Source organism: Mauremys reevesii, unplaced genomic scaffold, assembly GCF_016161935.1.
Source record: "Mauremys reevesii isolate NIE-2019 unplaced genomic scaffold, ASM1616193v1 Contig74, whole genome shotgun sequence".
Classification (NCBI taxonomy): Eukaryota; Metazoa; Chordata; order Testudines; family Geoemydidae; genus Mauremys; species Mauremys reevesii.
In genome coordinates, this window is record NW_024100889.1 from 216374 (window position 1) to 358722 (window position 142349).

Here is a 142349-nt window from a genome sequence, read left to right on the forward strand (position 1 = left end):
CCCCAAGAGGAGAGTTGACCAAAACAGGGTAGGTTCTCGGAAGGGGTGAACCTCCCAGAAGAGGGTCGTGTGACCCTCTAAGAACTCCTTCCAATGCCCTCTGCCAATCAGAGTGCAGCACATCACCTCATAAGTCCCAGCGCTGGGCAGAGGAGGCCATCTCTTACCAAGAAGATGTGTTTTATGAATTGTGGAAAGGCTGAGAGGAGACATGGACTCCTTTACCACCCCCCAGAGAACTTCAGACTTTGTTTTAGCCCTGAGGACCTTTGGGCTTGTATGGATAAAGCGCTATAGCAGTTACAGTTCCGAGGAGGGCCCTTTGACTCGACCATTAATAGATACCTCGGGACCCAACCCCAAACCCTTGTGAAGAACCCTGATGAGTGTGATGACCCCCCCCCAAAGTTGGAAGATGATCATGGCTTGGGGGAGTCACTGGTGGACAAGGTGAACGGGAAAGACGTTGCTCAGGTAAATGAATGATTAAGAAGCGATGGTCAATCATGGGGGTATAATGGGGTTAGGAATCGACTTGGTATTTCATAAATCTAAGAACAAGCAGGGGGTTGCTTACACTGTTTTTTGTCTGAAAATCTCTCAACAGCTTGACGATGCCTTTCAAGAGGCCTTTGAGAACTTACACATCGGTAGCCCTGTCATGCATCAGCTGTTTTTGCTCCTGTCTGAGATGCAGCTCTCGAGGAAAATCCAGAAAAGAACAAAATAGAAGAATGAACCAGCTCAGAATCCTTCGTTTTAGGGGTCATGGCGTCCATTTTTACAGGTGGCTGTCGAAGGTTGTGTTAAACCAGGCAATTAATTAAACTTATTTAAATGTGTCCCTATGACTGTATCCCCCTCCATATTTGTGTTAGTAAAAGACGGTACCAAGAACAGTCCTGTCTCCACAGACAGCTCTGTTAATGAAAATATATTACATCCCCAGGGAAGTTGGGAGCTTTGGTGGGGGAATCCTCTTTTTCGAGTGGCCAAAAAGCATAATAAAACTTGAAATAGAAGACAGGTAACAGCTTGGCTTTCAGATCGGATGCTTTCACTTTACACAAACTGGTTCAAATACGTTTTAAAAGAAACAGGAGCCTTTGAAAAAGGTTATGAACAGACGTTTACTGATGAGCTATTTATAGTGGATGAAGCCTTAACCAGGAGCCAGAGACCTGTATACTGATTAAAAGATTACGAGGGTGAGACAGTTACTGGATCTTTTACCCTGAAGAATTACAAAAGTAAACCCCAAACAAGACAGGATTTACAGGATTGAAAAAGTTCTAGCGGATAAAGGAAAAGGGAGAAAAAAGCAGCTACTGGTGAAATGGTTCGGGGGAGCGATAAGTTTAACAGCTGGGTGGAAGCTTCTCAACTCTGTGACATTTAGACATGAACAAAACAAACAAACAAAAAGATTGCTCCTGCAAAGACAGAGAGAGAGAAAAATGAGCGACAGCAGGTTTTACATTACTTTGCCCAGCAATGCCAGCACTGCAGTTTTTCCTCAGAACACCAGCTTGAACTTTACAATACTGCTAATTAAGCCCTAGGATCTCCGGAGTGCCTGGGAGGTAGGTTTGTGGAAATACAATACCCGCACAGCCAGAACACTATCAACGAAGACACCCTTTGAAATCACCTTTGGAGATATGGCATGGAGTTTTATCCTACGACAAGGTTATTACTCATCCATACACGAATTATTGGATCATATGAACAGTACTGTGGCTCGTCATCCCACACCGCCTGAGGTGGTCATGAACTACGACCCTAGGGGTAGAAAAGTTAGTCTTAAATCCGCCGATTTTACTTGTATGATTTCTATCAGCGGGGAGCTAGCTAACATTCTAGGTTTGGGCCTGAAGCACAGCATCCAAAAATTCCCCTTCTCAGCAGACATCACAGGGCTTTTAATTTCTTGTGTCTGTTCACAGATATTGTAGAACACGAATTTGTGGGGGACTTTTCTGTTCCCCTGTTACGCTGTGTCCCTGTCCAAGGAAGGAACAACAAGTTTGTCACCATCACCTACGATAAACCTCATTACGTTCCTGTCAGAAAACACCACATCGATACCATTACCATTGAAATAAAGACAGATCAGAACAAACACGTCTTATTTTGTGTTGGTGAGGTGATCATCAAGGTGCACCTGTTTCCCTGGAAAGAGCGAGGTTTCTAAAAAGCAAAACATTATGGTGAGCCTAAAAAACTACAGCGACCCCACCATCTACAGGAACTATTACAAAGCCAAGTGGGATATGCCCTTCCTGGATGTACGGGGCTGGCGTGGGTGGAATATTCCGTAACCAAGCCTCTGCAACCAGACTTCGAGGCAGAACACTGCGTGAGAGAATACATGAATCTGGTACAGACAGCTGGTAAACACGTGAAAGATCGTTGTCTGTTAATCAACCGTGAGGAGTTTGCATGGGGTTACACCTTGTTTGCCTTGTTTCCTCCCGACCAGGAATGCGCCAATCACTGTTCCCTGTTTAAAACCGGGAACCTGAGAGCAGAAATACATTTTGGGATGGCTCTAACCGTCACCATCAATATGATCGTGTATGGGGTTTTTGACAACGTCATAGAGATAAATCAGAGGAGAAATGTTCTGCTTGACTATATGTGAACATGGACACCGTGCAGCTTTCACGTGTCTCATCAACGACCCCTTACACAAAAAAGAATTCCCTTATGATTGGCTCCCTGGCAGCAAGCTGTCTCAGAGACCCTTAGGTTTGGTGGTCAATATGCATCCACATAACCAACCTGGTGAACACTGGCTCACCTTGTATCTGGCGAAGTGTAACCATGGAGAGTTTTTTGACTCATATGGGCACCCCCCCCCCCGAATAGCGTGTTGTTTCCTAAAAGCATTATGAAATTTTTAAACAAAAATGCCACACACAATGTGTTCCACAATAGACAATTACAAGACCCCAGTCTGTCGCCTGCAGCTATCACTGCGTGTTTTTCTTACATCATCGTAGCAAGGGTTTAATCTTTTGACTTAGTGCAAAACGACCGGATGGTGATGAATTTTGTAAAAACTAAATTTAATTTTTGGGCATATCTAGGCTTGCTTAAAACATGTTTCAACAAGCCCAGACATGTGTATCTTGAAATGATTTTTATAGCCATGTTATCCAATACTCTCAGGCATAACAGACAATGTTCGTTTGGCATTCTCCAACACATTTTTTATAAAGTAACTTTTCCCACAGTTGCTAGGCCCCGCAAGAATTGCAGAAAAGGGTTTTTTCCACCTCGGATCCATTTTTAAAGCCATAGGGCACGGTTTTAAACCCTTCTCCTAGGACCTTCTTGGTGGAAATGACTTCTCTTAAGGGTTTTTGTCTTTATTTTCCACTGATTTTTGTTCCTTATGATAGAGGGCTGCTGCACCTCTATCTTTTTTGGACGTGTTTTCTCACAGTCTCGTGCAATAGTCCAGAACTAGATCTTTCAAACTGTCCAAGTTGATCTTTTCACAATTTGCTACGATCAGGGTAATACCTTTGACTTTCATGCAGGCCTTTCTTTCCGGCAGCTTATACGTGTATGTTTTCGGGCCTGCCGACACAAACTCGGTGATGTGTTGATCTGGCGGGATCTTGCCTAAATAATCCCGCAGAGGAGGATTCCAGTCACCCTCCCTTTTCACAAATTTCACCAAGTCAGTGTCATGGTACAGGCACCGCTCTTGCAACCTGTCTAGCAGGTTGTTTAGTTCTATGTGGGCATAAGTAGTGGTGAAACAGGCTATGAAAACACTGGTATTTCCAGAGAAAGAGTACTGGTCTTTTGGGTCTTTCCAAGACACTCATGCTGTTTCACCGTCGATAATCTTGCAGGATGAAACCTTATAGTTGGGGGAAAACAGGTACTGAAAGAGTTTGTCAGGGTCTGTCACACTGCTGGTATTGGGTTGGTTTGTGGAGCAGATGCTGCTATTATTATTATTATTATTATTATAAATCACATGAAACTGTCTTGTAAACTTAAAAATAAAATATTCATTAGGGTATTTTTCTACTTAAAAAGTCATAGCTTTAAAACAAAATAATCCACTTCAGGCTGTATAACAAACAGGAGTTTTGAGTTTGTTTCTACCATTGTAAAACAACAAACAACAAACCCACAAACTTTTTTAAATACACCTCATTTTGCAAATAAAAACCAAACTGCTTTTAAAATCAACTTTTAAAATCCAGTTTAAAACACATTTTGCACACTAAAAAATGTCTTTTAAACTGTTAGTTTAAACTGTTAGTTTGAAACACACCATTACCATCAGTTTGCAGCCATATAGTTAAAAAAAATAACCCCACCTATGTTTTACAGAGAGAGAGTTTAAAATACAGTTTGCAACAAAATAGTTTTCAATAAACCTACACACATTTAAAAGCCAATTGCAGAAAGTTACCTTCTACTACAGGATAAAGTGTTGCAGGCACATGCTTGTTCTGTCCCCCTCAATGTGTGTTTGGGCCTTTGGATTAAAGAACAAGCAAAAACTGTTAGTTAGTATTAGCCCCAAATCCCTATACAACCTGTGTAGTACCTGAAGTTATTAAGCAAAACTACAGTTAAAATGTTTTTTACCTTGGCCTGGTGATGAAATGCAATTTAAAGTTACTAGTTCCATGCTAAACAGATCACACTGCAATAAACATAGGCACCATTTGTCATAAACAGTTAGTTAAGGGTTAAGGTTTTGTTTTCGACCTGTAAAGGGTTAACAAGCAGTACCTGTGGACACCTGACCAGAGGACCAATCAGGGACAAGATACTTTCAAATCCCTGTGGAGGGAAGTTTTTTCCTGTTCTTTGTTTTTGGAGAGTCTCTCTTGGGAGTTGAGGAGTACAGACATCTTAATCAAGTCCACCCAGGTTTCTGCAATAAATTCTTCTATTCAAGCTAGTGAGTATTAGCAAGGAACTAGTATTCTTATACTTTTATTTCTGTATTTGCAATTCTGTGTTTTGCTATAGAATTTCTTTAATTCTGTACTGTTATTGCTTTTGCTGAGAAAGAAAGGAGGGGAATTCTCTCCAGAGATTGATAAGTTTAGACCCTGTGTATTGTTCCATCTTGGTTACAGAGACAGTTACTTTCTTTTTAGTCTTTAATAAATTCTTTTCTTTGGACTTGGTTAATTCCTTCTCTTGTTGAGATTCAAGGGAGGGGGGGGGAAGAGTGAGTTCCTCCTGAGGTTGATTCACAGAATTGAATCGGTGTGAATCTCTCCAGAGTGGCTAGGAGAGAGGGAGGGGGGAAGTGGGCTGCTTCTCTGTGTGTAGAGATTCAGGGAGATTGAATCTGTGTTCCCCAGGGGAAGTTTGGGGAAGGACTGTGTCCCAATACACGTACCTTATTGGGTGATGGCAGCTTTTACCAGATCTAAACTAGGATTTTAGTTTAGGAAAGTCCATGCAGGTCCCCATATTGGAACCCAACAGCTCCAAGTGGGGGTGAGACCTATGACACCATTATTTACTAAGACAGCATGGCCAACGAGTGATATTATATAATATATATTTTCAGAGTTTAAAACAGGGAGCATACCTCCTCTTGCAGCCTAGCAGCCATTCAAGAGTTTCTGTTGAAAAAAAGTCTCCAAAATACTTGAGGTTTTCATACCATCCTAACCCTTTGTTTCAAAGGGACTTCAAAATAGTAGCTAGCAGGTTGATTTGATCGTTACAGCTCTGAAATACTAGAGACTTAAGGACTTTAGGCCCCTTCCTAACATTCCCTTCTGTGAGCTGGGTGGGTGAATTAAGCTGGCTGCACAACTGAGCTGCTTTTGGCTCCATTTTTTATTTTAGTTAAAATCCATTTTTCTGTAGGGCCTTCTTACAGTATTAAACAGTAGATCCCCAATCCTTAATGTAACTGTCCCATTCCCAAGTGGGGACTTTTGGCAGATATCAATACATCTCTTTGGGGCTTGTTTTTTTAAACATGTTTCTTTCATGCATAAAGTTTGGGGTGGGGGTTGAAATAAAATGGTTGCATCACAGCCATAATAAGCCCCCCAGAGCTTTTAAATGTTTGTTTGTCTTTAGAGCAAATGCTTGTTCTAAAGCATGGTGCAGGTTTGTGACCCCTTGAAACATTTCAGTTTTGGATTAGACCCTTGTGGGAGGGGTGGGGGCGGGGTTGTTTGTTGTAAATATATTAATGTAAACTTTTAATGGCTTTGAATTGCTAGAAAGAGTGACCCATAGCATTCAAACAACTCCCGGGTCATATTTAAACTGTCCAATAGAGTTCTGCCAACTCCTGGATCCTTTATACTGTCCAATAGCACTCTATCAACTCCAGGGGTTATAATTAAACTGTCCAATAGCATCTGCGAATTCCTGAGGTTTTATTTCATTTCATATTAATCAGAACTCACCCACCCACTTCCCTTACTGTCGGTGCACACCAATCAAATTTATCCCTATGGCAACAAGGATAAGTAATCACAGTTACCTTCACTATTCAGTGGGGGTGTGGTTAAAACCATTCAGTTCAACAGGATGAGTCAATTCTATTGTACTCAAACACATGTCTGAACCATCTCTGTTTGTTTTACTGTTGTAAGCAGAGTCAGGATGAGATCTACCCTGACATTTAGTGGTGAGTTGTGCAAAAGAACATCGGGGTTGATCTTGTTTGCACAGGCACACCCACCCCGCCTAGCATGAGCCCACAGTAGCCCAAATGGTCACTTTGGCTGCTGTGAGATCCCCAGTTTCTCTGTTATTGAGGCAGGAAGAATAAAGTGTTGTTATCCTGATTATGTGAATCAAGGACAGTGGAACTGTACTTGGCCTTTTATGACGGAGGGACTCACCATCAACTAAGTAGCACTCGCTAGGCAAGGGACATGGGTTCCAAAACTCAGCAAATTGAGAGAGGCTGGGGACAGGTATTTGTACCTGGTGAGCCCTAGACACTAATTCTATCTCTTCTTCCTGTCTCCACTGTGAAATGTTAGTGCTAATTTTGATTCCATGAAGTCTGATTACAGACTACAAAGCTGAATTCACTTTGGGCTAATGGTGAACCAGCACTGAGTCCTCCCTACTAAACACAGTAAGTGGTGATTTTAGGTTGTAGTAGGGGAGCCTCAGTGCCCCATTGGCTGAGGGCTTGAGCCAGTTTTGCATTGTGTTATTGGAATGGAGTTCCTAGCAAGTGAACGCAGCTCTTGTTGCTGCCAACTCTGATGGCAGAATGGTTACACTGTAAACACATTTTTAGGATTTTTCTCCTCCCACAACATACATTTCAGCTTTTTCCTGTAAATGGGTCTTTTTTACACAAAAAACACAAAAGTTAGATTCTCACAAACCATTTTTTTTTAATTTAAAAGACATACAGCTTCTTGAAAACAAACCAAGAGGCTCCATTAAAACTTTTAGCTCACTTAAGGGCCAGAGACCTTCTAACAGAAATGCATATAGTCACAAAGCCCTTTTCAATAGATGTTTTTTAATTTACATATTTATATGTACAAATTTACATATAAAGTTAAAGTCCAAATCACACAGTCATGGTGCCATTGGGCTGGGGCATCTATGACATAGCCCTCACAATCATCAAAAGCTTTTCCTAAGGCCTGGTCTACACTAGGGGTTAGGGTTGAACTAAGGTACGCAACTATTCGCGTAGCTGAAGTCGAACTACCTTAGTTCGAACTACTTACCCGTCCTGACGGCGCGGGATCAAAGTCCGCGGCTCCCCTGTCGACTCTGCCACCGCCGTTCATGGTGGTTGAGTTCCGGAGTTGATGGGAGCGTGTTCGGAGTTCCATATATCGCGTCTAGATGAGACGTGATATATCGAACTCCGAGAAGTCAATTGCTACTCGCCAAATCTGGCGGGTAGTATGGACGTACCCTAAGACAGTTATTAAGAACAGCATAAATAGCAATGCATACAATAGTCCACATAAATTTTTACGCTCACAATGTGGCACTGGCTCAGCAAGTTCCATGCCAAACCTTCTCCTAAACTCCTTATAACCTTCATCCTTGAAGTCCTTTTCAACAATTTTTAGCGGTGTTCAGCAAAAATAAGGCAGGCCCGGTTCATCTTTGCTGCTTGATGCAACGTTGTCCAGGGCCTCCAAGGCCTCTACAAAGACATCATCGAGCTGTCTCAGACAAGAAACAAGTGTAAGTTCTCACTGCTTGTTTTTTAGATTTACACCAGGTTCCTAACCTCATTACACCTCATCATCAACTGTCACTTCTTAATCATTCATTTACCTGAGCGACGTCTTTTCCGTTCAGCTTGTCCGCCGGTAACTCCCCCAAGCAATGATCGTCTTCCTCCTCCAGGGTGGTGGACAACGAGAGGCCACCATGCTCATTGGTGTGTCTCATGAATGGTTGGGCTTTGGGTTCAGGTTCTGGCGTATCCATCAATGGCTGGGCCAAAGGAATCCCCTCGGCTGTTCCCTCATCCTCTTCAGAACTGTTGCTGCTGTAGCACTTTCTCCACACAAGTCCAAAGGTCCGCAGGGCTAAAACAAAGTCTGAAGTTCTCAGCGGGGTGGTAAAGGAGTCCACGTTTCCTCTCAGCCTTTCCACAATTTCTGAAACATGTCTTCTTGGTAAGAGATTGCCTCCTCTGTCCAGCTTTGGGACTTGTGGGGTGATGGTGCTGCACTCTGATTAGCAGAGGGCATTGGGAGGAGTTCTTAGAGGGGTCACACAACCCTCTTCTGGGTGGTCACCCCATCCCAGAACCTGCTCTGTTTTGGTCAAATCTCCTTTCGGGGCAGTCCTCTGCAGCCGAAACCCATCGCGACTGGTAGAGGGTGGTGGGAGGAGTTCCTAGAGGGGTCACACGAACCACTTCTGGATGGTCACCCAGCCCCAGAATTCCCCTCAATTGGTCTAATCTCCTCTCAGGGTGGTCTCTAGTGGCTGAAGCCCCTCCCGATTGGTAGAAGGCAGTGAGAGGAGTTCTTAGAGGGGTCACACAAACCCCGGAACTCCCCCTGGCTGGTTAAATCTTCTCTCAGGGCGTTCCTATCGGGGCAAAACCTATCCTGATTGGTATAGTGGAAGGAGTTCTTAGAGGGGTCACATGACACACCTTGCTTCCGGTCATGTGTCTGCCTTGCCCCCAGAAGTAATACCCCCATGGGGTGGGGCTTCTGATGACCGGTGGGCAGGGCTTATTGGGTCAAGGGATGGGGTTAAGTTTTGATTGACAGTAGGGCCCTTATACTCCTCGCTCCCGCTACCCAAAATTGGAACACGACAGAGGCAACTATACTACTGGGCAGTATTCGCCGTTGTCCTACTGCTCAGATGCTGTAAGTGAGAGAAGGATCAGGCCCTGTAAAGTAGCCTGGGTTGATTTTTATTACTCAAGCATTTTTATTACACATCAGGACATCTAGTCATTCTGATGGACATGCAGCCTCTGGACAAGCTCGGTGAGAAGCATGTACATTATACTGCTTGCTCAGGGGTCATTACTATAGTAACAGCCAAGTACTGGCCCAGATCCACAAATACAGCTGAGCTCTAGGCTCTGGGTTGTTCTAAATTATGCTGTCTTGTAACAGCCATTGCTGCACTGGAGATAGCTGTAGCACAACGCACACTGTGTGTGCCAGCTTCTGTTCCCAGCTCACCCCATATACTTGGGTGGGAAGCTAGGAGTTGGTGACATACAGCCAGCTACACTGACTGTACACTCTATATGCTGGTTCTCTGGGTGTTAGGGATTTGCACATGCTGGGGAATTCCTAGCTGCCTCTTAGGGCAGCTTTATGGCTACTTTGCCCTGCTCCACTGCAACATAGGGCAGCAAAAGGGTGACTTTACAACTAACCCCACCCCTATTGATGCACCTACCCGTGGTTGTTAGGAGTCTGAGTTCAGGTATCCGGGTTTGGAAAACCCACTCACCTGGCATAAAGTTGTCTGATGGCAACAAAAGGCCAAATATGCCTTTAAACATCAGTCCCCTTGTTTTTCAAATATCTATTTGAAACACCATAAAGCTGATAGAGATTTAAGTGCCCTAATCAGCACCTCTGCAGGTGGCTATAATGAGTATTTAGGCTTCTACCTGCAGATTTTAGTGCTTAACTTTAGTCACCCAAGGCCTTTGTATTTGTCTTGCCCAAGCCTATGAGTTGCTGAGTGTTCTCAAACTCCCACTGATGTTATTGGGAGATAAGGATGCTCTGCCCTTCAGAGAAGGGGCTCAGCAGATATAACTCATCCTCCAAAGTTAGCTACTATGATCCTTCACCTCCTATCAAAAGGTCACTCAATGGTCAGGTTTCTAGTCTCCATCACCACCTCATTCTCCAGTTTACTGTCCCCTTGGGTGCAGGGCTTGTGAGGATTCACCAGGCAGCAGTTTGCAGAGGAGGGCGAAAGGCAGAGGGAGTCTGGGGTGTTATTGCTTATAGTTCTCAGTGGGGAGACAATGTTCCTGTAACAGTTGAATATTGGAAGGAAACCAATAGAGACCCCTGTTGAATTGACACTTCTGCTAATTCAAAAGTGACTCTATTAAGTAATATGGGTTCCCCTAATCTTGTAGTGTTTCCTGTTTTGGTGATTGTTTTCTATACCGTATCCAGCAGCTTATTCCCAGTCCATGTTCTCGTATTGTTATTCCCTAGTATTCTGCACTCTGTTTATGTGTATTAAGGGGCACTGGACAAATACTGATGACTCTTCACATTTCTTTTTCAGGTGCTGGCCATGTATCTCACAAACAAGGTCGTTTGTAAATAACCCAGCTGCAGATTTTGTATATATTGTGTACATATTTCCTACTAAACTGTTTGAAGTATCTGTTTCAATTGCTCAGAGGCCTGATTTTGTCTTTCAGAGAAATTGGGGCTTCCTCAATGTCCACTGTAACCACGATGCGGGGGCTTCCTCCCTTACCCTTTCTCCATGGAGCTGGACGAAGACCTCAGCTCAGCACCTCTCTAGGGTCTCTTACCACTCTTCCGCAGTCCCCACAAAGCTAGATCTAATCCCTGTAGTTAGTGACCTGGGGTCTGGTTCTTAATCATATTCTCATCTTTGTTTTTCTGGGCATTCAGTGTTGCTGATGAATTCTGGGTTGTAAGTGGGATGGACTGTGTTCTGGCGAGTTATCCTCCCTCCTGTCTAGCCTGTTTCTGGGTCAGAAGGCTATCTGTGAACAGCGTCTGTTTACTTACAGCCTTAGGCTCAGTGCCTGTAATAGTGTGTGAGGGAAGGCATCTCTGCTTTTCTAAGCCAAGTCCCTGTTTGTGTACTGCAAGACTTTAGCGGAGAGGAACCATTGGATTCCCTAACTTCCCCCACTGCACTACAAGGGAACGACTGTCATTGGGTATCTCTGACAGGGTATGTCCTGCTGTGCTCACTGGTCTTGTGGTGTCTCCATATCGTGGACCAGCTCATTTTGTTAATAATTCACATTGGACTAGAGCTGGGTGAAGGCTGATGGGGCAGTTCACTGAGGGGCTCACCAGTTCAACTCCACAATTCAGAGAGGCCTAGAAATGTAGGGCTGGAAGGGTCCTAGAACTATCATCCCATCCAGCACTATACTTAGACCGTCCCTGACAGCTCTTTGTCCAATGGATTCTTTAAAGCCTCCAAGGATGAGATTTCTCAACCTCCCTTTGAAGCCTATTCCAGAACTTAACTATCTTTATAGTGAGAAAGTTTTTCCTAATATCTAACCTAAATCTCCCTTGCTGCAGATTAAGCTGATTCCTACTTCTCCTAGGTCTGGTGCACATGGAGAACAGTTGATTGGGGTCCTCTTTATAACAGTCCTTAACATATTTGAACATGGTTTGAACATATTTGAGGGTTGGCTAAGATAAAGAGGCACCTGGAGGAGGGAAAGCAGGTTATAGGGGTATGTGTGCAGCTTTCTTGGGGTGCCCAGGCTCTGAGTCACTTTGTTACCCATCCGGCGAGAGGAAGATATTCTCAGGGAGCTGATATCTAGTCAAGCATAACACCACCGGTCTGTTAGCCAGCCTACCAATCTCCACAGGGCTCTGCCAGCCCTTGCTCCGCCTTGCACGGTAACAGTAGTGGCACTGCAGCCCCCAAGCCCCTCTGAAAGTGTCCCCCAGTAGCATCAGGTTACTGTCACAGGACACTCACAGAAATTACCAGGGAACAGAATCTAAACAGTTTGATTGGTACAGCTCAGGATCAGATCTTTATAACCTCGCAGCACTGAGACATATGTATAGTGGAATAATCCTAAATTCATTATCAAAGATTAAGATTTAAGAGGTAGTGAGTCAAGATCATGGAAACAGAACTGGTTACATATAAAATGAAAATCATAACATACTTCTTAGAGTCTAAAATCAATTATTACAGCAGTTTTTCACCTAAAGCAATCTCCCAGCAGCATTAACCAACATGCCTGGGAACCAACTTTCCTGAGGAAGGAAAAGGGCTTTTTGCAGGCTGTGCCCAGAAGTGCCCGTTACTGTGGGGGTAGCTCATTTATCAGGGTTACTCTTCTGGGGGAGGGGGTTCTGTAATTCTGTTAACGTGCTGTGAAAGTCTCACATTGGAGCTCTACTCCTTCCTTCTGCAAGTCCTCCCAAGGGAGCTCTCCTGCAGGACCTAGGTTCCCTAGGGCTGGGTTCCTCCAGCCCTAGAACTAGATGAACATGTGCACACACACACTAGCAGAGCAAGTCTGAGAGGACCAGGTCAATCAGCACTCTCCAGCTGATCCCCTCATGTGTTCCTGTACTCGATGGGCTGGGTTAAGGAGCACTTTCAAGCTGGTACCCTTATGTGCTCCTGGTCTCAAGAGGCTGGGTTGAGCAGCACTTTCAGCTGCTCCCCTCCCATGTTCCCCAAGTTGAACACATCCCTATCACACATTCACATTACAATTGTACTGGTAGTAACCCACTTGATGAGCAAACCCCACAGTATTTTGGGGCACTACAGGGATCTTTAGCTTAGGTACAAGAAGCGTTGCTGCAGAGTAAATGGGGGAAGCTAAAACACAAAAGAGTAAAATTCAGAGAGAGAGAGAGAGAAGCAACCAGCTGAACCATAAAAGCTATTTATTGAATCATAGTGATAACCACACAAGGAGGGCTAAACATATATAACAGTTACATTTTAAAGGTTAATACCTGAGGTAGGAAAGAAAACAGAGAGCGAGATGGATCTCACCCACTCCATGAGGCTTGAACTGGTCAGGGTTCCCAGGTGATGGTGGTAGCTCAGGGTCCTGAGTGCTGGAGACAGGCAGAGCCCCGAGCACGATCAGTCAGGAGATGGAATCCTAGTGGAACTGATGCAGAGTTTGGGTCAGAACCCTTACTTGGGCATAGGTAGGGGGGTTTGTAGAGCAAATACAATGGTTCAAGGAAGAACATTAGATTTGTTTATGGGTAAACCGATGGCTCAAGGGTTTTCTTCTTTGCCTTTGTTCCTGTCTTTCCTGGACAGCACATACCCTTCAATCCCTGGACTCCAGCCATGCCTATTCCACCAGGTTTCTGTTATCCCTGCAGTGTCTGGTTTCACTTCCTGCAGCAGTAGCTCTAGTTCCTCCATTTTGTTACCCAGCCTCCTTGCCTTGGTGTACAGGCATATTAATTTCTGCTGCTTGGCTTCACCCACATTCCTCGCCCAATTGGGTACAGTCATTCTGCTTCAAGCATCACCTTCCTGAATGGAGGGAGGGGAGAATCCCTCCACTCCCCAAGCCAGACATGGGCACGCTGGTGGCTGTGGCTCTGAAACAACCGGAGACACCCCAGTGGACAGACAGGCTGGGCTGGAGGGAGGTGAGGGTCTTGAGGATGAGCTCTCTCTCCAGCTAGGGTTGAGATCCAGAGGGACCCCATCCATGGGGGGCGGGGGGCTGGCGCAACATCCCAGACCAGTTCTCAGCTCCCTGCCCCCTCGGGCAAGACCTCTGCCTGTGCAGCCTCAGACTCTGCTCACCCCCCCCCCAGATGTCCCCTCCATGTCCCCTGCAGCAGGACTCACCTTGGAACAGGGTCGTGTTCCCATTGGAGGGGATGTAGCCAGCCCGGCACTTACACCAGTAGCTCCCATTGGTGTTGATACACAGGATCTTGGGGCTGCAGATATCTGGGTTCTGGCGGCACTCATCGATGTCTGGGGAGGGATAACGGGTTGGGAGGGGGTCACACACAGCAGGGCAGGGGGCTCACTGGGGGTGAATAACAATGGAGACACCCCCCACCCATTGCAGGTGGCGTGGTCTGCCGGTCAATCTGTCTGCTCCATCTAACCCCCCACTCCATTCTATTCTCCTTTCTTCCCTGCTATGTGCAGTGCCCCAATCCCTTCAGCACAACCTCTCCCTCCCCATCCCAGACTGGGGACCAAATCTTATCCAGACCAGGCCCCTGCGATCCCCTCTCTGCACCAGCCCTGAGAGAGCGGGGTTAAGGCAGGGGGGCCATATGAGCCAGTTAAGCTACAAAGAGGAAGTGACCTAGGCTGCGTGCAGGGCGCTGGCTAGAAGGAAGCTCGCCTCGGAGGGGACAGGTGGGGCTTCTCTACAGCCCGAGGGCTGGGCCCAGTGGTGGGGGCCTGAGGCGAGGCGGGCTAGGAAGCCCCGAGGTGGGGCTAGGAGCCCCGGAGGAAGGGTTTCACTAGCAGGCATAGGAGAGAGGGGTCTGGCTTTGAAAGGCTCCCCCAGAATGGGGATCACAGTGTGACCTGGCCGGACGGCCAAGACATGGGGCAGCCGTGACTCCGGGCGCTGCAATGGTGGAAGAGAAGAAAGGGGGTGCTGAACTGGAGCTAGTCACCAGAAGGGGGCGCCATGCTCAGCGTTACAGACCCCAGCCCGATGGGTCCCCTCCCCGTTCGGGATACACCCAGCCCCTCCCCTCCCATGGAGCACTAGGAGAAGGGTGGGTGGGCTCTGCCCAGGGGAGTGCAGGGGAATTAGGTGCTGTCCCTTTAAACTAGTTTGTTTGCTGTCTGGTGGCACTCAGCGGGGGTCTATGGCAGAAGCCCTCAGACCCCCGCCATGCAGCCAGTGCACCCACCTGTACTGACCTGCGCAACGGGAGTCCCAGGACCCAGGTGACCGGTGTCCTGAGTATTAAACAGTCAAAGGTCAGATTCACAGCTACACGGAGACCCTGCTGGGCCACTCTGGCAGCGTAATGGTCTCTGACAATCCCCCATCCTGTGCAGGGGCCTCCCCAGCCAGCCTGGAGCCGGTGTAAGGGCCCTTCACCCACCCTGCCGCCAGCCTGTTGTAGGGGGTGGTTCGGGGCGTGGCCGTAGTACCCTGCCCTGGGGCTATTCTCAGCACCCTGGGGCCAATCAGGGCAGATTGGGGGCCTGGCTAGAGCGTCAGGCACTGGGGCTATTCTCTGCTCCCCAGGACCCAGGCGGAGGATCAGGGGCATGGCTGGGGCACACTGTGCTGTGCCTATTCTCTGCTCCCCAGAGCCCATGGGGGCAGAGCGCACTGTGCTGTGTCTATGGACCATATATTAGGCTCCTTCCCAGGCTCCGGGGGGCCCTAGCAGCCCAGATGCCGTGTGCTGGGGACAGCGAGGGCCCCACCCATCTCCCTGGTGCTTCTCTGCAAACCTAGGGGTTTATTCCCAATCCAAACACCGAGCCAGGGGAGATCCTGGCCCCCACGCGCTGGGGCAGCAATTGAGGGTCACGGCTGATCACAGCCCCGGTGAGCAGATCGGGTGCCTTTGCTGCAGCCGGCAGCAGCCTCTGGTGCAGCACCAGGCCTGGAATGAGCCCAGGAGTGTGGGGGATTGAGCAGGGAGTAGTGGCAGCAAGGGGAGAGCTCACCCTGGCAGCTGTTCTCACTCACTGAGACCTGGCTTTTCCCAGTCCTGGACTCACATCCATCAATGCAGCTGCAGGAGTAATTCCCAGTCACACTGGTGCAGGTGGTTTTGGGTCTGCAGTTTACTCCACTGAGCCCCAGACACTCGTTAATATCTGCTTCCCAGTCTTTATTCAGGCCATGTACATTGGCCCAACTGGACAGTCTCTATGCAAAAGACTAAATGGACACAAATCTGACATCAGGAATTATAACATTCAAAAACCAATAGGAGAACACTTCAATCTCCCTGGTCACTCAATAACAGTCCTAAAAGTCGCAATTCTTCAACAACAAAAAATTCAAAAACAGACTCCAACGTGAAACTGCAAAACTAGAATTAATTTGCAAACTGGACACCATCAAATTAGGCCTGAATAAAGACTGGGAGTGGTTGGGTCATTACAAAACCTAATTTCCCTCATACTAATTTGCCCCTACTGTTACTCACACCTTCTTGTCAACTGTTTGAAATGGGCCACTCTCATTACCACTACAAAAGTGATTTTTCCTCCCTTGGTATCCTATTGTTAATTGAATTGACTGGCCTCCCACTTGGTAAGGCAACTCCCATCTTTTCATACGTTGTGTATTTATACCTGCTACTGTATTTTCCACTCCATGCATTTGGTGAAGTGGGTTCTAGCCCATGAAAGCTTATGCCCAAATCAATTTGTTAGTCTCTAAGCTGCCACAAGGACTCCTAGTTATTTTTTGCTGATACAAACTAACATGGCTACCACTCTGAAACCTTTCCAGTTCTGAAGATTCTGGATTTCCTTTCTGTTGGTAAACCTTATGGTCAATTGCTTGACCACACTTTGGTTCGTTATGCAATATGCCCAAGACACCAAATAACCAATAATGGTCTGGTTTATTGCTAATACTTAGTAACAGCATATTACAGGAACAAAGGTTCAAAACAACTCTAATCTCCGGGAATATCTCCTGCAGTAGTGCTGAATTCACCTTACAAAGAAGCTGGTGTCCAGAGTCAGATCCCTAAAGCTGTCCTTTTTATACCCAACCTGTTTACAAGGAAAGAGGTACTGTATGCATCCTGTGAGGCTATTCTGACCTTGTTTTTCCTGGTACCACATGGCACCCCTTAGCTCTTTGTTCTGGACTCAGGAATTCCAGGTACCAAGAGCGTGATGCACCTCCTAGGCTTGTCCCGTATATATTGTCCTTATCTTTGGGACGTTCCAATGAGAGTAACTCCCCGCCTGTTACTACAGTAGAACACTCCCATGTGCTGATCCCGACAGTTGTCCTGGCTAATGCAAGGTGTTATGGGATACTTAGCATAGGTGAATACAACTATAGGAAGATACAGGCCACCATTCCAGGCCATGTAACTGCTAGAGGTGTATATAGAATGGAATGTTATATGTGTTGTTAGAGGGTTTATTCCTTCACTCTACCACTTCCCTGGTCCTTCTCGCATGAACAGAGAGCAACAATACCCAAAGTCCAAAGGTGCAAACAATTCAACGTTTATGGGGTGAACTTCCAGCAAGCTTAAATTCAAGTTCCTTTTCCTTATTTTCAAATCCCAACTTACTTCCTGTTTGCCCCTAATTTATATAGTGATATTCACAGCTATACCTTAACCAATCATTCTACTAAAATTTAGCTAACCAATCCTAACATACTGTAACATGATTAGCTAACCAATTATATCCCACCACTTTAATTAGTTTACACCCAGCCAAATTAATTATACACCAGACAGAAACAATCACAGAACCAGACAGAGACCATGAAAATAAACATACAAATCAATACAGAAGCGAGGATTTCACAACTACATCTATACAGACGGAAGGGTTTCCCAGCTGTGTCTATTAAGAAGCAAGTTCTTTCCAGGCAGAAAACTATCAAACTAAATTTTCTTTCATATCTTCTAGGCTCTTCCTGTCTCTGGAGGTGATGGATCGGATCACCTTCCTAACAGCCCCCGATTGCCTTATTTCCATATGACTAAACAGGGCCTCAGACTGTCCCAGTGAGAGAAGGCCCTTACACAGATAGAATCAAAATCATTGTCTTTCTTTTTTACCTCTGTAAGTAGCTAAGTGAGACGAATACACCTAAATTCTTAAAGTATAGGCCTTTGCAGACAGGCTTGAATATCTATATCCTAACGTGTTAAGCACATACTATCCATATTAATATAGGTGATTTGAATCATACCTATTGATCATGTAATATATTAGCTCAGCATATATGGGTGAACACCTCAGAAATAGATTTAACCAGACTGATCCATAGTTATTCCCTAGGATTCAGTAGCTGTGAAAGTGGTGAAAAGCCATCTGGGACCCCTCCACGCTCTAGTCTCATACTGAGCCCATCTCAGATGAGCCCATCTCAGCCAGCCCCAGGAATCTGGCTCAGTAAATCTCAGGGTGTTTCAGAGAATCTGGATTGAGGCTCAGTTGGTGCAACGTGAGCACTGGAGGGAGCAGAGGAAATTGCACGTTACACCAATGTAGTGTATGCCTAGGGGTAACTTCTAGCTCAAGGAGACATACTCAGGCTTGCTCTGCAAAAAATTGAAGCATGGCTGCGCTTGGGCAAGTAACAGGAGAGGCTCCCTGCCCCGACTACAATCCCAACCAATCCACAGGTGCACACTCAGGGCGGCCAGCCTCTCCCACCACCACTTCTTGAAGTGCAGCACCCAAACCTGGACACGGTTCTCCTGCTCTGAGTAGAGTAGAACAGTCACCTCCCATCTCTGACCCACCCCACTCCTGGTCATGGTGATCCAGGTGCAGCAGAAGCTGGAGATTGCAGCCAGCACAGCCATGAATGTGGCCCATGGGCCCTAGCGGCATAGAGCCTGGAGACCAGGAGTCCTACACCAGCCTCTGAGCTTTGAAGATAGGGGAGCCAGAGATGCATGGTGGTGGAGACGGCCTTCCTGCCCACACCACTGTGCCCCATGCTGCCCCCTTCCATGGCATCAAGAAGATCAGCATCATGGCCAAGCCCCGCAGGCCTGGGCATCAGAGCCTCTCCAGGTAGGGTCCAGTGCACATGTGGCGGGGGGGGGCGCTCCATGGCCTTCCTCCCCCATCAGGCTAGGGATCTCCTTGCCCCCTGGTCAGTTGTGGGGTGGGGATTATTGGGGGACAGAGCTAATTGGAGGGGAAAGGCTTCATGTCCGTGACCTCCATGACATAATTGTAGCCTTAACCATGAGAAAACTCCTACCCCAGAATATACTGGGCAGTGTCCTTTGCCTCAGTTTCTCCCCTTGCGGTGTGAAAGTCCAACAAATGCTCCTTTAACCTGCCTTTGCCCTTTCCCTCCCCTGCACCCCACTTGCCAAAACTTCCACCTTTTATAGGAGCCCTTTTTGCCTCTCACTGCTTCTTTCACTTTCTTGTTAGCCATGGTGGTACTTTTTTGGTTCTCTTAGTATATTTTTTAATTTGAGGTGTGCATTTAAATTGAGCCTCTATTCAAGTGTCTTTAAAAAGTTTCCATGCAGCTTGTAGTGATTCCAGTTTCAGCACTGTACCTTTTAATTTCTCTTTAACTAACTTCCTCATTTTTGTGTAGTTCCCTAGCTGAAATTAAATGCTCCTGTGGTGGGCTGCTGTGGCGTTCCCCCCACCCGGAGATGTTAAATTTAATTATACTATGGTCGCTATTACCAGGGGTTCAGCTATATTCACCTCTTGGACCAGATCCTGTGCTCCACTTAGGACTAAATCAAGAATTGCCTCTTCTCTTGTGGGTTCCAGGACTAGCTGCTCCAAGAAACAGTCATTTAAGGTGTCAAGAAACTTTATCTCTGCATCCCGTCCTGAGGTGACATGTGCCCAGTCAATATGGGGCTAGTTGAAATCCCCCATTATTACTGACTTTTTGATTGTTATAGACGCTCTAATCTCCCTGAGCATTTCACAGTCACTATCACCATCCTGGTCAGGTGGTCGGTTGTATATCCCTACTGCTATATTATTATTTGTGCATGGAATTACTATCCATAGAGATTCCATCAGACAGTTTGGTTCATTTAAGATTTTTACTTCATTTGACTTAACGCTTTCTATTGCCACACCCTCACCAGCATTTCCTGTTCTGTCCTTCCGATATATTTTGTAACTTGGTATTACTGTGTAGCGTTGATTATCCTCATTCTACCAAGTTACTGTGATGCCTATTATATCCATACCCTCATGTAATACAACATACTCTAGTTCACCTATCTTATTGTTTAGACTTCTAGCATTGGTATATGAGCACTTTAAAAACTTGTCACTTTTTAGCTCTCTGCCATTACATGATGTAATTGAATGGGACTCTTTTTTATTTGACTGTTTCTCATCAGAGCCTACCTGTATTTTATCATCTTCCATCCTCTCCTTAGCCACCTCCTTACTAGGACATAGAGAATCTCCATTAATAGATCTGCCCCTAAGGGATGTCTCTGTCCAAACCACATGCTCCTCCACACATAGAATAGAATCATAGAATCATAGAATCTCAGAGTTGGAAGGGACCTCAGGAGGTATCTAGTCCAACCCCCTGCTCAAAGCAGGACTAAACCCAACTAAATCATCCCAGCCAGGGCTTTGTCAAGCCTGACCTTAAAAACCTCTAAGGAATGAGATTCCACCACCTCCCTAGGTAACTCATTCCATTTCTTCACCACCCTACTAGTGAAAAAGTTTTTCCTAATGTCCAACCCAAACCTCCCCCTCTGCAACTTGAGACCATTACTCCTTGTTCTGTCATCTTCTACCACTGAGAACAGTCTAGATCCATCCTCTTTGGAACCCCCTTTCAGGTAGTTGAAAGCAGCTATCAAATCCCCCCTCATTCTTCTCTTCTGTAGGCTAAACAATCTCAGTTCCCTCAGCCTCTCCTCATAAGTCATGTGCTCCAGCCCCCTAATCATTTTTGTTGCCCTCCGCTGGACTCTCTCCAATTTATTCATATCCTTCTTGTAGTGTGGGGCCCCAAACTGGACACAGTACTCCAAATGAGGCCTCACCAGTGCTGAATAAAGGGGAATGATCACGTTCTTCGATCTGCTGGAAATGCCCCTACTTATACAACCCAAAATGCCATTAGCCTTCTTGGCAACAAGGGCACACTGTTGACTCATATTCAGCTTTTCATCCATCGTAACCCCTAGGTCCATGTTGGCTTTCCCTCAGCCCTTAGTTTAAAAACTGCTTTATGACTTCTTTAATTTTAAGTGCCAGCAATGTGGTTCCATTTTGGTTTAGGTGGAGCCCATCCTGCCTGAATAGACTCCCCCTTTCCCAAAAGGTTCTGCAATTCCAAATAAATCTTACCCCCTTGTCCCTAAGCCATCGGCTCATCCATGCATTGAGACCCTGCATTTCTGCCTGTCTAACTGGCCATATGTGTGGAACTGGAAGTGTTTCAAAAAATGTTACCATGGAGCCTAAATTTGGCCTCCAGGATCTCTCTCCCATCCATCCCTATGTTCTTACCCAGGGGGATTCTATGATTCTATGATAGACTCCACTGGGCAATGGCAAAGAGGAGAGGAAAAAAATTCTTTAGTCACAGGGAATGTGTTGTTCTAAAGCAGACAGAGGAGGAAATAAGGCAGGTGAACCACACCACACTGCTCACCACAATCCAGACAGGACAGGGGTATCCACCAGGAAACACCTGAGAAAGAGGAAGTCACTGAGCAGAAATTGACTTTATATGGGCAAAACCCACTTGTGTGTGTAGTGTTTTTCCTCAGTGGAAGGTTGATCTATTTGGAAGAAGCACGTTTGTGACACTGATTGGACCAGAGCTGTTCCTCTAGGAGGGTCCACAAGAAAAGGGGACCTGGTAAGACCCACACATGAGAGTGATCCTAGGAAGAGGAGCTTGCATGTATTTCTTTGTCTCTCTTCACCTTGAGCTCATGGACACGAGGATGGGAGGACTGGAGAGCCCCAAGACCTGAGGAGTCCCTCTCTTGAAGCACCTGCCATATGGGATCATCAACAAGGACCATCTGTCGGGAATCAGGGCCTGCAGCAGAGCCAGTCTCCAGGCAACCTAACGAGCTCAGGTAGCCTGTACCAAGCTGCCTGATTGGTGGGAAGGGTCAGTAGAGAGGCTCTTAAGTCCAGCAGTGGCAGTTCAGTAGCTGCTCAAAGCTTCTTCCCACAGCTATGGTAGCTCCGGCCTTGGTCCAGCCCAGCTCCTGCCTTGTCTCTCTCCAGGTAACCTGGTTTTGACCCTCAGCTCTGATTCCTCATCTCCAGCTTCGGCTCCGACCCCGATTCTGACCCTGGGTTCCGACTTCTGGCTCCTGCCCCTGGCTCTGACCCTTGGCGCTGGCATTTGGCTCCTGGCTCTGACCCACAGCTCTGGTTCTTGGCTGCAGGTCCTGCTCTGACCACTAGACCTGACCACCCACATCCCGCTCTCTGACACCATCAAGCACGGATAGTCATTAGCCGCCTCTTCCATCTTCTTCCTGTGTTAACCCTGTTACTACGGTACCACCTGGAACAGGACTGATGTTCTGTCTGTCTCCAAGATGACAGCTGCAGACAAGAGCTAAGGTCACAGCTGAGACTTGGATAGCACCAACTCATGCATAGGAGCCACACTGTGAGCTGGATGAAGATCTGTTCTTTGGTTTGTTTCTGTTAAGAAGAGCTACTGCTCAGAATGTGACTTCGGCATTACAGCTGCACCACCTTAGATGACTGCTTAAAGCAAGACACATTAACAACCCCAGGACACTGACATCTTTGACCATTATGTTAGCAACCAGCCACTCAGTATGGGCACCTCTTCAGTTTTACTGAATGCAGGATTTAAAAGGTTAGTTGTGAACAGATACTTCACACTGGTTAATTTTAATGAGAGGGAAGGAACACTGGCCAGAATAGGGAAATAATAGATACAGAATATTTACTAAGTGAGATCTATGCAACTCTGCAGGGCCGGATGAAATTCACCCTAGAGTACTTAAGAAACTAGCTGAAGCAATCTCTGAACCATTAGCGATAATCTTCCAGAACTCATGGAGGGTGGGTGAGGTTCATAACAAGGACAAACTTCAAAAAAAAAAGGTTCTCAGGGAAGTAAAGATGGGACAGGCTAACTTCAATACCCAAAAAGATACTGGAAAAAATGATTAATCTACCAATTTATTAAAAGCTAGAGGATAATAGGTGATAAGTAAGAACCAAGATGGATTTGTCAAGAACAAGCAGGGGTGGCTCTAGGCACCAGCAAAGCAAGCACCTGCTTGGGGCAGCCCATTTGCCGGGGCAGCAGGGAAGCTGAGAACCAACAGGGGGCTCTGGGAGCTGTAGTTCCTTGGTTAGCTCCCTGCCTATAGAGCCAGCCCTGGAGCAGGGAAAGAACTACATTTCCCAGCATTCCCTTGGCCACTACCAACTGGGAAGGAAGGAGCGGGACCTCATGTGGCAGCATGCTGTGAATAGTAGGGAGACCAGACTTTAACATTCAAAAAACACGACACTCCACGGGGAGGGAAGCTTCCCCCCCCCCCGCCACCATCCACTCCCTCCGACTGCCCCCCACCGAAACCCCACCCCATCCACACCCCCGCTCCCTGTCCCTGATCACCCCTGCCGGGACCCTGCCTCTAACTGCCCCCAGGACCCCACCCCTATCTAGCGCCGCTGGTCCTTGTCGCCTGATTGCCCCATCCCAGGACCCCTGCCCCTCACTGCCCCGTGGGACCCCAGCCCCAATCTAAACCACCCTTCGCCTTGTCCCCAACTGCCCCCTCCAGAGACCCCTCTCCAACTTCCCCTAGGACCTCACCCCCTACCTGTCCCCTGACAAACCCCTGGGACTCCCATGCCTATCCAACCTCTGCCTGTCCCCTGACTGCCCCCCGAACCCCTGACCCCTTCTCCAACCCCCCAGCCCCTTTACCGTGCCACTCAGACCAGCGTATCTAGCTCTGCGCAGCGCCAGACACGCTGCTGCATACATGCTGCCGTGCTCCCCCGTGGAGCCCACAGCCCCCCCCACACACATACCCAGCACCTGCCTTCCAGATTTGAACACCTCAAAATTCAGGAGTGCTCAAGCTTAGTTTGGGCAGTTGCTACTTCTTTTCTCCCAAATCAAGTATACTGATCCACTGTAACTTGCTGTAGAAAAACTAGGATAAAATTGAGCAAGAAATGCTTCCCAGCGGTTATTAGGACTGGAATTGCTATTTTCAATAGCCATTGCCTTTTGTTTGGTTGTTTAAAAGGAAGACAGTGATATTGCATTGGCAAATTCCCCATAGAAACAAAGAGTGGAACAAAAGAATAATAAAGGCACCTCAACTTTTCCTCATTTATGTAGGACAGTCTTATAATATGCATCCAGATATCCTTCAATCAAACAAGGTGAAAATTGTTCCACTTTACTGCAGTTCTGTAACCATATGGGACCCAATCCTGTTTGTGTTCTCAAGTGTACTAGAGAACCACTGTATCAGAGAACCAGAGAGCACAGCTGCTCTGTGTCAGATCCTGCATAGATTATGAGCTGTATGCTATTCACAGGGGGTGCTCCTGCAACAACCCCACCTGTTCATTCCATTCTTCCCCAGCCTTCCTGGGCTACCATAGCATTGTCTCCCCACTTGTGTGATGAAGTAATAAAGAATGCAGGAATAAGACACAGTGACTTGTTAGTGAGAAATGAGTGGAAGGCAGCCTCCACTTGCTATGATAGTCCAGATAGGACATTAAGGAGTGTGGAGGAGAGGAGCCCAGCATCCTGCTGCTAGTCCAGGGGCAATTGAATCTTTTCTTTACACATGAAGGGTGGGGGCTGATGAAGCTCAGCCCCCTGTTGCTATGATGACGATGGTTACCAGCCATACTGCACCATCTACCAGGAAAAATTAGGGCCAGGCGCCCTTGATCGACCTCACGGATGCTGATGCGCATGGTTACCAGTCCTTTTGCACTGCCCCATGTGCCAATAGGCTGATGATGACGATGGATATCAGTCATATTGCACCATCAGCCACCCATGGCGGGGGGGGAGTGAGGATGTCGGTGTTCAGTGCTGCAGCATCCCGTCTATCTTCAGCATTCAGTAAAGATACGGTGACATGTAAAAGCGTCAACAGAGGATTGTTTTCCCTTTCACTTCTGGGGGGGGTGCGTAAATTGCCGAGCTATGCCCTGACCCACCGCGGACACTGTGTTTTACCCTAGAAGCATTTGGATCTCAGCCAAGAATGCAAATGCTTTTCGGAGACAGCAGGAACTGTGGGATACCTTGCGTCCTCAGTCCCCCCTCCCTCCATGAGCGTCCATTTGATTCTTTGGCTTTCCGTTACGCTCGTCACGCAGCAGCGTGCTGAGTCTGTGCTATGCCGTCTGTCCGGAGTTTTTTGAAAAATACTTTGGATCAGGCGTAACATTACAGTAATTCCCCTAATTAGATGCAGGAGTCTCCGAGCGAGATCACCCTGAAGGACGGTCACTGAAGGAGATAGAGAGCGCATGCTGCGTGAAAGCCAGCACAAACCAGGGCCCTATGCAGCCGTGCTCGGGGAGGCAATGCTCCCTGAGTACCTCATGAAAGCCTGGCGCGGAAAAGTGTGCTACCACGGAGCACCCAATAAGGCAGCTCTCCCCAGGAACCTCCTGCGGAGGCTTTTCGATTACCTCCAGGAGAGCTTCATGGAGATCTCCCAGGAGGATTTCTGTTCTATCCCCATATATAGAGAGACCTTCTTTTCACATACTTCAGATTCCTGTTATATTAAGAATAAAAGTTTACATGGTTAAAGCACTTACCGACTGCTCCTTCCCCTGATTCAGGGTCCGTGTTAACGGCCGGGGACGGTTGGTAGGGGATCTCCGTGACGGTGATGAAGAGATCCTGGCTGTCGGAAACCAGCGTTATGGCGCTGTCGCCTGCCTCGTCCTCCACAAACGCTTCCTCATCTTCCCCGTCGGCGAACATCGCCGAGGAACTGGCCGTCTACACTGTCCCATCGTCAGAGTCCATGGTCACTGGTGGGGCAGTGGTGGCAGGCTCCATAGCGTCCGTTTGCCGCTTTGATTTTTTGGTAGCCTTGTCTGGGGTCCTTGATTTTCACGTGGCGCTGCGTTGAATCCCGGCTGTATCCTCTGTCTCTCATGGCTTTGGAGACCTTCTCATAGGTCTTTGCATTCCGTTTTGGGCGCAGCTCCAGCCTGAACTCATCGCCCCACACACCGATCAGATCCAAGAGTTCCCGGTCAGTCTATGCTGGGTCCCTCTTTCTATTCAGAGATTACATGAACTCCTCTGCTGGAGAGCTCTGCATCGCTGCCGGTGCTGCTGAGCTTGCCCCGATGTCCAACCACGAAATGAGATTCTAACTGTCCAGACAGGAAAAGGAATTCAAATTTTCCCGGGACTTTTCTTGTGTGGCTGGTCAGAGCATCCAAGCTCGGACTGCTGTCCAGAGCGTCAACAGAGTGGTGCACTGTGGGATAGCTCCCGGAGCTACTAAGTTCGATTTGCATCCACACCTAGCCTAATTCGACATAGCCATGTCGAATTTAGCGCTACTTCCCTCGTCGGGGTGGAGTACCAAATTCGAACTAAAGAGCCCTCTAGGTCGAATTAAATGACTTCCTGGTGTGGACGGGTGCACGGTTAATTCGAATTAACACTGCTAAATTCAAATTAAAGTCCTAGTGTAGACCAGGCCTTAGAAACATTGTGGGGCAGGATGCTATGGGCTCCTGGGCCAGTTTGCACTGCATAAGTAGAGCAGACTGGCTTTAAAGGAGCCATTGAAAGCCAGTGGGGGATTCACCCTGAAGAGAGGAATCCTGCACCAGTGCACAGCTGTGCCCGATGCCCAACTCACTCCCAGCGTAAGGGGAGAGAGCACTGGGGCCGGATGGGAAGTGGGGTGGAGAAGAGCTCCACTAGATCTAATCTTCCACTCATTCCCATCCTTAAGGAACTTCAGTTGGGGGCAGAAGTTAGAGCTTGCACCTCCGTCTGGACAGCTCATGATCTGGAAGCCAGAACTAGCAAGAGCAGTGAATCCTTTGTCTCTCCACACACGCACGCACACACTCAAGCAGAGCTCTCTTTAGCTGCAACATTTTTAGGTAGAGAGAGTAATCCTGTCCTTAAATGAAAGACGATAACTTTGAAACAAAAGATGGAAGTTACCATACCATAGGCTGATGACAGGTTGCCCAACGTAATTAAAATAAACTCGTCAGGCAGCTTCGGTGGTTTCAGATAACAGTGCAGCTCATACATGACATCATCGAAATAGCATCTTGCCAGAGTCACTAACATGTTGCTAGCTGCCACTTTTACTTCATTTGTTGCTTCCTAAAAAAAAAAAAAAAATAGAGAAAGACTGAAGTGACTGAAGCCGGTTGCACTAGCCAGAGTTGTTTATATGAGTCAAGTCCTTATTTATGTGCATAAGTTCCGAATGAACCCACCCAACTTTCTGTGGAGAGAGTCATTAGTCATAAATATTAATTGAGTCATTTGGCTAAACAATTTTCAGCCTTTGAGTTGCTTGCAAGCTGCTTAGTTAGACTATTCACTATTAGCTACTTGTGGTGGATGACTGATCACCAGAGTCACATGATATTTTGCCCTGCCCTTCCCTGAGAAGGTAGTAAGACACAGACTGGGCCGCTTCAAAGATATTCAGAGAGCCTTCCTGGAATAAACTGTCCCCCAAAAGGAGGCTGACTTCCTTTGGAACAAGAGAGAGATTTTTCCATGGGTTTTCCTGCTGCCAAACTAGATTCTAAATCCAATGCTGCTGCTTTTGGAGATAGCTCAGATTCTGTCTGTCTTAGGGCTTTATACTGCCACTTATCCCTATAGTATCAGAGCGCCTTCCACATAAGGTCAGTATCAATCATGAAATCCCTAGTAGACTTTGGGAAAGATGTGCTCATTAAGAAACCATAGGCCTGTCTCTGTGTCTGATATCATGTGTCTCAGGACCTGATCCTGCAAAGCACTTAAGCACATGTGTAACTTTCGCATGTGAGTTTTCCCATCTTATGCATGTGCACAAGTGCTATCTAGGAACTGGGCTTTGGTCTGGAGGAAGGTGTGGGCCTCTAGCAGAAGAATACATTTTCATTTCAGTATATAGTTTACCCCCCAAAAAAGAGAGTTTTAATGAGTTAAAGTTTGGATCCTTTGATTAGTAGCTCAGGAGAACTAACTTACCTGAGTCTCCCTCATGTGGTTTGAGGCTAGGGCTATTATTTTGTTCAGTAGCCCTCTCTCTAGGTCCCCGGTGTCCTGCTGTAATACCTTCTCAAGGATGCAATAAATGTCTACTTTGTGTTGCTGGGGACAAAACAGAAAAGAGAACAAACAATCGGGAAAAGCTTTTCTTGATGACCACACAGTAATTTGACAAATAAGCCCCTGCCTTAAAGAGCTTCCAATCCAAACATGAAATGACTAGCCCAAGTCTTATCATAACAGAGCAGGTCCATGGCCAGGAAGAGAATCCAAGTCTCTTGAGTCATTATACAGAATCCTATCCACTAGGCCACACTGATTCCACAGCCAGCATGCTCACACAACTAATCCATTGGCTTAACTGGTGTAAAACATGCCATGCCCTCCACAATCACCGGATTAGCAGCACTTCAGAAGCAGCCGAACAACTGACATATTTTAATCTCCTTGGAGAGCACAGAGCACACAGCACAGAGCCACACTGCCCCCCTACCAAGTTTCATTTATTGAAAACAAACAATAAAAATGAGCCCCTTGCCCTTGCTCTATCTACTCCAGACAGAATTGGTAAATGTGTAATTACAAAATACCCAACTCCTGCAGTAAGTCCTCAACAGCTCCTAGGGGAAATTAGCTCAACAGTTAGATCTACATTGACAGTCGCACACTCAAAGGTGTCTTTTTTGAGGCCCATCAGTGTAGAAATTCACAGATGATCATATCAGATGGGACAGATTAAAAATAAAGAGGAAGAGAGAGAAATTAAAAACCTGAGCAGAGAAAACTGCAAACAAGCACATCTGGAAAGGAGGTAGAAGTAACAGACATAATGGGAGAGAGAAAAGTAGGAAGCGATAAGTGCCTTGGGGGGTGACAGTGAAAAACAAAGTCAACATGTATATGCAAGGGGTGATGGCTACCACAAAGAGCCATGTGGGTTGGGTCTTTTCCACACAGGGTTCATGGCACAAAGCAGGAAAACAACAAACAATTCCTCTCTGTTCATCTAAGGTGTGACTGCATCTGGATTATTGCATTTTCTAGCACCACATTCCCAGAGAGATCAACAAATTGGAAGTAATTCATGGGAGAACAAAAAAGAATGCACGGGGATGGCAGAATTGACTTCTGAATAGAGCCCTGCAACCTGACCCAAATCCTATGGGACCTGACTACAGGCATCAGGCTCAGGTTGGATGAGAAAACAACTGACTCTCTTGGGCTCAGGTCAGGTCGGCTCTCCTCCTTTAGCCCATGGGATCGGCACAGCAGGGGGCAGTGTCAGAGGATCAAGACTTTGCTGCACATTATTGCCGCTGCGCCGGCCCCAGGAGCAGGATGCGGTGGCAGTATCCGGTTTTGGGGGAAGGGTTGGGATCAGACTGGAAAATGATTCAACCCTCTCAGGGTGAGGTGAGTGGGCTTGGGGCCCGTTCAGGTTGGTCTGCAAAATTAGGCCCGAGCAGACCTCTACTTCTGAAGACAGACTGAAAGAGCTGTCTATGGCAGATGCGGCCAAAGGATGACTGTGAGGGAGACATGATAATACCATCCACCTGTCTGAAGGTGTAAACACCAAGGAGGGAGAGGAATTTTTTAGTATAATACATTTAGGTAAAAGTAGGAGTAATGGGATTAAACTAAAAAAAGACATACAGTTTAGACTTTAATAATAGGAAAAATGCCCCACCTGTGAGACAGATCTATAAAGTTATGACATAGTCTTCCTAGGAAAACAGTGGAAGCTCAGTCATTAGGGGCTTTTAAAATTAGTTTGGCCAAACCAGTGGGAAATGGCCGCTGGGAGTGCTCCTGCATTAGCAGGGAAATGGACTAGATGATCCAATAGGTCTTTTCCATCTCTGTCTCCTGTGAGTCTCTAAATCTAGGTGACCTGCATACCAAGGTCATAAAGCCCTTTGGAATGTTCAGAGCCAATCAGATCTCTCGATTAGCTAAACATTCCAGGGGTGCTGCTTGAAAAGGAGGCTTCTGCAAACTGCAACCAGAACACACAGCTCCACTGGGGAGAAGCTCCTTCCATTCATTTTAAATGTCAGGAGGATTTGTTTAATTGAAAATTGTCACTGATAATTTATGAATACATAAGCTCTATATGTACTTCAAGTAGCTCTGGATTATGCAACAATTTTATTCTTTAAAACCAAAAGAGATTCATAATTAATTGAGTAATTGAAATAATTAAAGTACTAGGAGGCCAAAACAAGCAGTTTGGTTCTGCTCATAAGGGCAAGTGGGGGACAGCAGACCGGGGCAGGGGCTGAATGGCAGTAGAGACCCAGGGTTACAGGGGGGAGGGAGGTTCAGAGCCACATAGTGATGGGGGAGTAGGTGCAGAGCTACACAGGGACAGGGAGTGGTTGGATGGAGGCACAGAGACACATGGGTATGGGGGAGAGGGTACAGGGACACATGGGGATGGGGGAATGGGGGGAGTGGGTGTCTGAGTGGGGGTGGAGGGACACATGTGGACAAGGAATGCAAGGACCCATGGGGGTGCAGGAACACATGGAGACAGGGGCAGATGTGCCTTCCTGAATGGGAGAGGTTAGGGGTCAGCCAGGGTCTGCATGGGGGGAGCTCCCTAACAATTCCTCCCCGCCCCTCCCAAAAAAACTGTTCCATACCTTTCCCATCCATACCCAGCAACCCTCCAAGTTCACACCCAGGCTCCTTCCCAGCAATTTACTTCCCCCTCCCTCAGCTCCTCCATTACCCCTGACTCCACCAAGCCTCTGCACTGCAGCTGAGGGGTGACAGAAATATGGCTCTGTAGTGAGTTTAAATGAATTGTTACTCAGAGTTCTGTATTAATATGCATAGTAAGGAATCTATTTGTCAAAAAACATTTCCTGAATTCTTTTTGTTGTCTGTATTGTTACAGACATACTTGCTGACTGGGATTTTGAAATAAATAATCAAAAATAATTTGAACTGGTGCAATTATATTGTATAGTTGCAGAAATGTTAAAATACTGTGCGCATCATTTTTATTTTTTTTTGTTGCAGAATTCCCCCAGTAGAAAATATAAAGATAAGGTCCCTTCAGTGCTATAATCTCAATAATATGTCATCATAAGAAAGGAGTGTTGGCTAGGAATAAGAGCAGGGAGTCAGTTCACTTGGGTTTTATTCACATTCTTTTACTAACTTGCTAAGTGGTGTTGAGCAAGTAACTTAATTCCCTGTGACACAAATCATCTGTAAATGGGGATCATGCTTACCATTCTCACAAGGGTGCTGTGAGTCTTAATTCATTAGTATTAGGTAAGTGCTTTGAGATTTTTGGATGAAGATGCTAAAGAAGGGCACAGTATTATTAAAAGAGATTATTGCTAGTCCTATAGTGTACTTTTACTATATACAGCCCATGTACTCCACTGTGTGTAAAAGGACAATGCTCTTTTTATAGAGCATTATATCAGCCTGATCTGTAATAACAGCATTTTGCATGATGAGTTCATGCCTGAGGACAGAAGGGTGAATACTGATTATGCTGTGGTGCGCCAGGCCAAGTTCTATACTGAATTACCCCCATGCATTCCCCCATGAAGTCAGGCAGAATTTGGTGTGGACACATGGAAAGCGGATGTAATTTCATGAAACGGCCCTACCTCATCCTGTTGCAGTTTCTCCAGCAGAACTCTCACAACACTAGCCAGCTTGGTCTCAACTATAGCCGCAATCCTGAGGCCAATTTTGTCCTTATCTTGGTCAGCCATATGTGCCAGGAGGGAAACAATCTCATTATAAACACCTGAAATTAAATAAAAGGATTTGGCTGGTTAGTAGAAATTGGTGCTGGCCTCTTTAATTCACTATCCAATAATGAAGAAAATTTGCTCCTTTCAAGTAGATCCCCACGTAAAATAATCTTCCTTTCTCTCTTTACTATCAATTGATGAGTTTTGATAGCATACAGAATAATAATTTATGGCCCAAATTTTCAAAACTGGGTGCCTAAACTTAAGCTTCTAAATCCATATTAAGGCCCCTACGTCCTGATTCAGCATCCTAATCACATGCTTAACTCTAAGCCAACAAATAGACCTAAAGTTAAGCACATGCTAAAGAGTTTTGCTTAGTCAGTGCCTCATTTTCAAAAATCCTGAGCATTCAGATGTCCTATTGGCTATGCTGGGAACTTTTGGGGGCTCAGTATCTCTTGAAAATCAGACCACTTTTTTAGTGCTCAGTATGAATTTAGAAGTCTAACTTGAGGTCCCCTCTTTTGAAGAAAGCCTTGAATTTTATTTTATGGTAGTTTAAATACTTGCAGAGAAAACTCATGGAACGGAGTTCATCCGGTTGCCCGTAGAGGTCATAAAGGAATTTTTCCACCATGTACAATTGGCTAGGTGTACGCTGTGAGTGGGGTGGGGTGGTTCCCTCCAACCTTCACCTGAAGTGTCAGGGATTGACCATAGCAGGAGATGGGACACCTGGTAGGGTGGACCAGTGCTCCAAGATGGTTCAGAGAATCTGTTTCTTAGATATCCTACTCACATGCTCAGGGTCCAACTGATCTCCAGAGCTGTGGGTGGGAAGGAATTTCCCCCTGCTCAGATTGGCAGGGACCTTTTGGGTGGGAGGATGGGGCACTGATCACCTGCTAGGATCATCTGGGTATATCTGACCTAATCAATTCTCTACCATTGCAAGGACCTCAGGCATTGGTGGAACCTCAGTCTCTCCTGTCTTCTGCCTATGGCACAAAACAGTTTGGTCTCCTAAAGACTGAAATGTTTTAGTCCAAGACAAGTTTGGGGGTTCAGTGTAGGGTTGCTAGGTGAAATTTAATGGCCTGTTAAATCCAGGGAGTCAGACTAGATGATCGAATGGTCCCTTCTGGCCTTAAACTCTATGAAACTATGAAATAGCTGATGTATTAAAAAAATCAGGATTTTATCTCCCATGTATCTCTTAGCTGTGGGCAGAAATTCTCTAGGAGCCTTAATATTTAACAAGAAATCTGAAATGCCATGTGTATCTGTCTCCATGGTAACAGCATTCCGAAGCATGAAGGAGGAACTGACAAGATTTCTCCTTCCCAGGAAAGACTGCTTGAGGTTAGGTGATTGCCCATCCTTTATGCAAATTGCATCCTTCAGTTCTAACACCCAGATGCAAACTGAATCCTAGCTGTAACCTACACTGCCCATTTAGCTGCAGTAGTGACAGTGTGGGATTAGGAGCACTAGTGTTGCTAAGAAGTGTGACCCCATGATTTGTTATCCTGCATTTAAGATATTAGCAGAGCTTCATTTAGACAGCCAGAGGAGAAGTCCCTCTGCATTTTTTGTTCTAATTTCCCCCATCTCTGAGGATTCCACAGCTAGATCTTGGTGCCATGGATGGAGAAGAAACAAAATGAAGACCCACAATAAATATAAAACACCTGGGACAAAAGAAGGAAGACCTCCCCCATAACATTCAATAGAAACTCAGATTCTCAGGAAAGTTTCCAGATCCAGAGGCTGTAGGCCAAGTCCTCAACTGGTGTAAATCAACACAGCTACAAGGAAGTCAACAGAGCGACCCCGATTTACAACAGCTGAGGTTCTGGTCATACAAATGGAGAACATTACAACTAATCTATCTGTATGCCTAGGCTTTCTGAATGTGTGTGTGAATATAGACTGGATATAGAAAATACAGTGCTGACCCTTACCTCTCTCGGTTACCTCCTGCTCAGTCACAAATGTATTCATATTTTAATCTTTCCTCAACACTTCTTCTAGTCCTTCCTCCAAAGAGCTCCTGTACTGATAGGCAGCTGACCTCTCAGTCTGTCATGTCCAGGATAGCCAGTTCAGATTATGCAAGCACTATTATGTATCAGAGGGGTAGCCGTGTTAGTCTGGTTCTGTAAAAGCAGCAAAGAATCCTGTGGCACCTTATAGACTAACAGACGTTTTGCAGCATGAGCTTTCGTGGGTGAATACCCACTTCTTCGGATGCAAGTGGTGGAAATTTCCTGGGGCAGGTATATATAAGCAAGCAAGAAGCAAGCTAGAGATAACGAGGTTAGATCAATCAGGGAGGATGAGGCCCTGTTCTAGCAGTTGAAGTGTGAAAACCAAGGGAGGAGAAACTGGTTCTGTAATTGGCAAGCCATTCAGTCTTTGTTTAGTCCTGAGCTGATGGTGTCAAATTTGCAGATGAACTGGAGCTCAGCAGTTTCTCTTTGAAGTCTGGTCCTAAAGTTTTTTTGCTGTAGGATGGCCACCTTAAGATCTGCTATTGTGTGGCCAGGGAGGTTGAAGTGTTCTCCTACAGGTTTTTGTATATTGCCATTCCTAATGTCTGATTTGTGTCCATTTATCCTTTTCCTTAGAGACTGTCCAGTTTGGCCGATGTACATAGCAGAGGGGCATTGCTGGCATATGATGGCGTACATTACATTGGTGGGTGTGCAGGTGAATGAACCGGTGATGTTGTGGCTGATCTGGTTTGGTCCTGTGATGGTGTTGCTGGTGTAGATATGTGGGCAGAGTTGGCATCGAGGTTTGTTGCACAGATTGGTTCCTGAGCTAGAGTTACTATGGTGCGGTGTGCAGTTGCTGGTGAAAATATGTTTCAGGTTGGCAGGTTGTCTGTGGGCAAGGACTGGTCTGCCACCCAAGGCCTGTGAAAGTGTGGGATCATTGTCCAGGATGGGTTGTAGATCCCTGATGATGCGTTGTAGGGGTTTTAGCTGGGGACTGTATGTGATGGCCAGTGGAGTCCTGTTGGTTTCTTTCTTGGGTTTGTCTTCCAGTAGGAGGCTTCTGGGTACACGTCTGGCTCTGTTGATCTGTTTCCTTATTTCCTCGTGTGGGTACTGTAGTCTTGAGAATGCTTGGTGGAGATTTTCTAGGTGTTGGTCTCTGTCTGCGGGGTTGGAGCAGATACGGTTGTACCTCAGTGCTTGGCTGTAGACAATGGATCTTGTGGTGTGTCCGGGATGGAAGCTGGAGGCATGAAGGTAGGCATAGCGGTCGGTAGGTTTTCGGTATAGGGTGGTGTTGATGTGACCATCACTTATTTGAACCGTGGTGTCGAGGAAGTGGACCTCCCGTGTAGATTGGTCCAGGCTGAGGTTGATGGAGGGGTGGAAGCTGTTGAAATCGTGGTGGAATTTTTCCAGAGTCTCCTTCCCATGGGTCCAGATGATGAAGATGTCATCGATGTAGCGTAGGTAGAGAAGGGGCGTGAGTGGACGGGAGCTAAAGAAGCGTTGTTCTAGGTCGGCCATAAAAATATTGGCATATTGTGGGGCCATACGGGTGCCCATAGCGGTGCCACTGATCTGGAGATATATATTGTCAGCAAATTTGAAATAGTTGTGTGTGAGGATAAAGCCACAGAGCTCAGCAACCAGTTGTGCTGTGGCATCATCAGGGATACTGTTCCTGACAGCTTGTATTCCATCAGTGTGTGGGATGTTTGTGTAGAGAGCCTCTACATCCATGGTGGCCAGGATGGTGTTTTCTGGAAGGTCACCAATGCATTGTAGTTTTCTCAGGAAATCAGTGGTGTCACGGAGATAGCTGGGAGTGTTGGTAGCATAGGGTCTGAGTAGAGAGTCTACATATCCAGACAGTCCTTCAGTGAGAGTTCCAATGCCCGAGATGATGGGGCGTCCAGGATTTCCGGGTTTGTGGATCTTGGGTAGTAGATAGAATAACCCTGGTCAGGGCTCTAAGGGTATGTTGATTAGTTCTGGTGTTAGTGTAGGGAGCATCGTGAGTAGATGGTGCAGTTTCTTAGTGTATTCCTCAGTGGGATCTGAGGGAAGTAGTCTGTAAAATTTAGTATTGGAGAGTTGTCTGGCGGCCTCCTTTTGGTAGTCAGACCTGTTCATGATGACAACAGCACCTCCTTTATCAGCCTCTTTTATGCACTATTATGACATCGATGTGACTGTAGCATACCATATAATCTGCTGCTGACAAGGTATGCGCTGTAATTACATGGACAAGATCCTCAAAGGTATTTAGGCTCCTAACTCACACTGAAATCAGTAGCTTTTAGGAACCTAAATACATTTCAATATCTGGGCCCATACATGTAAGCAGTCCAATAGGTGGCTTCATTTGCTCCAGTGTAGAATTTCTCATTTTCTACATCATTTTGAATTTTGGTTTGGTCCCTCTCTCAGTTTGCCACACTTTCCAATATTGGTTTTATCTGAAAATCTGCTTCTGGTTGAATTTATATAAAATAAAAGCACCAAAGAAAGAGAAGAAACTGCCTTGGAGAATGCACAGTGACCCTTGAGTGTGGTTGGTTTCCTTTGCTTTTTAATTTGGTTGATCAAAAAGCTTGATGAAACCTTATTGAACTATAGTACAAATATTGACTGTATATTGTTTTACAATGAACTGAAATTTATACTTAATTTCCATGTCCTGCCAAACAAATCAACTAAATTCATTTTTACTGTGTTTAATACAGTGTGGTGTCATATGTAGGGCCATATGTAGAGCCAACTCTTGATTTTGGAAGTTATGTTGCCTTTAAAACATTCAGAGTGATGACACTCTTTGCAGTAAACCATATGGAAAAAGAATTCCAATTACATTTGTCCCTTGCTATATATAACTGATTTTGTGCCTCACCCTTTCTGATTTTGTCCTTACACATCAATGCTATTCTTTCGTACTCCTCCTTAATAATTCGACCATGTTTCCACATTTAGTAGGATTTCTTTTTGATTTTCAGGTTATTAAAAAACTTCTGATGGAGCCATATTGCCCTCTTACTATTCTTCCTATCTTTCCTTTGCATTGTCACTTGTGCCTTTAATATTGTCTTTTTGAGAAACTGCCAGCTTCCCTGAACTCCTTTATGCCTTAGATATTTTCCTTATGGGTGGCTACCTACCAATTCTCTGAGACTGTGAAAGTCTGTTTTTTCTAGTCCTATCATTCTCACTCCTTCCTTTCCTTAGAATCATAAAATCTATCATTCATGATCACTTTCACCCAAATCACCTTCCACCCTCACATTCACAACCTGCTCCTCCCTGTTGGTCAGAAGTAAGGCTAAAATGGTTGTCCCTCGGGTTACTACCTCCATTTCCTGAAACAAAGCATTGTCCCTGGTACATTCCAGGAACTTACTGGATAATTTTTTTGCCATATTCCTTTTTCAACAGATGTCTGGGTAGGGAAAGTCCCCCATTATTATCAGGATTTGTGTTTTGGATATTTCTGTTATTTGTTCTAGAAATGCCTCATCTCCCTCCTCTTCCTGATTTGGTGGTCTGTAATAGACCCCTACCAGGACATCACTGCTGTTTTTCCCTCTTTTATCTTTACTCAGAGACTTTCAACTGGTCTGCTTCTCACCTCCTTCTGGACCTCAGAACAGGTATACAATGCAATACGTCCTCTCTTTTTTTCCTGCCTGTCCTTCCTGACCAAGCTATAGCCCTCTATACCAATATTCCTGTCATGAGATTTAGCCCATCAGGTATCTGTGATGCCAGTTAAGCTCAGTTATGACTTATGTACTAAAACTCCCAGTTCTTACTGTTTATTCCCCATTATTATTACTCCTCATAGAATCATAGAATATCAGGGTTGGGAGGGACCTCAGGAGGTCATCTAGTCCAACCCCCTGCTCAAAGCAGGACCAATTCCCAACTAAATCATCACAGCCAGGGCTTTGTCAAGCCTGACCTTAAAAACCTCTAAGGAAGGAGATTCCACCACCTCCCTAGGTAACCCATTCCAGTGCTTCACCACTCTGAGTGAAAAAGTTTTTCCTAATATCCAACCTATAGACATCTAAGATTTTAAGCAGATGCCCCCATCGATTTCCCTCTTGTTTCTCCTATAATTCTACTGCAATTTTCCACATCTACTTCTCTCCAAACATCTAGTCCTCTATTAAGGTCACTTGTTTTTACCTGGTGGCTCTTTTCACCTGCCCCCTCTGAACTTAGTTTTAAGCTTTTCTCATAAGGTTGGTGAGTCAGCGCATGAAGATGTTCTTCTCCTTCTTGGTCAGACAGACCCCATCTCTTCCCACCAAACTTCCTTCCTGCAATAGCAGCCCATGGTAGAGGAAGTCAAACCCTCCCATAGACCCATCTTCATAACCCTATTATGTGGATATGCTACCGTTGAGTGTGTATTGAGCAGAAAGAACACTCAGTGCAGGAGACAAGGGGACTGAGTTAAACTGCAGATGTCAAGTTCACATACTTCCATTTTCAGTGACTAATCTCTTAAGCCAGTGGGGATGGCCATGGTACAAAAGTATTTCTGTAGATCAGCATGTGATTATTTGTATTGCAGCACTGCCTCATAGTCCCAGTCACAGACCAGGATCCCATTGCGCTAGGACCTGTACAGACAAAGAACAAGAGGGTCCTTAACTGTAATTAATTGACACATATTAACAGCACAACAAACGGACAAGAGGATAATAAAGCAAGCAAAAAAGCCCCCTTTGACCAGGTACCAGCATATAACTAATACAATGCTACATATTTAGGGAATGTGAGGGCAGTTCACAGTCTGTGCCTCACCCTCCCAGGTCTCCTGCCCAATCCCTGGCTGTGCTGCAGGGATGCTGTGGATCGGACGCTTGCTCTGGCAGTGGCCACATGCCCTCTGGCTCTAGGTGGCAGGATCCTTCTTCCCAGGGTTAGTCCCCCCATCAGGGTTATGATCCCCCTCCAAGTCTGGCCTGCAAGGCCTCTTGACTGGGGGCATCTCCCTGCGCTGCGCCTGCTGCCCAGGTTCCCCCTCGCTCCTCACAGTGCTCACTGCTCCAGCTCCAGCCCCAGCACTGATGCTGCTCTGCCTCCAGCTCCCTGGGCTGCTTTTCTGGCCCCTCTGGCTCTGGTTGCTGCAGCTCTGCTCCCAGCACAAGTCTGCTCCTTGGACTGCTTCTGTGGCCCTGCTCCCAGCACGGATCTGCTCCCTGGGTTGCTTCTCTGGTTCTCTCTGGCTCTGGCCGGTGCAGCTCTGCTCCCCAGCTCAGCTCAGGCTCCTGCTCTCTCCTTAGCTCAGCCCCACTCTGTTCCAGGCAATTTCAGCTCACATGGAAAGGACCCCCCTGGCCTCCTGACACCCTCATTAGCCTGCCCTGCTTTGTCAATCAGGCTGACCTGGAGCACTGGCCTCTCCCCATTGCCCCTGGGGACTGTCAGTCTCAGGGTCCTGATTTCCCATCGACCCTTCCCCTTTCTTTTGGGACTGGGAGCTAGCCAAGCAACAAGGACACACTGCTGACTCATATCCAGCTTCTCGTCCACTGTAACCCCTAGGTCCTTTTCTGCAGAACTGCTGCTTAGCCAGTCAGTCCCCAGCCAGTAGTAGTGCATGGGATTCTTCTGTCCTAAGTGCAGGACTCCTAAGTGATTTCCTAGGCACCGAGTGTGAGGCTGACAAGCCAAGGGCCAGTTCTTGTCCAGGCTGCAGACATTAGCTAAGAGCAAATGGCCTCAGAGCTGGAGACCAGACCAGGTTAGTTTTGCCCAAAATAAAGGATTCGTCTTATCAGAATGTGTTCAGTGTTTAGACTCTGTGAAATGCTTGTTTGTTGCTGCTGCATCAATCTTACTGGTAATAAGATTACCAGTAAATCCCAATTCATAATGTAAGTTTCAGTGTTTGCTCTGAAACTGGAAGCCCTCAAAGAGAGGAGAGAAACATCACCAGGTGTGAAATACTAGTTTGCCGCAGGAGCTGTCATCTTCTGGCCAACACAAGAAGGCCCATAGACACCAGACAAACCCTTGTGGAACATCAGACTTTTTTGATTGCTCTCCCCCCCCTCCAGAGGAGGGATGTGCACATGGACTCCTCCCATCACCTTGAACTGTGGGGAAAGGGAATAAAAATCCCCGACAAGAAGAAACGGCACCTTTGTGGCTGTTTGAAATCTGAAGGGCCAGAGACTTGAAACTGAAGCCAGAGATCCCCAGGGGCTGCCTCCTGGGGTACCCTGAAAGACGCTTTGAATTGACAGATCAGGACAATTCTGTCACTCTCAGGAGTCAGATGGTAACTCATTGGTTGTACATTTTCGCTTGCTTTGACCGGTAAATGACGCTCTTAGTCCTTTCCCCTAATTAATAAACCTTTCGCTGGTTTCTTACAGGATTGGCTACAGGCATCACTTTGATGCAGGATCAAAAGTACCAAGTGATCTGGGATAGGTGACTGGTCTCTTGGGACTGGAAGCAACCTGAATGTGGTGTCATTTTTGGTGTTAGTGACCATTTATCACTAAACCCAGTTTGTCTCGATGGCAGGATAGACTGGAGAGTCTAAAGGGACTGCGTGTGACTCCATGGTAAGGCTCGTATAGTGATCCAGGAGTTCACAGTTGTTGCTGGCTTGGTGAAATCTAATTGTAGAACACACCACCAGCTTGGGGGTCTGCCCTGATATTGGCAGTCTGCTCTGAGTTAGGCACTCATGGTCGTGAGCCACTCCAGACATGCACTGCACTCTGAATTGACCCAAGCGCTCATAGTGAGGATGCACAGGAGTGACTGGGAACATGTGTTCAACTTCCCATAATGCAGTGTTCTGCATCCCATAATATTTCACACCTCTTTTCAAAATCCCCCAAAACCTGCGCGTCCCTTCTCAGTGTCTGCTATCTCTGGCAGAAGCATGGAGCATGCACAGCTCTGCACTACTCTCCTGAGTATCGTGAGCATGGGGCGCCTGAGCCTGCAGGATTTGCGCAGTGTGACACGTTTCAGCCTCGTGAAGCATTTCAAAAACGTCTCTAATCACTCTGGGCTGGAATGGCAGTGAGTTGCACAGTGGGATAGCTACTCATGGTGCACTCTGCATTGATACAAGCACTCCTGGTGAGACCACGCACCACTGAGTCAAGGAGTGCAGTGTGCACACGCACAAGCAATGTAATAACTGTGATGGTTGTATGCTAACGTAATTTAGGTTGACACAAATTTGTAGTGCTGTGTAGCACAGAGGTGTGGCCTCCCTGGGGTTACCATTGGTGGTGTATCCCAAGGAGACACCAGACTCTCACCGCACTGAGGTACCAAACAGGGCCGGCTCTAGGCACCAGCAGAGGAAGCACGTGCTTGGGGCGGCACATTTTAAGGGGTGGCACGTTCCAGCCAATCTTGGGGTGGCACATTCCGGCCACCCTTTTGTTTTTTACTTGGGGTGGCAAAAAAGCTAGAGCCGGCCCTGACTCTAAGGCTTTTGGGCCTTACACCCTAATTAATTTAGCTAAGCTATTATCTTCCAGGCCTTGGGAAGCGTAGGCTCATTGCATTTCTGCCTTCCCGTATGCCTATGCCTTACCAGGCTAACATCTCTGGCTGCCAATGGCGGAAGTGAGACAAAGTCAGATTGGAAATATGGTGACAATGGTTAACAGGGAGGGGACTTAACCCTAGGAACAGCTGACTCAGAGGGGAGGGCAGATTCTCCATCACCCAGAGTTCTTAAATAAAGCTTGAGGGTCTCTGGCTAACAGATCTCTCTGCAGGAAGGCAGACTGGCTGAGCACAGTGGTTCCTTCTGGCCTTGAAATCTCTGACACTATAATCCATTAAATCCCACTCCCCTCCTACAGCCAGAAAGAGACTCCGGGAGTCCTGCCCACCAGCTACTGGCTGTGACTCCTGTTTCTCTTCCCCAAGACAGACGCAAAACCCAAGACTCCTGAGCCCCAATATCCTGCTGCCAGCTAGTAAACAGCTGTGTAACCCACTGTCAAAGTGAGTGCCCCCCCACCCCAGTCGGCTCAAAGGACGGGGGGGATGTTAAACCCCTGGCCCTTTTGCCCAGGCAGCACAGCTGGGGCTGGGCTCCTGCCTACGTGGTGTAGAAGCAGCTACCTACAGGATTTCTGTTATTCTGGTTTTATTTTTCAGCCGCTGGGTTGTTTGAACATCAGCCTTTGTTCCAGGTTCAAACGCCTGGAGCTGCTGGGCCTGGTGTGCTGGGGAACCCGGCCCAAGGTTCCCTGCTGCAGGTGGCGTTACCCATGTGGGTGTTGCTGTCACACCCCGCAGGCAGAGAAGACGGGGGTGGGGGAGTATAACACAAACAACTGGGCAATGAGACCTGAGCCTTTGCTGCCCCTCGCCCCCCTCAGCTGCCCAGAGTCTCCCTGCCAGTGACTGGGCGCCAGCCTCTGGGTCACAGCAGGCAGAGCTGGTTCAAATGTATTGAGGGCCTGGGCACAAAGAACATTGGGCTCCCACCCCGTTCAGACACAAATGTGCGAATACAAAGACTCCAGTCACTGGTTACACAACACATTAGTAATGAAGCAAACCAGTTCACGGTGTAGAATAACCTGCTCCATTTTTCCACGTAGCAAATGAATCCGGCTCAATAGCACCACACAACGGTGTTCACTGCGACTCTGCACAACCCTGGTGTTCCAAGAACCAGTCGCTCACAGGTCAACACTCAGTTCTTTCATCTCCCCCAATTTTCTTAACCCCGACCATTCCGCAGGGGCCCCGCAGCAACGTCGGAGACTCTTGCTGGTGGCTGCTCTGACCCTTGTTCCTAAAATACTTAACTAATATTAGGAAAAACAAACAAATGTGCACATACGCATGTCCAAAGCAGTGTCATTTATTTATGGAGGATTTGGGGTTTTTTTGCAGACTGAACAGAAAAAATAAAGTCCAGTTGTCTTTATTCTTCACTGGCCCTGAGCAGAATAGAAACGCAAACAAAGGGCTCTGCACGTTCTTGTCTTTTTCATTGTAGTTTCTTTTGCTTTTTTGGTTGCGTTGGTTATTTTTAGCCTTGCGAGCTAGTAAATCTGCTGCTGTGAAAAGTGACACTTGTATGTTAATGTTGCTTTTCACAGCCTCCCAGCTCGCTACTCGGTCTGCTCTGAAAAGTGACATTACCAAACATACAAATATCACTTTTCACAGCACTTACCCAGCCCTGGCAAGCCCGGAGACAAATTAAGCCCTGGATGGGGAGGTGGGTATGGAGGCAGCGGAGCCCCAGGGCAGTGGGGGGAACAGACAGGGAGCTGGAGGAAGCAGTGGGTACCATGGACAATGGGGGGAGTGGAAGTGGCAGCAGGGGCCAAAGTTGATGGGGGCAGCGGGGTGAGCTAGGGGCCTGCACCTGCCACTGAATGGCCAAGAGCCAGAGCCAGAGAGCCGAACACCCTGCAGCCGGATCCCGTGGCCTGAGCTTGAAGCCCCGTGGCCAGGGTTGAGCATGTGGACAAAGCCCAGGGCTGGATGAGGCAGAGTGGGCCAGGGCAATGGGGGGTGGGTGAGCCTGGGGCCGGCACCCACTGCCTCACAGCTGGGGACCAGAGCCAGAAGACTCTTGGCCAGATCCTCGGTCCTGGAGCCCTGCAGCCAAGGAATGGAGCATGTGGCTGAAGTCTGAGGAGGCAGCGGGGACCAGAGAGATGGGAGGGAGGGGATGAGCCCAGGGCTGGAGCCTGCCACCATGTGGACGAGGGACAGAACCCAAAGCTCAGTGACCGGATTCGAGGGCCAGATCCTGAAACCCCCAGGCCGGATCCCACAGCCTCCTCCCTGCAGCAGGGGCCTTGGACTTCACCGTGCTCGGGCACAAACTTGGAAATATCATGAAACCAACTGTCTCCCAGTTCCAGGTCCAGCTGCCCCAGGGGCCACACTAAGCTCCCTACTCCCTGCCCTCAACCACTGTTTGTCTCCTTGAACCATGAGTTCCCTGTGGCAGATAGTAGGTCCCTGCTGGGTCTGCAGCCAGCCCCCCTGGGCACTACAGAGAGAAACACACACACACTTACAGGTTCCCTGCCCCAACTCCTCTGGGTGACTGCAGCCAGCAGGTTGCGACTGCTAGGCAGCTGCCCCCTGGATTGCTGCCCCACCTCAAAGCCATCCACAGCAGCCCAAGGCAGAAGCTCTCACCCAGGGGGCCCCTCAGGAAGATCTTCCTGGGGGCCCCTCAGGAAGATCGTCCAGAGCACTGAGCCACCTGTCCGCAGGCCCCTCAGCGTTCCTGCCCCAGACCAGACGGTGGATTGCTGAGTGCAGAAGTGGGGGGAGCAGGACAGAGGGGGAGTGGGCGGGAGGGAAGATTCCTACCCTCCAGGGAAAGGGAGTGAGAGAGAGACCAGACCCTCAGCTCCAGGCAGCAGCATCAGGACACGGGGGGGCTGGCGGAAACACAGGGGCTGATCCACTAACGAGCCCACAGCAGTGAGGGTTATTGACCACGTGGTCTTAGATGCCCAACATAATTATGTGGCACTTCACCCCCCGACTGCATTTACCCTCAGCCCCCGTGGGCAGGGCCATTAGCCCCATTGCACTGATGGGAGTTGAGGGCCAGAGGCAGAGTGACTTGCCCAATGCCGCAGGCTCCCTGTGTGGCCGAGCAGGGAAGTGAACACGGGTCTCCCACATCCTAGGCTAGCAGTCGAACTGCCGGGCACCCTGACTCTGGCCAGTGGGGGCAGGGAACGCAGGCCACGGGGGTCGCCTAGGCTGTGAGTGGGCCGAGCCGGGAGCCAGGCTGCTGGGCTCCATTTCTAGCTCTGACATTGAGTCACCAGGTGGCCGTGGACATCCAGCGGGGCTGGGGAAAGGCATTTGTCACCCTCGCTCCCAGGGGCAGGTGGGAGAGGGCTAAGCAGCTGGTGTCTGAAAGGAGCCTGCAGCACCTTCAGGGCCCCATGCCTGGACCCCACAGCGCCTGCTTTGGTACAGAGGGCTGGTCTAGATTAGAGGAGAGAGCTGACTGCCAGGTGTCTGCTAACCTCTGGCCCCACCATGATCCCCACCTGGTCTGCCACTCGGCAGGCCCCTGAGCTGTGTGGAGCAGGCTGGATCCCCTGCAGCGGGTGGCAGTGGATGGCCCTAGGAGCGCGGTGCTGGGGGCCGGCTCTCATGGCTGGGCCCCAGCGGCTCCAGGTGCAGCCACAGCCCGTTCTCGCTGCGCAGGATCAGCTCGGGCTTGCGCCGCACAGGCCTGCTCTCATCCAGCCGCACGGCGAAGCGCAGCAGCGTCAGCGCCAGCACCACCTTCATCTCTGCCATGGCGAAGTTCTGCCCGATGCAGTTCCTGTGAGAGAGCCAGGTGTGTCAGCCGGTGCTCTTCACCCAGAAACCACACGCCATGTGAGAGCAGGGATGGGGGAGCAGGGACAGACACCCCAGAACCCACTGCCCGCAGGGACAGACAGACGCTGGGGGGAGCCCAACCCCCTCTGGGAGAAGGGGCAGATCCTCAGCAATAACAGCTGACCCCAGCACTGATCAGAGGCCAACTCCTGTGTATCCCACAATGCTTCACTGCAGCCAGGGCACCAACAGGGAGCCGCTCGCTGGTGGGCGGCCGGGGGGGGGAGGGGAGGAAAAAGGAGCAGGGGGCAGTTCGTGCGGCGAGGGGCTCTGAGCCCGGCAGGCAGGTTACCTGGGTCCAGCAGAGAAGGGCATGAAGGCCAGTGGGGGCTTGTTCTTGGAGTTCTCTGGGTCGAAGCGGTGCGGGTTATAGACCTGGAACAGCAAGCACAGGGCATGGTGAGGGGAGCTGGGGGGGGGGTCCCTGAGCCGAGGAGGGAGCAAAGGCAGCCCCCGCCCCCAGTACAGCATGGACACCAGGCTCCCCAAGACCGAGCTGCCCACTGGGACTGTGCACTGGCAGCGGGGATGGTTCTGCCTCCACCCAGCACTCAGAGCCGGGCCGAGCCCAGTGACCCAGCCCTGCCCAGTGTGAATGGGGGTGCGACCCTCACTCCCCTCTAGGCGAGCTCGGGGGCGGGGGAAGCTTCCTCTCTGGGGAGGGTCGCTGGGAATAGGTAGCTGCTAGACTGCTGGTGTTTCAGCACCCCCTAGTGCCACGCCGGACCACTGAGTCAGCAGTGACTGTGAGGGGACAGCTCCCCCTACCGAGCTCCCCAATCCCACCCCTTGCAGCACAGCGCCCCCTAGTGCTATGTGAGGCACTGGGTCAGCAGTGACTGCCAGGGGACAGCACCCCCTACTGAGCCCCCCAATCCCACCACTGCAGCCCAGCGCCCCCTAGTGCCACGCTGGAAGTGGCCGTGGGTGGAGTAGAGCCAAAGGGGCAGAACAGAGTGACCAGCGATACCTGGGGCTCCGGCCAGACAGCAGGATTGTGATGTGTCCCGTAGATACTGATCAGACAGACGTTCCCTGCCAGAGAGGAAACTGCCTCGTTAGAGAGCAAAGGGAGAAGGAGGGGAGGGGTTGAGCACCTCAGGGGTTATGGGCCCAGCTCTGGTGCCATGACCCTGGCTGGGGGCAGGGAAGGAGGCTGGTACCTTTGGGTAGGACACGTCCGTCGGGCAGTTTGATGTCCTTGGTGCAGCGCCGGGACACGGCCGTGACGGGTGGGTGCAGGCGCAGACTCTCCTTGATGCACATGGTGGAGAAGGGCATCTGGGACAGGTCCTCCCTGCAGAGAGCAGAGCTTAGCGCTGGCCCCAGAGGTGGATGCATGAGAGGCCCAGTGTGAGCTCATGAGTCAGGCACCAGGGTTGGGACAGAGTCACATCTGCCTGGAGCTGGCACTGAGGGGACCTGTGACACCGTGAGCGGCGGGGAGGCGAGCACACCTGAGTGGCAGCGCCCTTGGGCATCTGGGGAGGGCAGGCAAAACCCAGAGCGGCAGGGCCCTCAGGCACTGGGGAGCAGCCTAGGCCCATCTTGCAGGGGAAGCCCTGTAGCTTGCGGGGCTGGCAGAGGTGAAGGGACCCCAGCAGGGAGGGGAGGGCAGCAGCTATGCTAACCCTCACAGGTGGGGCGGGGGCTGTGCTGGGACTAAAGGGTGGGGGAGGCCCCACAGGCCCTGGAAGTGGTGGTGCTGGGGGTCCGCACTGCACTGGACAGAGCCAGCACTGCAGCCGGAGCAGCCATCTCACCATTCAATCTCCTCTGACTCCTTGTCCCGCATTAAGTCCTTGATCTCCTCGCGGCAGCGCTCCTGGTACTCGGGGTGACAGGCCAGGTTATACAGCACCCAGGAGAGGCCACTGGCTGTGGTGTCGTGGCCTGCAGAGAGAGGCCAGCGCAGCGTGAGAGCCGCCACGCCAGGGGGCAGAGAGGGAACATGGAGAGTCCGAGGCTGGAGGGACCCTGCCCGGCTCAGCTCCTGCCAGCACCTCTACTGAGGCCTTGCTCCCTGTGACTCTCTGGCAGTGCCAGCTGGGAACTCCAGGCCCTTGTGCATGGGAGGCGAGTGGGGTGACTCTGAGTATCTGCCCCCTCTAGCGCCCTGCCTCCATTGCTGGGACTGTCTGGCAGTGCCCAGGGGCAGATCTGTCTTAGCCCCATTTCATGAAAAGGCACACTCAGGTCACTCAGAGCCAGGGATTGAACCCAGCTCTCCTGGCCTCCCCACCAGAGCCATGTCATCTGCCGAGACCCCATTGTGACCGCAGTAGGGAGCAGGGTGGATTGACCTGGGAATGTCCTTTAGTTTTACTGGGGCTGTCTGCATGGGGGATGGGAGAGCAGGGGATGACTTTAGGTGAGGGACGGTACCTGAACCTGTAACCTGAGCCAGGAAGGAGGTGGAGAGTCGACACCTTTGCCCAGGGAGAGAGCCTGCTGGAGGGGTTTTTGGTTTCAGTTTTGGGCTGGCTGGGAACAGGCAGGGAACCCCAAGTCTGGGGTCTAACATCCTTGCCCCAAAGGGGGACCTGGTTGAGAGGCCCTGGTTCTACCCACAAGCCCTGCTTGAGACTGTGTCCCTGTGGTCTAATAAACCTTCTGTTTTACTGGCTGGCTGAGAGTCACGGTGAATCGCAGGAAGTGGGGGGTGCAGGGCCCTGACTCCCCCACACTCCGTGACACCCATCCCCCCACATGAGGCTGTGAGGTCAGCAGGAGGGCCCCCCATCACCTCCCCAGGGTGGCTTCTCACCCTCAAACATGAAGGTGTCGGCCTCGGCTGCGATGTCCTCCTCTGACAGGTCCTGGCCGTCCTCATCCTGCACAGAGCACACACTGCTGGACGGGTAACCTGGCTCCCCATGGGGCCCGGCCCACGCCTGCCCCATCTCAGAGCCTGGGAGGATGGGACATCTCGGGGTGGAGTGAACTAGGCCATCTCCCCTCCACCCCAGCCCAAGGAAAGAGGCAGCCCCTGCCCTGCCCCACAGCCCCAGGCCCCAAGGTGGGCTCCCCTCCCCGCATGCCCAGCCTGGCTCTGGGGTTCGAGCTCCCCAGAGGTGCTGGTCCCATGGCGCCAAGTGCAGTTTATATTGCTCCACGCTGAGCATGCTGGGAAGGCAGCTCTGGCTGGGCCGCTCCAGAGAGCTGGGCTGGGGGGCGAGTCCTGGTGTGACAAACATCACACAGCATCTTCCACCTGGCAACGCCCTGCCAGGATGTCAACGAACCCCCAGCTCCTAGGGCACGGCCTCCCACTGTGCTACCTTGGCCAATAGCAGGACATCAGTGACCTCCGCCCCACCACCATGGGGCAGGCCCCCACCATGTTACCTTGGCCAGGAGCAGGATGTCTATGAAGTCCACCGTCTTGCCCTGCTTGGATTTGAGCCAGGCCTCCCTGCCCAGGCGGTTCAGGGCCTGGTGGCGCCGCTGCACCACGTCGGCTGTGAAGCGGTGCACGGTGTCGCAGGCGCGCCGGAAGCGCCACCCGTCGGGCGTCAGGTGGTACAGGAAGTCCCAGTACAGGAGCAGGCGGTGCTGGCGTCGCACCACCAGGGAGCTGAGCTCCAGGATGGCCGCAATGTAGTCACTGGGCGTCCTGCAACACAACAGGCCAGCATGTACTGACAGGCTGGGGCCGGGGGGTGCGCCCTGATCAGAGCTGGGGAATCCCAGGGGGCTGGGCCTTGCAACAGAGCGATTGTGTGATCTCCCAGCCACAGGATCTCTGGGCCGGCTGGTGGGGAGGAGACTGAGCTTGGGTATCTTTGGCTGCTGCTGTGGCTCAGCCAGTGTGGGACTGTGACGTACCACCGGAAAGGGTTAAGCATCCTGCAGCTCAAATTCAGCCCTTAAAAGTGTTTTTTTTCTATTTACAGATATATTGGTAGAGGTCAACAGTGTAATCAAACAGTCCCTGTCTAGGCTGTACTCTGTTAATTCAGAGATCAAAGGAACATCTTAGCATTTAAATGAATTGTAAATGCAGGATATCGATGTATTCCTTTCTCTTTGAAATGTACAGCCAATCATCTGCGAATGGTGGAAAAACAGGCAACTGCCTTATGTTAATTCGTGTAGCTAATTACTGATGATGGACCTACTTCAAAGTCACCCCGATTGCCTACTGTTGGCCTAGTGACTCCGACCTGCCAAAGAAGACCTGGAGTTGTATAACAGACCCTTGGGTTCTGAGCCTGTTTATCTCAGATCTGCTTGAGGCTTCATGCAGGGAAACCTAAGTCACAAGGACTGAGATCCTAGTTCTGACAGGACCTCCCTGAATATAAACATTGGACTATAACCTATTTCTGAAAGAACTCTTTGCATCTACAAAGCTATAAATCTGAACCTCAAGAATTATACTCATCTCTGTATGTATACTGTTCTTTTAACCAATTCTCTCTTTTTTCTATTTTAATAAATTTTAATTTAGTTAATAAGAATCAGCTGTAAACATGGATTTGGGTAAGATCTGGAATATTCATTAACCTGGGAGGTAACGTGTCCGATCCTTTGGGATTGGTAGAACCTTTTGTTTTATATGATAAATAAGATTTTCATTGATCCTCATCATATTTGACTTGGGTGTCTAGGTGGAGGCTTGAGGCTGGGCTGCTTTAAGGGAACTGTGTTGTTGACTTCTGAGTAACCAGTGAGGTATAACAGAAGCTGTTTTGTGCTGACTTGGTATATCTAAGTATTGGAATATCCACCAGCTGGGGGTTTGCCTGCCCATTCGTTGCAGGTCACCCTAATTGAGTGACCTCAGTTGGCTTCCCTGGGACCCCAGTCACAGGGACCATAAACAGTCCCAGACACGGGGAGTGTGGGGGCTGCATGGCCCAGGCAGGCTCCAAGGAGCCCCCAGGCTAACGCAGCCTGTTCCCTGGGAGCACCACAGACTCTGGGGTGTCAGGAGGCCCCATCCCCATAGGGCAGCGATGGCAGCAGGGCATGGGGGAGATTGGTCATTCAGCGGGTGCCTGTGGGGGACAGGTGGGGTTCAGGGCACAGCTGGGCCTGGCAGGGATGGAAAAGTGCCCCTCCCCAACAGCTGGACAGAACGGACGTGGGTTTGGCAGGAGCCGATCTCGGACTCCTCCCCAAAACAGGCTGATGGGTTGGGGCATCCTGGTGTGAGCAAGTCCAGCCCGGGCTCCCCAGGGTCATGGGTCACCTCACTGCGGTAGAGGTGGGAACTGACTCCCTGCCTGCCAGGAAACCAGCCACTTCCCCCGTCGCTGCCAGGTGGCTCCAGCCCAGCCCTCAGTCCTGTTTCTGGCAATGGGGTCCGCTCTGAACTCGCACACTGTGGGCAGAAATGCTGGGCTCCCAGCACATCCCTGCGCCAGCCCAGGGCACCGGCAGGTCCCGCAGCCAGCCCGGGGCCCCCCTGCACCAGCAGGTCCGCAGCCAGCCGGGGCCCCCTGCACCGGCAGGTCCGCAGCCAGCCGGGGCCCCTGCACTGGCAGGTCCGCAGCCAGCTGGTAGAGTCCTATGACAGGGAGCCAACGTGCACCAGTGCAGTAAAACAGGTACAAGCTGCAGAAGAGGGCCCTGCAGTACATGTATCAACTGGGGGCAGGAGGGTTCTGAGGTGAGGAGCTTCCTGGCAGCGAGATGTGACAGCAGGATCATCCCCCAGGAGAAGCACAGCACAGCCACGGCCGGCTCCAGGCAGCAGCATCCCAAGCAGGGGCTTGGGGCGGCAATCTGCAAGGGGCAGCAGTCCGTGTGTTTTTGCCCCCAAGCAGCGCGCCAAATTGCCGCCGCGGACGAAGGGGGCAGTCCGTGTGCCGTTAGGGTGGCACGCGCATTTCCCTGGCAGCCGCAATTGGGCAGCAGCTTCTATGTTCAGCTGTCCGCAGCGGCGCAGCTTCTGTCTTCCGGCTGAAGGCAGAAGCTGCCGCCGAATTGCCGCCGCCTCGGAAACGCACGTGCCACCCTAACGGCACACGGACGGCCCCCGCCGTCCGTGGCGGCAATTCGGCGCGCTGCTTGGAGGCAAAAACAGTGGAGCCGGCCCTGAGCACAGCCAGGCCGACCCCACAGGCATTCGCAGACAGACCAGCGAGTGGAAGCACCAAGCACCAGCCTCTGCCCAGTGAGCTGAGGAGCTCCACCCCCAGTGCTGACCAAAGCCTGGTGCAGCCACTACAGAAACCCCCCAACACCTCCAGACTCACCTTCCCTGGAAGGCCCCCTGCTCCTGCCCAGGCCGGCAGTTACACCCTCCAGTTCAGGGACCCATTCCATGAATCCGGACGGGCTTGCTGGGGCCAGGCCAGGAAGGGAGGGACCCTGCAGCCCATTCTCCCAACCCTGACCTCCCGCAATGAGGGGGCTCCCACCCTCGGGTCAGCGCAGGGCCCTGCTGGGACAGCTGCCCCCGTGTCACTCACTCCTGGCAGTTGCTGTTGTAGCTGAAGACGCATTTCTGCAGACTGTCCAGGGTCATGAGGCTGACCTGTTCAAACATGTCCAGGGAGGTGGAGCCTGACGCCACCAGCCTGCGCCACTTGGCCTGTGGGAGAACAGTGCCCGTGAGAGCCATACCCGAGCAGCTGCCCGCAGGGACAGCACTGCAGAGCCCGGTGCCCACGCAGTGCGGGTGGGCCAGCGTCAGAGACAGGCAAGCAGACAGGGGAGTAGGTTAGTGGACTGGTGCAGTGACAGGGCTGGGCATACGCTTGGGACAGGTGCAAGAGCAGTGGGCAGGCGGGCGGGTGGGCAGGGTATCGGTGCAGTATATGCCCTGGAGTGAGGGGGGGTGCGGGGCCAGGGGCACAGTGTAGTGATGGTGCAGCATATGCCACGGGAGGAGGGCAGAGTCATGGGCAGGCTGGGGGTAGCAGGGTGCCAGGGCAGCATGTGCCGTGGGAGGGCCAGAGGCACAGGCCTGGATTTGGTGCCGTGGGGGGAGGGGAGGTACTCACATGCATGATGTCAGTGCTCTGGTTGAAGATCTTCACGTAGGGCTTCAGGATGTCGAAGTGGAAGGCTGGCGTCAGCATGCGCCGGTGCCGCACCCATTTTGCACCGTTGCTCAGCAGCAAACCGTCCCCTGAGATGACAGGCACTCAGCTCAGAGCCTGGTAGCCATGGCAGACATCCCATAGCCCAGGCCCCCAGCAGCCCCCGGGTCACAGCCAGCTGGGGTGCTCAACAAGAACCAACCTCCTGGTGCATGTTGAGCAGGCACGAGAGTGTGCATGTGTGTGCAATGCGTGCATGGAGCGTGGGTGGGGGTGTGAGTGAAATACGTGTGTTTGTGGGGACACATGTGGGCATGAAAATGCAGGTGCATGCGTGTGTATGTGCAAGTGTGTGGTGGTATGTGCAGGGAGGTGTATGCGCATGTCAAGGTCTGTGCGTGATCCTGTGCACACCCATGTGCTGGTGCTCACGGCTATGGCATGAGTAGCTCCAGCTCCACACCGACATAAGGACAGACAGGCTGGGTCAGCCCAATGCTCCATCCAGCCCCATGTCCTGTCTGCCGACAGTGGCCATATCTCCTTAGTCACCTCTTTTCCAAGCTGAAAACTCCCAGTCTTTTTAATCTTTTCTCATACGGAAACTGTTCCAAACCCCAATTCCAATATATCTTTTGTGAGATGGGGTGACCACACCTTCCCGCAGGATTCAGGATGTGGGTGTACCATGGATTTATACAGAGACAATAGGATATTTTCTGTCTTATTATTTATCCCTTTTCTAACTGTTCCCAACATTCTGTTCGCTTCTTTGGCAGACGCTGCACATTGAGTGGATGTTTTCAGAGAACTATCCACAATGATGCCAAGATCTTTCTTGTGTGGTAACAGCTAATTTAGGCCCCATCCATTTGTATGTGTAGTTGGGATTATGTTTCCCAATGTGCGTTACTTGGCATTTATCAGCATTGAATTTCATCTGCCATTTTGTTGCCCAGTCACCCAGTTTGGAGAGATCCTTTGGAAACTCTTTGCAGTCTGCTTTGGGTTTATCTTGGGCAGTTTTGTATCATCTGCAAATTTTGTCACCTGTGTACCCCCTTTTCCAGATCATTTATCAAAATGTTGAATAGCACTGGTCCCATTCTGGTCTCCATTCTGAAAACTGACCATTTATTCCTACCCTTTGTTTCCTGTCTTTTAACCAGTTACTGATCCAGAAAGGACCTTCCCTCTTATCCCATGACAGCTGACTTTGCTCAAGAGCCTTTGGTGAGGGAACGTTGGTGAGTCACCCCCCTTCCCTTGGTTAGTCAGGGACCACGATGAGGTAATGCTCACCTGACCCCGAGGGGGGGGGGGGAGCATAGCCAAGAGGGAAGAAAGAACATGATAAAAGGGAGAGACGTTTGCCAGGCTCTTCCTCTCTCGTCCACCTCCATCTACAAATACACCACCAAGTGACTGAAGCGCTGATCAAAGGGGAGAGCCTGGCTGAAGAGCAACCAGCCAGCCTGTGGTGAGGAGCATCTAAGTTTGTAAGGGCATTGAAAGTGCTAAGATCAGCTTAGAATGTGTTTTGCTTTTATTTCATTGGACCAAATCCAACTTGCTATGCTTAGATTTTAAGTGATTATAATCAATCTTTGTAGCTAATAAATCTGTTTGTTTATTCTACCTGAAGCAGTGTGTTTGGTAATAATAATAATAATAGGAGATATACCCATCTCCTAGAACTGGAAGGGACCTTGAAAGGTCATTGAGTCCAGGCCCCTGCCTTCACTGGCAGGACCAAGTACTGATTTTTGCCCCAGATCCCTAAGTAGCCCCCTCAAAGACTGAACTCACAACCCTGGGTTTAGCAGGCCAATGCTCAAACCACTGAGCTATCTCCCCCGAAACTTGGTTTGAAGTGTGTCAGATACTCTCCTTGGGATAACAAGCCTGGTACATATCAATTTCTTTGTTACACTGATGAACTTATATAAACTTGCAGACTCCAGCGGGCATAACTGGACACTGCAAGACGGAGGTTCCTGGAGTTGTGTCTGGGACCAGAGATATTGGCTAGTGTCATTCAGTTGCACAGTCCAAGGAGCAGTTACATGCCAGAGGCTGTGTGTGAACAGCCCAGGCGTGGGGGTTGTCACAGCAGAGCAGAGTAAGGCTGGCTCCCAGAGTCAAGGATTGGAGTGACCTAGCAGATCACCAGTCTAGATAACACCAGAGGGGAACATCACACCCTCCTTTCCCCACAAGCCCGTCCCCTGGGGTCTGGGCCCCATGACACCAAGCACAAGATCCAAGCCCAGAAGAAAGCGCACTCACCCAGCCAGGGCTTCAGGAAGCCGTAGAACATGTAGTCCTTGGGCGCGATGGCAGCTGTGGGGGAGACCAGAGACGGGGCAGGCCCGGGAGTTAGTGCTGAGACACACACACGGCACGGGGGGCAGTAATGGGGTGCCCCAGCACTAGCGCTCAGACACACGGCAAGGAGGGTGGTAATGGGGCAGACCCCGGCGCTAGCGCTCAGATACACACAGCACAGGGGGTGATAATGGGGCAGACCCCGGCGCTAGCACTCAGATACACATGGCATGGGGGGCTGTAATGGGGCACACCCTGGCATTACCGCTCAGAAACACCGGATAGGGGGCGGTATTGGGGTGCACCCGGTGCCAGCACTCACACACACATACACGGACCAGGACACAGGGAAGGAGTGCAGGGCTACTGGTATTGGAGCCCGGCTGGAGCTGCAGGACCTATTAGTCTGGAAAGGCAGCCACAGCTGTCCAGCACCCACCAGCTCCACTGGCTGTTTCCTAAGGAGCGTTGGAGCATCCTCTGTGAAAGGAGCCCCGGCAGACAAGGTAGAGCCCTGCTGGACACCCTGCTCCAGGCTCCTCCTTCGCGGCGGGACCGGCTCAGTGAGCAGGGTGAAGGAGCCACACGACGGGGACCCGGCACTGAGCCACCAGGCCCCTCAGGCAGAGCAGGCTCTGCTCGGCGAAGTCACCGGACAGGCAAGACACAGGGCGCAAGCAGCATCTGCAGCCTGGGCCGGGCCTGCAGAGTGACAGACAGGCCACCTGGGCAGTCACGGACCGCAGGAGCTCGGCAGTCACATGGGGCATTCACAGTACAGAGCTTGGCATCTTCAAAGCTCCCTATTAGCTGTAATCCCCGGCTCTGGGAGCAGGGTGGCGATCCTGTGGCTACAGCAGGGCCTGAAGAGGGCTAGGAGCCAGGACTCCCAGGTTCTACTCCCAACTCTTCCACCCACTCTCTGCACCATTCTCCAGATTTCCCCTGATGTCTCACAGTCATGCACCCCCACAATGGTATCTGCCCCACACTCTCTGCCCCCCAAGAACATTGGGCATTTAGTCCTTATGAGACCCCCTGACCTGTTTCTCCCCTGCACTCCCTTCAGGACCATGGACTGAGCTGACGAAGGGCGGGGGGTGTCCCTGAGCTGGCTAGATGCTATCAGACCCACTGGGCTGCCCCCACTCGCCTATCACCAGCCAGGGATGCCGGCAGGGCTGCAAGGAACCTTTGTTCCCATGAGTCACTGGCGCAGAGGCTGATGGCAGCTGCAGCCAGGGGGACGTGCTCCTCTCAGGATGCTAAGGCTACAGCCTCTGCCCCAACCCCTCTGGGGCCAGGGGAACTCACTAAGGACCCTGGGTTGGCAGCAGCCATGTGCCGAGCAGAGCTCAGCCCAAGACCTGAGCTCTTCCCCAGCTCCAAGCAGCTTCCTCCGCAGCCAGTCCTCCTGGCCAGGGGCTTTTCTAGGGAGCAGCACACACAACAGCTAGTTCCAGGCGCCTGCTGGGAATCCAACCCCTGCTGAGCCCCAGGATGGACACACAAACTCCTGGCGCTGGGGCCACCCTCACTACCTGATTCCAGCAGCACGGGTTTAACTGCCTCTGGGTGGAAGAGCTGCAGAATGGGAAGCCAGGAGTAAACCACCAAAGGCAGGAGTGGCCATAGCGCCCGACGCGCTCGTCCACGCACTGCATCCCCATTCTGACCCTACAACGAGGAGCCATGGACCAGCTGGGACTCCGGCCAGGACGACGCGCTGGGCCCAGCGCCTGACTCAGCCCACTGCAGGGGCAGCAGCTCCCCAGGCAGATGCACTGCGGGCTGTTCTCAGAGTGCCCCCAGCTTCATTTCTAATGGGGGACGGGAGACTGCCCTCACCTGGCAGTAGGTTGGACTCCTGTGTTATCCCAGCTGTTCTCTGTGCAGAGCTGAACCAAGGGGCATGAGCCCTCAGCCCTGGCATGAACTAGCTACGTGCATTCACACAGCCCCAGCACTGCACCCCCGCCCTGCGCTTCTCTGCCATCCAGCTGAGCTGAGCAGGAGATCGAGTGCTGAGCCGCCCCACTGGACTGGCAGCTCCTGAGCCCCGAAACACCCCTGTCCTGGCACAGTGACATACAGCTCTGCTCCGGGGAGCAACTCTCTCCGCTCAGACCCAGCCATTGGCTTGGAGCACTAAAGCCAGACCTCCCCTGTCTGTGTCCCGCCAAGCCAGCCTGGCACTGGGGGAGGGAGCAGGACTCTGTTCCTGCTACTGCATCAGCAACAGGGATTGTTTACAAAGTTTCAGCAGACGGAACTGGGTCCCTGGGCACAGCCCCTAGCTGCTGGAATGGGCAGCAGTTCAGGGATGAGCAAACAGGCCCCCGCTTAGCTCCATGTGCCCTTGGCCCTGCGAGCCCAGGCGCCACTTGGAACAGGGCTAACTGGAAAGAGTGGCAGCAGTACGTTAACGGAGCGGAGATGTCGCCTCTGCAAGGGTAGCAGAGGATGGAGCAGGAGCCCCCAGGCCAGGGAGCACCAACCAGGCCGGGGACTGGACTCCTTCGGAGTCTGGCTTCTGCTCATTGCACATCCCCCTGCAGCGCACAGCCCCAGCAACTTGCTCACCAGGGCGGTGCTAGCGGGGGCAGATCTGCAGAGAACCCTCACCCTCTGCTACACCCGCTGACTCCTCTCAGCACCCGGGTGACTGGCACTACAAGAGACGCCAGAGCACTGGGCAACCCGCCCTAGCAGGGGCCACTCTCCGTGGGTGGCAGAGAGGGGACAGGGCCAGCACAAGCTCCCCACGTCACTGATCATTGCTGGCCATCACTATCCTGCCTCTGGAGTGTTTCCATGTCCTCCCCATGGGGCCTCAGCTGCTCCTGCAAGACCAATGACGACAAGTCAGCAGTGGGGAGGTGGCTCTGCTTGCTGCCCCCAAGCTGTTCAGCCAGGCAGTGCCCTTGGCCCTGCTGCTCAGAGTGTCTGAGCCAGCACCCTGCCCAGGCGGAGGGTCTTTGCGGTGTAGCAGCTCCTGCTGGGTGCTGCCTTAGGTCTGCCCTGCATGGCCGGCTCCCTCCTCCTGCTGTTCCCAGGAGCCCGGGCACAGCGCTGATGGAGCTGAGAGCCTCAGTCCCGGCTATGGACCATTGGCTCTCCATGCAGGAGACAGCCAGGCTGTGCTCCCTGTGCCCAGCAGAGGAGCTGCTAGTGCTCAGTGGCTCTGGTGGGGTGAGGGCTTGTCCATGGCTCCAGGCAGCACCAGGTACAGCGGGGGGGGGGCGCCCGCGGAAGTGTTGCCATAGGGGCACCATGTCCTCACTTCTAAAGGTGGAGCAGTAGCTGTCAGGAAGCTCACAGTCTGCAGCCCGTGGAGGCGCTCTGCCTGCTCCCCCCGCCCATGGGGTCCAGGGGCATCGCTGTACTTGCGCCCATCCCCTTATGGCAGCAGGCAGCTTCCAGGTGCCCCTGCAGCCAAAGCGTAGCAGGAGCTGGCTGGGCAGGACTCCCCAAAGCAGCAAATGACACAATCTCTCACGAGTCAAACAGGAATCAGCCCACACCAGGGCCCAAGGAAGACCCCCATGAACACCTGGCCCCCGCAGCTACTTAGCCCCATTTTATTCCCCTGCCTCCCTGCACAGAGCACGTTGACGGCCTTCGCCCAGGATGAGCTGGTGCAGACACTGGCCTGCAGCAAAAGCAGCAACATCAAGGGAGCTGGAGAAGCTGGACTAAGGCAGCCCATCCTCTGGGGGGATCCAGAACTGCCTCGGAGGAAGGAGATTCTGCAGAGCCCAGCCTGGGTCCAATGGGGTTTCCAATGCAGCACGGCCCCCGAGACAGACTAAAGCTTCCTGGGGCTGCCTGGGCAGAGCTGTCCCACAATGAAGCAGGGAGGCAATAGCCCTTCCCTCCACTGTGCCCCACCTCCAATAGCACAGTGACAGCGAGGGAGGGGTCCAGGAGGAGGCACCAGAACTACTCAAGCTCTGGAAAACCTTCCTCTCCGGGGAAGGCTATAGGAGCCCAATGGATTTAATTTCCTAGAGAGCAGGAAAATAGATGCCTAGATCCCAGCTACCAGCCCCACCCTGGGCAGGGACGCCTGGCAGCAGAGGGCTCTGCCATCCAGCAGGAACAAACTCAGACTGGCAGTGCCGTGCAAGTGTTTGACAGGGAGGGGAACGAGCTGTGGGAACAACTGGCCCAGGGACGCTGGGGCTTTGCCATCCCTGGGAGTCTTTACTGGAGATGGGCTGTCCCTTTGTAACGCTCCCTCCAGCACAGCCAGGAGCTCGGGGCCGGCTGCAGGGAGCTCTGGGGAGGGTCTCTGGCTTGTGTGACATGGGCAGTCAGATTAGAGGAGCAGAACGGTCCCTCCTGGCCTGACCCACCCTGCATTCAGCTCTGGGCCCCCTGGACCCCTCTCTACAGTAACCCAATTCCAGCTGTCAAGGCCAGAAGAGGCTGCTGGGCCCACACAGTGCAGAACCCAGAGAAGAGCAGCCAAGGTGGCAGGGAAGGATTGGTTCACCCGGGCAGGAGCGAGTCAGTTCAGCCAAGGAGCCTGCACTGATTATGTACAAGAACATGGGGATTACGACCCACGGGGTGGGGGTGGGGGTGGGGTGGGTTGACCGGGAGCAGAGCGAGATCCAGGCTGGACAGTGCAGACTCTGAGGAGCTATTGCTGGGAGAGGCCCATTAGCTCCCCAGGCAAATTGTCCTCTCTGGTGCCTTCCCCAGGGCTCTGGTTGGGCTGCTCTGCAGGGCCCCAGGTGACTGGATCCCAGCCCCACCCTGGGGCAGATCAGGAAAAACTTCAGACCAGCATGATGTCACACTGGGGTGAGGACTGGCTGGGAGCCTTGTCCCTTGGGATGGTCACAGCAGCCTGGCCAGGGCCCTGGAGAACACACTGCTGAGGCCAGTCCTGCATAGGTTCCCCGGGGACAGGCTAGAGGGGCCCAGGTAGTGTCTCATCTCTGGCCCCACAGGTTGCGTCTACACTGCAATTAGACACCTGTGACCTGCCCATGTCAGCTGACTCGGGCTCCAGCCTGATCCCAATGTCTATACTGCAGTTTTACAGCCCTGAGCCTCAGTTCTGGGACCCCATGGGGGGAGGTCCCAGAGGCCAGGCTCCAGCACCAAAATATCTACACTGCAGTGTAATGGCCTGTCATAACTATAAAGGGAAGGGCAACAACTCTCCTGTGTACAATTCTATAAAATCCCTCCTGGCCAGAAGCACCAAAATCCTTTTACCTATAAAGGGTTAAGAAGCTCAGATAACCTGGCTGACACCTGACCTAAAGGAACAACAAGGGGACATGATACTTTCAAATCTTGGGGGGCAGGAGGGGGGGGCTTTTGTTTGTGCTCTTTGTTTTGGTGGTGTTCACTCTTGGGACTAAGAGGGACCGGACACCAGTCTCTCATATTTCAAACTTGTCAGTAACAGCCAGGCAAGGCATGTTAGTTTTCATCTTTGTTTTCTCAACCCGTAAATGTTCCTTTTGCTAGAGGGTTTACCTCTGTTTGCTGTAACTTTAAACCTAAGGCTAGAGGGGGTTCCTCTGGGCTCTCTGAATCGGATTACCCTGTAAAGTTATTTCCATCCCGATTTTACAGAGATGAACTTTACCTTTTCTTTTTAATAAAATTCTTTTAAGAACCTAAATGATTTTTCATTGTTTTAAGATCCAAGGGTTTTGGATCCATGTTCACCAGGACTAATTGGTGAGGGTATACTGTCAAGCCTACCCAGGAACAGGGGTGTAAGGACTTTTGGTGGGCGGGGGGAGGAATTAGTCTCACATCTGCCCAGGAAAGGGGGGGGGGGGGTTTAGGGACTTGGAACTCTGCCTTTCCCCAACTATTTCCCAAGTGGCTCTCCCCTAAGATTTGAAACATGCTTGGTGGTGGCAGCTTACTGTTAACCTAAGCTGGTAAATAAGCTTAGGGGGTCTTTCATACGGGTCCCCACATCTGTACCCTAAAGTTCAGAGCGGAGAAGGAAGCCTGACACAGCCCGAGCCAGCTGACACGGGCCAGCCACGGGTGTCTAGATGCAGTGCAGACATACCCTCACTCTCACCATCACCCCCAGGAGCCAGCGTACCTGAGGCTGTTGTGATCGGCTTGAGGTAATCAGGGTGCACCAGGGACAGGACTGGTAGGAAGGGCCCCATCCATGTCACAAAGGCCTGGGAGAATGTAGCCACTATTTGGGACACCATGCTCAGCCCCTCCTCACCAGGTATGAACTGCAGGAGGGACGGGGCAGAGTTAATATAGGGTAGGATTGGGTCCCTCCTAGAGTCCAGAGCAAGTCAGTGCACACCAGACGGGGCAGAATCAGATCCTCTGATCAGAGGCAGGGATCTGCCCACTGCCACGTGCCATGCCGCATCAAGTGTATCTGTCAAGACCCTCACTCCTGAGCATGGCCCATGCCTGATATCACGGCACATGGTGATTGGCTATGCCCTTGCCACAGCTACACCAGGTGGGGCCATGCCGCCAAGGGCTTTATAACCCTTCCTGCTCCACAGCAAAGGCGACCGAACAGGCCCAGGGGCCACTCACCGCCAATGCAGGCAGAGCCATTGGGGTGCAGCGGGCTGGCAGGGGTGGCACAGGGCTGGGCCAGGGAGCATGGCAGGGGCAGGGGTGAGCAGAGAGGCTTCTATGGATTGGTTCCCTTAGAGCCCCCTGCCACTGGGCAAGTGTCTGGGCACCGGAGCCCAGAGTCACCCACCAGGGCACATCCCACACTCAGCCTTGGGCCCTGCCTGGAGAATGCGGCATTTGAGTGCAGGGCACTGGGTGGGTAGGGGGCCATTCACACACACACACCCCGCCACTCTGCATGTGGGCCAGAGCCCCAGCTGCCCCACCACGCCCGCCCCATCCCGTGCCAGAGATGGAGCCCAGGGCCCTGCTGTATCAGGGGTGCATCAGAGCCAGCAGCCACAGGAAGGGCCCGATCCACAGCAGGATGGGAACAGCAGTGTGACCGATGCCTCTGACTCCAGCTTCCTCGTTGGGTCAGGACGTCTGACTGAGTTCAGACGCTGCCCACTCTGGTGCCAGACAGGGCGTGTGCTGAGAACCTGGTGGCGCTGTCCCAGGACCCTTGTCTCCTACCCCTGCTCAGTCCCAGCCCCATTCCCATGTGTCTGATGGATGGGCATGACTCCCTGAGCAACCTTCCAGGCCATGCACCGGCTGGGAACAAAACCTTTCACCTGGGATGGAGGGAGAGGCCTGAACCAGCAGAGTCACCTACCCCCAGCCCTCGCAGGGGCTATTCCACCAGCCCCTCCCTTGGGGTGGGCAAGGGTGGCTCCTCCCAGCAGGGATCAAGCCATGTCTCAGTGGCAGCAAGGAGTAAGAGGGGAGAGAAGACACTCGCCCCTTCCCCACCTCCACGTGACATGACACCTACCATTCCCAAGTGTCCCAGCAGCCAGTTGCGACGCGGGGGCTCTGGGAAGCAGCGCAGCCGCTGGCAGTTCACATAGTAGCGGTGCCAGGAGTTCCCGAGCTGCAGGAGGGTGCGGAAGAGCAGGGCCAGCAGGGCAAGTAGCAGGGCGGAAATGGTGTAAGTATGGAGGGGGGTCCGCTCCATGCTCAGCAGCTCCAGCACCCAGTCCGTGAACGGCAGCATCCTGTGGGGAGAGACAGGGCATTACCAGGGCTGAACTGCCACTGGGTCCCTTTGTGACAAGCTGTAGGTTACTGAGCTACTGAGAGGTAGATACGATGGAGGGTAGGGATAGGGTCCAGAGTGACCTAGACAAATTGGAGGATTGGTCCAAAAGAAATCTGATGAGGTTCAACCAGGATAAGTGCAGAGTCCTGCACTTAGGAAGGAAGAATCCTCTGCACTGCTACAGGCTGGGGACCGACTGGCTAAGCAGCAGTTCTGCAAAAAAAGGACCTAGGGGTTACAGTGGACGAGAAGCCGGATACAAGTCAGCAGTGTGCCCTTGTTGCCAAGAAGGCTAACAGCATATTGGGCTGCATTAGCAGGAGCATTGCCAGCAAATTGAGGGAAGTGATTATTCCCCTCTATTCGGCACTGGTGAGGCCTCATCTGGAGTATTGTGTCCAGTTTTGCGCCCTCCACTACAGAAAGGACGTGGACAAATTGGAGATAATCCAGCAGAGGGCAATAAAAATGATCAGGGGGCTGGGGCACATGACTTATGAGGAGAGGCTGGGGGAACCTGTTTAGTCTGCAGAATAGAAGAGTGAGGGGGAATTTGATAGCAGCCTTCAACTACCTGAAGGGGGGTTCCAAAGAGGCTGGAACTAGGCTGCAGAACAAGGAGCAATGATCTCCTTGCAGGGAGTTGCAGGGGGAAAGGGCTGTGTGGGGGATCCAATCTACCCAATAGCCCTTCCTGCTCCCCAGAAGCAGTGTGTGTGTGTGGGGGGGTCTCATATCCCACTCTCCTCTTTTCTCCCCCCTCCCCCCCCGATTCCTGCCAGGGTTTATATCTACTGCAGCCACCTGACTCTTCCCCAGGGCACAGGCCTGGGGTCTGTAAAACTGCCACGGAGCTTCCCTGGGTGGGCAGGGCACTTGGCAGCAGGGCGCCGGCTCCCTCGACCCTTGCCATGCTGCAGAGCTGCCAGTGCTCGCACCTGCCCTCCGCAGTGCCCACAGCCCCTCTTCCCGGCTCACCTGTGCTACACAGCTGGCTCCTGCTCCCTCCCTCCCCCCGCACACAGCTGGCTCTAGCCCTCAGGGCCCAGCACCTGTCCCACAGCTCCAGGGCACAGCTGGCTCCTTTCCTGCCCTTGCCCCCTGCACACTCCAGCTCTGGGCTGCTGCACAGAGCTGGACCTTGCCCCAGCTGCCTGGAGGCTCAGTGCGGTTCCCTCCCAGCCAGAGCCTCTCCGAGACCCTCCTGCATGCAGCTGGCTCTAAGCTTTTACTCCCAGCGCCTCCAGCTCCTGCCCCCCTCCCCCCATAACAACTGGTGCTGGGCTCTCCGGGGGGCACAACAGCCACTCTCTGCCCGCCTTCCCCAAAGCGACTCAGGTGCAGCAACTGGTCTTTCCCAGGCCCTGGCTTCCTTACCTGCCTGGAGCTCCCTGGACACCAGCTGCAGCAGCCTTTCCCTTGGGTCCAGGGCCGGCTCTAGGTTTTTTGCCAACCCAAGCTCAGGCGATGCTGGGGCTCGCAGGCAGCGCTGGAAGCAGAGAGAGTGATGTCACCTACTCCCAGCACCCACAGGGGCTTTATCCCTCCCCCACCCAGCCACACAGAGAAGCCCCGATATAAGGGGTGGCACAAGGCAAAGCAGCAGCCAGTGCACAGCTGAGGCGGCGCAGCCCGGCTCGACTCACCCTCTCCTCCCCAGCTAGTGGCTGGGCCCTGGCAGCTCAGCATCCTGGGGCTGGGGCTTCCCCTTCCAGCTGGGGCCACAGCGCCCTCACCCCATCTAAGTGGCACAGCTCTGAGAGTGCAAGCACCCCAAAGAAAAAGGCTGGCCAGAATGACACCCCTGGAAATGTGCCACCCCAGGCAGTTGCTTGCTTTGCGGGTGCCTAGAGTGGGTCCTGCTTGGGTGCTAAAGCCCGACAAGTCTGGTGCTGCCAAGGAGGGACTTCCCAAGCTTGCATCCCAGTGGGCTGTCACCTGAGGAGCAGCTCCCTGCTAGAGCCAGTCTCCTGCTGCTAGGACAGAGACTCCTTAACCTGGCATCCAGAGTCGCGCTACAAACCAAAACTCCTTTGTCTCTGGAGCACCCGCCCTGAACCCCGCTGCATATCACTAGAGCGCTTACATTGGGCCCCCCCACCACCAACAGCCATGGGGCCCTCCCCGCTCCCACTCCCCCCTCCGCCAACAGCCCTCCCCGCTCCCACTCCGCCCTCCCTGTTACCCCTCCCCCAGCCAACAGCCCTCCCCGCCCCATCTCCCGCCCAGCCAAGAGCCCGCCCGGCCGTGCAGGGAGACCGGGGCATTCGCTTCCGCCAGGATCCCTGCTCAGGGGAAGCCCCGGTGACACCCCGGGCTGGGCCATGGGGAGCCCTGCCCGGGGAGGGGACGAACCAGAAGCTGAAGCGCACCTAGACCCGGACCCCGAGCTGCAGCTGCAGGTCGGGGAGCGGCCTTTATAGTCAGGCGGGGCGAGGCGGGGCCAAGTGGGGAGGCGGGGCCAGGCCCGGGGCCGGGGAAGGGGCTCGGCTCGGCGGGTGATGGGCTCCAGGCTGGGACACAATCGCCCCGCCCTGGGGCTCCGCGCGGGTCGGGGTGTGGCTCGGAGGGGCCGCAGCCCGGGGCCATCGCTTGGCTCCAGCACCGGCAGAGCCCGGCCACCAGCGCCAGAGAGCAGGGGCCGCAGCTCACCCTCCAGCCCGCAGGGCCCGGGAGCCGCCTCTGTTCTTGCAGCAGCACCTGGCGTGTCTGCCCGGATCCATCCGGGGGCACCTGTGCAGCTGCTCCCACCCCGGCTCTGCCCATAGCGACTCCGGAGGCTGCAGCCAGCGCTGTGCTGGTGCCACCCAGGTGCCCTTGTGCCTCTGGCGAGGGGGCAGGGAGCCCAGCCTGATGCTTAGGACCTCTGCAGCTGCCAGGGAGTGGGAGGGAAAAGCCCAGCCTCCCCCCACCGCCAGCACGAATTGGCTCTGCACTGGATGAACCTGGGCCCATCACAGGGAGTCACTGCACAGACCCAAACACACACCCCGGGGAGCCCGTCCAGAACAGTGACATTTTCAGAAAAAGCCCCACTAAGCAGCTAACCCCCTACTTTACACCCCGTGAACATCTGACACCCACAGCCTGGGATTGCTCTGTTGTGTGTGTGTGTGTGTGTGTGTCTGAAAGCGAAGTGAGGGTGTGTAAAAAACAGTAATCCGGGTTGCTCTGAGACCTCATTCAAAGTTAAACAGGCAGGAAGTTAACACACTGTTAATCTTTCACTAATTTATCTCTACTAGCAAACTGACACCAATTACGGTACAGAATAAAAAACTAGCTTGGAACACAGTCATAGCTCCATATTAATAATGGTGCTGCTGGTCACTGGCGGTGAGTGACCCTGGGCCTCAGCACATACAAGTGTGAGCCTCTTTGGGAGCCAAAGGAGCAGCTCTGGAGCATCAGGGGCAGCAGTCAACACAGCAACCTCTAGGGGTTATGGCTTCACTGCAAGACCAGGTGTGTTTTTACAGGGGCAGAGCACTGACCAAGTACAACCCTAGAGGAGACATGTAGCTAGGTGAGCTCAACCTGAAGTGTGTGTATGGGGGGGTCTAGTGTTGACCTCAGCAAGTTACATGAAGATAAAAACTACCTGTGCCTCATCTCCACCAGGGCTGTATAGTGAGAGTCAGAGAATTTAAGGCCAGAAGGGACCATTAGACCATCCAGTCTGACCTCCACAGGCCCTTACATGTCACTCAGCTATCCCTGCATCGAGCCCAGTAACTTGTGTTGGACTAAAGCATCTCCCAGAAAGGCCTCCAGCCTGGATCTGTAAACATCAAGAAATGGAGAATCCCCCTGGGAGTTTGTTCCAATGGCCAATCCCCCATTACAGAGGTATCACCCCTGTAGAAACAACTGTTTTGGCAGTGAAGATGGAGCCTATGTGTGTCAAAGCTCATGTCCTTGTTCACTTACTCCTGGTCTCGTAGGGTTCCGAGGATGTCTGAAAGCAACCTTAACTTCCAGGGCTAGATGTGGGGCTACATGTGGGGTTAGATTTGCTTCCAGGACTTTTACAGAAAATAACTGAAAACAGCACACAGTAGCTGAAGGCAATTGTGAAATGAGCCTAAGAGATAAGGCACTTTTCTGAGAGGGGAAGCTCCCCAGAAAGGTCGTTTTTAAACTCATTTCTTGTCTTCATGGTTTTGAGCTGTATAACAACACCACCTAGCTCTTATATAGCACTTTCCACCAGCAGGTCTCAAAGCACTTTACAAAGGACGTCAGTCAGTATCATAGTTGCCATTTTACAGATGGGGAAACTGAGGCACAGGCCAAGGACGGGCCCTGCCCAACGTCACCCAGCAGGCCGGAGCTGGGAATAGAATCCATATCTCCTCTGAGTTCATCCCTCCAAGTTCATTTCCTCCAAACCAAGACCCCATCCTGCAGCAGCTGCAGCCCCAGGGGATGCACAATCTGGCACAGGATCGGGGCCGACAGTTTTTCTCTGGATAATATTATTCTACAGAGTCCTGTGGAAAAGAAAACCCTGACCCCAACTGAACTCTGTGTCACTTCAGCCTCACCACACCCGATATAGGATAAGTTCCCTTGGTCCTTCAGGGTACTGGTGACTCAATCCTGGGCTCTCCTATGCAATGTAGATGTGAGCTAGAAGAGTGAGTCAGGTTTCCTTTCAGTCAAACGACTCTATGTTTAAATGTTTGTTCTATTGAGGTAAAAGGTTGGCAAAATATACATAGAAGTACACAGGCCCCACATTATCCCTACTGCAACCCAACAAACATTACCTTGCTTTTTCATTATCAAGGATACAGTGTTTATGAGAGGATTGTAAATACTGTTCTATTAACCTCACATGTTTCATGACTCTATCTAGTGATAAAGCAGCATATACTTACCTTGGGGCATTCCACCTTTACTCCATTTCATATGCCATCCTTGGGATATAAACACCTATGAGCCATCACTGGCTTTTTTTCTTTCCCTGAGAAATTCAAGCACTTTGCAAACTAATTAAATCAGATCTATATTTAATTAAGAGATGTTAAGGTCAGATTTAAAGACTCCAAGTGATGGAGACCCCACTATATTTCTAGTCTGATTTTTGTCTCCATTCAGCATGTTTGTTAGATTAAAGAGCCCTGTCGCATCAGCAATCCCCTCCATAGAGACAGGATAACAGCGAGCAGCTAAGGGACAAGTTTCCATGGGAGTTTGTAAGAGATATTTTGAAGGCTTTGCTCTATCGGTACATTACAAGAGTGGACAGCTATTGTGACCTGCACCGGACGCGCCACACTCGCTTCCTGCCTGAAGAGAGAGGAGACTCCATCTGCATGAGGTGAGAGGCTGGCAGCTTGATGGAGGAGAAGGTTTGTGGTCCGGAGGAACAGCTGACCACTTTCCAAAACAGCAGGGGTATGGCGAATTTCGTGGATATTCAGATCCAGCCTCCACCACGGCAGATACCACACTGGGAGGCTGTGGAATCCAGTGACCAAGAGAGACAAGAAAACAGAAAAGATGACTGGAAATTTGTCATCTCCAGAGGTAGGAGAACCCAAAGGACCTGCTCACAGCTGGAAGTATCAAATTGCCGCGGGGTGCTGAGTAAGACATCTGAAGAGAGCAACCTCCAAGAACCAACCAGAGGGAAGGACATACAGACATCAGAGGAAAGAACTGAGAACTGCAGCCAGCTCAGACTAGACAGACCCAGACAAGCCCAGGAGAACATTCACAACTGGCCAAAGAAGACAGACAGTCCTTGCTGGGGACTCTATGCTAAGAAGAATGGACAGGACATTCTGCAATGGGAAGAAGCATGGCAGGACAGCTTGCTGCCTTCTGTGAGCGAAGATGAAGGGCACCACCAACAGAATAAACTAGATTCTGAGGTCAGCAGGAGAGACCCCTTCTGCAGTGATCCACAAAGATGCCACCTCAGACATGTTTCCACAGATACTGGAACACTCCTGCACAGGCAGGAGGCAGGACTTAAAAGGGGAAGCAGAACACCTCAGAAGGGGGCAGGCAGTGGAAGGGAGCAGACCTGTGCTCTGAACTCTTGGGAAGGGGCATCCCAGGAGCTTTTGCAATCCAAGGCTTGGAGATACTGACCTAACCAAGAGTGACTGGGGACGTTTGAAGCTCAGAGACTTTAGTTTACCCTGCGGGAAGAGGGGATGCTTGTAGGAAGCTATCTAGGGAGGCAGCTGCATAACACCCCAAAGAGCCAATCTCAGCCTCCTAGCACTGGGCCCTAGATCAGAGCCCTGTGGAGAGGGTGGGCCCGGGCTCCCCTATCAACCCCTGAAAAGGTGACAATGACAGAAGTCTATTCCTTGGTGGGGAACCTAATTGGGGATGATCCTGAAGGTGCAAGGGTCCAGACCCCAAAACCCAACCCCGATGGGAAGCCTGGGAAGAAGACAACCCAGCACACCGGGCCTGACTGCTAGGTGGAGCTGCCAGTGAGTGTTCCCCTTCACATGGTACAAACACCCAGATATATAAACCAGCCTCAGTATTATTCATCCGACAAATCCAAGCAGAAAGGGGCATGTAAGGAGAACATTTTTAATTATCTCTATATTAATACCTGGGGAATAAACAAGAGGAGTTGGAGACACTCATGTAAGAGCAGACACACAACACAGCTGGTATTACTGAAACTTGCTGGATCGGATTTGTGATTGGAATGTTAAAAATCAGTGGTTACAACTTGTTCAATAAGGACAGAATGGGAAAAAGGGGAGAGGTGGTACTTTACCTCAAAGACACGGTGACCTGTCACCTGTCACAAACAATGCAGAATCACAAGACCACAAAGGCTAATGGATTAAAGTTCTCACTGGCAAAAGTAAAACTGAGGATGGGGAGGGAGGGGGGTACTGGTGGGCATCTGTTACAGACCACCTAATCTCACTAGGGAACAAAACAAACTGTTTCTTAAGCATCTGTCCATAATGTGTAGGAAGAAACACTGTGTTATCATGGGTGACTAACCTGGGAAACATTTGGTGCACATTTCCTTTGGCAGGTAACAAAACTTCCTTGGGGTGTATAAAAATAATAGACGCTAGTTTTCTAACACAGAGAATCCTGCACCCAACACGAAGGAACTCAGTATTGAACCTCGTTCTGAGGGATAAAGAATGGTTAATCACTGAGCTGAACATTGGCAGTTGCCAAGGTACCAGTGATCATGGTCCGGTTGCATTTACTTTGTGCAAACAGAATACAGCACCAACTAGGGCCATGTGTATTTGGAATTCTAAAGGGCCAGTTTCCCAAAGCTTAAAGCAGTGGCTGGCATAAATGAGTGGGACCATGAATATATAGTGGGAAACGGTAACAAAAACTGAGAATCTTTGGGGAGAACTTATTTGATAACCAAATAGCTAAGATTCCAAAAACCAAAACCCAGCCTGGGCCAAAGGAGATGTGGGTTCAGTGATAAAACACACAAAAATCAGTATATAAGGGATGGGGAAAAGGGGAAGTAACTGGCGATGAATATAAGTTAGTTAAACAATGCCAGTATCCTGGATTTCCAGGATGCTCTGTGCCCCGCCTCCCGCCGCCTTTACACAGCCAGGGAGGGTAACCACCCTGCTACATGTCCCCTTTATTTTCCTGGGCCTAAAGTGTCCACTGTTTGTAAGGGTGAGCCCCACAGCTCTGCTAGTCAGAGATGGAGCCCTTGGGCTCCAGCCCCCCTGTTTTCAGAGTCCTGGGAAGATCGAGCCCCCTCCTCACCTAGGACTCAGGTTCCTGCCAGGTTTGGCTAAACCACAAATGGCAGTGATACATGCCTGGCCCATTCCTCCAGGCCCCCGATTGTGGTTCTACCAGGTAATGTCCCGATTCGTACAGAACACACCCCAGTAGCCAAGCCACAGCATTCTCATAAACCAGTGCAGAACATCATCAAACCCCCTTCCCATCTGTCTTCTCCTTAACTCACCCCAGCAGGGCACAGAGGAAGTTTTCACATGCCCCTGCGCTCCTTTGCCACCCCAAAGCTTTTGGTTTGAAACAGGGATCAGTCTCTGCCACTACCTCATCCCATTCGTCTGCTGGGGGGGAGGTAAATCCCATTCCTCAAGCTGTCAGACATCTTGATTGCTGCCTGGGGTGTCCTCCCCCCACACTCCCGGTGGGGTAGGAAGTGAGCCCTTGAACAGGTGGGAGAATCAGGATGGGTGTGTCCCCCTGCAGAGCTGGGCATAACCTAGTGGTGACTCTTGGGATCTGGCTTCCAGGGCCAGGGGATGCAGGGATACAGGGCCCTCCTCAGCATTTGCAGGCCCTCTCCTGGGCTTTGTCTCCACCCTTGGGCTGCGCGTATACAAGGAGTGTCTCTTGTGGGTTACCTATTGCCCTTACCTCTGGGACAGAATCCTCTCTTGCTCCCCACACCTCCTAGTGGGCTGTGATTCATGGTGTCTTAGTTAATGGAACCCACAGTATCCATGGCCACCTTCTGAAAAGGGACATCTGGTACTAGCAATGGCCTCCCAGCTGCTTAACATGTCCCTGGGGCTTTTCTCACTCCATGGCAGGGCCCATACATCTGACAGATCGCCTTCCCTGCCTCTGTTTTTGGGTGGATGTTTTCAGAAAACTATCCACAATGACTCCAAGATCTCTTTCTTGAGTGGTAACAGCTAATTTAGAACCCATCATTTTATATATATAGTTGTGATTATGTTTTCTGACTTTTCTGTATTATGATTGATAATTCTACTATTTCCATGTATTAATGGACCAATACCATTGTCAGGATACTTTTTGTTCCTAATATATTTTTAAAAACTCCTTATTGTTCTTAACTCTGCTGGCCATAGATTTCTCCTTGTGTCCTTTGGCTTCCCTTATGAATTTTTGACAATTCCTCACTTCTGATTATATTCATTACTACCAACTTCCACTAGTTTTTTTTAATATTATTTATTTATTATTTTATTTGTTATAGCTGCGTTCACTTCCTCTAAACCAGGTCAGTTTTTAATCAGCAGAGCCTTCTTTCTCAGTCGTGGGATTGTGGCTTTTGGGGCATCTAGTAAAGTGTTCTTAAATTATTCCCAATTGTCATTCACATTTTTCTGATTAAATTATTACTCCGAACTGATTTGCCTCATAATTGTTTTCAGCTTTGTGAACTTGGCCCTTTTAAAGCACCAAGTATAGATATCACTGGTCTGGACTTTATTCTGCTTGCACATGATAAATGTGATCAAGTCATGATCACTTGTACTTAAAACCTCTGTGGAGATCATAGAATATCAGGGTTGGAAGGGACCTCGGGAGATCATCTAATCCAACACTTTCGTCACACCAGTCAAGCCTTTATAGACCTCTGTCATATCCCCCCTTAGTCGTCTCTTTTCTAAGCTGAAAATTCCCAGTCATTTAACCTCTCCTCCTGTTTCATGCCCCTAATCATTTTAGTTGCCCATCTCTGTACCTTTCCCAATTCCAATATATCTTTTTTGGCATGGGGTGACCAGATCTGCACACAGTATTCAAGGTGTGCACGTACCATGGATTTATATAGAGGCAATATGGTATTTTCTGTCTTATTATCTATCCCATTCTTAATGATTCCCAACATTCTGTTTGCTTTTTTGACTGCCGCTGCACATTGAGTGGATATTTTCAGAGAACCATCCACAATGACTCCAAGATCTCTTTCTTGAGTGTTAACAGCTAATTCAGACTTCATCATTTTGTATGTATAGCTGAGATTGTTTTCCAATGTGCATTACTTTGCATTTATCAACATTGAATTTCATCTGCCATTTTGTTGCCCAGTCACCCACATCCCTTTGTAACTCTTCGCAGTCTGCCTGGGACTTAACTATCTTGAATAGTTTTGTATCATCTGCAAATTTTGCCACCTCACTGTTTACCCATTTTCCAGATCATTTATGAATATGTTGAACAGTTATGGTCCCAGTACCCACCCCTCAGGGATACCATTATTTATCTCTCTCCATTCTGAGAACTGATCATTTATTCCTACCCTTTGTTTCCCATCTTTTAACCAGTTACTGATCCATGAGAGGACTTCTCTCTTATTCCATGATGGCTTACTTTTCAAATGTCAAATTAAATACATTAAAAAAATTATATTATTTTAGAAATCTAGACCTGTTATGTGTTTTGGTGTAACTTGCATTATTCATATGTTAAATTTGCATTATCCTAACAAAACATGTAATTTATTCATATCTCTTTTATATGTTGCAGGTCAAAGTGAAAATGAAAAGACAAACAATACAACAAGTGTGAAAAACATATCAAGAACCAAGAATATATCAACATGTCATCTGAAGGGTCAAGTGGTATATCTACATCCCACCAGCCCAGAGCACAAATACAGCTACCTACTGAAGAAACAGTGTCTCCGAAACCTAAAGGCGGTTCCCGATGTTTGTCAGTCTAAGTGTTCCCATTCACTGAAGTTACAAAAGATGGCTACTGGTGCACCTCTTGCAAAAAAGCTTACAAAGAAGGAAAGCTTCCTAATGCTATAATTGATAAAAGTGGAGGAGCTTGGTTTGTCAAACCGATCAGCAAAGCCAATGCTGCCAAATTATGTGAAAAGGCTGCAAAACACCGGCCTCTGGAGTGCATCAACATGCAGAAAGCCTTATAAGCCCACTTCCAAAGCCAATTTTAGAAGTACGTAATGAGGCTGTTAAGAATGCTGGAGACACAACACAGTTCATGCAGACAAACATGACTGTGGCATCCTACTTTCTATTTAAGCAAGAGAAACCACACACTACCAGCTGGAGCCCAACGTTAAGTGCATTGTCACTTGTTCAGAACCAGTATTCAACTTCAGGATGAACAAGACCAGCAAATGCTCACTATCCTTCTGCAGGAAACTCAGCTGACTAGCTAGAAGCATGCAGTGCAACAGTGAAAGACTCAACAGTTGAAAAAGTGAAGAACTCTCTCACCACATTGAAAATATTTGCATACATGGCTGATGAATGCACCGATGCAAATGGGCATCAAGTATTAAGTCACTGTGTACTTTATCTTGATGTCAGTGGTAGGCCAGTAGATGCATTTCTAGACGTTCAAGTTATAGAAGACACATCGACTGCATCTGTGACAACCCACATCTTAAAAGAGTTAAATGCTTGTCAATTGGACCCCAAACATATGGCTGCTTGTGTATTTGAGGGAGCTGCAAACTTCTCTGGAAGACATGGTGGAGCACAAACTTTGCTCAGAGAAAAGTGTAACACTAATCTCTCCTATACACACTGCAGAGGCCATCTACTCCAGCTAGCATTAGTACGAGTTGCAGAATCTTCAAAAGACATTAAAAAAGCTATAAATTTAATGTCTTCATTATATTCTTTTTTCAGCAAGAGTCCAAAAAGACTGAATATCTTGGAAAATACAGAAGATACACTGGGACTGAAGTTCAAATTAGTCCAACCTAGGAAAACCCGCTGGCTTTCTCATGAGCAATCTTTGGCTGTTGTCTTAAAATTACTCCAGCTGTTATTACTGGCTTTGGAAAGTATCTACCAAGATGGGATGGATCTAAGTAGTGAGGCTGGTGGATTACTTTTGCTACTATGTTCAGAGTAGACTATTTACAAGAGAGAGAATGGCAGTCTATTGTTGAAACCACTTGGGTCACTAAACAATGCCCTACAGGCATCTGCTACATCTGTAGTAGATCTTTGTCCAGTAATAGAAGCTATATCTGGATCAATAAGAGAGCTAGCCATTGAAAAAGTACTGGAAGAAGCAAAGATTTCAGTCCAGAAGTTGACTAATGAAGGCATTTATATTGAATCTTTAACTGAAGAGGACAAGAAGTGTTTGTTAAGACAACTGAAAAAGTACACAGACTTGATTCTTAAAAATCTACAACAGCGACTTCTAGATTCTACTCAACATCTATGTAGCTTTTACAGACGCCTGTCCTATAAAATACCAACAGCTGAGTGGAGTGAGGCACTACCAGCAATGGGGCTGCCATGTGATGAGGAAAGAATAGAGAATTTGAACACAGAATGGAATATCATGTGATGAATTAATGAAGATTTGACTTCAACTTCTTTTTAATCATCACTAGTGGCTCTACCCAATCTTTGTTTTCCGTTTCCTGGGATGAAAGAAATAGGAATTCATCTCTTGCTACTCCCAGTCACAACACCTACAGTTGAGGGTTCTTTTTTTATCATTGAATAGAATTTTGTGTTCTGAAAGAAGTCACCTTCTGCCTGATTATGTGAATGAACTAATGAGCATATCAATTGAAGGAATAGAAGTACCAGACACACGAGAAGCCACCGAAGATGAACACATTGCATTCAAGAAGTTCATTAACAGAGTTGTGCAAAATTATAACAAGAAACCAAGAAGGATGTAGATGTTGTGCTTCATAGAAAGCTTGAGCAGCCAACTTTAATTTGTGTGATGATTTTAAAAAATGAGTTAAATGGTCATGAAACATTTTTCAGTTTTTACTATGGGGCCATACAGCCCGCCTTCACAGTCTCACCCCTTATCGGCCCTCATACCCCTGCCCTGTATATTCGAACACCCCCCTAATTTCAGTTCCTGGGGAAACCACTCTCAATTCATGCTTTTGCTGCTCCTCTTTGCTTTTTCCCTGCTGGGCAGGATCAGCCGGCTCCTGCAGCACCAGCTCCTCTTCTTCCACCTGAAGCATATTTACTTGCAGCTCCAATTTCTGCTGCTCCTGCTCTTGAACTAGGGAACTGGGGCTTGAGGATGCCCTGTGGCTGCTGTGGCCCACCACCTGGGACTCTGCTATCTCCCCAGGTACTCTGTCTCCCCCATGTTGTTGCTGGAGAATTGGGCTGCTCTCTAAGAACTGCATCTGGGTCTGGATCAGGGTTCATTTCCCAAAGCTTAGTCCTCTCTGCACAACTCTATAATGTGCCTCTCGGGGAGCCGGTTACACGCTACCTCCCCTGCTGTTTCCTGGCACTAAGCTTGTTTCTATTGCTGTGTCACTTCTTGCAAAACTCTGCTGTTGCATTCAGCATCCCAGCACTCCTTCAGCTGTCGTGGAGTTACAGGGTGCTCTTCCCCAGCTATTACAGTTGCTCTGGGGCTGCTCCCTTCGTTCTTCTAGGCCTGAGGCCTCCACTTCTTACGAGGGGGAGCGCCATGGCCCCACAACTCTGAGATGGAGCCCTGGGCCTCCATCCCCTCTGCTTCTCACCAGGGCTCCCCAGTGAGTCCAGCTGAGTGTAGAGCCCTGTGAGAGACTCGACCCCTTTGGCAGCGATGCAGCCAGCAGGGATTGGCAGTGACACTGCACAGCCTGTTCAGACCATGCCCTCTTCCTTAGTCACCTGGACTCCAGGACCGAGGGGGGCAGGTTTGTCTGGGAAAGCCAAACCGAGCTCAGAGCCTGTGTTGGCAGCATCCCCTGCCCCTCTGCTCCCAAATCCCTGTGTTCCAGCTCTCTGCTGCACACCCCATACACCCACTTGGTGCCTTTGTCTCAGGTGCCGTCCTGCTGGGCACACATGTTCTGCTCCCCTTGATAGTTCATTCAAACCAACCCAGACCCTACTTAAGACCAACACCCCTTCTTTCACCCTGTCCGAGAGGAAATATTAACCCCTTTACACCCAGGCTGTGGCACTACACAGTGAGTGAGGAAACGGAGTCATGCGTATTGTTCATAAAAATATTACAAAAATGTCCACATTCTCCACAACAGGTGACTGAGAAGGGAAATCAAAGGAGCCACTGGCCAATAGGGTTAAAGACAATAACATCAAGAAAATAAACACACCTTGTGCTGGTACAAGTCCTTTGCTAGACGTAGACGGTCACGTTGTAAATAGGCAGAAATATTCAATAACTATTTTTGTTCTGCCTTCAGACCGAAGCAGGCGGATGCACCCATCCCAGATGCTGTGGATAAAATAGAAAGCTTATGATCTGTAACACTGGAGGATGTGAAGCAGCATCTGTCCAAATTAAGGGGTGACTTGAAAACAGTCTATAAGTACCTACACGAGGAACAAATATTTGATAATGGGTTTTTAATTCTAGCAGATAAAGGTTTGACAAGATCCAATGGCTGGAAATTGAAGATAGACGAATTCAGACTAGAAAAAAAGGCACACATTATTAACAGTGAGGGGACCCTGCCATTGGCACACCAAGGACTGTGGTGAATTCTCCATCGTTAGCCATTTTTTAATCAAAATTGGATGTTTTTCAAAGAAATCTGCTCTAGTTCAAACAGGAGGTATTTTGGGGAAGTTCTATGGCCTGTATCAGAGGGGCAGCCGTGTTAGTCTGGATCTGTAAAAGCAGCAAAGAGTCCTGTGGCACCTTATAGACTAACAGACGTTTTGGAGCATGAGCTTTCGTGGGTGAATACCCACTTCGTGTTACACAAGAGGTCAGACTAGACCAGTGGTTTTCAACCTTTTTTCATTTGCGGACCCCTAAAAATTTTTAAAAGTAGGTGTGGAACCCTTTGGAAATCTTTGACATAGTCTGTGGACCCTTAGGGGCCTTCAGTCACAGATTGAAAACCAATGGGATAGACAATCACAGTGGTTCCTTCTGATCTTGGAATCTACAAGTCTATCAACGAAGAATTAGAGGCTAAATGTATAATTAATGCCAGTCAGCAGGGTTTCCCAGAAGGCAGGTCTTGTCAAACCAACCTGTTGTCTTTTTTTGACAAGATTATGGCTCTGGTTGATACAGGTAACTGTGTTGATAGACTATACTCCTCAAGGCATTTGCCTTAGTACCCTGTAGAGGTGCAGACTCACCCCTGTGGCACCCTGGGGTGCTGCTCCCTAGCAGTAATCCCCTCAGTCTTAGGGTCTTCCCTCCCTGGGGAACCCCCACCCACTATCCTCACCTCATCTCAGTATATGGCTACTGCCAGTCATTGTCTATCCCTCGCACCCTGGGGCAGACTGCAGTATCAGCCTACTCATCACTGGCAAGGTTGGGTTTGGACCTGCTGCCTTGGCCTAGCCCTGGGCTGCCCTCTGCAACCCCCAGTACCTTTTAGCCCAATGCTAGGCCACAGCCTGGGGCTTTTCAGGCTGGAGCTCCCCAGCTCCTCTGCCTGTCCCTAGCCCTGCTCCACTCAGGTACTTTGTCTCTAGCTCCTTGAAGCCAGGCCCTTCTCCCTCTACAGCCAGAGGGAGACTGTTTGGGCTCTGGCTCACAGCCTCTTATAGGGGCTCTCTGGGCCTGAATGGGGCTTGGCCACAGCTGCAGCCACTTCCCCCAATCAACCCAGCCTAAAAGCTGCTTTCTCCAGCCACAGCCCCCTCCCAGGGCTGTTTTTACCCCTTCAGGGCAGGAGCGAATGGTCACTCTGCTACATACCCCATCACAGTTTGATTTAAAAACTCGCAGTATATGGAATTAACATTAGATGGATTAAAAACTAGTCACAGGCAGATCTTAAATTGTAATAGCTAATGGGGAGCTCTTTTCTCAGCTCTTTCCATCCCTGTCACCTTCCTTTTTTGCAGTGTGAACACCTGACCTGGACTCAGTATCCTGCAATGGGCTCACAGAGGTACTGGCCCCTTGCCACTGGGCTCGCTGCCACCCGCATATCCCCTCGGGGGTACAGGGCACTCTGCAGGTGGTCTGCCTCAGTTTCTCCCCCTTCAAAGGGCTTCTTAAATCGACTCCACCCAGGCTTACGAGTCCAATGACAACAGCCCTACTTAGTGCCTGGTTTATTAACTTAAAGTTCAAAATTAAACACAAATGTCTTCCCCTCAGCCAGGAACAGCCTCCAATCCCCTTGGCATCTCACATCTTTGCAGACTTCTCCCAGCTTTTCCTAGCTGGAGCAACTGCCCTGGTCTAAGGGTCTTCCCTGCTGGAGCCTCTCCCTCTTTGCAACCTCTTTTCAGCTTCTTGTTCATTCTCCCTTCTCTGCAGCTTCCTCCTGCTGTTTATAGGAGAATCGTCTTCTCCATCTCCAGCTGCTCAATCAATTAACCCCAGGCCCCATCCCAAGTGTGGCAGGCAGGGTAACGGGACAGGGGCTGCCCAGGTCTAGGACGCCAGGCATTAGAGAAACAGGCCACCCCCAGGGCTGGATTTACACTTTACGTGTCCCTAGGCACAGCATCTTCAGCGCCCTCCCCAGCCTACAGCTGATCTTCGTGTTGCACACAGTTTTAGAGAGGTAAAGTGCCCCTAGAATGCTGGCACCCCTAGGCACATGCCTACTGTACCTTACTGGAAATCCATCCCTGGCCACCCTATCGCACCCTCCTTATTCCTACTCGATACTCCCCTGCTTGTACAGCTAAGGGTCATGTTCTCCCTCAGTCACAGCATTGCACTGAGAACTCCTATTCAGCTGGACTCCACCATGACCCTTTCCGAGTCACTGCTTTCCAGAGTGCAGTCCCCTACCCTGTCAGAGGGACCCTGTCAGAGGACACTCTGTTCCTAGATATGTAGCCTTCCATTAGACTGTTTTAAAACACATTGTCCAAATGAGCCCAGCTCGCTCCATGTAACTGCAAATGTTACCAGCCATGATTTGATATTTTCTTTCACATCCTGGATAAAGACACTGACCAGCACCGAGCACAGAACAGATCCCTGCAGGCCCCCCTAGGAACGCCCCACTGGAGGATGGTTCCCTATTTACAGTTACGTTTTTGTAGACAATGAACATCCCTGCTGAAGTGTGATCTCCTCTGCTGGAAACCCTCCATCCTAGTAATAGCAGGGTCGCAAATGAGGGTTGCCGCTTTTGCAGGTTTTCCCAGGATCATCCCTTTTTTTGATGGTGGCTGGCCCGGGAACTTGGTTGGACAAGGTGCTCAGTACACAGGGCCAGCTGGCCAGGTCCGTGGGCTCAGGATCATCCCGGTTGTCTTGGGTTTTTGTACACCAGTAGTGGCAACCCTATCTGAAACGACCTCCCTTCACCTGCCCCCTCCAAGCCCTAAAAACCCAAAATCAACACAAACTCCAACACCCAGAGACCCCTTCCCCAAGTAGAGTATTTAGGCCCCAGCAAGGAGGAAGAGCTCAGTGCTTCAGGAAGTCTGGGGAGGACTTCGCCGTTGCTAACTGATCTCGCAGGGAAGGTGCCCAGATCCTAAGATGATGGATGGTGGTATAAGAGCCTTAGACAGGAGAGATTTGATTGGATGAATTCTCATCTTGCATTGCTGTGCAGCTGTTAAACTGCTGCCACGTCCCACCCCAGAGGTGGGTGCATTTCAATTGTGGGGTGACGTAAGCCACGTGTGGAGTTTATGCTGTACAGCTCTTTTTGGATGAAAAGCCTTAGAGCCAGGGTTCTTGACCTGCTCCAGATCATGATTTTGTGTCACAATAGGATCCCTCTCCCCTCTGGCCATGGAGGCAGGGTGGTCGTGTTCGTGGGTGGAGAGCTCTGAGGTGAAGGCATGAAGCTGCCTGTGCTTTGGTGGGAGACCAGAACAGTCTGTGCATGGGCTCGCCCAGCACTCAGAGCAGTGTGACCAGAGCCAGGTGCACGCAGCAGCTGAGCCTGGAGAACTCAGTCGCTGCCTTGCTTGTTATCACTGTGGTTTACCATGGAAATAAACATTGTTTTTTCAGCACATGGCTCAGAAGCCCCCATGCAGGCCTTGCCTGCAGCCTCTTCCAAGGCAGCCAGAGGGAACTCGCTGCAAAGGCTCTGGGCAGCACAGACAGACAACAGGACAGCCAGCTACAGACAGAGAGAGAGAGACGCCCCTCCGCCTCCTATCCAGCTAACCACAGAGCTCGGCTCAGTGGCCTCGGGCTGAACTGCTTTGTGAGGATTGCCTTTGTCAACTCTTATTTTGCCTGTCTGTCCAGCACCCTAGTGCTTTGTCACATGTCCCCACTTGTGTGTAGAACTCGGTTCTCAAACACTCACTACAGGCCAGATTTTCTAAAAGCTGAAAGCACCTAGATGCTTTTGAAAATCCCACTAGTTGCCTAGAATCGTAGGGTTAGAAAGGACCACAAGGGCCATCTAGCCTAACCCCCTGCCAAGAGGCAGGATTTGTTGTGTCCAGACACATAGCTCCAGCCTCCTTTTGAAAACCTCCAGGGAAGGAGCTTCTACAACCTCCTGAGTCGTCTGGGCCATTGTCCTGCTGTTCTTACAGTGAGGAAGTTTTCCCTGAGATTTAATCTAAATCAGCTATGCTGTAGTTTGAACCCATTGCTTCTTGTCCTGCCCTCTGTGCCAAGAAAGGACAACTTTTCTCCATCTTTTTTATGGCAGCCTTTCAAGGATCGGAAGACAGCTATCCCATCCCCCCTTAATCTCCTCTTTTCCAGACTAAACATACCCAGTTCCTTCAGCTTTTGCTCATATGGCTGGCATTCCATCCCTTTGAGCAGGTATCAGGCCCAGCTCCAGGCACCAGCGAAGGAAGCAGGTGCTTGGGGCGGCCGATGGAAAAGGGCGGCATGTCCGGGTCTTCGGCGGCGGGTCCCTCAGTGACTCTTGGACGAAGGACCAGCCGCCGAATTGCCGCTGAAGAATGAAGCGGTGTGGTAGAGCTGCCGCTGAACTGCCACTGATCGCGGCTTTATTTATTTATTATTTCCCTCCCACACACACTTCGCCGCTTGGGGGGGGAGAAAAGCTGGAGCCAGCCCCGGCAGGTGTAATAGGTCAGGCGAGGCTAAGCCTCCCCTAACCCAGGCAATGGTCCTGCCCACTTTCTACCCCAAGGCCCCGGCCTCTCTCCCTCTCTACCCTCAAGCCGGTGGGGGCCCAGTTCCAGCCGGTGGCCCGGAGCTCATGGCTCAGGCTGGGGCAGCGCTCGGGGGCTAGGCTGGCACTTGGGGTGGTGCTCGGGGGTTGGGCCAGCACTCAGGCCTGTGCTCGGGCCAGCTGGCAGCCTGGGCATTTGGTGCAGCTGGGGCGGACTGGCCAGTGGCCTGGGGTGGTTCGACTAGGGCACCTTGGGGCTCAGGGCTCTGGTGGGCAATCAGGAGGCGGGGTAGGGCTGGGGGGATGGGTGGGGGGGGCTCATGCACCACCCCTGTCTTTGGTCATCTTTGTCGCTCACCTTTGGATCCTTTCCAGTTTCTCTACATCCTTTCTATACATTGGTGACCAAAACTGGACCCAGTACTCCAGCTGAAGCCTAACCAGTGCCGAGCTGAGCGGTACGATCAGGTCCTGTGACTTGCATGCTCTGTCTCTGTTAATGCAACCCAAAACTGCCTTTACTTGTTTTGCAACAGCATTGCATTGCTGAGTCATGATGAGGTTGTGATACACCACAACTCCCAGATCCTTCTCAGCAGTGCAGCTGCCAAGCCAGTTATCCCCCCATCTGTATTTGTGCATTGGGTTTTTCTTCCCTAAGTGTAGCACCTTACATTGGTCTCTGCTGAATTTCAGTTTGGTATCTATAGCCCAGTTCTCCAATTTATCAAGATCCCTCTGAATTTTAGCTCTATCGTCCAAAGTGTTGGCACCACCTCCCCCAGCTGTGTGTCATATGCAAACTTGATCAGTAAATACCTTTAAAAATCTCACCCAAGGGCATTCTACTATCTTGTATGAAATCCTTGTCAAAGGCAAATTTCTCCTGTAATTTTTACGAGATATAGGTATTTAACCCCAGCACAGATAGACAACCAGAAGTATTCAAAAATCGTGCGTTATACACAAAATATCAGGGGGTAGCCGTGTTAGTCTGTACCCACAAAAACAACGAGGAGTCCGGTGGCACCTTAAAGACAAACAGATTTATTTGGGCATAAGCTTTCATGGCTAAAAAAACAACTTCTTCAGATGCATGGAGAGCCAATATATATTTATGCCTGTATCTGTAATTTTCACTCGATGCATCTGAAGTTGTTTTTTTACCCACGAGACGCTTCTTTTGCTGTCTTAGCCAGTGTGTGCTTATGAAAGGAGGGTCCCAGCTGTTAAATGCTGAGAGAAAGACTTTGGGTGAGCTAAGCTTCCTTAGACTGGGAAGTGTCTTGTTAGTTAAGTTTAGGCTCTATGCTTCAGGGGGTCACAACTGAATATCAAATTCAGACCAAACTGCTGAGAAATAGGGCAGATACACCCCAAAATTGGGGGTTGTTCTTCCGTAAGATATACTGAATCAGCAACAAAAGTAAACTCTCTCACCACACTGGCTAACAAGAAATCAGAAATGCAGCCTCCTTAGATATTCCAGTCCTGGATTCAACACCCAGACACTAGACTTAATGAGGAGTGATTATTTAAAACCAATTTAATCAAACAAAGGGTTCTTCTGATCCCAAAGGACCAGCCACATACCTGGGTCGATATATAACTCAGATCTTATCCAATAATCATGCTGTTGTCAATACTTTAGTATCTAATATCTAAAGGTTTATTTATAGAAAGAAAGAAAGAAAGAAAGAAAGAGGTGAGTTAAAATTGGTTAAAGGAATCAAATACATATAATAATTGCAAAGTCCTTGGTTCAGCCTTGAAGCAGGGATGAATTAAACTGCTGGCTTGTTAAATCTCTGGTTGCTTCCAAATGATTTGGAAGGTCCTCAGTCCTTTGGTTAGAATGCTTCCATAGTCCAGAGACTACAGCAGGAACAAGTCAAAATGGAGATGTTTCTTGGTCCTGTTATAGCTTCTTCTTCCATGTGGAGGGAAACCCATTGTTCTAAGCAAAGCCCTCAGCACAGTTTGTGGAAAAGTACAGGCACAAGATGGAGTTTAGCATCACATGATCTAGTCAGATGCCCACACATGCTTCGATGAGTCATGACGGGCCATTACCCATATTCGAGCTAGAAAGTCCACAGGGAAGTCCATCAGGTAGGGATAAGCCTTTTCTATGGTCCACTGTGAGTCAGGTGCTCTTTGATGGGCCATTCAGCTTGAATAATCCCTTCACAATGTGCTGGCCAGACTAAAGTAAGGTGTCTCGTGGGTGTGACCACGGGAGCAAACACATTTGAAATACAGGTATACAATCAGTATTCATAACTTTAGATATAAAAAAGATAATCAGATTCAGCAAACCATAAATTCTTTGGAGCACAGTGTGGTGGGGGGGTCCCTGGAGCAAGGGGCTGGGGAGGGGAGAGCAGGGCACAGCAGAGTGAGGGAGGTTGGTCCCTGGAGTGAGGGGCTGGGGAAATCGGGGTGGGAGGCAGACAGGATTACACCCTTCCCTCCCCCCCGGCCCCCTGGACAGCTCTGGTACCTACTTGGGAGACCGGTCCAGAAGCCAATCAGTTCTGTCTGTCAGGCTGCGGGGGGAGAGCAGCAGCTGCTGAGCCGAGCTGCTTCTTCAGCAACAGCTGCTGCTCTTTCCGCTCCCTGGTGGCAGAGGCTGGTTACTGCATGTAACTGGACTTTCAGCATCCGATCGGCTGTGCTGACTGGACACTGCCAGTTTCCCTTTTCAACCAGACGTTCTGGTAAAAACTGGACACCTGACAACCCTACCCACTAGTCCCTGAGCTCCCCACATCCCTGGGGTGCCCCCTTCTTCCCACCTGGGGGCAAAGGCAAGAGGAGTAGACAGCAGCCAGAGTGAGAGAGAGAGGAGCTCCCTGGCTTCCTGCTTACAGGTGCCACTGCATCCCCTAGTGAGTTAGGGACGCGTTCATGGGTTTGGGCCGGGGAAGATTCACTGGGGCAGGGGAAGAAGAGATCTGTTGAAGCTCTCCCATCCCATCCCACCCCACCCCACCTTGCAGTAAGTTTGTGCCTCTGTTGCTGATTTATTTATTTTTAAGCTGCTGGTCTAATCAATGCTGCTTCCTTTGCAGAATGAGGCCTTGTGCCCACTGAGGGCTAGTCTACACTTACCAGCCAGGTCGACGCGGTGAGTTCAACTTCTCGGAGTTCGAACTATCGCGTCTAATCTGGACGTGATAGTTCGAACTCCGGAAGCGCCGCGGTCGACTCCGGTACTCCACCACTGCAAACGGCGGTGGCGGAGTCGACCTTGGAGCCGCAGACTTCGATTCCGCGGCGTCTGGACGGGTGAGTAGTTCAAACTAGGGTACTTTGAATTCAGCTACGCTATTCACGTAGCTGAATTTGCGTACCCTAGTTCGACCCCGCTTCTTAGTGTGGACCAGCCCTCAGGTTTTGCCAGCTTTGCTGCTGCTCCATTGCAGCTGCACTGCTGCAAACCCCTAATGCAGACTAGCTGCACTGGCATAAACCGAACAGGAGCAAGCTGCATGTGCAGGTCATTGTTTACACCAGAACAGCACTAAAGGTTTATACATTAGTCCAGCTCTCCCAGTGACTAAACTCCCCCCACCACCATGGTCTGGCGGGTTGGAGCTGGTGTTTGTCGGTAACCAAGGAAACTCGGGCAACAAATTAATTCTGATTATTAACAAATATTTCCAAACCATATATTACAACTGGTACCTCCCCAAGTCAGCAGCCAGAACAGCCAATGCAACTAGAAACCAGAGTGTGCGAGAATACACAGACCCCTGGAGTACATTTATAAATGTGTTGAGAACATCAAAGATGCCCACGCACGATTTGCAAGAGTCGATGTGATAACCCCAGTGTTCTGGGTAAATCGCAGCATGGGTGACTGAATAGTCCCTGTTCAGCAGGAAGAATGCTGACCAACTCTTGGGCAGGGTGACTGGCGAGATGAGAGTGGGGTGAATAATTCCTGACTATTCCTTTGCATTTTTAAACCAATTCTCTCTTTGTGCCCCCTGTTAGCATTTGCTTCTTGGGAATGTTCTAACAGTGAAGTTTACTAACATCCCCAAAATAGTGAATTTTAAGCAAACACCGCTGAATGCAAAGTTTGAATTCTTCCTCCTTGTTCCCAGGAATCTGATTCTAAGGCTTGGGCTACACTCCCTACTTGTGTCGATATAACTATGTTGCTCAGGAGGTGGAAAATTCACACCCCCTGAGCGACGCAGTTATACTGATCCAACTCCCACCGTAGACAGCACTGTCGACGGGAGGGTTTCTCCAATCAACAAAGCTACCGCCTCTCGGGGACGTGGAGTATCCCGACAGGAGAGCTTCTCCCGTCGGCGTAGGAAGTGTCTTCACTAAGTGCTATGGCAGCACCCCTCCATTTGGATGTGTAGACAAGCCCAAATGTGTAGACAAACCCAGGGCCCCGGCCACATGGGAAGGATGCAGCAGGAGAGGGTCTGGGAGTGGAGTGTGGCTGGGGCCACGGCAGGCAGCTTGGGGTGGCTTAGCCTTCTCCTGCTTTTGATACCTGCCGCCCATGTTTGGGCACCACTAACATCCTCAAAAAAGCTGCTCAGCTCAGCTGCCACCGAACCCTGTAGGTGCCTAAATTTCTGAGGCTGACAGTCACAAAGCTGCCTGAGTGCCGATCCCGCTCTACAGCTCACACGCTGTGGAGAGCTCTCACACCTAAATCCTGCTGACCCCAAAGGGTTCCCAGACTAGGCACTTTGCCTCTCCCAGCAACTTATCTTGCCAGTGTGAGATGATCCTGGAGGCCTGCTCTGAGCATGCCTAACCTGCCCAAAGCCAGATGGGGGTGAGAGTGTGTGTTCCTCTCTTTCCTCATGGCTTGGGCTCTCACCTGGGATGTGGAGAGCCAGGGTCCAGTCCCTGCTTCATTTAATTAGTTATACAAAGTGGAACAGCTCCAGCAGGAGAAACGGAGAGAAACTTGTGGTGTAATGAAAATTGTTACAGTTCTAAGCTCACACTCTAAATGTCATGGTTTTTTATCCTGGTCCTACAAGGTCTGCAAGCAGACAGGCATCCTAGAGCAAGATGGGAGGAGTGCTGCCTCTCTGCCTTAGGGAGCAGCCTGCTTTGTCTCTGCCTGCTTTTGGTTTTTGCATGTTATTTTTCTGAATTTTAATTTCTGTTTGTATGCCATGGCCACCACAAAACCCACCCAGAATACTGGTTACCATGGCAATTAGGGCACCCACCTGCGAGGTGGGAAAGATGGGCTCGGTCTGAGTGGAGATAGATACCTAGCTGCCTTTGAGGATTCAGGGCTAAACCCTGCCTCTTTTCCTCTCCATTTCATGCCTGGCTAATTTAGGACAATTTTACAGAAATGAAACCTTTGATTTCTCACACTGCGTGTCTAGTTCTCCCCAAACTTCTCTTTTGGCAGATCACCACAGATGGATAATCTGAGATACATGTGTAAATTTTAGCCCTAATTAGCAGGGGAGGATAATTTGCCCTAAACCAGAAAGTTGGTCACATCCTTTACTATAGAGCTATGACCAGATCTATACCATGTTGATGGGATTGACTGGCAGGTTTTAAAATTCGACTTCTCGCGCAGTAAGGATCCTGCCCCCTTTCCCCATAAATGCTGATAATGGATTAATATAGTTGAGGGGACTAGCTGAGTTTTCCACCCAATAAATTGCCACGTTGTGAAAGAGTTTATTTTGTCTAATAGTTAGAGCAGGGGCTGGAATTCAGGACACTTAGGATCTATTCCCAGCGCTGGGAATTGAATGGGCTCTAGGGATTAGAGTCAGGACTCAGGAGCGTTGGGAGTTGCCTAGGTTCTATCCCTGGCTCTTGGAGGGGAGGATGGTTTAGTGGTTAGAGCAGGAGTGGTCAGGACTCCTGTTTCCAGCCATCTGAAATACTGTGGTGTAATAAGAACAGGGGACTGGGAGTCAGGACGTCTGGGTACTAATCCAGTCTCTTCCACTGATTCACTGCTGTGACCTGGGTATGTCTTTGTGCTTCAGTTTCCCCATCTATAAAGTTGGGGTGATAATACCTTGCTCCCAAGAGTAGAAGGGGTGAGGTCTGTGAGGTTTAACACATTGAAATTTGTAAAGAGCTGGCAGACCTTGCATGGAAGGGGCCAAAGGGCAGCAGGGTGGCTCTGTGGTTATTAAGATGCGCTGGCTGTGTTGTGTTCCTCCGGGCCACAGTTTAACAAGTCCACTTCTTTTCACAGATCCAGCCAACCTCATTCATCACACATGGAGCGTCGTTCCACTTCCCGTCTCTGAGCATCATCACGCAGTCCTCGCCACTGCCAAAATTGTTGGGCTCCCCTCGATCCCAGTTGCTGGGGATCAAAGAGAGTAGCAAACTTAGCCAGGCATTCGAGGGAAGCCCTGGTGAAATGCACTCCCTGAAATCCCACTTAAGCCTTCAGAGAGGGTGATCCTGCCTCACCCTCTGAAAGGTGGTTTGAGGCTGACTAGTGCAGAGCACTGGATAAGAGCCAAGTGTAATGATATAGGGCCTGACTGACCTCTGTTACTCCAGTTTTAAACTGGTCTAGCTATTAACTTCAATGGAATTTACACTGGTGTAAACCTGGGCTAATACAGTGGTGGATCAGGGCCGTACTGTTACAGTGAGAGTTACCCACAGTCTTACAAGTGCTTTTCCAGAGTGGGTGAGCACTGATCAGGCTTGGAAGACACCCTACATAGTTAGTGCTGTGATGCACATTCTCTTTGGTCAGTTCTCGCTTCCAGCCTGACTCTCTAAGTCGAGTTAATTCTCGGGGTAGAGTCACTTCCTGAGAACACCAGGGTATTTGGGCTGAGATTTCTGCTAGAGGGGACTGACCTGGGTGCTGTTGGTGACACCTCTGTCCCAGGACTAGTGTCAATAAACAAGTTACACTAAGAAGGAGCCAGATTCCACCGATTTCTTCTCAACAGGGAAACTTCCCTGTAAGACCCTGAAAACTGCTACTGCTCAGCTGAAGGTGACAATTTAAAGCTGAGCATCATCCACCACTTTATTCTCTACCCCACTAGCTCTGATTCCCTGTGGGGAAACCCCGGACAGTTTAAAGAGCAGAGCAGATGGAAGATGAATCAAGAAAGGGCAGCTCCACCCACTCAGCCAATGACTTGATGTGTTTGAAATGTACTGATTGGCCAGTAGTACGTGAGCCAACCCTCACTTCTCTCGCCCCTTCACTCATGTACCAGTGAGCGGGATTGGGCTGACCTGTATGACACAGAACTGTCGTCGACCCATATAAATGCCCCTTCATTGCTAACGTCGTGCAGGCCGATCCAGTACTGCTTGCCGTTAGCGTTCTTTGTCACAAACTCCTGAAAAAAATAAAATAATTGATTGTAATAAAATATTGCCCAAATCTAAGGCACCACCCCAATCCCACTTCATACAGCCCGTACTCCTCTCTGGCTCTCTGTTGTTCTCCTTGTGCTGAGATGTGGCCCATTGGGTTATTATTAGAATTATAGTAACACCTAGGCAGCGACTGAGATCGAGGCCCCATTGTACCAGGTGCTACATAGACACCTAGTGAAAGACACTCCCTGCCCCAAAGAGCTTACAATCCAACAGACAAAACCAAGGGTGGGAGGGGAAACTAAGGCACGGTGATTTGCCCCAGGTCACACAGAAGGTCAGTGGCAGAGCAGCAAGTAGAACCCAGCTGTCCTGGCTCCCAGGCTTGTTCCTGCACCACTAGACCAGGCTGGCTCCCCTCCCAAAGGCCCTGCTGGGGGAGATGTGGCTCTGGATGGATGTGGAAGCACTGTGTGGACATGGAGGCTAGTCAGGGGTCTCCCAAGTGACTGTGATCTCATGGATCCCAGTCCTCCACCAGACGCTGTGTCTCCAAACTCTTTCCCCATCACTCCTTACAGTCAGGGTCTCTCTCCAACTCCCACAAAGTTTCCCTTCCCAGGGAGCTTCCCTGGAGCTGTCAGGCTGACTTGCCTGAGGGTCCCCAGCAGCCTGACTAGCACTTGGGATGAATTGTGCATTAACTCTTGGGAGTTGGGGGAGTGCCCTAAGTCTGTATTCTGGTAAGTGGTTTGCTCCTCGATCCTGTGCCAATAGATGGTGCTCAAGTATATGTAGCATAGTCCCTGGGTTTTGTAAGACCAATACAATTTCTTGTGCACTGCAAATGGCTACGTAATCCATCCCCTGTTATCCACTCCCAGCTTCTGGCAGTCGGAGGTTTAGGTACTCCCAGAGCATGGGGTTACGTCCCTGACCATCTTGGATAATAGCCATTGATAGAGCTATTCTCTGTGAACTTATCTAGTTCTTTTTTGACCCCAGTTCTACGTTTGGCCTTCACAACCAGAGCTGGTGCAACCATTTAGGCGACCTAGGTGGTCGCCTAGGGTGCTAGGATTTGGGAGGCGGCATTTTCTTCAGCAGTGACCGCGGCGGCTGGATCTTCAGCCGTCCCGGTCGCTGCCGGCATTTAGGCGGATGGAGCTGGGGCAGGGGAGCGCAGGGAGGGCCGCCTGCAGCAAGTAAGGGGAAGGCGGCACACAGTAGAACTCCCTGCCCCAGCTCACCCCTGCCCCACCTCCTCCCCGAGCACACCGTGGCTGCTTCACTTCTCCCGCCTCCCAGGCTTGCGGCACCAATCAGCTTAGGCGCTGCAAGCCTGGGAGGCGGGAGAAGTGAAGCATCCACGGCGTGCTCAGGGAGGAGGCAGGGCAGGGGTGCGCTGGGGCTGGGGGGTGCCTCAGGGCTGAGGGTGGGGAGCTGCTGCAGGGGGGAGGCGCCTCAGGGCAGGGGCTCGGGGACGGGGGAGGGCGCAAGGTGGAAGTTTCGCCTAGGGTGCGAAACATCCTTGCACTGGCCCTGTTCACAACATCCCCCGGCAATGAGTTCCGCAGACTGACTGTGTGCTGTGTGAAGAAATACCTCCTTAGGCTTGATTTAAACCTGCTGCCTATTCATTTCATCCTGTGACCCCTGGTTCTTGTGTTATGTGAAGGGGAAATAACACTTCCTTATTCACTGTCTCCACACCAGTCATGATTTTATATCCTCAATCCTATCCTCCCTTAGCCCTCTCTTTTCCAAGCTGAACAGTCCCCGTCTCTTTAATCTCTCCTCATCTGGAAGCTGTTCCAGCCCCTTGATCATTTTTGTTGCCCTTCTTGTGCACATCTTTACACCAGTGCATACTGTGTTTCCTAGGCACCGAGCAGAGAAACGTCAGCTCCTATCCTGTCCCCAGCGTCTCTCTCATCCCAAGAGCCTCCCATTTGCTGGGAGACTATCTCCACGCCCTTTCTGGGCTGTGTGGCTGGACTCAGTGAGCCTGACTTACCTGCTTTTGTGGGTTATCAATAATAATCAGCGTGGCGCCTTGGTCTTTGCAGGCCTGCTTGGCATAGGACCAGTATTTATGCTCTGTGGAGAAGTAGTAGCAGTTCCCTGAATTCAGCAGCCAGCCGGCTGGACAAATGCTGCAGGCAGAGTCTGCAATGCAAAACAGTCAAAGGTCACTCTCAGCGCTGGACTGCAAAGGACAATAATAGCCCCTGCCTAGTGCCCTTTAGCCAATGACCTCAACGCACTTAGCCAAGGTGGGGAGGCGTCACCCTCAATTTGCAGAGGGGGAAACTGAGGCAGAGAGAGGTGCAGTAACTTGCTCAAGATCATTCCCAAGCTGGGAAGAGAGCTCAGGAGTCCTGATTTCTGGCCTCACCTGCTCTAACCACTAGCCCAGTGGTTTTCCACCTTTTTTCGTTTACGGCCCCTTAAAACATTTCTAATGGCGGTGCAGACCCCTTTGGAAATCTTAGACATAGTAGGTCCGCGTACCACAGGTTGAAAACCACTGCACTGGACAACATTGGCCTCATAGGAGCTGGGAATAGAAGCCAAGGGTCCCGGTACCATGCCCTCTGCTCTAACCACTAGACTTCATATACGTCCCAGAGATGGGATTAGAACCCAGGTGTCCTGCATTCCAGTCCCCTGCTCTAACTATTAGACAAAACTGACTCCTTGACAACCTAGCAGTTTATTCGGGGGAAATCCCAGTGAATCCCCTGAACTATATTAATCCATTATTACTGCTTGTGGGGAAAAGGAGCAGGAATCCTAACTGCACAAGGTGCCATGGCCCAGGCCCTCATTTGCTGGGTGCTGTACATTATTATTACTTGCATTATGGCAGTGCTTAGATGCCCCAGTCGTAGCCAGGCCCCGTTGTGCCAGGCATGGTACAAACACAGAACAGAATGACGGTCCCTGCCGTGAAGGGCTGACAATCTAAGCAGGTCGAGGCTGGCGTGTATCTCACCGTTCCCTTTCTGGATAGCATCCAGAATCTTGTAGGCCTCAGCCCTGATGTCATCTCTGTCACTTTTCGCTTTGGCCAGATCCTCTGACACTGCAAACACAACACACCGTCACACGTAGGAATAGGGCTGTAGCCCTTTAAACAGACTGTGAGCCTCCAGCGGCGCTCACCGTGTTCTGTACTTTAGAAGCAGCCACAAGCCAGCCAGAGCAGCGGGTGTGTGCAGCTAGGCCTGGGATATCTGTGTACAGATCGTAAACTCTGGGATATGGGGCTTGGCTGTGGCACTGAAATGGGGCCCCTATCCCAGCAGCAGGAGGCACTGAGCTTGTTACTCGGTCAGTTTGATACATTGTTAGGGGCTGGAGACCTGGCCGGAATCGCCAGCTGAACCTGAACCTTTCACAAGGGTCAAAATCATTCCTCTAAAACCAGGTCCCTTCCCCTGAATCTCAGCAGGAGCCCTGCCCTCCCCTTGCACCCAGGCACACTGCTCTGCCCCCCAATTCCCTACCTCTGGTTCCCCAGGTTATTACACCTGGGCAGTCTTCTGCCCAGCCTTTCAATCTACCTGCCTCCCCTTGGCCCCTAATGAGTCACCATCCCCATCTCCCTCCCCCTCCCCTGCTTCAAAAACACATATCCCCTCTCCTATTTGTGCCAAGTGAATCTAGGGAGAAAGAAACAGCCAGCTCCCCCCCCCCCCGCCCATAGCAGCCCAGCCCATGCGAGTCCCTAAAGGCCAGAGGCTCCTGCAGTGACCGGGACCGCACTTGGGGTGAAAATCCCTGGAACTGAAGGTGAACTGGCTTCCCCAATTTGCCCCAGTTAGTCACACAGTGAGCGTGGTGCAGGAGGAGCCCTGAGTGCAGAGGCTCTGTGGGCACCGGCTGTGTCCCCACCCCTCCAGTGGTTCACCCAGAGTAGGGCATGGGCCCAGTTTCCAGCCTTGGTGACTCGATCCCAAATGCTGCTTGCTCAGGCAGGCCTGGGGGGTAGGGGGGGATGGATCCCAAATTGCCTTGGGAACCTGGCGCTGGGATTCTCCATCCCCATCTCTTCTTTCTGCTGTTCTTCACCCCACCCTCTCCCTGAGCCCTGCTCCCTCTGTGGGCACTCACCATCCACTTTCAGTGTGGCCTGGTCCGACTGCAGCCTCTTCAGGTCCGTGGCCAGCTTCACCTCTGAGAGATAAACAGGGCTGATCACATTCCTGGGAGGGCCCGTCATGGGTACCCAGGGCTCAGCGGGAACAAGGAGGTGGCCAGGGAATGGGGGATGTTGGGGAGAACTTGGGAGGGGGAGGAGTGACATGACTGGGGTGCAGGGGGCTCGTAGAGATGACGCTGGGCTGTGGGTCTGTGAGGGCTCCAGTACGTACCAGTGCTGTATATGGCAGACTGGTTGAAGTGAAGTGTCTCCAGTTGCTTCGCTGTCTTGGAGCCTGGAAGAGACAGAGGCCGGTGAGCTGTGAACTACCCCTCACCTCATCTCGTGAGGCAGGGCCGTGTTCCCTAGCAGCGCGGGTCTGTCAGGTACTGGGGTCTCCCGGGGCTGGTTTCCTTCCTGGGAAGAGGCGGCACCAGTGGATTTGCTTTCGTCCCCTGGCCATGATGGTCCGAGATGGAGAACGACTTGCCCCAGGCCAGATAGTGAAGCAAGATTAGAACTCGGAGCTCCCTGACTCGTGCTCATTCCCCCAGACCCCACCTCCAGCTGCCAGCCCTGTCTGGGGAGAGCTTATTAGTGAGTTTAGTTAGGGCCCATCCAGACTAGGGAAATTTGTACTAGTGTCACCGTGGACTGGTGCAAATCCCTAGTGCAGACACACAGGGGCGGTGAGATGTATGGGCCTGTGGTGCCTGGGCCTGGGCTCCAGCAAATTCAGGGCCCAGGGGGCCTGGCTCCACCAATGTTCTGGGCTGGGTCTCTCTCCTGGCCCTGCCTGCTGTCCCCGTGTACCTCCCTCACAGTGTCCCCTGGCCCCACCTGCCACCCCCGTGCACTTCCCCCGAGCATCCCTGCCTGCCCTGGACAGCAGGCAGCTGCCCCCTGCAGCTCCACGTTGTGCTCCCTTGCCAGCTGCTGCTGCAGCCAGCTACAAGGGAGCAGCACAGGGACAGGCTGAGGCGGCTTCTGCGCCTGCGGCAGGAGGAGGGGAGGAGGGGAGCAGCCTGGGGGGCCTTGGGTGAGTGTCGTGCCAGGGGAGTGGGGGAGGCAGGGAGGTTCCCCCTCTCCTGGGGGGAATCCTCCTCTCTGGCCCCCAGCCGTGGGCAGCCTGCTTGCTGCACCCCAAGCTCCACATCCCTGGCCCAGCCCCATGCCCCACATCCCCTCCTGCACCCCAACCCTGCCACCCAGCCCAGAGCCCGCACCCAGCACCAACCCCCCGCCAGAGACCACACTCAGCACCCAAACCCCATCCTGCACCCAGCACCCCAAGCCCCCTCCTGCACCCCTTCCTGCATCCCAACCCTCTATCCCAGCCCAGAGCCCGCACCCAAACTCTCTCCCAGAGCCTGCACCTCTCTGTGATGCTCTGTACCTCAGGGGAACACCCAGGACCCCTATGTTCATCCTTGTAAAATGATTGTGTGGTATCCAATGCAAAGTTTGTCATGTCGGGTGTCTTCAGAAGGCTCATGATACACCGAGCATGGTTGTTACAATGATGTTATAGGTTATAATTTCATGTATTTAGTTATGAAGCTGAAAATGTATCCTCGTGGCTTAAAGCAAGCCCAGACAGAAACTCTCCAAAGCAGAGGGACAGTTCACACCTCATCAGGGCAGGTATGGGACAAACCCAGCCCAGCCTCATGGGAACAAAAGATGCTGGCCTAGGCAGCAACAAAAGAATCTGTTAGACTCTCGAGGGAGTCACCCCCTTTCCTTTGGTTAGTTTGGAACTGCAATGAGGCGATGTTCACCTGACTCTGAAGGGGGGCAGCAAAGCCACGAAGGAATAAAGGACATGATAAAAGGGAAGATATTTGCCATGCTCTCTCTCTCGTCCACCGAGATCTACAGACACCACCACCAAGTGACTGAAGCGCTGATCAAAGGGGAGAGCCTGACTGAAGAGCAACCAGCCACCCTGTGGTGAGGAGCATCTAAGTTTGTAAGGGCATTGAAAGTGCTAAGATCAGCTTAAAATGTGTTTTGCTTTTATTTCATTGGACCAAATCTGACTTGTTATGCTTTGACTTATAATCACTTAAAATCTACCTTTATAGTTAATAAATCTGTTTGTTTATTCTACCTGAAGCAATGTGTTTGGTTTGAAGCATGACAGAGACTCCCATTAGGATAACAAGCCTGGTACATATCAATGTCTTTGTTAAATTGACAAACTCATATAAGCTTGCAGCATCCAGCTGGCATAACTGGACACTGCAAGACAGAGGTTCCTAGGGTTGCGTCTGGGACCGGAGATATTGGTTAGTGTCATTTGCTTGCAAGTAGCTGGGAGCAGCTTACATGTAAGAGGCTGTGCGTGAACAGCCCAGGAGTGGGGGTTGTCACAGCAGAGCAGGCTAAGGCTGGCTCCCAGAGTCAAGGATTGGAGTGACCTAGCAGATCACCGGTCCGGATAACACCAGAGGAGAACATCACATCCTCCCGCATCCAAACTCTCTCCCAGAGCCTGCAGCCCAAACTCCCTCCTGCACCCAAACTCCATCCTAGAGCCCACACCCCCACTGCATCCCAACCCTCTGCCCTGCACCCAGCACCCAAACTCCATCCTAGAGCCCGCATCCCTCCCACACCCAAACTTCCTCCCAGAGCCTGCACCCCAAACCCGCTCCCACACCCAAACACCCTCTCAGAGCCTTAGGCAGGTGTGTGTGGGAGCAGGGGACTTGGACCTGTTCTGGGCACCACCAGAAATTATACAAACCTGGCGTCCCTGCAGACACATGGCCCAAGGCTTGCACAGGTTACCAGGGTTAGACCTACTGGTGTGAGTCTTACTTTGCACTGTCCCAGAGTGTGTCTACATTAGTGGTTTGCATCAGCATTTACCTATCAGGACAAGGTCTCTAGAGAAGGGGCAGGTTCTCCATCACCTGGAATCATTAAAAGATTGTCTGTCTCTTTCTAAAAGTTCCACTCCAGCTCGACTACCAGATATGGGCTGGATATAGGAATCGCTGGGTGGGATTCTCTGGCCTCTGATATGCAGGAGGTCAGACTAGATGCCCGTAACAGTCTCTTCTGGCCGTAACATCTATGAGCAATGACGGTGCAAACTTCCCTAATGCAGACAGAAACCTAGCTAGTGAGATAGAGTCTGATCCAAAAACCACTGAAGACAATGGAAGCCTTTCTATTGGTTCAATGGGTTTCAGATCAAACCATTAGTTAGTTAATAGAAGCACAACAGAATAGAAGAGGGGTTTGGTATTTCTTGTTTCCCTGTGTCCCTCTGCCTGCCTGCCTGCCTGCCTGCCTGTCTGTCTCCACGTATCATCCCATGTCTTACCATTAGGTTGGAAGCTCTTTGGGGCAGGAACTGGCTTTGTGTTCTGTGTTTGTACTGCACTTCACACAATGGAGTCCTGGTTCATTACTGGGGCTCCTGGCTGCTGCCATAATACACCTAACAGGTGAGTCTGGGATTCATAGACTGGTCTCCAAAGTGGGGTGCGTGCACCCCAGGGAGTGCACAAGAGGATCCTTTGGGGTGCGCGGCAAGAGAAGCACTGCCAGAGCAGTGCCGCTTCGGCAGTTCAGGCATTTTGGGGGTTTTTTTTGCTTCGGCAGTTCAGTCAGGAGTCCAAGTGTTTGTTTTTTTTTGCTTTGGGGTGCGTGATCAAAAAAGTTTGGAAACCACTGCCATAGACAATCACAACCCTTGTTAGAGCCAATGAGTGCCAAATATCCAGTTTTAGACACAACAGGAGGAGCAATCAATCTTATTTATGTAGTGAAACAGCTGCAGACAATGGAAGTGACCACCCCCGGCACCAGGCTGCATGGCAGGAAAGAGCTGTGTGGGCTGAGAGGGGCCCTGGTTGCAGTCCCAGGTGCTCGGAGCAGCCTGTGTGTGAGGGAGGCTGAAGGAGCTGTGATCAGGACCCTGGCAGGAAGCAGAGATGGAGTTTCTTGAGCACAGAGCCTGCTGAAGGGGCAGACAGGGGATTTCCAAGAAAGGGAACAGCCTGTGGCTGTTTGTTCCTGCTGTGTTCAAGGGAACAAGATATTGTAACTACCAAGATCACAGTGAGAACAGGCCTGCCTGGGAGCAGTGATTGCTCCCCCTAACAGGAACAAACTGGACAGCACCTCAGATTTTGGCTTCCTCCAAGGGGGCAAAATCAGTAATACAAAGACATGGACATTCATAAGTAAATTGAATTGTTACCATTGCCTCTCAGCACAGATTGACCAGTCCGCAACTGCTCCAGCTCCTTGGACATCTCCGAGTCTAGAAAGGACAGACACCAGCTGATGTTTATATAGTTTGGGGGTGGAGGGGGCTGAGTTTTCAATTTGGATTCACAGCGTAGAGAGACATGCTGCATTTCTGCTTTCCAACTTCCCCCTGTGCAGATAATCTCCAAGGGTGGGATCCCCAAAGGGATCTCAGCATTGCAATGCTGAGCATCACAGTGTCTAGAAAATCCCAGGAACACCCACAAAGCTGTTACATGCCCAGGCTCATATACAATGAATGGGGAGAGCAATGCACCTGAGTGAAATCCACAAAACCCAGCATGCTAGGTGGGGAGCTGTGTAAGTAGCCAATGGGAGACACTGATGAGCCAAGCCCTGCTGCCATAATACACCTAACAAGTGAGTCTGGGATCCATAGACAATCACAGCCTTTGTTAGAGTGCCAAATATCCACTTTAGACACAAAAGGAGGAGCAATCAAGCTCATTTATGTAGTGAAACAGCTGCAGACAATGGAAGTGACCACCCAAGGCACCAGGCTGCATGGCAGGAAAGAGCCGTGTGGGCTGAGAGCATCCTTGGTTGCAGTCCCAGGTGCTCAGAGCAGCCTGTGTGTGAGGGAGGCTGAAGGAGCTGTGAGCAGGACCCTGGCAGGAAGCAGAGATGGAGTTTCTTGGGCACAGAGCCTGCTGAATGGGCAGACAGGGGATTTCCAAGAAAGGGCTCAGAGCTAGGCACGCTAGTCCAGGCTGCAGGAATGGGAAGTATCTAGCTCCGCTAGTGATCCACAAATGGGAATTCCTCTCCTGGCTTAGGCACCTAGGTAGTGTCTTGTGGGACTGTTAGGTGCCTGCCTCGTTCTACACAAAATGCAGGGGAGAAGGTGCTGCTGCCCAACTTATAGCCCACTGGTTAGAACACTTGCCTGGGATGTGGATGACCCACGTTCAAATCTGTTCTCCCTAGCCGAGGAGCAGAAAAGATTTGTATAGGGGCTTAGGTGGGAGCTAGGCATCTAGATGCCTCGAGGGAGGCAGCAGTGTGCAAGCCTAGTGGTGTCAAGTGAGTTTAGGTGCCTACAGTGCTCAGTGGGAGTTTTGTGGATTGCAATAGGAGACTTAGGTGCCTCATTGGCTTTAAGGATTCCACCCGGAATCCCCTCTGAATGACCTCTGCCCTGGCACAGTCTGGCCAACTCCAGAGGTTAAAAACCAATCACAAGATTGGATTAAAAATAATGCGATTTGTGAAAAATAATAGACTTTAGTTTTCTTTTCTTTGTCTTTTGGTTTCTGAGCCATTACGTCGCTTTCCCAAGCTTTTCTCTGCAACTAGAATCTGTCTCAGTATTTTTTAAATGAAAGCTCAGAGTCTCACCTAATCACAAGACTCCTGGAGCTGGGGATTTAATTCAAACATCACCTAGAGTTGGCAATGCTGAGGCTGCTATTTGTAATGACACCTAACAGGGCTCCTCAGCAGGATGTGAATCCCTGCCATCTACAGCAAAGACCTCTTGAGCTACAGGAGCTCCTCCGTTAGCTGTCAGGAGTAGTTAGGCTGTTATCCTGTGTGGAACAGGTGCTAGAGGGTGTCCCAACACACATAGCACTCACTTGTACCTGTGCATACATTCAAGAATCAAACACCACCGTGTCCCTGCTCACAGTGCGGGCCCTGGGAAGGGGCCCCACAGCTGTGAATTGGAGGGCAGGCGGCCTTACTTAATGAGCCTTATCTTACAATAAGCAGCACTATGGCACAATGAAATACATTGCGGGGTCCCTTCTCCTGCGGTGTCTTGACACTGGCCATTGATAGAGATAAGGGGACCTGGCTGGGAGGGATTCATGGCCTGAAATCCTGGCCTTGCTGAAGCCAATGAGAGTTTGGCCACTGACTTAATGGAGTCAGGATTTCACCCCTGGTCTTTTCCACTGGTCCATTCCTGTGTGATAGTCCTAAACGCACTCCGGGATACTTACACTTTCCAATCACCATGGCGAGGAGGACGGCCCATAACACAAATGACACGGCGTGCACAGCGTAAAGGGTTAATACGGACTTTTCCTCCCCATTCAGGCCTCTATCACACTGAAGCAAGGAATTCCCTGGAAGGCAGAAGCAAAGACAGCGGGGGTTAAAGCACCAGTCCCTGCCCTCTGGTGAACCAGTGCTGTGGGGGGAGGTGTGCTCAGAGCCTTGCGGGGAAGGCACTAGGGGAATTCAGAATTCACTATTGTTGTAATTCATAAACAAATAGTGATGGATGTGCCGCTTGGGCCAGGAATCTCTGTGCAGCACAGAGCATGCAGGGGAATTCACACCTCATCATCTAATCTATTTATCTATCTATCTATCCCCAAACACCCCCTCTATCTGTCTCTATCTATCCCTCTAGAATCATAGAAGATTAGGGTTGGAAGAGACCCTAGGGGGGCATCTACTCCAAACCCCTGCTCAAAGCAGGACCAACCCCAACTAAATCATCCCAGCCAGGGCTTTGTCAAGCTGGGCCTTAAAACCCTTTAAGGAAGGAGATTCCACCATCTCCCTAGGTAACCCATTCCAGTGCTTCACCACCCTCCTAGAGAAATAGTGTTTCCTAATATCCAACCTAGACCTCCCCCGCTGCAACTTGAGACCATTGCTCCTTGTCTCCACCCTATCTATCTATCACTTGCCCTCCTGGATTTCCATTGAGCCTAAAGCCCCAGCAGGGAGAACCCCATTCCCTGGGAGTCCCCTCTGTTTTCCCAAGTATCCTTGGGGGGAGCCGGGCCATGAGACCCATGTGAGATGCTGTGATGATTCCACCCCTGCCCCTTTCCTCTCTCTTCTTTGACTGCCTTCCACCATCAGGATATAGCTCCATGGCTGCAACCCTGCCTACATCTACCCCTCACCCCCTGTTCGATCTGTGCTCCCCTCCCGATAGTCGCCTGTACCACCTCCCTCTGGCCAGCCCTGCTCTCCCCTCTCGCGTGGCCTCTGCTCCCCCATACACTGTCCTCCAGGAGTCCATCTTGCTGCAGACTCATGCGCCATGAAGCCTGCCAGGCAGAGAGGCTGCCCCCAGCTCTGTGCTGCTCTGTCCTATCCACTGTAGCCTCCTCCAGGCAGGAACCAGCCCTTGGTTCAGAGCGTTGCTCCATGCACAGTACCCTGTATTCACCAGCCAACCCCCCCTCCCCCACTGCCCCAGCCCACTGTGCTGCTGTCAGCAGGGGGACTGGGGAGGGGAAGGAAGCATCTGTGTCTCCAACCCCCCCACCGCACATCAATGCCTCCCGCCACACACACATATCCCCCTTCACTTCCCAGGAATGAACAAAAAAGAGGAAGAAAAGAAGCACAAATCTGCTGTAAGTGCAGAATTGCACGAGGCATGTTCCTATGGCGCAACACAGGGACATCCCGCCTGATCCGCAGGACTCTGGATCTGAAATGCCTCTCGTAACGCTTCCACCACTGGGCCTGGGACAGGGATCAGGGCCAAGGCTCCCGATGGTATAACCTGCAATTGTGTATGACGGGCTCCACTGCCCAGCAACTCGTGCATCGTGGACACTAGTCCTGAGTGCAGTATGGGTGCAAAATCTATTTATCCATTCAATCCCATAAACACTAGCCATCTCTATACAACCCCATCCATCCATCCTCCTACTCCTCCATCTGTCCATCCATCCATCCATCCATCCCCATGCACCCCTTCATCTATCTCCATATACCCCCTATACCATATCTACATACCAACCATACATACCAACCATATCTAACTCACAATCTCCATATACACCAGTTCATCCACATCTATCCATCCATCCATCCACCCATCTATCTATCTTCACACACCACCCCTCCGCCCCCATGCACACTCTCTCTCTTGCTCCCCCTCCTTTTAACCCCCTCATTGCCACAGTATGCAAGCACCAGACATAAACATCTGACGAAATGCTGCTGAGACAAGCCTGGAATTCTCTCAGCCTGGCTCTGCCCAGCATCTCCTGCTGTGATGTATGAAATGCCACCTCCCAGAGTACAGACCTGCCTTCGAGTCTGACTTCGGTGCTGAGCACTATGCAGCTCCATAAGTAGGGCCCAATCCTGAAAACCTCACTGACACCGCCCTCGTCTTGGCTTCACCTGGGTGTGGAGTCTGCAGGATCAGGCGTGCCGATTAGCAGGAAATGATTATGCACTCTCCCACTAATGCAGCCTGGGGTTACCTGCTCTCGAAATGCCATTTCTGTCTCCTGTTCCTTGAGCGTCTCTTGGTCGGACTCTTCGCACTTTTGGTAAATGCTGCCCGAAGGCATCGCTTTGAACCTCTTCCTACCCCAACGGCTCCAGTGGCTTTTATACCAGCTGAGGCTCTGAGCAGCTTTCCTGGAAAAGGAAACACATGTACCCAGCCACTCTTCCTCTCTTCAGAACACAGAGATCTGTGACCCTGTCACTTCTCCTCTAGCGGCTGGGAGCCTTCGTACAATCAGTATTCCTGGTGCAGCTGAAAAATAATGGCCACCCAACAGGCACAGACAATCTTCAAGTGGGAGAATCTGTTCGGAGCTGGGTGTGTCCTCACCCGGGGCCCTGCAAGAGGGGTTCTCGTGTGTGCAGTCTGTGAACATTGCTGCTCAAGGAAACAGAATGGTGAATATCTTGTAAATAAACAAACGGCTAAGAAATCACCTAAGAAAATAGCTGATTCCACGTCACGTGAGTCAGGTTCCCCTGTAGTTTGCGTTGGTCTCTCTCACAGCGCCAGGGAGGGGAAAACAAGGAAAATGTGACTGTAAAAGTACAAAAATTGGCAGGAGTACCCGGGGGAGGAGTAGGAGCCAAAACAACTCGTGTAACTAAAATCACGAGGGGGAATATTTTCAAAAGCACCTAAGGGGATACCTACACTGCAACAAAAACCATGTGGCATGGCTGCGGCTGACCCAGGTCAGCTGACTCGGGCTTGTGGGACTCGGCCTGCAGGGGCTAAAAATTGCACTGTAGACATTTGGGCCGGGGGCGGGGAGGGGGAGCCCAGGCTTTGAGACCCTCCCCCTCACCATGTTTCAGAGCCGGGGAACCAGCCCAAGCCCGAATGTCTATACTGCGATTTTTAGCCCCACAGCACAGACCCACAAGCCTGAGTTGATTGACCCCAGTTCTGAGACTCGGTGCAGTGGATTTTTTATTGCAGTGTAGATGTACCCTAAGTAATTTAGGAGCATAAATCCAAGGTTCAAAAGGCACTTGGGGCCAGATTTTCAAAGGTATCTGGGGCCTAGAGATGCAAAATCAATTCTCCAGCCCAGAGATTGTAACAGTGAGGTGGATGTCTCAGGGAGTTCTGCTCTGACTAGAGTTCTTAAGAAGGGGGACGATATCTTGAGTTCTGGTCCCTGACCAGACTCCTAGGTGCTACTGTAATACAAATAAATAATAATAGTCTGTTCCTCAAGACATGGCTCTAATCTCCAGCTGGCTGACTCAAAAGCCATGAGAGCTCAGGACAGAGACACTGACAGTGGCAGAGCTGCAGCATACTTCTGAAAACTGGGCTGAAAGGGGAACCCAGCAGAGGAAAAGGAAGATCTCACCTGGGCCAGCAGGTAAATGATTGGCCTGGCTCAGCCTCCTCTCTGTGGGCTGCTCTGCCTCAGTTTTTGCACCAATGTCACTAAATTGGGTGAAAAACAGGGGGATCATGTCACCCTCCCTGTTCACTGCAGATTCCAGCTCCGAGCTTCCCTCCTTGCTTTTAAAGATTTCCAGTCACTTGCTCCAGCTGGCTGCTCGGGCCTGCTCCCCTTTTCCCAGCTGGACCTTCTCTGCCCGTCCCACAATCTCGCCACCATCGGCGCCAGAGCCTTCTCCTCTGCTCGTGCTGTTCAGCACACCGTCCCTGTATCCCACAATGCATCGATTCACCAGCTCTCCTCAAACCCCACTGAGTAGTGTCTCTCCAGCCCATCACCAACCCCATCAGCCTGTCCATCCTCAGGCCCATTGGCAGCGCTGGGCATTGTTCCCATCATGGGGGGGTCGCACAATACAGTCTCAGGGAGTGTCAGCCAAAGCATAGGTCGAACCCCGCCAGCCACAGGTGTAGGCCTTGCTAGAGCCCTTGGCATAACTAACAGTGTGAACCAAAGGCTGTGAACCAGAGCAGGCATGGTCTTGGCAGAACAACACCACACTAGGCATTGGCTAATGCCAGGTAAGCACATTCATGGCCAGAGAGGATGGTATAAAACCACACAGCTCTCTCACACCTTCCCCGGGTTTGAGACCTCTGGGAGCTGTGATGATAAACAAAAGGCAACGGGCTGTTCTGGTCAGTCCTGCCTTGGCTCCCAGATGCAACCGACACGTATGACGACGAGGAGATGTATGAAAGGAGCCTGAGAAGCAGTGAGGGCAGTAGGCCAGGCAGAGAGTCCAGGAGGCCTCAGCCAGGGGCATGTGAGGGGTTGTTTTCTGAATAGTGCCCCAGAAGGGCCCTACAGAAAAGGTTCTGTTCAAGCAGCTGTGCGGAGTGGGGCACGGCCCGTCACCTCTCTGGGCCTCGGACCATTTTGTCCCATCCAGTCAGCTCCTCAGGGCGTGGGTGTTTCTCACTAGTTCTCCAGACCAGCAGACGCGGGGTAGTATACAATGTACCCTGCCAGCACTAGGGTTTGAACACATGCTAGGTGACATGGTTTATAAAAGCACCTCTCACCTCCCGATAGGTCTCTTCTTACTAAGAATAAGATTATGTCACGGACGCCATGGGGGACAGGGGCCCCCGGAGCTCTCAGCCATCATGGATGGGGGAGGGGCTGGAGCTACCAGCCACTGTGGATGGCAGGGGGACCCCAGGAGCTTTCAGGTCACAGGTGGCAGGGGAACCCCGAAGCTGTCAGCCACCGTGGGTGTCGGGGGGACACTGGAGCCATCAGCCGCCGCAGCCATCTGGGGTGGAGGGGACACCAGAACTCTGAGACGCTGGGGCTGCGGCGGGGGTCTGGAGCTGTCAGCCACCGCAGCAGCAGGTGCTGGACTCCCCTCCTCCCCCTGCCTCATGCAGCAGGGCTTGGGTTCCCTTCTCCCACTTGGGCTTCAGTCGGCCCCCCATCAGCTCTCCTCCCCATTATTTTAATAAAAGTCACAGATAGGTCATGGGCTTATGTGAATTTTTGTTTGGTGCCCGTGACCTCTCTGCAACTTTTACTGAAAATAACAGTGATAAAATCTTAACCTTACTCATTTCCCCCCCCACACCAAACAAGGGAGAGCCCTCCCCATGTCACAGATGGGGCTCTGCACAGAGCAGCTGCAGTGACAGCCCAAAGGGCACACACAGAGCCTGGAGCTGAGGCAGGAACTGAATGCAACCCTCCTCCAGGCCAGCCCGATGGCCTGCCCCCTCGGCCATCCTTCCCGCCTTACCCTGCTCCAGGTGAGGCCTTGGTGTCTGTGGAGCATGGACCCCAATTGTGACTGGGGCCTCTAGGCACTACCATAGTAATAATGGGAGCAGAGCATTCCTGGGTAACCCACTGGTTCATGGTCATACAACTGGAATCAGTGAGGGGCCGGTAACCACTGCATGCAGCTGTGTCAGTGAGCATGCTCCAGGAGATGTAGAAGCTCTTATAGGGAGAAACAGAAGAGGTTTGTGCATTTCTGGAGAAAAGCCTGGTCGCGTGGGTTTCACAACCTCCTTCGCTGCAGGGCTAAGCAGGGACGAAGCTTTCCCATAAACGATGACATGCAAGTTGCAACCCATGCTGTCACTGATGCCACTGGCAGCTGTTTCCATGCAGAGCGTGGGTGAGGAGAGCAATGCTCCATCCTGGTGGTGAGTGGGGGGGGCGCTTCCTGGTCATGGTCGGTGTCCCCATTGAACCAGAGGCTTCTAAAATGTAAATTGCAGATGAGGATTGAATGGGGGGGGGGCTTGTGACACTGCATCCAATATTTGCCATGGTGATGTAATTATGGTATGTTTTGTACAAGGTATACCTTGCAAGGTGTCATTCTAAAAGTCTTGCTCTGCTAACCATTAATATCTCAGTGGATTGTATGCGCTACCATTGTTTGTGAAGTTATGAAATCTTGCTATGTGTGTGTTACTAAAGTACAATGTGAGGCTGGAAACACCCCAAACCAGCCTTTCGGGTACAACAATGGAGTAGCCAGACAGTGCTAATTGCTGTCATCAGCACCCATCAAAGGAAGAATCCACTAGCACAGGAACTCTGTATAAGGAAGCCTCCTCCGAGGGAGCATGTAGACAATGGAGAATGTTTGGCCAATGGGGGTGAACCCCCACGTCACATGCATAGATTTTCCAGTAAAAGATGGGGAGTGATGTCATCACTTGTCTTCACTCCCCCACAACTCAACACCTGAAATAACCTCTGGAAGAAAATGGACTTTGAACAGGAGAGGGGAACCCAGGCTGCAAAGCAGATGCAGCCTGTGCCTCAGGAATCTGTAAGCCAGTTTGTATCATCAGTCAGGGTGAGATATTGCTGATTCAAGTCCTATCTAGTTTTTATAAGTTTTAGATTGCAATTTTGTTTGATTTCCTATCACTTATGGTCACTTAAAATCGATCTGTCTGTAGATAATAAACCTGTTTTTATGTTTTATCTTAACCAGTGTGGTTTTTAGTGAAGTGTTAGGGAATTTTAGCTCTGTTAACAAAGGCTGGTGCGTATCTTCCCCACATCGAGGGGGGAGAAGACTAATTAAGGAGCTTGCCCCATACAGATCCCTGTGCAGTGGAAGATGGTATAATTCTGGGTTTATGCTCCAATAGGTGTGCAAGGCTAGAGAGCTGGGAAATTGGCTGGTGCCTCCACTGTTGGTCCATGAGTGGCTTAGGTGGAGCAGTCAGGTGACTCAGTTGGGTGTGTGGCACCACCGGCTGTCATGTTGGGTGATAACAGGGCCCAGAGGGGATGGCTTTGTGTCACCAGCTGAGCAGAGGGAGAGGCCAACCCAGCTGAATGGTCTGGGGGCACAGCAGTTCCAACAGCTTCCAGGCTTCACCCCAGGGGTGCATCCTGTCACAGAAGTCTTCCAAACTCCTCCCACAAAATAAGCTCTGCCCATGAGACCCAGCTTGCAGAAGATTGTGTAGATGTCCCAGATAGAATCATGCATGTTCTCTGGACCCAGCAATCCCACAGTGGGGTCTAAATGCAACCCTGGGCTCTGCTGGTGATTGGCTTCCCTCTGGTAAGGCTTGTATGCCCTGCTGGTGAGACCCCTGCTGGATCCTGAGTCAAGTTCTGGTATCCACACTTCATGGCAAATTGGAAGGGTTCAGAGAAGAGCTACCAGAATGATTCAAGGTTTGGAAAAGCTGCCATAGAGTGAGACAAACTAATTCTATTTCATTTTTCCAAGAGCAGGTTAAGAGCCAACTTGATTACAGTCTATAAGAACCTACATTCAGTGCTTAATTTGCAATTAAAGAGGTAACAATAGTAAACTTTTGTCTCACCCCATTGTTAACAAGAAGTCAGAAATGCAGTCTTCTTAGGCCATCCCAACCCTTGTCTCACCACTCAGATGCCGGGCTCGACGATGAGTGGTTACCAAAAACCAATTTAATCACATATCGGGTCCTCTAATCCCAAGAGATCAGCCACATAGCCTGGTCAATATAGAACTCAGCTTATATCCAATAATCACGCTGTTGCCAATCCTTTAGTAACTAAAATCTGAAGGTCAATTTGCAAAGAAAAGAAGAGGAGAGTTAAAATGGTTAAGGAAGTCACATTACATACAATCATTGCAAAGTTCTTTTATCAGGTTTGAAGCAGTGATGGAATAAACTGCTAGGTTGCAAATGTCTCTCTTGAAATTACCCAAACAGCTTTGGGGTCATCAGTCTGTGTTAGAAATCCAGTCCAGAAAAACAAACAGGAAATGAAGACAAAATGGAGATGTTTACAGGATCTTGTATACCTTCTCCCATGTGGCAGGAATGCTCTCAGTCTTAGTTTGTGGAAAATTACAGGCACAAAATGGAGTCCATGGTCACATGAGCAAGTCACATGCCCTTGCACGCTTTGATGACTCACAGGAGCAGCCATTGCCCATATTCTGGCTAAGGGCTTGGCTACACTTGCAGGTGTGCAGCGCTGGGAGTTACAACTGTCTTCGTACTGCTGTGTTGGGAAAGCGCTGGAGTGTGGCCACACTGACAGCTACCAGCACTGCAGTGTGGCCACTTTTGCAGCATTTGCAGCGGTGTTGGGAGTGGTGCATTATGGGCAGCTATCCCAGCATTCAAGTGGCTGCAACATGCTTTTCAAAAGAGGTGGGTGGGGTGGAGTGTGACAGGGAGCGTGGGGGAGAGAGAGAGAGAGTGGATTTTTGGAGCCGACACTGTCAGCTCCCTGCCTTGCAAATTCTGACCACTTCCCCAACCCCTCATTCACTCTTAAATGCAAATAGCCTGCAGACCAGATAAGCAGCTGCTCCGACAGACTCCCTTCCCCCTCTCCTCCCTACTGTTTCTCTCCTCAAGCAAACACCAGCTGTGGACATTCATCCCCCTGCCGGCCTCATTCACAGCAAACAAGAGCTGTGTTTGTTTTTTAGATAAGCAGCTCCGGAAGCCCCGAGTTCACAACAAAACAAAGAGAGGCATCATAACAAAACAAAGAGAGTAATTTAGTTAAAAGCATTATGGGGAAATTCCAGAGGTCAGTTACAGCGTAGTCAGATTACTCACTGTTTACATTGCACTCCAGTGCTGCAGCACCAGTACTGCAGTTGTTATTCCCCAGGCAGATGTGGAGTACAGCCAGCGCTGTAGCCAGGGAGATGCAGCGCTGTATGTGCCTTGCAAGTGTGGACGGTGAGTGAGTTGCAGCGCTGTAAAGCCACCACCAGCGCTGCAACTCTCCAGTGTAGCCAAGCCCTAAGGCATGCTCAGGAAGGCTCATCAGGTAGGAAAAGCATCTTCTATGGCCCATTGTGACAGTTAAGTGTTCTTTAATGGGCCATCAACTCGAAGAGTTCATTCAGAATGTGCTGGCCAGACTGGCTGTAAATTACCTTGTGGGTGTTATCCCAGGAGCAAACACATTTGAAATATAGATCTATATAGCCAATTCTCACAACTTCCGATACAAAAATGATACGTGCATATGAACAGGATAATCATAACTTTCCACTGACACCTTACATGATATACTTTGTAGAAGATTTGCTGCAATTGTCTAACAATAGCAATATTCATTATATAAAATGGTCATGTTTGAATCATACAGCATCACACATATTAACCCAGGAGACTGAGGGTTCTGTAACCAAACAGCGGCTGGACCATATAAGAAGTTTATGCATCTACAGCTGCTCCTGGCTGACAGTGCTGGGTCTTTAGCTCAGATGACACCAGATCACGCTATTAGATAAAGCATGTAAATTCAATCCTTGCTGAGGGTGGGCATATACTCACAACAGGATTAGAGCTCGTCTCTTTGGCATCCAGCTACCCCTTTTCTGGGGTCTGGAGCCGGCCCTGCTCTTTCCTACACTGTTCTGCATTCCTGCTTGCCTTGTCCCTCTCCTCTTGTGTATCTCTAAGTACAGCCATTCTGAGCTTTCTGCTACCAATTCACACCCGTCTGTCTCACATTTATTCAAACGCTGCTGTAACTGCTTTTTCTCAAGCTCCAGTTCCTGACTTCCCTTTACCATTTCAACCATGTCCAGACATGCATAAAATAATGCCCACGCAGCAGCTGCATTCTTTACACTACCACGTGGCTTAAAGGTTGTGCAATATTGTTCAAGTTCAGACTAGCTTCAGTCAGGGGATTCTCACCCTTAAAGCACTCCCTTTCCCAGGGGCATTTCCTCTTCTTCATTACCCACCTCTGGAAGATGCTTTAGTCAAGCACCCCTTTCTGGGCTCAATACAGGGTAACTGGATGAAATTCTGTGGTCTGTTTTACACAGGAGAGGAGACTTGATGATCTAATGATCCTTTTTGGCCTTAAAATCTGTGGCTCTATGAACAAATCCTCTTGGCACAGACACACCAGAGAATCTAGCCCAGGGAATCTAAGGGGGTTTCACTGTCAGGACAGCAACTCAGTTGGTGGAACATTCGTATTGGAGGGACCAGAAGTAACTGCAAGTTATATCGATTTAAAACTTTCTGGACTCTCCTAACCCACCCCTGAATTCATCCCACTGACTTAATTCCACTCACTGGACAGATTCCCATCACCTCGGCTTCCCATGGGGACTCAGAGGCTGTCAGGAAAAGACGAGCTCTGAGGATTCTGAGCTTTGCAGATCCCTTATCTCAGAAAAATAACACAGGAAGCCAACCTGATGCACATCTTGTTACATGACATCATATCAGCCAAAAGTTTTGCAGACAGGAAAGAGCTATCTTCCCACCATGCCTTGCTGACACTTCCTGCTGCCCCACCGCCCGGCCTCGGCACCTCATAATCATTTGCTTCCTCAAGTAACGTATTCCTCATGTGTGAAATTTACCACAGTGCAGAGGGCCCAGTACCATTTCAGTCCTGGCCCCAATGGAAAGTACGTAATGCCCATACTGAGCATTGCTTACTATCAGAATGGACTGAGATTTCAGTGTCTTGGTGTCTTTAATTAACCTGATAACTATTTATCCTAAGGTAGTACAAACATAATGCTTAGGTCACTTATATACTCTCCTAAACCCAGGAATACACTTTCTGGACATAACATATTTTAATAAAAGTAAAAGTAATATAAGTAACAGATCTTAATAAAAAAAACAGACCTTCATCCAGATGACAATGTGGCTACTTATCAGTGAGAAGGTGTTGTCTGTAGCTCACATCTGCAACTGTCACCTTCAAGAAGCAAACAGTCAATGTACAGATCCCCAGCTGGTGTGAATCAGCATTGCTCCATTGGAGTCAATGGGGCCAGATCCCCAGCTGGTGTAAAGCAGCATTGCTCCATTGGAGTCAATGGGGCCAGATCCCCAGTTGTTAAATGGGCAAAGCTCCATTGGATTTAACACACCCATTTACACCAGCTGAGGATCTGGCCCTATATGATGAACTTCCACACACTTGGGCACAGCGTCATGCCCAGAACCAGCCCAGGGACAAGACGGGGCGATTAACAAGAATGAGGAAGCTTCTCAGAAATGTTCTGTGTCTAACCTGGGGAAGTTAAACTCAGGCTCATCGCAGAGGCTGTTTGGGCCAGAGAACTGAGCTAATGCAGGAGGCCAAGCCCAGACTGCAAGGGCTAGTGAGGCTCCCAGCATAGGCTGAGCTACACATCCCACACAGCACAGACCACGCCCTGCAACTGGAACGCTGTCCCCTCGCCAGAGCAGTTCTCCCCCAGCAGCACTAGTGTTGTGGGTGTTTGGTGCAGTGGCTGGTTGTATCGGGAGCACTGAGTGCACCCAGCTGATGAAAGGCTGGCATTTCGGGGGGGGTTGTGGGGCATGCGGTAGCTGTGGTAATGGCACGGTGTGACTGTGCTGGAGAAGCTGGAGCCATGTCATGGGAACTGGCTGTGCTTTTTATTTCCTTCCTTTTGTGGGTTTCGTTTTCAACGTGTTGTTCATGTTTAACTGCAGGTCCCAGTGGGGGAGAAAATTGGTGGCAGAAGTGCAGCTGCTGGCAGAGAATATTTTATCCAGCAGCTGCACTTGAGCTCTTCTCTGCTGCACGAGACGCTCCGGCAGAATGGTAGCTCTGGCCAGGGAAGGGCGTATATGCCCCTTGTTCTCAAATCAGGCTTGCGTGCACTTGCCTCCCTCCCCACCCCATCAATCAGGTTTTGTGCACCCAGGCCCCAACCAGCCAATGATGTTTGTGCACAGCTGCCCTCCATCCATCAGGTTTCTGTGCACCAGGAACAGCCAGTGAAAGTGAACAGAGAACGGCACACTCAAGAGTGATATTGACAATACACCTGATCCTCTGACCCACTTCACTCCCTTTGTATGAACACTGACCACATGTCCCTTGGGGTAGGAAGACCTCCATGGGCATAGGGAAAATGTGGCTAGTTCCTGAAGCCTCCCCCCCCCCCACTCTAGCATAGTGGGCGGGGCAGGCACGGGGAACATTACCAGTTGGCAGCCCCCAGGCTGCACCGGGCTCCACCAGGGCTGGTGTAGAACCAGCCAACAAGCCCTAAGAGGTTCCTGGGCACAGCTAAGACCTGGGGCCTGCTAAGCTGGTTAGTTATGTTTCAAGTTGAAAGGCACTGTGACAAAGTTCCTCTTCTACCTTGGTGGATCCTGCGCTTCTTGGCGGATTTGCTCACCTCAGTGATCTTCCCCTCTGGTGGAACCCCCAGTCTGGGTCAACTCCTCCTGTGTCTGATCAGGAGTTGGGAGGCTTGGGGGGAACCCGGGCCTGCCCTCTACTCTGGGTTCCAGCCCAGGGCCCTGTGGATTGCAGCTGTCTATAGTGCCTCCTGTAACAGCTGCATGACAGCTACAACTCCCTGTGCTACTTCCCCATGGCCTCCTCCAAATACTTTCTTTCTCCTCACCACTGTCCCTTCCTCCTGGTGTCTGATAGTGCTTGATTGTATGATAATTCCTCAATCCTCCAGCAGCACACCCTCTCAGTCTCAGCTCCTTGTGCCTCTTGCTCCCAGCTCCTCACACACCCTTCTCTCCTCTGGCTCCTCCTCCCCTGACTGGAGTGAGCTCCCTTTTTAAACCAGGTGCCCTGATTAGCCTGCCTTGATTGGCTGCAGGTGTTCTAATCAGTGTAGCTATCTCCACTGCCTTCTAGAAAGATCTTAACTGGCCCCAGGTGACTTGATTAACCTGGAGCAACTGCCATTTGGTTACCATGGTGCTAGGGATTTGTTTAGCCTGGGGCTAACATACCTGTTCCTCAGTACTTTACTGTAGCCATCCGGCCTTGCCCCATCACAGCACCAATAATTTCTAACCCTGGATAAACATTGTGGTTGGTACCCAAGCAAGTGAAGGTGGGAACAGTGATGAAACTCGACATATAAACTGTCATTATGCAAGACATATAAACTGTTCATTAGAAAATACTCGCTTGGTGCTCACAAGAATCTAAGGAGCTGTGCTGCATGGGGAGCACAAATGAGTTTTTACACTTTGGAACTGCACATCAGCTGGTCTATACTAGAAAAGTAAATCAACCCAGCAACTTCACTCAGGGGTTGGACTACCTACGCGGCCAGGAGAAGCCACTGTAGCATTCCAAGTGAAGACAAGCCCTTAGGCTGGCTTGTTCCATGATCATTTGTCTCTACATAGAGTCCATCTGCATGAAAATGCCCACCCGTCTGGTGGTCTTTTGAGAAATTTTGTTACTACATTTCAACATCAACTTAATCATAGAGAGAAGTTTAGCAGTTCTGCACTGATCAAGGGTTTCATCTGATTATTATAAATACTTAACATGACTCATGGCTACAGTTTTCTATCAGACTAGTGTTGCAAACTCTCGTTGTATTATTACAAGCTGGGAAATATTTGTTTTTGTTTTTCAAGCCCCAGCTCTAGGAGTCCCATGATTAGGTGGTAGGAATCCCAGTCCATAATTATTAGGGCCTAAATAATTCCCAGAGCAGAGCTTTTAAAACAACATCCACCTTGATTTAAAAATTGCCAGTGACAGAGAATACACCAGGACCCTCGCTAAGGAGCTCGATCTATTTAGCTTAACAAAGAGAAGGTTAAAGGGTGATTTGATCACAGCCTACACAGGGAACAAATACGGGATAATGGTCTCTTCAGTGTCACAGACAAAGGTCTAACAAGATCCAATGGCTGGAAATTGAAGCTAGACAAATTCAGACTAGATACAAGGGATGGTAATTAACCATTGTGGTAGATTCGCTGGTAATTTTAAAATCAAGATGGGATGTTTTCAAAAAACTCTGCTCTAGCTCAAACAGGAATTAATCCAGGGAAGTCCTGTGGCCTGTGTTAGACAGGAGGTCAGACTAGCTGCTCCCTTCTGGCAGGGGAATCAATGAATGTGCTGGTAGAGCAAAGCCAACACTGGCTTGTACTTAGGCAGACTGAGGAAGGATTGTATGGTGGTTATGGCCCTTTGCTGGGACTGGGGACGCAGGGGCTATGGGACCCAGGCCAAGTTTCTCTGGGTCTCATTTCCCCATCTGGGATTTCCTTCATGCATGGGGTGGTTCTAAGGCTAGAGGGGATCAACTTGAGGCGGTATAATGGTGCTTGGTTTTTCATCTGTAAGTCTCAAATTGCTGCATGGAGACGGGGGGCGGGGGAGGGTGTCAATTATTATCCCTGTTCTGCCAACGGCAAAACCAAGGCACAGAGTCACCCAGAGCTGTCACTAGAAGCCAGGTTTCCTGAGTGCCAGTCCATTGCACCAGCCAACAGCCCGGGAGCCACTGGGGGTTGTAGAGCACATGGGTGGGTTGAGCTTGCTGGGAGAAGCACTGATCCGTAACCAGGCATTCTGGGCTATCAGGTCAGCCCTAGGATTAAGTGGCTGCACTCTCATGGTAAGTGACATTACAGTGGTAACAAAGGCCCAGCTGAAATCAGGGCCCTGCTGCACCAGGCATTGTGCAGACAGAGAGAGAGAGAGAGAGTCCCTGCCCCCAAGAGCTTCTACACTGATTGGCAAAGAGGCTGCGAGAGGGAGGATCCTGCCGCACAGTCAGGACTGGAACCTGGATCTCCTGGCCCCCTGTCCAACCCCACTGCCCCCAGACCCCACTGTCTTGGCTCCAGCATCACCTTCAGGGAGGGCTTTTTAAAATACAACTGGCATCACCTTTGTTCCTCGCCCAACTCTCATGGCTGTGCTGGGGGATCACTGAATCGCTGACCTTGGGGGTTTTGTGCTGGCGCGAACCCGAGCTTCTGGAGCTGAGCAAAATGCTGAGCCGCTGTCTCCATGGAGTCACTACGGGCCAAAGGCTCTTGCTGTTAATACACATTCTGCCTCCTCGGACAGTTTCAAGTGTAAGGGAAAGATTCTGGCTACTCCCAGCTCCATGGCTGGTCTATCGACCTATCTACCCACAGTGCCCAGCACCAGGGTATCTTGGCATTGATTCCATCCAAGGAATAGAGTCTCTGCCCCCCTTTGAGCTGGGCAAGCAGTGCTTAGGGAGTGGAAATGGACCCTAAGTTCCTTGCTAGCCACCCGTTCCCCCAGTGTTCCCACCCTGCATCTTCCCACCCCTGCTCTGCCCTGCCTCTTCCTGCCCCCACCCTGCCTCTTCCCCGCCCAGTTCCACCCCCTCCCCAGAGTGCGCTGTGCCCTCGCTCCTCCCCTCCAGAGCCTCCAGATGCTGCAAAACAGCTGATCCGTGGCAGGAAGTAAGTGCTGGGAGGGAGAGGGTGGTGCTGATTGGTGGGGCCAGCTGGCGGGCAGGAGGCACTGTGGGGGGTGGGGAGAGTTGGTTAGATTGATAGGTGGGCTGCCGGTGGGTGCTAAGCACTCACCATTTTCTTCCTCTGGCTTCTCCAGCCCTGGAGCATCCATGGAGTCGGCGCCTATGCATTCTTCTGCTGATGTTTCTCCAGGATCTGGCGTAAGCAGTGCTCTCTTTGCTGCCAACCCCAACATTCAAAATCACAAGCCAGGCCCCTGAGACTAGCTTAAAAATCATGAGATTAAAAAAACATAAATAAATGTTGGACTGGTTTGATTTGCCTCCTGGCTTCTGAGCCTTTAGAGTCATGCTCAGGCCATGATTTTAAGCTTTTCTCTACAATCACGAGGGCTAGAAACTTTCTTGCTTGAACCCAGGAGCTGGGACTTGGAGAGACACATCCAATGTTGTGAGACCCGCAATGAAATCGTGGGAGCTGGCAACACTGCATGGCCCTGTGTATTGAGGGTGGGGCCTCTCTTCTCGATGCGCCCATGTAAAGCAGCAGTTTCCTCCCCCTGGTGTTTGCAGTGTCTGAGGAGCTGGCTGCGGCAAGGCTGGGGATTGAGAAGATCCAGGCTGATTCCACAAAAGCCCCATCAGATCTCCAAGAATCCACAGGTGAGAAATGCCTTACCCTTCCAACGCCTGATCACTGCTACTTCCTCACAGAGGGAATCCTGGATATGGTCTTCCTATGGTGAGGCCAACCTGAAATTCAAGGAGAGGAAGAGGATGGGAGGGAGAGATGGGAGGATAGGAGCAGGGAGCCAAAGATAGATAAACCCATTTTATGTTGTGATCATGTGCATCCTTTCTGGGTTTTACTCTGAGCTCAGTTCATGCTGCAGTAGAATTTTGGCTCTTAGACCCCATCCAGCAAAGGTTCTTATGTATGTGTAACCCTCTGGTGACCATGTGACAGGTCCTTCAGATCCATCTAGAGCAGCTGTTGTTTTTAGCTCTGAAGGGCCCCAGTGCAGGCCATGGTGTATTGGCCAAGATAGCAGCTGTCCAACAACTTTAAGCTCCCAATTACTGTGTGGGTAGTTGACATGTGCTTAGAGTTAAGCACCTGCTCAAGTGCTTTACTGGGTTGTGGTCTCAGTCCCACATAGATAGCAGGGCAGTCTGGGTCTCTCAGAGGTGCTGAGAGCTCACAGCTCCCATGACCTGCAGCGGGAGTTTTCAAGTGCTCAGCCCTTCTGGGAATCAGGTCCATGAAGTTCATTCATGAACTAGATTTAGATCTTGATTACACTGCTGTAAATCTGGTGTGATTCCATAGAAGCCAACAGATTTACACCTCCATAGAAGAGCCCCATGGTACCAAGTGGAGTGAGACTGAGTTGATTGTGGGGCTACTGTGATTAAAATCCCCTCAGTGGATATAATAGGCATTTGGCTTGTAGCAAATTGCATGGGTCCATTACTACATGGAAATAGTAGAATTATAAGTAGTATGCAGAAAAGGCAGAAGATTTTAATAAATATTTCTGTTCTGTGTTAGGGAAAAAAAAACGGATGATGTAGTGTCATCATATGATGATAGCACTCTTTCCATTCCACTAGTATCTTTCGAGATGGAAAGCAGACACTCCTCAAGTTAGGCATTTTTAAAACAGTACATCCAGATAACTCACAGCTAAGAGTTTTAGAAGAGCTGGCTGAGGATCTTGCTGGACCATTAATGTTGATTTTCAGTAAGCTCTGGAATACTGGGGAAGTTCCAAAAGATTGGAAGAAAGCTAATATTGTGCCAATATTTAAAAAGGGTAAACGAGATGTGTGACATTGATCCTGGCGAAGATAATAGAGTGGGTGATTCAGGACTCAATAAAGAATTAAAGGAGGGTGATATAATTAATGCCAGTCAACATAGGTTTATAGGAAATAGATCCTGTCAAACTAACTTGATTTTTTTTTATGAGATTACAAGTTTACCAGAAAAAGGTGTTTGATCTGGAACTGCAGAACATTTTGGTTAAAAAAATAGAATGAAATAAAATGAATATATTAAAAGCTAGATATCAGATAGGTCTCAAAATGTAATAATAGATGGGGAATCATCGTCAAGTGGGTGTGTTTCTAGTGGGATCCTGTAGAAAGCTGTTCTTGGCCTTATGCAATTTACCATTTTTATCAATGACCTGAAAGAAAACATAAAATCATCACTGATGAAATTTGCAGATGACAATAAAATGGGGGGAGTGACAAATAACGAAGAGGACAGGTCACTAATACAGAGCAATCCGGAATACTAGGTAAACTGAGCGCAAGCAACCAATACTGTAATCCGTCCTGTCCTGTTTCTCAGGTCTGGCATGGGAGACTGTCTTGTCCTGAAACTTGCCTTGTTTCAGGGTTATTTAAAGATATAGAAGGAGGGAATCTTACGGGGAAACACCAGTTCATATATAGGATTTGAGATTATTAAAAATGTATGGAGTGAGGAGGCACGATCTTGTGGTTAAGGCACTAGACAATTCCCAGCTCTGCCACTGACTCCCTACATGGACAAATCACATACCCCTCCCAAACCCCAACTCCCTGCCCCAGCTCAGAACCCCCTCCTGCACTCCGAACCCCTCATCCCCAGCCCGGAGCCCCCTCCTGCACCCCAAATCCCTGCCCCAGCCTGGTGAAAATGAGCAGGTGGGTGAGAGTGAGCGACAGAGAGAGTGGGAATGACGTGAATGAGAGGCAGGACCTTGGAGAAGGGGCGGGACGGGGGCATGGGCGGGGCACTGGGTGGGGCTAGGATGTTCGGTTTTGTGCTGTTAGAATGTTGGCAGCCCTAGCTACATACTATGGGTACCATTCTAAGGAGCCTCACCGATTCTTTAAAATAGTTATACCAGCAAATCCCTCCTAGTGTAGACAAGGCCTTAGTTCCAATCAGTTAGATTTGGGCAAACCTTTGAAGACAATGGGGTTGTTGCGGTGTCACTGAGGTAATTCAGATTTATACCAGTGTAAATAAGATCAAGAGTATTTCCAGTAAAAGCGCGATGTAAATGACAGGAGACTAACGCCCAGACACTGGATTTTTTTCATTCAGGTCTCATCCTCTGGTATTGCTTAGGGGCCTGGGTCTGAGTGGTTTTTCATTCTCCTAGCACTGCGTGTTTTGAGGCTGAGACAGGTCTTTCCCTGTGTGCCCTTGTTAGTTTGGGCTCTGGTTATACAGGACTCTCCCATCCACTCCTCATTGCTCAGTGGTGGAGCACAAAGATTTCTATTAGGGATCTGGAAGACATCCTACCTCTAGTGGTCTTCTATGGGGAAAGAAGACCTTAAAACTCTTCTCTCCTTGTATTTTCAGGAGATGACTGCTTGCCCACTCCCAAGTTTGCAGCTTCTGGTCTTCTGCGCTACCCACAGCGTGTGTCTTTGTGAGGAACACCTGCTAGGCCAACTCTCCTTCAAACCCTCCTGCCTGCACCCCTCTTTCTATAGGAACATAGCTAGAAACACACCCAGGTCCTGCTACTGCTGCATATGGGTCCTGTGACACTAAGGGAATGTCTGCACTGCAGTCGGGAGGTAGGAATAGCCAAGCTAGCTTTGATCCAGCTGAGCAGTTCTCAAACTTCATTGCACCATCTGCGACCCCCTTCTGACAACAAAAGTTACTACATGATCCCAGGAACAGGGACCAAAGCCTGAGCCAACCCGAGCCTCACTGCCCTGCGTGCGGGGGCCAAAGCCCAAAGGCTTCAGCCCTGGGAAGGGGGCCTGTAACTTGAGCTCTGCCACTCAGGGCTTTGCCTGTGGGCCCCAGGCAGTGGGGCTCAGGTTTTGCCTGTGGGCCCCCGGGTGTCAGCAACTCTAATGCCAGCCCTGGTGACCCCATTAAAATGGAGTCGCAACCCATTTGGGGGTCCCGACCCACAGTTTGAGAACCGCTGATCTAGCTAGATCTTGTAGCTTTGATCTAGGTAAATCTTGAAGTTAACATAGCTAGAAACACACTTATAGGTCCTGCTACTGCTGAACATGGGCCCTGTGACATTCAGGGAATGTCCTGCATTCAGGAGATAAAAGCTAGCTTGAGTAACAATAGCAGTGTCGTTGCTGCATTGGGTAGCTCTAATGTGGACAGCGCTGTACAGAAAGAGCATGTTTAAGGTGAATATTGGAGAACAGCAGCAGACAATAGAACTGGTTGACTTTTTTCAAAGTTTTGACAAAAATGCTGTCAAGGCTGATTCCACACTCTGGCAGAAGGTGGCGGCCCGCTAGGCCTGCATTAAACTCCCAAGGTTACAGCTTCTCTCTGACCTTGGCTTGGTAAACACTTCCAGCACCCAAATGCAAAACACCTTTTGGAACCCAGGAAGACGCACTTGGGAATTCCTTCCTGTGGGGTACCCTCAAGCCCTTTAACAGCCCTCACCCCCCAGGGAAGAGCTGAGAAAGAAAACAAAGGAAATTAGCTGTTGCCACCAGCTAATTAAACAACATATGCCCAAACCTCTTAGACACCAAAAATCCAATCCTGTTCTTAAAAAATGGTAAATTTTATTAAAAAGAAAAAAGAAAAATACATCTGGAATTTAGGATTTTGCTAGATTTTAAAAGTGCAATTCCAAAAATTAAGCACCGAAAACAGCTTTCTTGGGGGTTCAGCTTAAAGGTTACAAGCAAACAAAAGCATCTGGGGTTAGCACAGAGGAGTCCGTTAGCTGTAAGAAATAAACAGAAATAACCCTAACTGCATCTTTCTAAACATTCCTGATCTACCTACACATTTGGGAGTTTCAGATAAGTAGTGCTAGGTATGATCTGATGATTAATGATCATACCTGATTTAAAGCTTCTCATAGCATAACTGCTCCCTGTTCCTCTCTTTCCCGGAGAGCAACAACAGAGACACAAAGAGGAAGTTTTTTCCCAATTTTAAAAAGTTCTAGCCTTCCCATTGGCTCTTTTGGTCAGGTGCCCACTCCCTTTCCTTCACCTGGGGGGACTCTGTTAACGCTTTACAGGTAAAGTAAGCAGAGAACAGCCCCCAAGAGGGACTTTATAGCTAACTGGCTGGATGAGTGTCCATAAAAGGAAGCTACCCCTCTCCCCCTTCAACCACAAACTTTAACCAAAAAAAAGGAGTAGATTTTGAATGTCAACAAACGGGGGTGGGGGGAAGGGAGAACGTAGGGAGGAACAATGTCAACTTTTTTTAGTTTTTGAGCAACTATGTAGCTGGCTGAAATTTTTTATATTTCAAAATTTCATTGAATAAGTACAAAAAAATTGTCACCAATTTTGTTGTTGCATCTCCCCTGCCAACACGGATTTTGTAGGAAGTGAATATCAAAATAGTAACTTTGATTTAGGCACCAGAATTTAAGAGTTTGAAATGAGACTGGGTGACTTAAGTAATCAATTAAAACAGCTTGAGAACTGAACATCGAATAAGCCATTTAGCAAAATTATTCCATGGATAATGTTGAACAGTGAATACATTTAAGGGAATTGCAGTCCATTTGGGGGAAATTTACAAACAGGCAAAGTTAATTTAGGGCCTGATTCTATGACTCATGTTTAGGCTCCCAACCCCCTTCTGTCTTCCCAGGGGCAAAATGGGAGCCTCCCCTCCCACCAGTTTTAAAACCCTCTTTCTGTGGCCTGCCCTCAATAGACGCCTGACTTTGAAAGAGCTGGGGAGGAAGTGGACACATGGTACAGATAAGTAACCGTCTGATCTTAGACTGGTAACCCTTGTTTGTTCAACTTATTTCAGCACCAATTGTATACAACTCTCACCTGGTGTGTCAGATCTCCCATGACAGTGTAAACGGTAGCGTAAGGACTGTCTGATTTCCTGTTGCCCTGTGAGGGCACCGAGCACACTGCAGGGGTTGGGGAAGATAAATAATAAAGGGCCCATCCCCTGAGTGGGATCAGTTACTGACTTCAGCAAGGTGAGCTTGGCCCAAAGACTCTATTTCCACACACCAGAGATAAGGAAGATGCTGTGACTGAGTTTGTGTCAGTTTTGCTTTGGGTCTTGTTTCTGGTTAATAAGGAAGCTGCCAGGGTCAGAATCCCAGAGCTTGTCTTCCGAGCAGCCATGGGACGCCGAGGCTTCGCGTTCCCTCCACGTAAGTAGAACCAAGTTAGTGATGACAGAGCCATGATGTATGGGAAAGTGTGGCAGGCAAGCCGCTGTCCTCTGAATAGCTGGGAGTAGCCAGCTGGCAAATTAGTGGAGATGCCAGGGAGGGGAAGTTAGAGGTTCTGTTCTCAGGTACTTTAGCGGTGCCCTGGCCTATCAGGGTACATGTACACAGCTGTAGTAGTAAAATGTTATGTTTGTATTTTATATAATTTAGAATGAAGAATAAAGAATAATAATGTAGCATGCATTAAATATATTGTGTCTGATTTGACAATATCCTGCCAGCCACCCTTTCTGAAAGCAGAAAGGAATGGCCTAATGGGCCATCGGTAAAGATGCATCAGCCAAAATCTGAAGCTGATTTCAAGGCTGTGACAGACCTTTAGGGTCACCACTTTGTTGTAGGTTTAGTATTTTAAAATAAGTAAAGGATGCAATAATTGTTTTCTCCTGCATTGTAATTTGATGTTTCTGTTCCAATGCTCTATGTAAATCAATCCTGTTTTGTGTGTAAATAAGGAATTTGTATGTTAAAAAATAAGTGTAAAGGCCATCAGCGGATCAATTGTTCTAGGAAAGAACCAAGGAACAAACGTAAGGGCGCTAGGACATTGCAACATGCCCCTATTAAAATGTCAGAGGAAGGGGAATTAACTGCTCTAAAAATAAAACAGGCACCTATCAATAAAGACAAAATAGCTGTGATCAACACCAGCATAAAATAACTCCCCCCAAAAATAAAAGAACTATAAAATTAAAAAAAAAAAATTTAAAAACAAGCACTCATCAAACAACAATTAATTACAGCATAACGGTGCAAAATTCATTGGTCCCACTGAAAAAAAAAATCACTATGTAAACAGGGTGCCTTGCCATGAAACTTCTGGGTTCATTTTGCCAAGACTTCCCCGGAGCATTGTGTCGCAACTGACAGAACCTGGCTCCTCCCTACCTGTGATCAATCTTGCTGGCCACTAGATTGATCCAGTCTCTATATTGGTAACTATAACATCGACCAGTGAGACTCTGTGTGTGTGTGTAATTACATGCATAAGCTAATTGTTGTATTTCCAATAAATGCGGCGTATTGCCTTGTCCCTTGAAAAAGATCCCATGTGCTTCTTATAAGCACAACATTTTTGGTGGAGAATTGTGAAAAGAGGAAGACATTCACCATAATTGTTAAAAATACTGCTAAAAATACTGCTAATTGTTACCATACATATAAAGTGATCAATGATTCAGGTGTGCACATCCCGGCTGTAAAGATACCAGGCTACAAGGGGGAGAATTAGAGTCCTCACTGCTCCTACCCGTCTGTTGTGGAAAAATTGCATAGGCAAATATACCCTCAGTCATAGCAGGATCAAGCCCAGAAGGTAGGGGGCTTAGCATTCCCCCCGCTCCTGCTCTGTCAGTCAGGGTTTTTAGTGGGTATAGACTTTTTGTGTTGTGTAAGTCCCAGGACAATCATGGGCATGAAAAAGTTATAAAGGTAAAAAAAAAATCATAAAAAAAAGTTCAAGCGTAAAGAGTCCCCTAAAAATAACGCTTAAAAAAAGGCAAAAAAAAATTACCATTCATACAAAAAACTCCTTTTAAAAAAGTTATACAAAAGTTTGGGCACATCCCATCAACTAAACAAGAATTAGCCAATGTCCATACTACAACGAAAATACAAAAATTAAGAAAGCCCATCAGTGCCTCCTTATCAAAATTAGCAATAAAAACAGTTATTTTCTAAAATACTGCCTGTATAGCAACAGCAAAAAAACAAAAAACAAAAAGCGCAAAATCAGGCCCAAACAAGCAAGCAGGCAACAAATAAAAACATTAAAAAACAAATCGGGAGCCCTAAGGGGCATAGTGACAAAAGCAAAACAAAGCAGTAAGTAAGCTCAGGCATGGAGATTTCAGATCTCTGGGCCAATACCTGAAATGGGAATATCTGGGTGAATAAAAGTGTCATTTAAAAAAATAAGCAAGTAATTAAAAATAAAAAATAAAAAGTTAACTCTGCAAAAGCTGGAGGGAATTAAGCAGTTCAATGTTCTAAAAATATATTTTTTAAAAGTGTTATAAAAAAAAATCTTGGTTTCTTTGTAGCCATTTTGAAGGGAAAATTGTCCCTTTTCCAAAAGGAAATAAAAGGGACTAAATAATCCTAGCAAAAAAAAATGTAATTTAATAATTTGACTATGAACAATTCAGTCAAATTTGCTAAAAAAAACAACAAAAAAACATAAGGGGTTTCTATTAAAACTTAACTGCCCCCAAGTGTGTGTGTGTGTGTATACACCCACACACACACCCACACACACACACACCCACACACCCCTTTACCTTGATATAACACTGTCCTCGGGAACCAAAAAATCTTACCGTGTTATAGGTGAAACCGCATTATATCGAACTTGCTTTGATCCACCAGAGTGCGTAGCCCCGCTCCCCCGGAGCGCTGCTTTAATGCATTATATCCAAATTCATGTTATATCAGGATAGAGGTGTGTGTATATCTATCTATCTATCTATCTATCTCTCTATATATATATATATATAATGTAATCTATGTACAACTGTGTAAAAATTAAAGCAATATAAAAATATTTTTAAAAATGTATATATATACACATCTCTGTGTGTGTAAATATATTGTGTAAATATTTAAGGTTTTCAAGACCTACATCTATACTACTAGTTTGTAAAACTCTTGTTTTGTAAGTTTAAAATAAATCGGTGTGATTTTAATTTTTATCTAATACCACTAACCCATACTTTTTGCCAAACACAAATAACTAGTGTTGTTGGCTTTGGTATTTAGCATTTAACCCTTAAGGTACAGTAACTCAATGCTTTATAAAGTTCAATATCTTTTTAAAGAGCTAAGTCGAGGCTGCAGCAAGGCAGTCAACCCCCCCAAAATAAAATAAATATCTAGATTTGTTTTTTTGGTAACAAATAGCAGATAAAAGCGATCATAATTTTCTTTTTAAAATTAAAAAACAGTGCCCTTCTGCAGCAACAGCAGGGGTAAGGTGCACAAAACAAAAAAAGCAACATTAAAACCCACTGAGCCTTAAGGTGGCTCTGCGTAATCAGACTGTCACCTTTATAAAAGTACATAAAAACTCAGTAAGCACCTTATGTAAAAATGACTATGGCTAATATAATGTTATAAAAGTTAAACTATTAAAAATGTGCATTTTTTCCAGAACATGTGCAGGGTATATTGTGAAAAAAAGTAAAACAAAAAGAAAACAAAACATGCTACTTAGTTAAAATCCTATTAAGGCCCCAAAGGCAGCCACCATAGGTTGTGTTTTCTTTTTCATATCGCTGTGTGTTTTAAAAGCAAAAGTTAAAAATAAAAAGTAATCAGAACTCTAGTGGAAGCTGACTGTGTCCATTTTAAAACAAAGTCTCTAAGCTCTGCTAATGGCTTTAAATCCATAATCAAGCCAAATGGCATCAGTTCATGCAAATTACCACAAAAAAAATAATCCATCAGTGGCTGCACAAAAAAGCTGCAAATAAAAAACATACCTAATCTGCAAACAAACTACCTAAAACCAAAAATCTCAAATTATAACCCTCAAAAAAAAAAAAAAAGAAAAATCAAACCTAAAAATAAAAAAATTAACCCTAAATACAAAATATCCTTTTTTTTTGTATGCAATGCTAAAATCTAAAAACAAGTTTAAAAAACTCTGTTGATATGCATAACACACTTACCTTTTAATTCACCAAAACCCCCAAAATATAATTAAATTAAAAGCCTATGCAAAATTAAAAAAATATATATATACTGGCCTAAAAAAGAAATAGTCTGAATAAAAGGCATAGTATAACAAAACACTTTTAATACATTTATTGTACATATTAAACATTAAGATAAATTTAATGTTAATAAGTACCCCTGTAACAATGTATGTTATCTATGATTTAAAACAAAACAAACCAAAAAAAACCCTTTAAAGTCATATAGTAATGCTTCTCAGCTATTAGTACATAAACTTAAAGCTTAGCACAGGAAAAAAATTACAAACTGAGTCTGCTGTATAAAAAAAACCCTGTAGTACCCCACCTCATAAATTTAATAACAAAACAGTAAAATAATTCACCCTAAACCCTTAAAATGTAAAAGCCATTAAAACCTGGCCTGCCTATAGAACAAAAAAGTTTTGCCTGCAATCAGCAAAAATATTTATTAAAAAAAATGTTAAGCAATAATCTAGCACCCCAAAGCGATAAAAACATGTTTCTATTGTCTGTAAAAAAGAATAAAAAATAAAAAATGCTGGTACCAGCTAAAAAGCAACCCAAAATACCATAAATTTGTTTTGTGTTTTGTATTTTGTCTTGTGTTGTTTGTCTTGTTACTAGCATTGTTATATATTATGTTACCCAAAAAAATACTACATTAAGTAAAAAAATAAGCATTTAACTGTATTTAGAAAAAACAATACTGCAAAAAAGCAAAATTCAAAAAACGCCAGTCTATTAACCAAAAAGTATTTAAATGTGTTGTATGTGCTATTAAACAAACAAACAAACAAAAGTTTGTTAAATTACAACCACAAGCTCAAATTGCCTCTCAGTATATCTCTATAAAACAGTTATATGAAATATAATCCACTCAAAAATTGTTCTTAAAAATAAAAAAGGTAGTAATAACATTTTATGTTTATTTTGTATAATGTAAAATAAAAATTTAAAAATAATGTAGCATGCATTAAATATATTAGTATATAATTTAACCATATTCTGCCAGCCACCCTTTCTCAAAGTAAAAATAAAAAATAAAAAATGGCCCAATGGGCCATTAGTAAAAATTCATCAGCCAAAATCTGTATCTAAAGTTCATTTCAAGGCAGTGACAGACCTTTAGGGTCACCACTTTATTGTAGATTTGGCATTTTAAGAGAAGTAAAATAATGCAATAATTGTTTTCTCCTGCATTGCAATTTAATGTTTCTGTTCAAATGCTCTATGTATATCAATTCTATTTCATATACAAATGTAACCCTTCTGCCCATCCGAGCTAGCAGCAACAAGGGTCGGGTTCAGTATCTAGGGGTTCCTTTTCAATAACACAAGGCAAAACTGGCTCCAGTCCCCACCCAGCGACCTGGGACAACTACATATGTGCCTCTAAGAGGCAGTACTTCCCCTCTCTCAAGCACAGAATCTGAGTGTAGCAAAAGCCTTTTAATGAAGGAGGGAAACAATGTAGCATTATGTGGGGAAACACCACAAACAGGATTCATAACACAAACCATGAGCAAAAGACCCACCCCCAAGCAAGTTTGGCAGTGCCCTTTTCCCCTCAGGGTCTTGAGTCCAGCAACCCAAAAGTCACCCCTCCCACAGTTTCTGTCCCTGGTCAGAGCAGCCTAAATTCATCTGCAGAGTTTATCTCTCAGCCTGAGTGAAAGGGGGAGAGGTATGGGGGCACCTTACATGCTCCACTGCTTGGGTCAACGGCCAATTGCCCCAGCTCTCGGCAGGGTTCTGTTGCAGTTTTCTCCACCAGCCATCCTGCTCACCACTCCTTTCCCCTAGCCACCCTCCTTGCTGCTTGCCAACACTACTTAACACAGTTTTCAGTGATTTCAGCTGTTAGTAGGGGAGCTTCATTACTAGCACACTCAGAACCACTAACCTAAACTAGATCTAATGCTTTGACCTAGGAATCAATTACTTCAGCTTTGCAACACATAACAAGACTCTTATCCTCAACCCCTCTATCTCTAGTCACTGGGCTTTGGAACCCATGTCTCTTGCCTAGCAAGTGCTACTTAGTTGAGGGTGAGTCCCTCCATCATAAAATGTCAAGTACAGTTCACATGACAAGTCACATAACCAGGATAACAACACTTTAATAGTCCTGCCCTAATAACAAAGAGACTGGGAATCCCACAGCAGTCCCATCATGCTAGGCGGGGTGGGTGTGCCCATGCAAACTAGATCAGACCCTGAAGTCATAGAATCATAGAATCATAGAATCTCAGAGTTGGAAGGGACCTCAGGAGGTCATCTAGTCCCCCTGCTCAAAGCAGGACCAAACCCAACTAAATCATCCCAGCCAGGGCTTTGTCAGGCCTGACCTTCAAAACCTCTAAGGAAGGAGATTCCACCACCTCCCTAGGTAACCCATTCCAGTTCTTCACCACCCTACTAGTGAAAAAGTTTTTCCTAATGTCCAACCTAAACCTCCCCCTCTGCAACTTGAGACCATTACTCCTTGTTCTGTCATCTTCTACCACTGAGAACAGTCTAGATCCATCCTCTTTGGAACCCCCTTCCACAGGTAGCTCATTCTGACTCTGCTTACATCCTCCTCCCAGATGAAAATTTGTCATCCTGACAAATCACACTTCCTATTATACCAGTTCACTGGTTTCCTCCAAAGGGCCTCAGGAAGCCCGTTATGGCTTCCACTAGCCTGTGTGCTAAACGTATCAGCTCCTTACTAGTCACCCCAGGTGCATCATAAGTTAGCAGCCAAAGTGACCATTTGGGCAAGCAGTCCAATCATGCTAGGAGGGTGTGCCCACGCAAACAAGATCAGCCGCCAAAGTCCTTTTCCACAGCTCACCACCATATGTCAGGGTAGAGCTCATTCTGACTCTGCTTACATAAATGATATATATATATATATATACAAAATAAATATAAAAGCCATCACCAAGCCAAATATTCTAAAAGAAAAACCCTAAACAAACATAAAAGCACCAAAAAATTGTAACATGCCCCTCTTACAATATCATAAAAAGCAAATTAACTCTAAAAATAAAACAAGCACCTATCAAGAAAAGCAAAATAATTGTAATCAAAACCAGCATAAAATAACTCCCTAAAAAACTTAATAAAAAAAACAAAATACAAAATAAAAAAATAAAAAACAAGCACTTAAATAACAATTAATTACAGCATAATGGTGCAAAATTCATTAGTCCCACCCCAAAACTATAACATGCGGCAGGGACCCTCCAAGCCCGCCTTGACAGACTTGGGCTTGTGCTACCATGATAAAAATAGGTGTGTAGACAGCAGTTTTAAGTTGTTTTTTGGACCAGCTGAGGCCCATCCCCCGCCCTACATTCAGAGCCTGACCTCCCGTCCAAGCCACAACTTAGAAGCTCTGTGTACGCAGCTACTTTTAGCACAGTCGCACGAGCCCGAGTGTGTTGAGCTGGGTTCTGAGCCTTGCTGCTGCAGTCTGCTGCGCGGTGTAGATGGACATTCTGTTACCTGTTCGGCTTCACAGGCGGGCAGAGAGCAGCTGCAGCACCAACTGTTGGCTAAAGAGATTAGCAAGATACATGCTCTCCTGCAAACCTACTGTGCATCTTGCCCCTCTCTAGGGCATGTGTTTGCTTCCTTGCTAAGCACTGGGCTTGCTGACCCACGAGGAACAGATGCAAGAAGGTTATATCTGACAGAACTCAAAATGACAAGGGCAAAGGGGGAAACCCCTGTGTGGTGATTGTATGAATTTTGGTAAAGATTTATGATTCCTGTGCATGCTTCAGTTTCCCTTTGGCCTTTGCATTTCTGTGCATTGAGCGTAAAGGGACGTGATGTGGTATCTGACTCAGCAGTGTGGTTGGAGACCAGAGTCATTAACAAACTAGGTAAAGAAAATCTACACATGTGAATGGAGGGTCTGATAGAGACAACGGAAAACCCAGTGGCCAGGACATTCACTCATATTGACCAACAGCTGAGAGGAAGGAGATTTCCCGGCCCCTTGCAGGGCAGGAAACCAAACACCCTGAGTGGGAGAACAAAGGGGAAAGCTGACAGGTGGCTGGATTTAGAGCTGAGCTTTCAGAGACACAGGAAACACACCTGGAACTAAAGGAACAGAGCCGGTGAGAGAGAGCCAAGATGGTTTGTTTCTATAGCAGCCTGGCTCATGCGAGCCCTGGCATTGGTCAGCATGGACCATGTCCTAACCTCTGCCCCTCTATGTTAAAGTAAGGACTATCAGATTCTGGAGGCCAGGTGACTAATACATTCTTACCTTGTTTTGAAAAGGCTGCCTGGCATTACTGCAAATACTCACTGAGAGCGTTGTTCCCTGAAGGAGTAAACAACAAACCTCCCACTGGAGTCCGGCTTTGCTGGACTTACTACAGGGAGCCTGGAAAATGATGGGGGTTGCTGGCACCCAAAGGCCTAGTTTTGGAGCCACGGGTCTGCCCCTGTGGAACTGTGTAGCTCCTTGGGGCCCAGAAACTACAGGGATCTCTCCAAAAGGACTGGTTACAGGCTGCCACATAGACCAGACCCTGTGAATCCATGACACCTGCCCCATGGCACTGAGAAGCCACTCAAACTCCAGCCTCCCAGCTGCCTCCTACAGAGCATCAGAGGATGAGACTAGCATGAAAAAATCCAGTGCCTAGCTTCCATTCTCCCCACATCAATGAGGTCCAGTGCCCTGATCCTAATTCTGATCTCCTAAATCCCAGGATAAATCCAGGGTAACTCCAATAAAAGTAAACCAATGGAGTCATTCCAAATTTACACCAGTGTAATTGAGATTAGGGTCAGACTCATACACAGGTGCTTAGAATCCTTTATTTAGTAATATCTCCCTGTGTTGTTTGTTGCCATATCTTAGATTTTAAACAAGTTTTGTTCATCTTCTCTCAAGTGTTTTTCCTCCTTGGACTGTTCTGGTTTCTACCACCAGCGAGTGCCCAGAGGACAAACAGAATTGGTAAGTTCTCAGGTTAGTGAAGCATAATGCCTTGTGTAAATTTTTGTGTCTGTAATAAGTGAGTTACATATAGAGTGTCTGCAATGAAGCTGGTATTGGCTTGGCAGCTCTCAGCAGCATTATCTGGACTGTAATGTGGGGGTTCACTGCATCCGGTCACTAGGAGTAGTGGAATGTCCAAAGAGGTGGGTGCAGCTCAGGTTCTAAACAGGCCCTGAAGGGAAAACCCAGAATTTTAAGAAGAAGAAAGTTTGGGTGTCAGGGATAATTCCTCCTTCTCTGTGTTTGTTTAGTCATTCACTCCCTCTTTCTCCCTCTGTCACTCCTCAGGGTGTTCTAGTTTTCGTCTGCTCACACTCTGTCCCATGGTGGAGAAGAACCTCTTTCTGCTGCCATGTCCCACTGAGAGGTCTTTTAATAGTGTCACTAGGCCATACTGAAAAGCCAGAGGTGGGCCCAGAAAGCAACAGCTGGAGACTTCCTCTACTGGACTGCAGTACCTGGAGGTCTGTCAGAGGAGCGAGGGAGAATGAAGTAGCAGTAGCTCTGGGTCTGTCCTTTTGGCAGCTTCCCCTTTAAGAAGCTGTTAGCATTACAGAATTGCAAATGAAAACTGAGATCACGATCCATTTCATGTAGAAACTAGAAGCACTGGAAAATGCTACAAATGGATCTATATCTTGACAGGTATTGAGGACCGGCAGCCAGGGCTGGCCCTAGACCAAATGACGCATGCCCACTGATCCATTTGTTAAACTTTTAAATATCTTATTTTTTATTGAATTTGTAGCCCATTTCATGACTTTGATGCATGATTTATCCCTGTCTCATAAGACTAACTGGTGATACTGGGGTTGTCAGGCGTCCGGTTTTCGACCAGACCGCCCAGTCGAAAAGGGACCCTGGTGGCTCCAGACAGCATCGCTGACAGGGCCATTAAAAGTCTGGTCAGTGGCACAGCGGGGCTAAGGCAGGCTTCCTGCCTGTCCTGGCTCTGTGCAGCTCCCCGGAAGCAGCTGGCATGTCCAGCCCCTATGCACAGCAGCGATCATCGAAGCTCCGAGTGCTGCCGCCGCTCTAGCGCCAGCTCCACAGCTCCCATTGTCTGAGGACTGTGGCCCATGGGAGCTGTGGGGCGGCGGTTGCGGGCATGGACAACGCACACCATGCAGAGCCACCTGGCTGTGCCTCTGCCTAGGGGCCAAACCTGCCGGCCACTTCTGGGAGCAGCGCAGAGCCAGGGCAGGCAACGAGCCTGTCTTAGCCTCGCTGCGCCACTGACTGGGAGCTGCCTGATGTAAGCACCGCCCAGCCAGAACCCCCACCCTGAATCCCCAACCCCAGGTTGGAACCCCACCCACCACCAAACTCCCTCCCAGATCCCACACACCCCTTGCACCCCAACCCCTGCCAGAACCCCCTTCTGCACCCTAATTCCCTCCCAGAACCCACACCCTCACCTGTATCTCAACCCCTTGCCCCAGGTCAGAACCCCCGTCCTGAACCCAAACTCCCCCCCCAGAGCCTGCACCCCGCCTCCCCTCCAGCAGTCCAATGCCCTGCCTTAGCTCTGAGCCTCCGCCCACACTCCAAACTCTTTGGCCCAGGCCTGGATCCCCATCCTGCATCCCAAATCCTTCATCCCCAGCTCCACCCCAGAGCCCGCCCCCCCAGCTGGAGCCCTTACCCCCACCAGCACCCCAACCCCCTGCCCCAGCCCAGAGCCCCCTCCTGCACCCTGAACCTCTGATTTCTGGCCCCACCCTGGAGCCCACATCCCCAGCTGGAGCCCTCACCCACCCCAAGCCCCAGCCCCAGCCCCAGCCCCAGCCCCCGCCCAGTGACAAAGAGTGAGGGTGGGGGAGAGTGAGCGATGGCGGGAGGGGAGCTAGAGTGAGTGAGGGTGGGGCTTTGGGGAAGGGTGGGGCCAGAGTGTTCGGTTTTGTGCAATTAGAAAGTTGCCAACCCTAAGTGATGCACTGCTCTGTATATAGTCGTGAGTGTATATAGTGTAGAGTGGCTGACAATATTCTCAGAGGCTGAAGGAAAATGTAGTTCTCAGAAAATGTGGGAGGTTCCATGAGATTCTGTAAAGGTTCAGAACACTCTAGGAAGCTAGTGAAAAATGAAGCCACATACGTCCCCCCACTTGGCAGGGAGGCATGGAGCAGGGTGGAGGGATAGCTCTGTGATTTGAGCGTTGGTCTGCTAAACCCAGGGTTGTGAGTTCAGCCTTTCAGGGGGCCATTTACAGATCTGGGGCAAAAATCTGTCTGGGGTTTAGTCCTGCTTTGAGTAGGGGCTTGGACTAGATGATTTCCTAAGGCCCCTTTCAACCCTGACATTCTATGATACAGAATACTTCAAACATTCTGGTTTCCCTTCTGTCACTAACAAAAAAAACAGAACCCTGAGCCTAATACCCCCCAAGCCTGGCAGCCCAGGTGGTTACCAGGGTCACCTGCCCCTATATCCAGCCCTGCCACCAGCTCCCATTGAGCCTAAGAATGATGGGCCTGATTCTCTTCTCACATACATCAGTGTAAATCAGGAGAAATGCACTGAAATCAGTAGTGGTCATATGGTGTAAGGGACAGGAGAAGGAGGCCTAGCATTTCACAATATCTCCCGTCACTGACCGTATTAAAGGACCTGAAGCTAGACAGCCAGATTCTCAGCTAGTGGAAATTTGAGAAGCTGTATTACATTTGGCCTTAATTTTGTTTCCACTCAGGGCAGAGAGAGAGCTCTGGGAGTGAGGATAAAATGTTTATTGGGAGATACGATATTTCTGGATCTCTCTATAAAGAGCCAAGTGGGATGTCAGCTGGGGGTAATGGGCAGAATCCTCATCTGTTGTAAATCAGCAAAGGTCTGTTGTAGTCAGTGGTGTTATCCTGATTTACACTAGCTGAGGATCTGGCCCTATATAACTAAAAGGGAAATAAAGGAAACTTATTACATGAAAGTTTTATGTAACTTTTTTAAAATTGTAATTTTATTCTGTTTCTTATGTGTGTTTAATAAAAGGTTCTCTTTCTCTCTCTCTCTCGTTGTGTGTATATAAGAACATAAGAACATAAGAAAGGCCGTACCGGGTCAGACCAAAGGTCCATCTAGCCCAGTATCTGTCTACCGACAGTGGCCAATGCCAGGTGCCCCTGAGGGAGTGAACCTAACAGGCAATGATCAAGTGATCTCTCTCCTGCCATCCATCTCCATCCTCTGACGAACAGAGGCTAGGGACACCATTCTTACCCATCCTGGCTAATAGCCATTTATGGACTTAGCCCCCATGAATTTATCCAGTCCCCTTTTAAACATTGTTATAGTCCTAGCCTTCACAACCTCCTCAGGTAAGGAGTTCCACAAGTTGACTGTGCGCTGCTTGAAGAAGAACTTCCTTTTATTTGTTTTAAACCTGCTGCCTATTAATTTCATTTGGTGACCCCTAGTTCTTGTATTATGGGAATAAGTAAATAACTTTTCCTTATCCACTTTCTCAACATCACTCATGATTTTATATACCTCTATCATGTCCCCCCTTAGTCTTCTCTTTTCCAAACTGAAGAGTCCTAGCCTCTTTAATCTTTCCTCATATGGGACCCTCTCTAAACCCCTAATCATTTTAGTTGCTCTTTTCTGAACCTTTTCTAGTGCTAGAATAACTTTTTTGAGGTGAGGAGACCACATCTGTACACAGTATTCGAGATGTGGGCGTACCATGGATTTATATAAGGGCAATAATATATTCTCAGTCTTATTCTCTATCCCCTTTTTAATGATTCCTAACATCCTGTTTGCTTTTTTGACCGCCTCTGCACACTGCGTGGCCATCTTCAGAGAACTATCACGATAACTCCAAGATCTTTTCCTGACTCGTTGTAGCTAAATTAGCCCCCATCATGTTGTATGTATAGTTGGGGTTATTTTTTCCAATGTGCATTACTTTACATTTATCCACATTAAATTTCAATTGCTATTTTCTTGCCCAATCACTTAGTTTTGTGAGATCTTTTTGAAGTTCTTCACAATCTGCTTTGGTCTTAACTATCTTGAGTAGTTTAGTGTCATCTGCAAACTTTGCCACCTCACTGTTTACCCCTTTCTCCAGATCATTTATGAATAAATTGAATAGGATTGGTCCCAGGACTGACCCTTGGGGAACACCACTAGTTACCCCTCTCCATTCTGAGAATTTACCATTAATTCCTACCCTTTGTTCCCTGTCCTTTAACCAGTTCTCAATCCATGAAAGGACCTTTCCTTTTATCCCATGACAGCTTAATTTACGTAAGAGCCTTTGGTGAGGGACCTTGTCAAAGGCTTTCTGGAAATCTAAGTACACTATGTCCACCGGATCCCCCTTGTCCACATGTTTGCTGACCCCTTCAAAGAACTCTAATAGATTAGTAAGACACGATTTCCCTTTACAGAAACCATGTTGACTATTGCTCAAGAGTTTATGTTTTTCTATGTGTCTGACAATTTTATTCTTTATTATTGTTTCGACTAATTTGCCCGGTACCGACGTTAGACTTACCGGTCTGTAATTGCTGGGATCACCCCTAGAGCCCTTTTTAAATATTGGCGTTACATTAGCTAACTTCCAGTCATTGGGTACCGAAGCCGATTTAAAGGACAGGTTACAAACCTTAGTTAATAGTTCCTCAACTTCACATTTGAGTTCTTTCAGAACTCTTGGGTGAATGCCATCTGGTCCCGGTGACTTGTTAATGTTGAGTTTATCAATTAATTCCAAAACCTCCTCTAGTGACACTTCAATCTGTGACAGTTCCTCAGATTTCTCACCTACAAAAGCCAGCTCAGGTTTGGGAATCTCCCTAACATCCTCAGCCGTGAAGACTGAAGCAAAGAATCCATTTAGTTTCTCCGCAATGACTTTATCGTCTTTAAGCGCTCCTTTTGTATTTTGATCATCAAGGGGCCCCACTGGTTGTTTAGCAGGCTTCCTGCTTCTGATGTAATAATTTTGTTATTACCTTTGGAGTTTTGGCTAGCCGTTCTTCAAACTCCTCTTTGGCTTTTCTTATTACACTCTTGCACTTAAGTTGGCAGTGTTTGTGCTCCTTTCTATTTGCCTCACTAGGATTTGACTTCCACTTTTTAAAGGAAGTCTTTTTATCTCTCACTGCTTCTTTTACATGGTTGTTAAGCCACGGTGGCTCTTTTTTAGTTCTTTTACTGTTTTTCTTAATTTGGGGTATACATTGAAGTTGGGCCTCTATTATGGTGTCTTTAAAAGGGCCCACGGAACTTGCAGGATTTCACTTTAGTCACTGTACCTTGTAACTTTTGTCTAACTAACCCCTCATTTTTGTATAGTCCCCCTTTTGAAATTAAAGGCCACAGTGTTGGGCAGTTGAGATGTTCTTCCCACCACAGGGATGTTGAATGCTATTGTATTATGGTCACTATTTCCAAGCGGTCCTGCTATAGTTACCTCTTGGACCAGCTCCTGCGCTCCACTCAGGATTAAATCTAGAGTCGCCTCTCCCCTTGTGGGTTCCCGTACCAGCTGCTCCATGAAGCAGTCATTTAAAGTATCGAGAAATTTTATCTCTGCATTTCGCCCTGAAGTGAAATGTTCCCAGTCAATATGGGGATAATTGAAATCCCCCACTATTATTGGGTTCTTAATTTTGATAGCCTCTCTAATTTCCCTTAGCATTTCATCATCACTATTACTGTCCTGGTCAGGAGGTCGATAATAGATCCCTACTGTTATATTTTTACTAGAGCATGACATTTCTATCCATAGAGACTCTATGGAACCTGTGGATTCGCTTAAGATTTTTACTTCATTTGAATCTACACTTTCTTTAACATATAGTGCCACTCCTCCCCCTGCACGGCCTGTCCTGTCCTTCCGATATATTTTGTACCCCGGAATGATTGTGTCCCATTGATTGCTCTCAGTCCACCAGGTTTCTGTGATGCCTATTATATCTATATCCTCCTTGATCACAAGGCACTCTAGTTCACCCATCTTATTATTTAGACTTCTGGCATTTGTGTACAAGCACTTTAAAAACTTGTCCCTGTTTATTAGCCTGCCTTTTTCTGATGTGCCAGATTCTTTTTTATGTGACTGTTTATCATCTGATCCGGCCCTTACATTATACTTCTCATTCCTCTGCTCCCGACTATAACCTGGAGATTCTCTATCATCAGACTCTCCCCTAAGAGAAGTCTGTGTCCGATCCACACGCTCCTCTGCAGCAGTCAGCTTTCCCCCATCTCCTAGTTTAAAAACTGCTCTACAACCTTTTTAAAAACTGCTCTACAACCTTTTTAAAAACTGCTCTACAACCTATATATATAACAGGGGTGGTTGCAACAAGAGAAGGTGCCAGTGATAACTTGACACAAGACCCCAAACCACCCTTAGGTGTTTAATGTTGTAACAGTACAAAAGGGTTTTATTATCACCTCAGCCCAATAGACCCAAGGCGCCTACCCTTATCAACACACCAGACTAAAGTTCTATTCCCAGTGCTGGGAAGGGTTGTAGGTTTTAATGGTTAGAGCACAAGAGACTGAGAGTCAGGAAACCTGGGTCCTATTCTTAGTTCTACTGCTGATTTGTGGGATTACTTTGAGCAAGCTCCTAACCCTCTCTGTGCCTTAGTTCCCCCCCCCCAGTGCAATGGGGACAGTAATATTGACCCATCTCCTGGTGGGACTGAGAATTATTTAATGTCTGTCTGTAAAGTGTTTTGAGCTTAGACAGGAGGTGCTAGGGATGGGAGAACAATTATTCTATTATAGAGATCAGGGACAATCATGGAGTTCTGATCCAGATTGGAACATTCCCCGAAGTCGTGTTTGGTTCCAAGGTCTTTGTTGGCTTCTAAGATGTCTAAGTTGTGCTTGTTCACTATGTAAAATAATGTTTATTATTGATAAAAAGTTGATCTAGACCCTTTTACTCTCTCCACCTCTCTCTACCTCCAACGTTTTATTGCTATTTTCCCTTGCAGGCACATGTGAGACGGAGACTCTGGGAAGAGAATTCATCACCTCCTACATGCACGACTGTGGGAACTCTAGTCAATTTGAAGTGCAAATCACTGGCTACTTTGCCTTCACTTCAGTGTCTGTTTCCATCTCCAATTACACGGGTGACAGGGGTAGGTTTGAGAAGAAGATTATGGTAAATCGGGGAGAGATGGTGCGGGTCAGGCTACCAGAGTCAGTGGGAATTAAGGGCTCTACCAAGTTCCCCAATGTGGTCCTAGTCAAGGCTGACAAAGATATCTCAGTAGTGTCTGTCAGCAACAAACATGTGATCCCTGAGACCACTGTGCTGTATCCTGTCTCCAGCTTGGGAAATGAACACTACATAGTGACTCCCTCTACACAATCCTTAGATAGTTACCCAGAGTTCTCTGTTATGACGTACGAAGACTGCAACGCCGTGGAGGTCTATGTGAAAGGCAAGTTACATTACCTAACACAGGTCTACTCCACTGGCAACAAACTGGAAATTAAGCTCCGCGCTTTCGAAGGCTACCAGTTTCAAGGCATAGCAGATCTGTCTGGCACCAGGATTGTCTCAGAAAAGCCAGTGGCCATCTTGGTTGGCCAAGGGTGTTTTTGTAATAACACAAAATGCAACCATGTCTTTGAGCAGCTCCTACCAGTTTGCAGCTGGGGTACAACATACATCATTCCTCCCTTGCCCTGGCAGAAAGTGAATGAAATAGTCTACATCACTGCCTCCCAGAACACAACTGTGTTGTATCAACTAGGGGAACAGCCAGAGACTGTTACTCTAGCAGGAGGCAGTGTACTCCAGCGTCCTGTCAAGCCCTGGATCCCAGTCTCCATCTCTGCTAATGTGGGCATCCAGGTGGTGTTCTACAGCGTGGGCGCAGCTGTCCCTAATTCCTCCCACGCCTTCCTGATGAACGTTCCAGATGTTGCCTGTTACTGCCGGATGTATTCTATAAATGCCCAGGAGGGCTTCGAGAACTTTGCCTTGATGGTGGCCAATACATCAGAGACTGGTGCCATCATCCTAGACAATCAGCCTCTAAGTGATGTGGTGTGGAACCGAGTCCCTGGCACTGAGTTCGTTTGGGGCATGCGTCCGCTTGGACCTGCCATGAGCTCCCATGTTGTGGAACATCCCAGCTCTCCATTTGCGCTCCTGAGTGTTGGCACTGCCACCATGGACAGCTATGGGATTCCGGGTTCCTGCAGGAAGAGTGAGTAGAATGGGTTTTAAATCTACTTTGACCACAGTTTGTGTCCATGCTGCAAAGAAAACAGTGTTACAACCAGGGAGGCAACCATGGACCTGGTGTAAAATCTGTTGATTTTGATGGGGCTCCATTGAGTTACACCAGCTGAGAATTTGGCCCAACATGCCATCCTAGGCCACCCCTAGCCACAGTTACTCAGGCTATGTCCATACTACAGAAGCTGCAGCAGCACAGCTCTGGCGCTGCAGCTGTGCCTCTGTAGCACTGTAGTGTAGACACTTGGTACAGCGATGGAAGGGGTTTTCTGTCCCTGGAGTTAATCCACCCCGCCGAGAGTTGGTATCTAGGTTGAGGGACGAATTCTTCTCTTAACCTAATAGTGTCAACACTGGGCTTAGGACGCTTTATCTACGTCTTTCAGGGGCATGAATATTTCACACCCCTGAGCGACATAGCCTGATCTACCTAAGTTGTAGGCATAGTCCAGGCCTAAGATTGTGCCTGTGTTGCTAGCTGCACCGAACTAGTTTCAGCCCAGCTCATGCAGTTAGGCAGATGCTCTCCAGCTGTTCTGAATTGGTTTAAGAACTGTTGCACTTTTCCTCCTACACTTGGTTGTAATGCCTGCTGGGTACCCAAGAGAGTTTTGTGCCTTATTCTCACTTATGCCACTCCTGTGCTTGCGGCGGGGGATAGAAAGGGTGGAGGAAAAGGTAGCTTTAAGCCACCGTTGTGCGTTATGCATTTGGGACCATGCAGGGTTGCTGAAATTTACCCTCTGCTTCCCATGGCCCCTGAGAACCAGGGAGTAGCTGTAGCATGGCGCATTCTGAGCACATCCTTGATCTGCCTTGCACATGAAGCCAAGATCATGTAAAGGCCCATAAGCCTAAGCCGCAGTGTAGGTAACACTAGGTCAACAGAAGAATTCTTGTCTTGTCCTAGTTACCACCTCTCAGAGGTGGATTTACTACAGCAATGGAAGAACCCTTCCAACACTGTAGTCAGTGTCTCCACTACAGTGACACAGCTGCAGCTGCACCACTTTAGCATTTCTAGTGTAGACATGGTTTGATGAGACTCACGTCATTAAAAAGTACAATAGCAGGATTAGAACAGTTCTGGGGAAGGGAAACTTCTCGACTATAGATGTAACAACAGTCATCTATCACCGAGGATCAAACCCAAAACTTTCTAACTGCGTGACCTACTACGATTTGAGCTAAGGTCGAGCTAAGAGATGAACTCCCATAGCTAGGAGTTGTAGCAGAACCAGATCTGTGGTGGACCATCCCCTAGAGGACACATAACACACACTGATCAATGAGATACACGGGCAAAGCTTAAGTGAGTATTGACCAGGTGATGTGTGGACACACGCCAGGCTTTCAGAGCTGAATGTATTGCTAACTGATTACAGAATCAGCTGAAAGTCGTCAGATAGACAGGGCTTAAGGGATCAATGGAGTTAAAGGGAGAAAACACCTGCTAGTAGGAAGAAAGGATGGCCCTTTGGTTGCCTAACCTGAGTGTTTAAAGGGGCCTGATTGTCAGAGGGTGAGTGCTCAGCACTTTTGAAAGTCAGGGCCCTATAAAGAGGCCTCAGATTACAAGACACTTTTGAAAACTTTAGCCCTGCAGATGTTGATCTGATGCAATTGTCCTGCCTCTCTTTCTGTTGCTAGATGTAACCTTTAAATGCCAGACTGAGACTCTACAGATAAGAGAGATGTGCAAAGATGTATTTCTGCAGGTATGTTGAAGGGGTTTATTTGGGCTTTGAGGGTTTTCACAAAGAGTACATAGAAAACTTTGAGCCTGAGGATTCTCTGCTTATCCAGGGTTTACCACTGACTTCAGTGGGAGCAGAATCAGTGGAACTTTTGGAAACTTGACCATATCATGCTTAGGTGTGTGACACCCCCACTGTACATCAGAGTTCTGCAGTTAAGGCATCAGCCAGAGATACAGGAAGTCAGAGTTCAGTTCCCATCTCTGCCCCAGACTCACTGTGTGACTTTGGGCAATTTGCTCAGTCACTCTGTGCATCGGTTCCCCACTTATAGAAGGAGGATAATAATCCTTACTAAACCCTCGTGAGGAAGGGAAGGAGAAATTCATTAATATGCATGAAAGCTTCAATACTACATGAAATATCAGCGTGTCTGTGGGCTTCACCACACTGAGCCTTCACATGTCTTAATCTGTGGGCATTCCAGTGGGACGGCCAGCCAGCCATAGGTCAAAGCAAGGTAAATCTGGAACCATTAACCTTAATTTTGGGTGGCATTTCCATTCTTGTAGAAATAACCCATTTCCTCTGATTGCTCTGCAGGGCAGCAACAGTGAATTTTGCTCCTTCATGAATTCAACCTTGGTGAATTTGGAGACCATGTGTGCACAGGACAGAGCAGTATCGCTGGAGGTCAGAGATTCAACCCCTACATGTGTGGGCGCTCTATGGGCAAATGCACTGAGCACTGGAATAGCAGTCTCACTTTGGGGAAATTGAACAGGAGGACTTGTGGCACTTTAGAGTCTAACAAATTTATTTCAGCATACGCCTTCATGGGCTACACCCCTCTTCATCAGGTGCATAGAATTGTAGCTGCTCTTCAGAACAGGGGTGTGTGCGCATGTGCATGTTCTCTAGCTTAAATGGCAGGGGATCTGGGTTCTGTCCCCACTGGTCCTAGGAAGATCCAAATTCCTTCCGGGGGCAACACAGGGAGAACCTAGATGCCTGCTGATTTGCTGCAATGTTCTCTGCCACCTACACTGAAGGGACCAGGGGTGAGGAGGGAACGACACAGGGTATTAGCCTGACCCTGGCTTCAGGTTACTGTGGAGTCCTGAGCAAGGCTCAGTAGCCTCACTCGCTCCGTAAAGGGCTCCCTCTTTGAGAATGCTGCAGTCCCTCCTAGTGGGGAAGGTCACTATGAACCCATATGTCCCTAAGAGGGTCATTGTTCTCCTGGTATTCTGAAGAATGTGTCTCATGAACCACTGAAATCCTCCCTCCTTCTCAGGGTGTTTCCTTTCCCAATCCCAGGAAGTTGCTCGTCCCTTTGGTTCCTTCCTGAATAGCTCCACCCTCAGTGCTGGTGGGAAGGAGAGCGAGGGGGAGGTGGCCTCCGCCGTGACGTTCCTCCTGCAGAGTGTGGAATTGGCTGCACTGACAGCTGCTTTGAAGTCTCCAGAGAATAGGACCCAGAATGTGACAACAGAGTCCATGGGTGAGGAGGATGGGAGGCTCCCACATCACCTAATGGTGGCTGTGAGATAGGGGCTTATACTCTTCTCAATACAGAACACCACTGCAGCCTCGCTGTCCCTCTCTCAGAGTTTATAACCCAGCCATGGGCAGCAGGTGAACAAGCCATTGAGAGAGGCTAACCATTGAAAGGCTAGCCCTCGGCCCCTCCCTCTCTGCCAAAGTCCCCGCGCCTCCACTTCCACCCCCGCTCTTCCGCTGGAGCCCAGAGCAACCTGCCCCCCCCTTCCCCACGCTACCCCAGCCCTGGAGCGCCAGGCAACCGGAGCATCCGCAACTCCAGCGCCCCCAGCCCTGGGCCTTGTGAGCGCTGGCCCCAGCCTGCCTGCCCCAGCCTCTCAGCCGCAGAAGAGCGGGAAGGGAACTGGAAGCAGGCAGGAGAGGACCTGGGGATGGACCATTAGCAGGTCCATGCCAGGCTGTTTGGGGAGGCACAGCCTTCCCCAGCCTATGCTACCTGCCACCCATAAACCCAGCCCTGGGCCTTTGCAGCAATGGCAGCTGCCTGAGAGGGTGTTAAAAGCGATGCCAATCTCCTGTCACCACAGGCAGCTGCCATTGCGTCCTCCTTTCACTCCCTGCCCCAGCAATACCCCTTCTTGCTGCTTCCCCTGCTAAAGCGCAGAGGTGAGGCAGCAGGGAGAAGCTTCCTTCTGCCTCTTGGCACAGTGACATCTTCATGGGGACTCAGGTTTGTTGTATCATCGGTGGTCTGCCAGTGGGGCTCCGGGAAACACCTTTAAATGGTGGTGTGGATAACGGGGGTGGGGGGGTGGGATTCAGAGAGAGTGGAGCTCCAAACCTGCCTTGCCCATGCAGCAAGAGGCTTTGCCATTTCCCTCCCCAGCTATCGAGACACTCGTTGTGCCGGCTGCAGGTCCCTGTGATGAGGTCTTCAGGCTGAGAGCTCAGGAGGAGACAATGGACATTCACTGTGATACGGTCACCAGAGCAGTGACAGAAGGTACCATCCTGGTGCTTCCCAGACACTCGCCTCTTTAACTATAAACTAAATCGCAGCCTTAATTCTCCCCTTCTCTGTGCCCCAGGCTGGTTCGCTCACCTCTGTTATCCTGACACTAGTGTGGACCTTGTTGGCTGAGCCAGTGTTTCTCAGGCCGTTGAGCTCTCAGAGCCCTTCATTCCTGGTTGTCCCTCAGCATGAAAACCGAGCAATGCGGGGGAGGGGGGGACAGAGAGGAGAGAGAAGCTTTGACAGGCATATGAATTGGTCCAGAGAATGGAAAGCTCAGAGATCCGTTGACCCAACACATGATGTCCTGATGATGAGCCCAGCTAGGCCCCAGGTTGTCATGTGGGACTTCTTGGAATGGAACCAGGATGATATTTACCAATTTTATTCTGATTTTCAGGCCAGTAGGACCTAACTAGGACTGGTTCTTAAATCTTTATCACCAGGGAAAACTCCTCACTAACCAACCCCTCTGCCTCTCCTAAGAAAGAAAAACTATGGCTTCACCTCAGTGCCTTTCACCTATGGCTGTCTGCCTAGCTGGATAATGTGCAGTGTGGGGGTATGATTTCTAAAGAGCACTAACGTATTGTGCATTAATTGGTCTGTATAGACCCTACTAGTGTGCACTAAAGGTTCCCTAGTGGGCTTTAATGTATGTTAGTGCACTTTAGGAATCACACTCGCATAGAGCACTCTGGATGTTTCCAACACAGAAGCCCTTCTGCGGAAGAAGAGGGAGGAGGCAACATACCCTAATGGTTAAAGCTCAAACTGCTAGCCAGGACTCCTGCGTTCTTTTCCCAGCTCTGCCCCAGACTCGCTGTGACCTTTGGCACCTGGCTTGCTCTTTCTTTGTCTCAGTGTCCCTGTCTCTATGATGAGGCATCATTTCATGTTTTCAGATTCCTGGGCTGTTGCTTTTATTTCTTACTCC

At 49.3% G+C, this 142349-nt stretch overlaps 3 protein-coding genes, 1 long non-coding RNA gene and 1 pseudogene across 7 annotated transcripts; 2 read left to right on the forward strand and 3 right to left on the reverse strand.

Annotated features, from left to right (window-relative positions):
- Positions 1 to 8818: 8818 nt before the first annotated feature.
- Positions 8819 to 10849, forward strand: LOC120394698. The gene is made up of 2 exons (XR_005592368.1): positions 8819 to 9341; positions 10744 to 10849. It is a non-coding gene; the product is annotated as an uncharacterized LOC120394698 (long non-coding RNA).
- A 2856-nt stretch (positions 10850 to 13705) lies between these two features.
- Positions 13706 to 31860, reverse strand: LOC120394696 (maestro heat-like repeat-containing protein family member 2A). The gene is made up of 5 exons (XM_039518898.1): positions 31753 to 31860; positions 28097 to 28219; positions 27067 to 27229; positions 14038 to 14169; positions 13706 to 13713 (listed from the first exon to the last, which is right to left on the reverse strand). The coding sequence occupies exons 1-5, from the start codon at positions 31858 to 31860 to the stop codon at positions 13706 to 13708; spliced, it is 534 nt and encodes a 177-aa protein (XP_039374832.1).
- A 10756-nt stretch (positions 31861 to 42616) lies between these two features.
- LOC120394703 (cytochrome P450 4F22-like) lies at positions 42617 to 81428 on the reverse strand. Of its 4 annotated transcripts, XM_039518902.1 has the most exons (15): positions 81308 to 81428; positions 76045 to 76166; positions 63621 to 63732; positions 61977 to 62199; positions 60648 to 60792; positions 54521 to 54574; positions 52193 to 52320; positions 51659 to 51780; positions 48585 to 48852; positions 48004 to 48070; positions 47000 to 47129; positions 46400 to 46533; positions 46207 to 46271; positions 45529 to 45611; positions 42617 to 45177 (listed from the first exon to the last, which is right to left on the reverse strand). In XM_039518902.1, the coding sequence occupies exons 4-15, from the start codon at positions 62196 to 62198 to the stop codon at positions 44973 to 44975; spliced, it is 1623 nt and encodes a 540-aa protein (XP_039374836.1). In that variant the 5' UTR covers position 62199; positions 63621 to 63732; positions 76045 to 76166; positions 81308 to 81428; the 3' UTR covers positions 42617 to 44972. The 4 variants fall into 4 exon arrangements, with proteins under 4 accessions (XP_039374836.1, XP_039374834.1, XP_039374833.1 ...); XM_039518900.1 differs by lacking the exons at positions 76045 to 76166; positions 81308 to 81428 and adding an exon at positions 64616 to 64628; XM_039518899.1 differs by lacking the exons at positions 76045 to 76166; positions 81308 to 81428 and adding an exon at positions 64599 to 64626.
- Positions 81429 to 84758: 3330 nt separating this feature from the next.
- On the reverse strand, positions 84759 to 99804 carry LOC120394708 (C-type lectin domain family 4 member G-like). Its single transcript, XM_039518906.1, has 9 exons — positions 99679 to 99804; positions 98659 to 98784; positions 96642 to 96704; positions 92655 to 92717; positions 92395 to 92457; positions 91274 to 91363; positions 90293 to 90444; positions 88189 to 88295; positions 84759 to 87286 (listed from the first exon to the last, which is right to left on the reverse strand). The coding sequence occupies exons 1-9, from the start codon at positions 99719 to 99721 to the stop codon at positions 87148 to 87150; spliced, it is 846 nt and encodes a 281-aa protein (XP_039374840.1). The 5' UTR covers positions 99722 to 99804; the 3' UTR covers positions 84759 to 87147.
- Positions 99805 to 136692: 36888 nt separating this feature from the next.
- LOC120394697 overlaps positions 136693 to 142349 on the forward strand; it is an 18777-nt pseudogene continuing 13120 nt past the window's right edge.

Bases quoted from the DNA above. Each gene is read 5' to 3' on its own strand.
- LOC120394696 (XM_039518898.1), bottom strand. From the start codon at position 31,860: ATGGCTGACCAAGATAAGGACAAAATTGGCCTCAGGATTGCGGCTATA. The intron at 28,220-31,752 runs GTAGGGCCGTTT...TTTTGTCCCCAG, and splicing joins AGAAACTGCAACAGGATGAG to CAACACAAAGTAGACATTTA. The intron at 27,230-28,096 runs GTAAGTTAGTTC...TTTTTTTTTTAG, and splicing joins ACCACATGAGGGAGACTCAG to GAAGCAACAAATGAAGTAAA.
- LOC120394703 (XM_039518902.1), bottom strand. From the start codon at position 62,198: ATGCTGCCGTTCACGGACTGGGTGCTGGAGCTGCTGAGCATGGAGCGG. The intron at 47,130-48,003 runs GTGAGAAGCCAC...CTCTCTCTGCAG, and splicing joins CGACACCTTCATGTTTGAGG to GCCACGACACCACAGCCAGT. The intron at 46,272-46,399 runs GTACCAGCCTCC...CCTCTCTGGCAG, and splicing joins CGGACGTGTCCTACCCAAAG to GGAACGTCTGTCTGATCAGT.
- LOC120394708 (XM_039518906.1), bottom strand. From the start codon at position 99,721: ATGGCGCATGAGTCTGCAGCAAGATGGACTCCTGGAGGACAGT. The intron at 92,718-96,641 runs GTAACAATTCAA...TGTCTCTTCCAG, and splicing joins ATCTGTGCTGAGAGGCAATG to GCTCCAAGACAGCGAAGCAA. The intron at 91,364-92,394 runs GTGAGTGCCCAC...TTGTGTTTGCAG, and splicing joins GGCCACACTGAAAGTGGATG to TGTCAGAGGATCTGGCCAAA.